This window comes from Hydractinia symbiolongicarpus, chromosome 13 (genome assembly GCF_029227915.1).
Source record: "Hydractinia symbiolongicarpus strain clone_291-10 chromosome 13, HSymV2.1, whole genome shotgun sequence".
In the NCBI taxonomy this organism is placed as follows: Eukaryota; Metazoa; Cnidaria; class Hydrozoa; order Anthoathecata; family Hydractiniidae; genus Hydractinia; species Hydractinia symbiolongicarpus.
In genome coordinates this window covers 21,431,397-21,575,575 of record NC_079887.1, presented here as the reverse complement: position 1 = coordinate 21,575,575, position 144,179 = coordinate 21,431,397, and the positions used below count along the sequence as shown (strand labels likewise).

The window sequence follows — 144,179 nt, the reverse complement described above, 5'->3', positions numbered from 1 at the left end:
AGTGTAACGCACAGATATGTTAGAAAAGCTGAGGCGATGGAGGCAGATTGTAACTGTTTCGAAACAAAACTCCTAGCTCCTACTTCAACATCAAAGAACTGCACAGACCAATTCTTTAATCTCATAACGGAACAAAGTGACGAGTATTTATCAACCTTAACTCCATGACAAGTGTCCATGTTTTCTTCGCATGGGCATGATAATTCAAGGATAATTACAGTTTTGGTCATGGCAGAAGTTAAAAGTATGTCCGGACGAAGCTGCGTTACAGCAAGATAAGGTGGTAATATTAAGGTTGAATCTAAGTCTGACAATAACCTCCAATCAGAGGCCAGGTGAAGGATTCCTTGAATTTTTATGCGCTTTTTGGTAGCAAGACGTTTACCAGTTGGAACAAAGGATATTTTATGACATCTAGATGGTTTTGCTGGCTTATAATCGGATAAGAACTTCTGAATGGCTGTCACTAACACACATAAACAGTATCGTGGCGGTACGTGATTCTACTTTGTGAAAGGGCTAATTAACAAGCGCCTAAAATGTGGGACACGTTATAAGAGGGTTTATTACATAGGGTGCAACTTTTTTCATTTTGATTTCCCCACTTGACAAAGTTTGTAAGAGAAGGAAGCGTGTCATAGGTTGCACCGATTCAAAACGAAGATAAACTTTGCATCAGAGACAGTAGGTTCTTCCAAGAAAGATCGTATTTAATAAACGAGCACCACTTAGTCCAGTTACCTTGGACATGAAGCTGAACAGCTCGAGAATAATAGATGTCTTCCTCATTGTCCTGCACAACATCTGATACAAGTTTGCGGTAAGAATTGGTACCAATTGGTGGGACACTCACGTGGCTTACCAGTCCCAAACCTGCTCTACCAAACTGGTAGAAACCAAGTATTTTCTTGCACCTGAGTTGCCTCTCTGCTGACTTTACTGTCTGATCTACCTTCCAGTATCCAGCCTTTAAGTCTGGAGGAGAGTCTGAGACTAGAGAAGCAGTGGTCGTGAGAATGCTTGCTCTATCGTGATTAATGAGGAACTTCTGTGTCATCATCATTCATCATCATTCTCGGCTTAACGTCCGTTTTCCATGCTAGCATGGGTTGGACGGGGTATATTAATGACCCTCTTTCAGTCTGATCTAGACTGTGTTAGATCTAAACTCAACTTCCTCTCTATCAAGTCTGCCCTTATAACCTCCTGCCAAGTCTTTGTCGGTCTGCCTCTGGGCTTTGCCCCAGAAACTATCAAGTCTCTACACTTTCTTACCCAATTATCCTCCTCCATTCTTTCCAAGTGCCCCAGCCAATTCAATCTTCTTATCTGGATAACATCTTTAATTCTACGGAGACTTAGCCTGCTTCTTAGCTCATCTGAACTCTTTCTGTCTCTCAGACTGGCATTACACATCCACCTAACCATTCTCATATCATTTCTTTCTAAACGGTCAAGATCTTCCTGCTTCACTGTCCATGTCTCACTACCGTACAACATAACACTTCTTACACAGGCCTCATACAACCTACCTTTTACCTCAATTGACAGGACTCTGCTAGTCAATAAAGGAAGTAACTCTCTAAACTTTTTCCAAGCAGAACCTATCCTGCAAGTAACACTTCTTCCAACACCCCCTTCACTGCCCAACACCCCCTTCACTGCCCAACACCCCCTTCACTGCCCAACATATCACCTAAGTAACAGAAGTTCTTAACTATCTCTAACGAGCCACTGTTGTACATCATTAAAGCTGTGTGTGGTTCCTCCAAAGTCCTTGTTTGCTTTTCTTTTGGCTGCGACATTTTTTTCTGCTCTTGCCGTTGATTTTTCTCTTGCTTTTTAATGTCAGCTATCTTTTTTTCCTCTCCTTTTTCTTTCTGCAATTCTTCCTTTTCCTCTTTTTCCTTCTTTTTCTCTTCTTTTTCCCTGAATAATTTTATATGGTCCTCAGATGTAAGTACTCTTGCTTTTCTTATGACTCTGACGTTCTTTCTGTTCTTTTCAGGTGACGATAGAATAATAAGCGACTGAATGATGGAATCGGGAATTACAGCCAGTAACGGATTAGATCTCTTTTTTTTCTGATTTGGCGTAGACGATATAACATTTAAGTGCACATCTGCACCACCTGGTAATGTACATAGTGATGGTGATGCTGGTGAACAATATGGTGTTGTTACTATTGAAGACCATTAACAGATGGTGTGCTAACTACGGTGCTAGGCAATGTGGCCATGATTGACGTGGAAGAAGAAATGGATGCTGATGTTAGGGCAGATGTTAAAGCTGTTGGGTGAGGTGTATAAACTGGTGATGGTGGTTGTCCCTCTGGCGGCTCAGAGATAGAAGGCATTAGCCTTTTCTTATCAATAGCTTCGAATGGAATGAAAAATATATTTCTTTCAAAGGCTTCAAAGTTGTCATGTTAAGGGGATGTATAATGTTCGTCGTGTGAGATGGCAAGCAGAAGAGATGGATATCTTTTTGCACGAGCAAGTCTATTGTATCAATATCCATGTGCGAACCTTGTCCATCCAAGATAAGAAGCAATGGTTTCTTAACGTGTTCAGTTTCTGTTAGAAATAGCTCTTGCACCCATTTTTTAAATAACTTCCTATTCATATACTCGTTAGGTGAAGTGGATATAGAACTTTGTATGGCTATGTTCGGGCATATGGGCCACTTAGGTAGCACTTTTCAAAAATTATAAAAGGAGGTAAAGGATAACCATCTGCCGAGACGGTAACATTTGCTGTTATATGTTTGCGACTGCCCTTGCTCTATAAGAAAATGTCACATATTTGAATGCGGGATTTAATTACAACTTCCGTCCCAGTCACACGTAGTATAATGGGTTGACAAGTGGCAAGTGTTGAGTGATCTGGGTTCGAAGCCTTTGCTCTTAGACAATGATAGACAATAGAGGTTCTTTGCCCTTTCTACGTAAATAGAGTACTCACTTTTCCAGATTTCATGTCCATGGCAATGCCAGTCTCATCAAAATTAAATATTCTGTCTGGCTTGTGCATCATGTCAAGATATTCTAAAGTCTTTTTTAATAAATTGATATGTTGATTCATAACATTCACGTTTGCCATTCTACTTCTTCTCCTATCAGGGTTTGATCACACATGATCTTTTCTTTGGAGAGTAACGACTCCACTTATTACCTGAATTAAAAACAAAGAATAGCACAGTTGAACAGAAAGTGGTCAAAGTTTAGTTTAGGAAGATAGGGATGTGTAGTTTCTGCTGATGATTGTCCACGGACCTCTGCGAGGTGACCCAGCTAACCATCCAGGCCACTTAGGTTCAGAAATATGGGTCGAAACCTACTTGCCCTTGGTTAAAGTTCTGTTCATCTTTTCAAATGTGTTGTGTCCTTTATATTTTTTTAAAAAATTTTAATTAATTCCTTGAAAAAAGGGAAAATTGTGCTTTTAGAGGCATTTTCTCTAGGGAGTACAACCTCTACCTTATTTCCAAAGACCTAACATCATTGCGGTGGCTAGCCACCTCTTTGTAAATTATTTTCATATCCGACTTAAAATGGGTTAGGTCATTTTAGTGTCGTTTCTTAAATTTGTGCCACCAATTATCTAATGGCCAGTTACCTTATTGAATCGAGTACTTCCTTTTCGTTTGGCAATATCCCAAGCAAACATCTTAACAGCTGCCACTGACAATGGATTAGCAACGCTTGCCATAAGCTTTACGTATTTATCAAGCGTTGTTTCTTTGTCACATGCCAGCTCTGTGTGTCGGCCAGGTTTATCAGTTTTACACTTACGCTTTGGTACGCCAAACTGTTTAGAAGCTTTACCTAACGACATGCTTTTGTTAACTTCTACCAGTGTATTGGCCATATCGTCATCTGACCACCGTCTGTAGGATCGTTTTATTGCCATTTCTTAAAAACACGACAATTTATTTGTATTACCCCCAACTTCGGACTATTTCTTCGTATCAGAGAAGCAGTTATAAATAATGTTAAATGCATAGAATTACCCTATTAAAGCTGTAACAATTTCAAAAGGACTTAATTCATATCGGAGACTTAAGTCATAATTCACCAAAAATCATTCTACCCCTAACATCGGACACTCTAAATATACAGGTTTTAAACCAAAAAATTAGGTCTCGGTTAAAGTTCAAATGTGACTTAAAAAAGCCTTCTCAACACGAATATAACCTTATAAAGTATCACTGGGCATCTTTGAATAAGAAACAAGCAAATTTGTGCCCATACCTTTAGAAGTTTAGAAAGATAATGCAAGATTTCTGAATTACCATGCTTCGCCTGAGAGAATGAATACAAAAAAGAGAGGATAAAGCAAGCGTGTGTAATTTACAAAACAGATCTCGCCGATGTGGTATATGTTTATATTTTACAGAACGGCAGATCTTTCTAGAATTTCTCGCGCGCTATTTCAATGCTGTAAAGCTTACACAGCGATTTTTATTGTATTTTTATTGTATTTTTTTTTCATAAAAAACTCATTTCTAAAGGTTCTAAAGCTCAAACTACACGCGTACGTGCATTTTTTTATTGTTTCGATGACCTAATAAAAAAAGTAATAAGAAAGTGAAAATCGTTTATACTTATTTTTAAGCCTGACCTCTCACACAAAATCTTCAACTTGCGCGCTCGTAAAAGTTCTTGGACGGCCTTTTTGTCTGGCCTCTTCAGGGTTAACGATCCTGATGTACTCACAGTTATTGTTATCAAAAGCTTTGCAAGGGGAAATAAAATTTCTTTTTCAGGTCTTCATGTATTTTCGCCCACATATTTTACCCCACTAACCTTAGACTGATCCTGACATAGGGCATAGTCATAAGAAAAAAAGATAGTCTAGAGGCAACGACCACCGACATTGTTTACGCAATGTATCCTTAACTTAGGTAGGACGACCCTCCGATATTGCACGAAAGTTAAACATGGCGGCTTCAGCACAGGAAGATTACTTAGCTGGTGACGAACTTGATGACTTGTTTCAGTTACTTGATGGTGGTTTTCTTGACGATGATGCAATTTTTAATGCAGATGTGAACGCTGTAGTTACTGAAGTAATGGATAACGAAAAAAATAAAGCTGTTTATCGTTGTCAACATTGTGAAATAATTTGTAAATCACAACGTGGTCTTACTAGGCATTGCAATGTTAAACATACATCAGCAACTATCACAACAAATTCTTGTGACTCTAGTATTTCCATACCACAGCTGTCAAAGGAAGAACAATGTTTGAAGAAATTTCACCCCTTAACTTTAAAATTAATTGTAAATAAATGTGCTGATTCATGCTTTAAAGATTTGTGTTTGCCTGAAAATATTAGATGCTTGTTCTCGAAAGAAAATTTTTTATTTTCAACTGATGATGCTATTGAACTATGGAACAAGTTCAGACCAATGATTGAAAAATATTCTGGGGATGCTGAAGATTTTTACATGTATTTTTATGGCATGTTGAAGGAAAATATCCTACCATCAAAATTTGAAGAAACACGATTTAGCAATATTTTACTTGCAGAAGTGGCAAATCATATGTTGACCCATTTATCAGGCATTGGTAAAGATACACCCAAAGACCTACAGGTGGCAGAAATTTCAGAAAAAGAGCTCAAAAGTTTAGATTATCTTGGTGGATATATTCTTCACAAGCTACATTCTAGGTTTCGATTTTCAAAGGCTACTTTAACAAATCGCACACAATTTATTGCACTGCTGCAAGCATGTAAGGTTGATAGCGATGATTCTCAGACATATATTAATATTCGTGATCGTGGAGGTTTGTGGAGAGTAAACAAAAAAATGCAAGCAGTTTTCGTTAAATGTGAACAAATATTTCGGTTGTCAACTATTAATTTCCAAACCAAATTGGTATGTCACAACATTATCTAATTTTAAGAGTGCCTGTTATGAAGTGGAGCCACAAGTTGATGAAGAAGTTAGTTTAAACTTGTTGGAGCATATGTTAACATTGTTTACTAAAGTTCGCACCTTTTCATATGCTAAAGATATTCGTGAAAAACACAAGGCTGCTAAACAGAATTCAAAAAAACGTGCTTTGAGAGTTGAACTAAAGAAAACAGCTATTACTAAAGAACTGGGACATTAAATGTTTGCCAAGTCCTAGACATGGACTAAAAAAACTGTCAAAAAGGCTATTTTTATAGCCACAAATTTTCAAAAAACATGTTTTGGCTTTAACTTATATGTTTTATTCTACGTGCCTGATATATTTATTTACATTGTTTATTTTAGCTTTATTATTGTTAAGAAATTAGGAACGCAGTTATTCACAGGTTTTGTCGATAACGCCAAATATTCTCAGTGACTTATAAATCACTGATTGCAAGTTTTTTTCCAAATATTTTTCAATTTGTAGAGTTGAAAAAAGTTCCAGGTGAAGTAAATACCATGTGTACCTACAAAATTTTGTTTTCTGCTAGAACCCTCCAGTCCCCAGTATAAAGGGGACTAAAGAATGTGACCAAAAATATTGATAGCCAGTGTAATGTTTTTTTTTAAAACTGTGGCTATAAAAATAGCCGGTTTGACAGTTTTAATCCATGTCCGGGATGTAGCATCTATTGAGAGTTTTTCTTTCTTTTTGGCAATGGACTATCATCAATAAGGTTAAATTTGCTACTACCTGAGGCACAAACATTTCCAGCAATTGGTCGTACAGAAAATTGGCTTTTGATGGTGTTATCATTATAGCCTACATCTCTCACTGACGGGTTGTCACGGCGTGCACGTTGTCTGCCAAAATAATTTTCTAAATCATCCTGGCAAAATCTTTCTGACAAAATATAACGTACGCCATGTTCAAGTAAGAATTTACAGACTTCTTTAAAGGAATGTACAGTTATTTGTAATCCTTCATAAGTCTGCCAAGAGATGAACATATTCGATCTTGCCTGTGCAGTATAAGGATGATCATTGCGTTCTTTAATCGATTCCTTCCATAATTGGAAATAAGAGAGAAAATCGTCCAGCCAGGTGAAACGGATATCATCGATAGATTCATATGGTCTTAAAAATGGTTTTCTCTTCAATTCATGGTCAACAGTGTTTTTAACATTAAGGCAGTCAAAAAACTTATCCATCATGATGCAAAATTGTGCAGTGCCAGCTGCTTCAGGTGGACCAAACTCATTAATTACATTTCCAACTGTTTCACTTAGTACTTGTGCAGCCAAACGGACTCTCATTTTAGCCACTTTCAAGATCTTCATGATATAACTGAGATATGTGACTCCAAAGTACAAAAAACCCACTGTTCCACATGTACCGTGTTGCTCTACCAGAACCAGAGTTGGACAGACAATTGCGAGCTGTTTTAATGAGATGGGGTACATCAGCAAAAAAATATATAAAACGTTTATCTGTAGCATATAGGTTGATGGAACGATACACTACATTTTTTTCTGACTCTCCACATAATAACTTGTGCATTCTAAAAAAACGACGGTTTGGAGAAGCACCATCAGCTGTAGCAGCAATAACTTTTAAATTTATTTCCTCTAAATAAGAAACTGCTTTCCAAAAAATAGGCATGAGCTGAAATGAGGTAATACCGGTGGTAGCAAATGTCGCAAAACTGAATGACAATGGGTTTACGATGCTTTTAACAAGAAAAACGAGGACGTGGGATGCTAATTCTTTTACATTTTTGAGTGTTGCAAAGTTTGTATTAATATCACCTAGGTCCACAAAACCAATTAGTTCACCTGTGTACTTATCCCACACCAAATCTTCCTGTATCTTCATCTCGTCAAATAGTATGGTGACAAATCTCTCAGGTGCTGAAAATAATGCTGTTTTCTTAGAAAGATCTTCAATAATTTGATAGTTAAATCCTCTGGTTGGGCGAATGTAGTTTCGGTAATCTCGCAAAGTACGCAAACTGGGAAGGACTAATATTCCAGAACCAGTGTTTTTATCAAATCGCAAGTCGGAATATGCAGAGGAAGATTTAGCAGCTAGATTCAGACAGTATTTGATGATCATAGGATGGTATCTGACACTATGTGGACTAGAAGATTGCACATACTTTTGTTGCTCCTCCCAAAATAACTTCATAAAAGGTGGAACAGCCTCTCTGTCACAACCAGTAAAAATAGATATTAGATCTTTACTTAACGCAGGACTTACATTTTCAGAGTGACTTTCTAAAGCATTTTTTATTTCTGCAATTTCCTTTTCCAATCTCTTACAATTTAGTCTTTGATTTTGCAGAGTTAATTTTATCCTTTCAGGGGAGGTAAATTTAATCGGTGCCTTCAATTTAGCTGGTTCAAGCATCTTTTTTTCTTTTCGGGTGTCACTATACATAACCTTTATGTTGTGAGAAACACACTGTAAACATGGATGTTTGTCATTGGTGGATAGCAGCATCCTGCAATCATTAGACCGGTAGTATTCATCTTGGTGTAGATGAGATTGAAATGACTGCTGTTGAAAGGAGAGGTAATTAAACTTTTTAGGTATGACATGTTTTTGATAGTTAAATTCTTTACCAGGATCAAGCATAGTAATACCTCCACATAATATGTAGTTATTGGTTAATTTCAAAAATAAAACTTGAAAGTGTAATGTTATAAAATGTTCGATTGTATAACGAATAAAAGACATGGTCATCAGGCAACATCCAACCATAAACCCTTACAGAAAATGCTAATGATTGGTCTATAAATACTTCATACTTTGGTAGGATATGATCTGTGGTAAAACATGTAACAATGACTAAAGTATCCTGCATATCAACATGCCAACTTTTACTTAATGAAAGTTTCACGATGCGTTGTTTAAAATCAGAAAAACTTTTATAAATTGTGGAAGGAGATGGTGGCGGAGATAAATCTTGAAAAACTAGGAATTCCTCACGCTTTTGTATAGAAGTGGTTGAACGACTTTCACTACTAATGGTGACAGTTTGAAAACTTTTTTTAGGAAGATTCAGATATGGTATTTCCCCTTCTTTTAGTGACTTACGTGTAGGGTAAACATAAAATTGATCAGGCGAGAAATGACGTTCGCAAATATATAACTTGAAGGTATCAATACGCTTTCTCAGCTGCTTATCAATCACACGATCCTTTGTTATGATGTTGATCAATTTCTCACCCCATGTCTTGTTGAAATCACTATTTGGCAAAGGAACTTTGAAAATACTTATATCCTTATGTCTTCTGGAAGTGGAACAACCAAATATTGCGCAATTTTCCCCAGGCATATTAGAATAAACATCAAACTGTTATGAAATCAAACCAAAACATACAGGCAATTATACGCCATTTTGAACTTCTGTGCAGGATCGGAGATCTGGGTGCGAGCTTCATTTGCTTGCAAAAACATAAAACAATAGGCCATTGTTTGTCACCAGACTATCTTTTTTTCTTATGACTATGCATAGGGCTAGTCTAGAGCTCACCTATGTAAGACTGAGTGTCGGGATCCCTTAATACATGTGGAAAGCTACCGCCAGGTTTACAAGTTCTTGTGTATGGGTGGTTGTCTGCACAATTGTCAGTGGATAATTTTTTCGCAAGCGAAGAGTTAACTCGTACTTCTGTCGGTACTGCAATAGCCACCAAACTGCAACAGTGACTTTTGATTTTGCAGTTAAAGTGTTTTGCCTATAAAAAACCCTGTGGGGTCAGACCCTGCTTCATTTACGGCTAACCTATTTCTTTATTATTATGAAAGCAATTGGCCTAAGAAATTTAAAAAAAACAGTTGAATAGGGCTGGCAATATGTTTCGATTTATGGATGATTTAAATGCGATGAAGGATAGTGGTAAGATTGAAAGAAGTTTTAAAGACATCTACCCTCCTGAGCTTGAGCTAAAGCAGGAGCATAACGGAGAAATTGCAGATTTTTTGGATTTACATATTGCTCTTAAATATAGATCATTTTCACTGGGTCGTTTTGATAAAAGTAATGAATTTTTCTTTACTGTTGTTTAGATGTTATTTCGTACTAGCAACGTCCCTTATTAAAATATTTTGTTCTGCAATTTGTGCAGAGATATTAAGAATTGGCAGAACTACATCAGAGACCAATGATTTCCTTCTGTGTGTAAACTAATGCAAATCACCTCTATACTCAATGGTAAACTTTAAGAAACCGTTCATTAATTACAGCAGGGTGGGAAACTTTGATAACCTACGAGGTTAACGGTCACGTTGAGGCTAGCTAATAATTTTAGGAGAAATTCAATGGTAAAATTCACACAGTAAAAACGCAAATATACAGTAAACATTTCTATTAGCAAGAATACTAAAAAACAACAAATAAATACAAAGAGCAGCAAGCATACATAAAAACAATTAAATATATACAACGATCAATGAGTGAACATACTACTATATAAAGATGAAGTAGCTAATATATGCGAATAGCCAAATCCAAAGGTATGTTAAATTGGAAATTAGAAATGTGTGGTAAGGTGCAATGCCATGATACGCTGGCTGAAAGGCGCTGAGATAGTGGCACGTGTAGGTAGGGAAACATAGAGTTTAACTTCCAGTGTCCAAGGAAGGAATTGGAATCCAGGGGAACGCCAGCTTCCATTGTATATGTGGCACCTCCCCGTCGAATTGAGTGAGTCCAATTTAGGTGGGCAGGAACCCCAAGTTCAGTCAAAACTTTCTTAATACAGGCCATAAAAGATTGATAGGTCTAGTAGCAAATGAGGCAGAGTTGTGCCAGGATATTGCTTGAAAGTTAACTGGTACATCAGGCGCTAGAGAAAACGCGTAAGCGACAGCAGCAACTGGGCAAAAATTGTGATGTTGGAATAGCCACCAGCGGAACAGTAATAGTAGGCTGTCCCAACAGGATGGTTTTACTCCCGCTAACTAGTATCAACAACTGTAAATGGGAGAAAACAAAATCACACCTAGTAAAGTTGATGCGAGCATTAAAGGCAGCTGACGATGCAGTTGTAGGTGCGAGGCTTGCAAAATAGGCCCAAAAGGATGCTTACTGGAATTGAGATTTAAATGAGACCAGATACCAAGAAGTAAATTTATAAAAATAGGAAGACAGAGCCGTGGTGGAACACCAAGCATCCGCTTTTTACCACTCAGAACAGATTAGAGAACCCAGTTATCAGAGATAGAATTATGAAACCACATTTTCCAAAATTGAGGTACACACAAACTGATTAAGGAAGGGAAAAACGGTCAAGGTAGTTAGTGACAGCCATTCAGAAGTTTTTATCCGATTATGAGCCAGCAAAACCATCTAGATGTCATAAAATATCCTTTGTTCCAGCTGGTAAACGTCTTCCCACCAAAAAGCGTTCAAAAATTCAAGGTATCCTTCACCTGGCCTCTGATTGGAGATTATTGTCAGAATTAGATTCAACCTTAATAGTACCACCTTATCTTGCTGTAACGCAACTTCGTCCGGACATACTTTTAACTTCTGCCATAACCAAAACTGTAATTATCCTTCAATTAACTTGCCCATGCGAAGAGAATATGAAGACTTGGAATGGAGTTAAAGTTGATAAATACTCGTCACTTTGTTCCGTCATGAGATTAAACAATTGGTCTGTGCATTTCTTTGTAGGAGCTAGAGGATTTTGTTCCGAAACAGTTAGAATCTGCCTCCGTCGCCTCGGCTTTTCTAACATGTTTGTGCGTTCCACTCTGAAATCTCTTACTGAGTCATCCATGCGATCGTCGTTTTACATCTGACTATCTCCAGATTCTTTGTCTTAGATTCATCCTGGTAGGGATCCACAGCATACCGCTCAATTGATACCAACTGTTTCAAAGAAATCATCCAAGTTACAAGCAACTTCGACCACTAGTTTTAAGGACACGAATCCCCAGGGAGTAACAAAGAGCTCCACTACCTTGCCTGCACAAGAATCACTAGGCAGCAACAGCGGCTTGCTAAAATTGGGCAACACATGTTACATCAATTCCATCTTGCAATGTTTTTATGTGTTACCCGCAGTCGCCACAGCCATCTCTGCAAATGATTCCAATATGCCGATAGGTAAAAGTTTTGTAAGTATTCTACGCAAACTATCTTCCTCCAAGGTTCCAGTGAACACTTCTTCATTTCTAAATGCATTAAAAGTCCATGTTTCTAATGCAAGTTTCTCATGTTTCTCATACCAGAGTTGTCCTTAGCCTTTCCTTTCTTTGGTAGATTATTCAACACTCGTGTGAAAATCTGCACTACTTGCAGCGCTTGCAATAATATTAGCACCTTTGAACAAGTAAGTCCATTTCTTTCTTCAACTGCCCTTGACATTGACTGTACAATCTTCAATAGATAACTTATTGGAGAGCGAAGAATTGTCAGGCGTCAACCCGTACTTCTGTGACTACTGCGATAGTTACCAAACTGCAACAGTTGAAAAAGAGGTCGCAGAGTGCAGATCAATTTTGGTTCTGCAATTAAAGCGCTTTGCCTATAACAAAGGTCTTATGTGTAAGGTTTGTTCTCCTGTCACATCTTACCCGGGCACTGTTTCTATACCTATCACTGTAGACAGGGAAGTCTGTTGTCGCAAGCACTACAACTTAAGGGCTGTAATTAACCACTCCGTAAATTTGAACAATGGCCATTACACTACTGTTGCTTATAACCAAGTGCATGGTGAGTGGTTTCATTGCAACGACAGAGAGGTGGTCCCTTGCAAACAAAGCTTGCTTAATGGTGTACAACCTTACATCCTTTTCCGAGAAGAGCTTAGGCAAGTTGCAGCCAGCACCACAACTTCCGGCTTATGTAAGCAAGGGGGGTTTGACTATTCTTTTCTTTTTTTTCTTTTCGTTTTTTTCTTCTTTTTTTTGTAGTCTTGTCTTTGGAGAGTGACGACTTCACTTATTACCCCAGTCAAAATAAAAGCAAAAAACAAAAAAAAATTACGCCAGCAAGGGGGGGTTGACTCTACCAGGTCTTAACTTTGGAGAGTGACGACTCCACTTCTTACCCCAGTCACACAAGATCGTACAGAGTAGGACAGATGAAAAGTTATGGATGAAAGAAATGTCTAGTTCCTGCTGAAGACTGTTCGCAGACCTCTTTTGAGGTGACTCAACTAGACATTTTGGGTACCTTGGTTCAGGAATATGAGTCGAAACCCTTGTACCCGTTACAGAAGTCCTGTCCTACTCTCTCTGTCTGTTTGTTTGTTTAATTTTTGTGCCAATTACCTCCTTGGAAAAAGGAAAAATTGTGTTCCTTTATATGAGCATATTCTTTAGAGGAGCAAAACCACTAGAATTTAAATTCTAAGACTTAACTGGTCGAGTTTATCATTGTGCGTGCACTTTGTAATTTTCATTCTTCCTTATTTAACCTAGCAACAGCATCAGTATTGTCACAGTACACATGGATGGTATTGTTTTTCCAGAAAGAACACCACAACATCGCATAAAACACTATGCACAGTGCTTCTTTGAAGTTGATGTGCATATGAACAATGGCTGGGTGATCAACCAGAAGGTGGGAATTAAGCCAATCTCATTGAAAGTAAGCATCCATACCAAGGAACATGCGTGTGTTTCTAAGTCAGTAATGGGGCTAGTGTCACAAAGTTCGCACTTCCCATTAATAAAGTCCAGGTACTGACACCCAATCGTTTTCCCTGTGGAATTCGGAAGTCAAGCGACATCGCGAGGCAGGAGACGACAAGTGGTTCATCAGATCAACAACGCCTCTTAAAAAGGTACGGCCACCATACACCACCTTCCAAGCCCAGTTAAGGAGGCCTGCAAGTTTGCAAGTTGTTATAGCTGTTTCTTGAAGGCTCTTTTCCAGAGGGAGAAAGAGTTAACCGTTTCCTTTAACGCAGACAATTTATTAGCTGGTAAGGAAACCGTGCAATCTACACTTTACAGAAGTCCTATCCTACTCTCTGTCTGTTTGTTTGTTCAATTTTTGTGCCAATTATCTCCTTGGAAAAAGGAAGAATTGTGTTCCTTTATCTGAGCATATTCTTTAGAGGAGCAAAACCTCTAGAATTTAAATTTTAAGACTTAACTGGTCGAGTTTATCATTGTACATGCACTTTGTAATTTTCATTCTTCTTGCCAAGGAACACAAGCTCCTGACATGGTGTAATAACATTAGATGGACTGAGAAAGACACAAGTAAAGCAGACAAAGCATCGAAAGCTGCTTTGCATTCACTCCTATTTATCCCAATGATCAATGATCAAGAAAATCATCAAGGTTCACAACTAGGAGGTTGAAACCTTGCTTAGCCATTATTCGCTGAACAGCTTAGTTATTCGGTGAAAAATACCAGGAGCATCCCTACCACCAAAGGTAGGCGTGTGCCAAAATGTAAGTAAAAGTTGAGGCACTCTTAAATTTCCACTCCAAACCTAGGGCTGCGTAGTTAGAGGGATGCATCGGTACAGACCGGTATGCACGTTTTAGGTCAAGTTTTCCAGAAAACAACCATTATTTATCAGCTTGACAGCGTGATCTATGGTTTAAAATCGTTGTTTTTCACTGGTAATGTAGGTGTTAACACCTTTACCAGGAGGTGTTGAGCAGTCATGAATGAGGTGCAGGTCCTCACTATCAGGCTTAAAAACAGTCCCGAGGCACTAACAATAATAGGCCTGGAGTCTGTCAAGACATAATTACCAGCACTAATGTCCTCTATGATAGTAGCCTCCACCTTATCAGCAGAGAGGGGATTAGTAGCTGAGGAATAATTATGCATTTCGGCAGGCGTAAGAGAAATGTCTGCAGGCAAAAGCTGGAAACCATGAATAATTCCATTAAGAAGGAATTCCCTGTCTGGGTCATCAGCTAGTTCAGTGGTCCATAATTCCAAATTAAGAGGTGAGGAAAACCTTGGCAAATCTAATCAATTAGAAGGTGTGTGTTGACAACCTGTGTGTTGCTTGCCACAAATCTTATTTCAAGCCTTGCGGTTGCAGGATGTGAGAATTTGCAATCCGGTTTTTGATAACCCTTAAAGGCAATTAAAGTTTTGGGAAATCCCCGTTTTCAGCCTGGGTCTGTGTGTACCTAATGCAGAAAGCGTAGGCCAAGTAAAACCAGGCTTAGACCCCCCTGTACTAGACAAAGCGCTTCATTTCATTGCCCAGCGGGGCATGAGCATAACCTCGTGTAGATGGCTGTTGTCGAAGCTATAAGTGTGCCGAAAAATCCGATGTTCATCATCATACTTCACTATTGACTCCCAGGTATACTTCAGAGCCAATTCCATAATTTGTATTGAATATGGGAAGTAGTCTCACAAGTCAGAAGTCTTAGGAAGCCTATTACTACATAACTGTTCGTAAAAAATTCGCATATTTGCGATTGAAAATTTTTCCAGGCTAACTCACTCCAATTTCGGTTTTGCATGACCAATTGACAACATAAGTTACGAAGGTCGGTGAGTGAATGAGTGCTGACTGGTGGTCCTGTGTCTCGTTTGAAGACGGCCCAATAGCGGGAAACATTCAGCTATATTTTACCCAACTGTACTGGTTTAAGTCACTACAACTACAAAGGTTTTTACAGCATTTTGCTGATGCCATTAGGCAATTAATGATAATGCAAAGAAAGGAGGAATGTTGCCGGATGCAGGCCTTTTTTGCGGCAGTTGTTGGTTTCGGCTTTCCTTGGGTTACATCTTTTTACAGGCTGGAACCGACTGTTTTTTTTACATTATTCGTATAAAATGCCAAAACTGAAGACTCTTCAAGAATTGGTTTTAGTTCAAACTGATTGTCTGATAAGTGACTACAAATCTTTCCTCCTCCACAACCTAATCAGGTCTATTAATCTTAACTTTTGCTATGAAAATTACAAAAATTTTGATTGTGATTGACGTTACGAGGAAATTGTAAAAGTGAATTCAATTTTTGTTAAAGAAGCAATTGCCATCCTTGCGACGTTTTTGAACTGCCTAGCCAAATCAGATTGTACTCTCACTTTCACCACGTCATTTCTTACTGTCTGATATTTTGTTTGACGTGTCTTCATCGTCCCGCTTCTATCTCGTACATGATTATATGGATTTAAATTCAGATACTGCTTAAGGGCTGCTTTTCCATTGTTATTTTCGTATAGAATGTCTAATGGAATAGGTAGTTTTCTCCCATATGGTGATTTTGTTTGTAAAAATGCGGTGTAATACCATTAAACAATATTGGTAAATTATAGGGGTTCTGTTGGTAGCTGCAAAACATTTTAGGTTTTTATAAAAATTACCAACTATAGTCAAGATATGAATGCTACGACGTTCGTTCGGTAACTGGGAAATCTACTATAAAATCTATGAAAATAATTCGTCAGGTCTGGTCGGAAAATACCATTGCCTATGCATATGCGAGCTCTTTTTCAAACTCTAAATATTATTTCATCGTTATGATCCCAGTGTGCTTCATTTCATTCTAATTGTCACCAATTGTGAGGGCGATTGCTTTTAACATGACCATGCTAAGCCGTTCTTTGACCCCCGTTGATTCTTAAAACATAAAATACACTCTTTTGGAAATACATCTTTCCAATGCATTTCTTAGCAAGATGTAGCAGACATCTTACTTTTTGTCTTTGATAAATTAAAGGGGTTCTCGGTAATTGCGTCTCAGAGCATCTCCATAGAAGTATCGGTGTCAGTTAGCTGTAACACCTGCCCTTGTTCATCAGTTACTGTTGAAAATCAGGACATCCTAACAGTGGCACCATCTTCAAGCGTCTAGTTTGGAAAAATTGTCCACAAACTACCTTTAGTACTGGCATGAGCCCAAAAACGTGTAAACGTTTTTGTTTTCTTAGGGACAGGGTGTGGCAACGTTTTCGATGTTTTCTGGATCCAGACCAACGCCTTCGGCAGCAAGAGTATATTCTAGATCATGTGTAAAGTCAAACTTGCATTTTTTCAATTTCATCAGCAATTTTGCTCAGCGTAATGCATCAAACACCATCTGTAAATTACGTAGATGCTCATCAAAATTCCGCAAGAAAATTACTATGTCATTGATAAAAACAAAACAAATCTTCCCGATAAACCTTGAAAAGAACCCGGCGCGTTCGTAAGACCAAATGGTAGCACACGAAACTGGTATAAGCCGCGGTAAGTCGCAAAAGCCGTTTTTTCTTTTGGGCAAACTGCTACACTGTTTGCTAATACAGGATATAAATTTTATGTGGGATGAACAACAACAAAAATGCTTCGATGAACTGAAGACAAAATTGACCAGTGCACCTATTTTGGCATTCCCCCATTTCACGAAGTCCTTTGTCTTATATACTGATTAATGCCAGTAACGAAGGATGCGGTTTTACGTTTTCACAAGAACAAGAAGGTTCGGAACGTGTTATCCTATATCGTGGGCGGGTTTTTTTAGAAACTGCACGTAGGTATAGTACCACCGAAAGGAAAGCATTGACAGTGGTGGTAGCAATTACTAAGTGTCGGCCATACCTTTTGGGGAAAAAGTTCTGAATTGTGACGGATCACCAATCCTTGCGATGGTTTATGGAAATCAAAGAGCGTACATGCAGGCTAGCGCGATGGGCATTGCTTTTGCAATCGTACAATTGTTCCATTGACTATAGACCAGGTAAGAATCATGGTAATGCTGATGCACTGTCTCGTAGGGTCTATGGCACAGCGGCCGCAGTAAAACCTGGACTCTTTCTACCAAACGTCATTGAGGCACGAAAAAAAGAAGCGGAATTAATTGATATCATTACCTATATGGGCACAGGAGAACTACCGGCTGATGCAGAACGCGAATGGTGCAAAAAAGAATCCCAATATTATCTGGATTCAGAAGGCATTCTATCCCATCTCGGTTTACGTCGAGGTGAAAGGGTTGGCTAGCTCGTAGTGCTTCTTCATTTTGTCATGATTTGCTTGCGTGTTGTCACGACCTTTCAAGTTTGGGTCATTTAGGCACACAGAAAACTTATGAAGGATTACGTGGTTTATACTACTGTCTTGGTATGTTCACGAACACTGAGCGATGGGTCAAGTCTTGCGTAGCTTGTGCGCAACGAAAGGATCCTACGAAAACGAAAGGATAGTGATTTGTTCACAAAGTATGTTGAAGCTGTGGCAGTAGCGACAATCAACACGGCAGTTACATCGCAAGTGTCTATCGATAGCGTGATTTCCAGGCACAGATCCCGCGAAGATTCTTGTCTGATCGAGGCACAAATTTTACATCCAAACTGATGCAGGAATTCTGCCCACTTATTAATGTTACGAAGGTCTGCACATCGAGCTATCTATTATACTCCTGACATGCGACCCACTGCAACCATTAACTTCGAGATTGATCCGATGGACACTACTGAAGTGCCCCTTGAAACTGAGGAAGCAACGAAACAACAGTTATTACCGGATAGGGGGGATGAGGCTAATGTCGAAATAGAACTGCAAAAATTGGTAGACCAAGATGTAACGCCAGCCTGCCAAACTGAAGTACCTGCGAGGCACCAATATAGTACGCCTGATAACGGCAAAATTCGAAAGAACATAAGTTGGATGACAACGCTGCAGCCAACATCACTACCTTAGGGATGGAGGGAGGATTAGGGCCAGATATGTATTTAGTGGAGTTCATACGACAGATGAAAAACAAGCACATGAAACGATTCTTCTTGATCAAATGGAAGGACTTTGACGAAGACGAGAACACGTGGGAGCCAGAAAAGAACGTAGACCCCCTACTTCTGTAACATTTTCTTGCCCAAGGAATCTCTACCAACTCTGTCTCTCGTGCCAATGTTAAAGCACTTCTGTGGATGTTGTCGGTCTTCCAAATGCCCTCTTTTCTAATGCGGATGCTGGTAATGCTACTTGTAGCCATTAGCCAGTTCGTAGGTAATCCAATAGGCCTGAATTTAGGAACCTTATATGACTGCGCCAAAGCTACGCCGCTTGGAATTTTCCAATTTCCCGCACTTAAGGATTACGGGCATAATATGCACAAAAAGGCGGATCCCGTCACCGCGTACTCTGCGAAGGTTTTCAGATACGCGCCTAACGCAACGTCCTAACTATAACAGCAGTAATTTTCTGTGATGATCGCCTTATTAACAGTCACGAGTCATATGTTTTCTTTTTAGAAGAGCTGAGATAAGAATATTTTAACCGGATTGAGTCGGCAAGGGGGCTTGACTACACTCAGTCTTGTCTTTGGAGAGTGACGACTCCACTTATTACCCCAGTCAAAAATAAAACAAAATCAAATAAAAATTAAGTTAGCAAGGGGGTTTGATCATACTGGGTCTTGTCTTTGGAGAGTGACGACTCCACTTATTACCCCAGTCAAAAATAAAACAAAATCAAATAAAAATTAGGTTAGCAGGGGGGTTTGATCACACATGATCTTGTCTTTGGAGAGTAACGACTCCACTTATTACCTGAGTTAAAAACAAAGAATAGCACAGTTGAACAGAAAATGGTCAAAGTTTACTTTAGAAAGATAGGGATGTCTAGTTTCTGCTAATGACCGTCCGCGGACCTCTTCGAGGTGACCCAGCTAGACATCCAGGGTACGTAGGTTCAGAAATATGGGTCGAAATCTACCTGCCCTTGGTTAAAGTTCTGTTCATCTTTTCAAATGTGTTTTGTCCTTTTTTTTTTTTTTTTTTAGATTTTTTTTAGTTAATTACTTGTAAAAAAGGGAGAATTGTGCTTTTAGAGGCATTTTCGCAAATTGTCGGACGCGCAAAATATATTGAGCAGCACTTCACTTCAACGAAATGCTCCTCGGAAGTAGACCCTGATTTAGACGTCGGCGTATGCATAACCAACGATTTAGCCAAAACAGGATATAGTGTGGACCAACCCTCATCATGGCACAACGAAAATGCGCTCTCCTGGAATTCATGAGGTTGAATGACAGGGAGAATTCGTTTTAATTTCCTCACTTCGTGCTGGTGACGCGGTTCAACAAGAATTTAACCGCAAGGCACTATACGGTTGGACAATGGCTTAGTGTTACGTGACACTCAGGCTAAACACACATTTTTACGGCAACTTAGACAAGTGGTCTGATTGTATGCCACAAAGTTAGGTGGCCGACGACGTTGTGGCTCCAATGATGGAAGCCCACATTGCAAAAGCTATTAGGATCCAGAAAAACACAATGGCGGGCGAATGGGAACGCTTGTGCTTTACGCAACGGGAAATCCCCTAAATACAACGGTGGATGTTATCGAACTTCCCGAGTCAAGGGTTGTAATTAAGCCTGTTGGAGATGCCCTAGCAATTTGTTGGCATGTTTCTCGTTATCACATGATTCTAAGTTGTCAGATAAAAAAACATGCTACCAAAATTTTCCAGTAAAATTTCCTTACAGTAATGCCACCTTTTGACTTATTGATAGGCAACTAATTACGCATATTCCTACTTTAAAATGTAAGCATTGACTGCCTATTTGCTTAAGGCGTCAGGTGAGTTTCAGAAAATAGAGTTGCAGGCGGATACGATGGACGAGCCAAATGAATTAAACCTTCCCAAAATAAAAGGCTATCGTAATCGCCTACTAGAGAAACTACGTTCGCCACTGGAACCGTACGTATGATGGACATTTTAACCTATGTCCATGACGCTATTGAAGAAAAGCTGAACAAGGAGAAGGTAATATATTGATGTTTATAGTTAGGGCTTTTGGCGCCTCTATTGAAGGGTTAGCAAAGAGCGGTAATTCCATTATTAAAGCTGTAGGTGGTGCCATAAAGGGTGTCCTTAATGGAGTAGGAGATCTGGATAAGGCAATTTTTGGTAGTCTAGCGGACGCAGCCTTGGAAGTAATCTCAGCTACAGGTGGAGCCGTTAAGGACGCCACCTCCCGTGTGGGTGTTATGTTCCATGGTGTTCTGGGAGGCATGGGGGAACAATCAAATGGGTTTTAATTTTGCTAGTTGTAAGTGCACTTGTCATACTGAATAGAACTAACAAAGGAACCAGAACCCGATGGTCGATCATGTCGCGAACCTATGCTGACGCCCGATACACGTGATACAGAAGCCTTACAACATGACAAACGACCTACACGCACGATGAGAACACGTCGACGACCCCCACCACCGGAGTTTCAGACGGTATCGCTAGACCCGCTTATGTATCGTGGGTGCCCCTCGAAAAATTTACAAACTGGCATCACTGTTATTAAACCATCGTACATAAAAAACGCACATTTCCCGTCACAGCCCTGTTGGATACTGGGTCGCTTGACAGCGTAATTACTACAGGGCTGCAACGTCGTCTGGAATTACCAGCCACATCCCATGTCTCGAGGGCGCAATTGGAGATTCCAGTACATGGACAGGTAAATTTCGAGTTCGCGCTGGAACACGAACACTTCACGACGTCCGCACATGTGGTTACCCTGAGTCACCACAAATTAATTCCAACGATTTTTCTTGGCTGCGAAGCGTTTACACGCACTGACCAACGTCAAAATGAGGTAGAATACGATCATGCATATCATTTCGTCGCACGTTTGTGGGAAATTCTATTGACAAAGAAGTTCCTCATCGCCGCATTCGTGGCACATGTTTTGAGCGCTATCATTTCTGCATTGGGTGCGCATACCCATTGCCATTGTGTCCGTTTTTACCCAAAGCTGACACAGAAAACGACAGCTTTGTGCAAAAAGTATCTGATTGGACCTGGGACTGGTATACCACTTCTTCATTTACCACGAAGGTCAATACTGGGCTTTGTACCGCGTTGCATAAAACGTATCCGAATCATTAGATCTTAGTTTTAACCTTCTCGCTGCAGGGTTCGTTGACTCAACGCCTTGATATAGATAGTTGGTAGTTTTTGGTTTCCTTCACGAAGCCACGGTTACTTTATCCACGTCCGGAAAACATGCAAAGCTGACGCGTTGTCGCGTGATGCTACGCCCTGACCAAACGCTGTGGCATTAGAAAACGCTGGATATTGCGGATAGAGACTTAGTGGTCTTACAGACTCACTTAGATAAGAACAGTAGGGCACTTTCTGGGGATCTTGAACACTGAGAGCTTTTCTTCTTATTTTCTAAGCCATTTTTCACAAAAACAGTTTATACATACAAAAAACTTTGTTACAATAAAAATTTCCTATTTAAGATACGAAATATAAAAAAAGCTAGTCCACTTTCGAAAAAAAAAAGACATTTCATCACTTTCTGAACAAGGAAAATTGGCTTTCTTTGATGTTGAGCCGTAACTAGCGCTAAATATGAAAAAAAATTCGTACTTACTGCTATTTAACGCGTGTGAAAAAGTTACCGCTAGCTAGCAGTTATTTTTTCTTCCAGTTTCCACAAAAGGAAAAGTTACCGCTCGTTTTTTATCGCTAGTTACCGCTCATTAGCGCCATTTAGCGCTAGGGGGAAACCAAGCTTTATGCAGCAACATTGTGCTATTTCATGCAGAATGCAGCCACACCCTTTTCGTGCTACCAGGTATGTAGCAACGTTGTATTCACGCTACTGTATGCCGAATGTGCATGAGAAAATTTCTTCGACCTACAATGAACATCACGTGTTACTCTTCCGCTACATGAGTTGACTTCCGCCCATCACGTTCCAAATCCTTTTGTATCTTAGACCGCGGGGATGCAGTCTCAAAACGGCGGTGGGGGAGGGGTAATGTAACAAGGTAACGTCCAGGCCGAATTGATGCACCTCGTACCCATACCTCCTAATCCATACAAGCATGTCTAGATGCCTAGATATTTCACAAACATCAGCTCTTCAAACCTGTATAACGCATGCTCCCCCAACACCCAAACCCCTTTTCAAACCCACTCAACGATATCCTAAATGCACCACCAAACGAACGACATGTACATGCGCCAGTGCACAACGTTGGCACGAGTTTGCTCAGCATAATATAAGAAACAGGAGATGTTTGCACACCACCACGAAGACAGGGCGTAGAAATCACCGAAGCATCTCGGCCGATAGGGTTGGTGATCGTAGTTATGTTTTTATATTATAAATGGACATTTGTACTTATATCATTATTTGCAAGAACGTGTATTTAACCAATAATTCGAGTGTTTTGTTAATGCTTTTATGCATTTCTAGGCCCGGCGATATACCAGGGTAAGGTCGTACCATTAGAAATTGAGCTGAGATTTAAGTAGTGGACCTGGGCGGTGCAGGGAGTGCGCAATTGTTGACTGTCGTATCGGCTGACGATACACAACTCCCGCCGATGCACTTGCTTATGCCCAAGGTAGTATTCAACTATGGAAATAACGTAGGTGACAAACAAAATTAGAGCCATATATAAAAAACCTTACCAAACAGAAAAAAAATGGAAGTGGTACCTACTCATCACCACCTTCAACTCAATGCATTCAGCTAACAAACTATGTTTGTTACCCTCTATAATTTCGCCAAAGGTAAAAATAAGAGCAAATGTGTCTGCTCTTATCCAGGATAAAAAACGTATATAAAGAAACTCTATGTGCCGCTGTATTTATTTTTAAGTACTCCTCGTCCTTGTACTTCTCCATGGTCGGACACACATGGTCATTCGATTCCAAAATGAATATAAGAACTGGTAGTGTAGAACTTACAGGCATTATTCAAGTTTTGCAAGAAAACCTTAGCGATATCTGACTTAGATCGTTGTTGGAGTAGCCTTTGTTTTCCTCGATTCTTTCGAACAATCCTTTCCATTTCGGACTAGTCCGACTAGTCCGCAAATGGATCAGGAAGACGAAAATGCATTGTATATAAATTGTGCAATTTGATCACGACATTAAAAACTTGCTCCTATTCTACAATCAAATAAATTTAAAAGGAAAAACAACCATCGCCCATATTCTTCTTTTTAAGATAAGCTTTGAGGAGCTTATAGTTTGAAACTCTTTTTAATTATGGTCATCATTACTAAAGTTACAAAGGCATAACTCTCTTACACTTTTTGCAATACCAATTTCGGTTGGATTTCTGAAGAACCGATGTTTGGTATGGTTTCTCACATTTCTTGAAACCTTTATTCGCACTTGTGACACTGCACCATCCTTTCTTTTCCAAGAATACCACGACACACGCACTAACGTTGCAAACCCAAACATTTAACAGCAATATCCGGTTTGGTAATTTTGTGAACGGTGACAATGCACTCCAAACAGTAATTTCTCAGGATTGGATCGTCGTATGTTACCTCTTCCGGGTTTTCAAAAATGTTATGTTAGGTAAAGGATAGGCAACATATTTGTTATTGTTTCGGCCATAACAAATTTAGGCCCTCCACTAGTACCTCTATGAATATATGAAATGTGTATGAAAAGGGTTAATTCCATGGTCATAATATAACTTTTCTCCTTCTGTCCTACTTTCACTAATCTATCTGCGCAGCGCTTTGTAAGACCATAAACCTATTTGAAGCTCGCCGATTCATGAAACTTATTTTGAGTAAATCTACGTGTTAAATAGTAATTCGTTTATATTAGCCATCCCTTTAGACAACGTAAAACAATATGATTAGCTGCAAAAAAGCAGCGAAAAAGTGCAAAAAAATAAGATGATAACAAGTTTGAGGATGTAAGCCCATGGTGCATATGTGTATATACAATAGAAAAAATACACAGAATGACGTCATTTAATATATTTTACCTTGCAACACAAGGACGACCAGCAAATACAACTTTAACAGTGTCTTTCTGTTGAAGAAATCGAGACATTGTAAAATTCATTGCTTAACTTTTGCTTTGGTAGGCATGCTTCACAAACAAAGCAATACCAAATTTTGTCCAAATGTTTAGATGCCAACAAGGTTTATCCACTCTTTTTAACTTACATGGGAATTTAACAAGACCCCTCTTAAAATTTACTTTCGATAATTAATCACTAAGAATTTCCAACTGTTCTTCTTGGGGGGATTGAAAACTATAGAAAGTTTAAGATTATAGAAAATACAGAAAACACATTCACAACAAGTTCTTCCTTCCGACCAGACCGGTTGGTGCCTCTGTCTTGCAAGAAATCTTGCAACTGCACTACTGTCCATTTACTAAATTTTTCCTGTCCCATACCAGGGTAAATAGGAGGATATTGCTTTCCGTGAAGTATTTGGTAAAAAAGTTTCACTCGATAATTCTGACAAAGAATAAGGCAGATAATTTAGGTCTAAAATTTAATATAGGAAATAAAACTATTGAAAGTGAAAATAACGTGAAATTACTAGGTGTGACTTTAGACAATAAATTAAATTTTGACAGACACGTTAGTGATTTGTGTCGCAAAGCATCAGCCCAACTAAATGCCTTATTTCGATTTAGAAGTTTCTTATCCTTTCAAGCAAAATATATTTTAGTTCAAAGTTTTATCTACGCAAATTTCAATTATTGTTCCCTTATATGGCATTTTTCTTCTTCTAAATCTTTATCTAAAGTCGAAATGATACAAAAACGAGCATTAAGATTTCTGTATAATAATACGGTAAGTACATACGAAAATTTACTTAAAAATTCCAGCAAGAGTCACATGAATGTAAATCGCTTACGGTCATTGTGTATAGAAATCTCTAAAACTATAAATAACAGCAGCCCTCTTTTTATGAAAGATATATTTTGTTTAAATGATAACGGTAGGACAGTCAGAGAACAAAATACAAATAATTTGGTAGTCTCAAGGAAAAGGACCGCGACTTTTGGAACTAATAGCTTATCAGCCCTGGGACCAAAGATTTGGAATAACCTACCATCACATTTGAAACGATGTGACAACCTTAAAGTTTTTAAAAGCATGATTAAAATGTGGGACGGATCTAAATGTAACTGTGATGAATGTAAGGTCCCTTTATAGAACTTTGTTGTTATTATTGTTTATATATATAAAAAAATGATTTTATTTAATTGTAAACATAAAAAAATTTAGTCGATTTAGATTAGTTTTCTTAATTACTTTTTTTTTTTGGAAACTATTGTAAATATGTGAATAATCGACTTTAAATAAATTGAAAAAAAAAAAAAAAAAAAAAAATCTACACCCAAATTTTGAAATGAAATAGTATTTTTCAACAGTGCTTTCTTTTTCATATTTACGATTCCTTTGTTGTTGTTTGTAAATTTGATGATGATTTTTAGTCAATATCGCTCTAAGTACAAAGTATATCACTTTCGGAATCTTCTTTCGCCCCTTTTAACTGTTTTGCGTCTGAATTAAATTTTTTCTAAACGTGAAATTTAGTAAACTATTCTGAAAATTGTAAATTGAGTGTGAAAGACATAATAATAATACCATATATAAACTATAAAACTATATATTTTTTGAAAGCTATATAAATGTACAATGTCATTAAAATTTTTTTTCGAAATTATATAATGGCAGACCGAATTGCAACGTGATTAAAAAGAAGAAGATTTTTTAAGTAAAACAACACAAATTTTAACCTGAGGCCTTATATAAATGGCATAACAACTGTTAAAGACTTAAAACCTTCTGAAATAAATTCAATAATTAAAGTAGATGAAAATAGAGGGTTTAAACACTTTAAAATGTTCAGAATTTAGAACGTTATCAACAATTTAGTGAAAGCCCGTAAAGTAGATTGGCTTAAGCCACTTGGTTCCAAGACGGGTACGTCCATGTTACTATTATTGAAATCGGTAGTCGCATCCCCTGTTGGCTGACCTGGGACTTTCTCATTCAGATTCTTTTTTTTTTTCTGTACACCTTTAGATTTAGCTTGCTTGGGTGTGCTTTGTTTCCTTGATTTTGTCATTTTCTTGTGTGACACTGTTTGTCCCTTTTTACTTTCCGTTTTGGAAGTTCGTTTTCGCTTTGGACTTTAAGAAGATGAGGGTTCCTCCGCCTTGTAGTCATAGATGCAGTCAGGATCATCATAATCGCCGTCACTTTTCTGAAAGTTATCGTCATCAGGGTCATCGGGATTAAATTGATCCTGTGGAAATAAAGTAAAGATTTGTTATAACATCAATTTCATTTGTTCAAGCAGTATTCAAAGAAGAATATGTTTTCCTTTTTTGTAAACCAGAAATTATTTGCATTTTGACTGGTGATTATACTTTCATATCAGTATTTTATATTGTCTAGTAAGATGGTTTCTAAAACATTTTTGGAACCTTGGTACATTTTGCTTCCTTACTACATGGGCATTAAATAGACGTAAAGAGTAATACTTACAAGGTATAACAATTGACTTTGTCTGGGTCGGAATTGCAATCAAATGGAGGCGGTCAGTCCTCATCGCCTTGCGGCCTCATTACAAAACACTACCTCAGTCTCCATCTCTGAAACTTGACCTTTCGAGTAGTCTATTTATCGCAAACCTTCATTCAGAATTCGAATGAATGAAGAGCAACGTCCATGCTGGAGATCTTTCTTCAAACATTTTGTAGCCCCCTTAAAATTGTTTAAACAAGTATAGTTCAGGTGAATAAGTACATGACGTATCTCTATCGTTTTTCGCTTCAAGTAATAACATATCTTTCTATTTACTAATAACATTTTCTGGTGTCTCATTTGGTGTCCCCTTTTAGGCTTATCTCAATGGTCAAGTTATTCTTTTTCATTTCCTTGATCATTTTGATTGGAAGTTAAATCAATTTGCACATAGAGTTTTTACATCTCCAAAAAGTAAGGCAAGCATTTAGAGTTGGATTTCACAAGGCCACTGGAATTTGTCGAAGAAACTTCTTAAATCTACATTACTGATTGTACATTCTGTAACTTTAACTGCTTCATCGCTAATGTCCAATGGATGCGCAGTTCTAAGCTCGTAAGGACTAAAACACGTAACCACCAGTTTTCACAGAACAACCAGAAAACCAACAGCGAATGAACTCGGTTAGTGATATCCGACTCGTCGTTGGAATCGGGTCATTGTCATAATTTTGAACTCAAGAGTCTAAGTTTTGACCCTCCCACACAAAAGGCACTAGGACCAGATAATTGAATTTTTTTTCTAACAGCTTTATGTTTAGGAAAATTAAATTTCTGCGACATTTTTTATTTTTTAATCAATTTAGAATAGCTTCTTCAGTTCCTATTGGCTTATTCTTTTTGAACATTCTACGAAGGGGAGTCTAAGGTACATAAAGCTCTCATTTCAGTTACTGAGGCCGTGAGAAAGCCCGCCTAAGATATCAATTCTAATTTCGTGATAAACAGGAAGGATAGGTCCACATCTCAGTCAGCCGGCCAGGTGTAATCTTGCGCACTGGAAGCAAACTCTGCACAAGCCTTCTGAAGAACCACTGAAATCTGAGACTGACTTGTTTTATTTTGTCAGCATTTTCCCGCTTGCTCTCCAACGACTTCCATTTTTCTTCTGACAAGTCATGTAATAAAATGAAAACATTGAAAATCTTGAAATGTTAACAAAAAATTGAAGCTGTCCTGGAATTGCCCTGGAAATTAATTATATTAATTTAAATTTTTGCAGATCCAGATGTTTAATAAATCTTAATTGTTTGTTTCTTTCTGACGATACGGAGTAGGCTTGGGCATCGATCTCGGTTCTCATAGCTTTTAAAACAATGTTTATATCCAACTTTCTGAATTATTAAACTGTCGACTCATAATAAGGTTAGGACCCTTGTTTGGTTGGCTTCTTTTCGATTTTTACCCATTTTGGAAAAGATATCTCATCAAAGAAAGAATTAGTACTTGAAGAGTCATGATTTGACAAGGATCCTTCCACTTCAAAGTTATTTTAACAAGGGGGCAATTTAAATTCGTCACATTCTCCAGTGATACACAATTCACACGAACTACAAGAATTCTCTTCAACCAAACTATGGATTCGATGGCTAACTGAACTTAAGATGTTTATTTATTCCTCTTGCAAGGCAGCCTTAAAAACTTTGCACAAACACCATACACCATATTCTTGTTTCAAACACACTGGTTTTTTCCCTTTAAGAACAGATATAGTTTGGACAAAGAAATCTTTTCGTCAAACTTTGCAGCAAAGGAATTATCGCTTACACCAATACCAGATACATCGCTTCCTTGAGAAAATGAAGGAGGTTTCACACAGTCCAAAGAAGGTATTGCTTTTGTAAGAGTTGCGAGTACTCCCTTTTCCCTGTCCCCGTATTTGTCAAGGTTATATCTGGCCAATCTACAATCGTGTTCATAAATTATTGGAAAAACGGCTTTTTAGGTTTTTTTCAGAATTTACCACCTCTCCCCTTACAGTCAGTGTTGATTTTGCGTTGATTTGTGCCCCGAAAATACTGCCAGTGACTCTGGAAAAGACCTCCAACCAACACTCAAGAGTGGAGTACGGGTGGGGAGAGTGGTTTTTCCAAAACTATTATGAACATGATGGTCTCCCAAATTTGTGACATTTTTTAGTTTTTTTAAGTGGCTTTTTTTATAAAACATTTTGTGTGCGTTTGTATTGGCTAAATTAAGGACAAGTACTACTGTGTCATTTATTATAATAATGTGCATGCAGAGCTGGTTTTCTTATTTCATAAACTGGATTCCAGGTCTCATATTGTCTATTGTCTGTTTGTGCGATGGATCTCCATATTATTTTTTTGTCGCATACCTGTCTACACATCATGTGCTTATATATTATGTATACATGACTAAAATTGTTCTTTTTATAACATAGACACTTTGTTATATAAAAAATGGAACAATGAAGACAACAAAGGTCTGCTTAGCGGGAAAAGAAAAAGATTCGTATGGATGTGTCGGTGCGGATCCGTTGTTTGCATATGGAAGTCGGAATGAGGATAACCAACAAAAATGGACGTGACCAACTTGCAACCTGATGGCAGCAAAACAAACAGAGGCAGACCACGTCTCCTGACAACAAGAGTCGAACGCCTGCTTGTACGTGGCATAAAGAAGCTTCGGAAGACGAAGGCGATTTCAGTGTACGTCGCCTAAAAGTAGAGTCTTCTGTAGACCCGTCAGTATCTGTGTTGACTGTGCGGCGTGCACTAAGTCGCCATTGCTACAAGTACCTGCAGCCACGAAGGAAAGGGTTGATGTCTCGAAAAAACATGGCAGCACGAGCGGCGTTTGCCGGGATCAAGAAAGACTACCACCCAAGCTTATGGACGACTAGCAAAGTTTTTATTCTGATGGGATATAAGCAATGAGTGGAGAAAGCGTGGCGAGGATCTCCATTTCCAGTGCACATCAAATGGAAAGAAGGCAGGCACCGGTGCAAAAATAGCAAACTTTTTCGTTGCCATTGCTTACGAGCCTAGAGTTGTGATGTGTGAGCCATATGAAGACCGCTCAATGGTGCCTACTTTGTAGCCTTTGTTGAACAGCATTTCCCAACAACCTTTGAAATCTGTGGCAACAAAGAGGAAAGACTGTTTTTGCAGGATGTGGATCCTCGTCAAAATTCAGCACTAGCAAGATAAGCCCTGGAGGAGATAGGAGCCACCATGTTCTCCATTCCACCGCGGAGACCAGACATCAACCCAATCGAAAACTGTTTCCACCTTATCGGCAAGAAACTGTCAGGGGACGCGGTGAAGAATAATATAACGAAAGAAACTTTTAAGTAGTTCTCCCGCCTTGTTAAAAAGACCATAAATGAGATCTGGCCAAATAAATCGACAAGATCGTTGAGTCATGGACAAGCGAATGTCACTTATAGTGAAGGCGAAGGGACAAAAACTGCAGTATTAATTTTGTTTTTATATTTTTGTTGTTTTTCTTGGGTGGTTGTTTTGTTTAGTTATTTACTTCACCTTATACACCCTTGAAACACAGCCTATAGGCACAGGAAATTGCAATTGCCTTCATAGTTGGTCAATCATACAACTTCAGACCGAAAGTGGCTGTGTTTCATTGGTTTCTTGCTGTTTTTTTAATGTGTTAGTTTACTTTTGTGTTTACGCCTGTGTTTGTGTCGTTTTTTGTAGAGCTCTTTCTGTTTTATACAATCTTCTGCTTTAGTCCCTTCTGCGTGCTCGATACGAAAACATAACGTCTGCTCTAAACATAGATGCAACAAAAGAGAGCGCTGTTTTACCACACGTTCCACACACGTCCCGGATACGTTCCTCTCAAGTTCCATAGCCAGGTCTACAAGGGAAGAATGAAGTAGCACACGTTCCACACGTTCCGTCATATTTTTATAAAAATTAAACTTTACTTTCATTATGAAGTTGACGGTACGTGTGGAACACTTGTTGCAAGACTGGAGCTCTATTTGTTCCTGTTGTGTTATCTGTCGTTTAAACTTGAATACTTTCCAGCGTACGGCCATCATTTCGTTCTCGGTTATGTCCGTCGTGTTGTATTTGCCTACGTACGTAATCTCTGACTTTCCAGTTGCAAAGATTGGCGTGTCTGCAGTAATGGCTGTCCCTGTTGTAATGGTTCTTTGGGGAGGGGAGGTGTACGGTCTAGCCTTCTAACAGCAACAACAGCTTCTTCCAGGAAATCATTTCTGGGAACCATCGAAAGTCATTTAAGAATATCATTTTAGCACTTTCGGCGCCTAGCCATGCATATTTGTCGTTTGGCGGATTGCTAAAGGTATCAAAAATCTTTTGCAGGGGTGAGAGAAGAAAGGTTTTGGCACAATTTACTGGTCCAGCAATGAGGATGTTGCGAAACCTTCCCCTCTCCTTTATCAACAGATCTCGCAATGCATCGGCAAACACAAACGGGTGCAAGTTGTTGTTTCGAAGCACCTCAGTTGCACATCGTAACCACTGGCCATCACACTCAGGAATGAAATTCTTCTCAACATGGTCTCTGATTAGTTGCATGCGGGGCGTGGCGTTGCGATAAAGCTGTGCAGAAGCACTGTGCATCTTTTGCGCTGTGGTCAACAAATCTTGTAAAGATTTGGTTGACTTACGCATTAGAAAACTGTCAAGGTCCTTTTTCCCCGCGTCCTTGCGGGCAGTTGCCCGCGCAAACAACTTTGTTTCAGCCGTAACGTTATACCTGATAATGTATTCGGAAACCTCAATATTTGAAAGTCGACATTTGTGAAGTTATGTTCTACTTGTTCACTTTTTCAAGCTTGTGTTTCTCTGTGTACTTCTCGCGGTATGCGCGCATGCAAGTTTTTGTTTGGGGGAGCCAATTTTTTCTAATGCAGGGTGATTGTCACTTATATAAACTTCCTTGTCAGTTTTTGTGATATACTTGTACGCAGAGTAATAGCAGTCGTGCGACTCTGAAAACTTTGCCACGATTCTGTGTTGTTTTGTCAACGCGTTCTTCACAGGACCCCATCCTTTCGGGCCCGACAACTTAAAACATGCGTGGTAGTTGTAGCCGCAAATGGACTCATGCTCTTCCCGACAACATGCCCAGTGGTCCACTGTCACCTTTCCTGAACCGTTGAAACAGTTTACCAATGCGGTGCCAAAAGTCTCGCGAGTCGGAAATTCAAGATGGCGGATGGCGGAGCCAGCTAAATTCATTTCTTACTACCTTTAGGGCCTAAATTCACACCTAATAGCTTAGTTTTTCCTCAACGCTCAAAACTATTATGAACATGATTGTAGGAGGTCCATAGGTCAAGCAGTTAGGTATTCGTCCAACACACACAATTTTACAAGACTGCCAATGCTTTCAAGGCGTTTACGCGGGCTTCCTGGTACGCTTTTTTCCGCTCGTTTAATAGATTTAGTTTGTTTTAATAAGAATGATGACGACGATAGTTAGGGTGAAGGGAGGGGCGAAGTAATTTGTACTGAGGTTCATTTTTTTTTTCTGTTTTTTTTGCATTTCTCATTCTTACCTGATTTTTTACCTTCGCTTCCAGGTATGCAATACGACCTTTCATTTTCTTTAAAGCGCAAAAATGTTTGCTTCGTTAACGGTCGTTCTTTAATTTTCTCTACATTTCTTTCACGGTAGGGTTTACAGTAATCTTTATTTTGTTAATGCGGACGTCGTATTTGGCCGAGTATCTAGAAATAAAAAAATGTTACGTGACTTAAAAATAAATCGTAAATTATAAAAATTAATTATAAAGAATCTCTAAAAATAATCGACTTGTCCACTGTCCTGGAACAAAAAGAGAATAACACAGCCACGCGGAACTGCGCAAACACCAATATATACATATTTACAAAGTTTCACTTATCCAAACATTTTACCACAGTGTTAGCATCAAAGTGCTCAAGTGTTCTAACTTGATATTAATCGCCATAATGTAAATTTTTTTAAAAAAAAATTCTCTTGTGTTTTGTATTTTGTTTTAGTTTTACTCTCTTGATGCCAAATACGAGCATTGTGTATATACAAAATTCAACGTACAGGTCACGTGTCTGTACCTAACACAACACGTGTTTTTAAGATCTAATACTATGAAGACCTTGGCATGTGTTAATCTTTGAATGTCTCCCCTTTAATAAATTAATATTGTTTTCGAACAGCTTGTTCATTTAATTTTTTTAAATCAACCCATAATCTAATGGAACCATTAGAATGCGATCAGCCTAGCGAAGGTTCTCTTAAGGCTGGTTTCCACTTGTCTGGATCGGACCGGATCGGACACGGATTCCTCTGTTTTTTGTCCGCGCACGCGCAGAAGAGGGTGTTTTTTAATCCAAAATGATCCGAGACTGTTTCAAAACCGATCCGAAAGGAGTTGAAAAAGTTTCAACTTTTTTCTGATCCAAGTATGGATTTATACCAGATCATTAGCAAATATTTCTTGGGTTTAAGGCAATAAATAACAAATTAAATTTTGATAAATTTTGATAAATATGACCTTCAAAATAGGAAACAAATTCTACAACCAGGCGGATGGTCTCTTCATCGGATCACCTGCGTCGCCATGTTTTGCCGAAATCTACATTCAAGGAATAGAAGAAAATAGTATCTACTCAATGTTACACGCACCAAGAATTTGGCTAAGAAAAGTAGACGATACGTTCACTGTTACAAAACATAAAACCGAGGACACCTTAAATGAGCTGAATAACATTCATTCAAAGGTAAAATTCACAGCGGAGGAAGAAAAGGATGACCAGATCCCATTTTTGGATTGTTTAATAATGAGAAAAGATGATAATACAGTGAAAACGAAAGTGTATAAAAAACCTACGCATACGGGACAATACACTAATTATACGTCAAACCAACCTTTACACGTAAAATTATCGACAATTAAAACTTTAACAAGAAGAGCAAAAACCATTTGCACAGAAGAAACAGACCTCAAAGAAGAATTGAATTATATACAAAAAACTATGCAATTAAATGAGTTTCCCAAGAACATCGTAACAAAAACGATAAAAGAAATATTAAACAAAGAATGTAATGGAAGAAACCAGACAGATGACGACACGAATTCAATTCGATTGTTTTTACCCTATGAAAAAGGCATATCAGAACAAATCGCCAGAGTATGCAAGAAATTTAATGTAAAATTAACACATACGAAAAACAAAACGCTAAAAAATGTTGTAAAAGGCAACAAAATATTGAAAAACGGAAACCAAGACAATGAATCAGGTGTTGTATATAAAGTAACGTGTGGAGATTGTGGAAAATATTACATAGGTGAAACAGGAACAACACGACAACACTAATAAAAGAACACAAAAATGGCGCAAAAAACGATAAAGAAAACGTCTCTGGAATGTCCAAACACATTAAAGAAACAAAACACAAAATGAACTTTGAGAAAATAGAAATTCTCTATAGGGAAAACAATTTTATTAAAAGAAAATTTAAAGAGGTATTAGCGATTAAACAACATAAATCGGATTTATTGAACAAAAAAGATGAAATAAGAGGATTATCTGAAATTTGGGAAAACATATTATAATTTTTAACGACTTTTATTGTTAATAAACGATTTTTATACATTTTATTTTTATCAAGAGAATTTTTAACATTTTGTGCATGCATGTTGAAAGACGTTTTTAGTTGTGATCTGAAGATGCTCTGACAAAGATCAGGGAGAAAATTTATCAAAATTTAATTTGTTATTTATTGCCTTAAACCCAAGAAATATTTGCTAATTAACTATGAAAAGGCAAACCTATAAAGAATTCAATACCAGATCGTTTTTTTTAACCAATGAATGTTCTAAAATGTTTGATCACGTGATGTAAATTAAAAAGGATAGCCAAAGCTGTATGACTGCTGTGAAAACAACACCAAAACAACATGAAACAACAACATGAAGACGCACATGCACATGCAGATGTTAATATTGATACATCCTATGTCAATAGTGGTAGTTTAATTCAGCAACAAAACCCAGATATAAGACATCAGTTAGTTGATTTAATGCCTTCATATCCAACTCTCTGGAATTTAAGTTTACTGGAGACGCTGAGAGGTTTAGACGAGAGAAAAAATACGTTGGCACGAAATAAAATCCAACAAGTGTTGTTTGACATAAAATTTGAAAAGTAAAAACAATTTATATAATATATACTGCAACTCGTTTTCTTTAAAATTTTGTTGATATTACGTATAGACTTGTTTGTTATATTACAAAGACAAAGTTTCGTAAACATAACATCTGAGTAGGATACCACTCAAATCTTACAAAAGAAAAGCCATTTTCTTTTTTTGAACAAAACAAAGGAACAAAATCAGAAGAACATTGTTTAGTAATAAAATATTAAAAGATTCAGGAATTATTGAGGACTGTGCTCTATGAGAAAGATGTTTTATGCTACTTTGTATTTTCTAAATATAAATATAAAAAATATTTACTTATGAGTCAAATATGTCTGCATTTTGTTGCCAGGAAACACATCCAATGTCTGTCATAAATTACTCGCAAAAACTATCACGAACTTCCTTAGCCTCCAATGTAAAATTGTTTGAAGACACTCTTTTAATGTCTAATAACGCTCCTTGAAAATTCTCTTCATCTCTCCAACTACCCTCTTTCAACATACCATTTGTAACACAATCACCAAAGCCGGACGGGCAGTACATTTTCCTATCATCCATTAAAAAATTATGCAAGGCTACTGCTGCTTTTGTTATTTCTGTAACGTGTTTTACAGTGCCAATTATGGACCTGCGAAAGATTCGAAATCTGGATGCGCATATGCCAAATGTATTTTCTATTACTCGCCTAGCTCTTGATAGCCTGTAGTTAAATATGCGCCTTCCATCATTTAATAAATTACGAGGATAAGGTTTAACCAAATTGATTTTTAAAGGAAATGCCTCATCTCCAACGAAACTCCTCATCTCCAACGAAACATATGGGAAATTCACCTTATCATATCCACGAAAATATCTTGAGTGGGGGAGCTGAAATAGATTTTCATTGATTGCATACCCAATATTTCCGCTTGAAAATACACCTGCGTCACTTTGGCGGCCACTATCACCAATATCAACTAATAAAAACTTGTAGTCTGCATCGCATATTGCCATTAACACTATGCTGTGGGTCTTTTTATAATTAAAAAAAGATGAACCTCCACGTGCTGGGGCTTGCATTACCACATGCTTTCCATCAATTGCCCCAATACAGTTAGGGAACTGCCAAAGTTTCTCAAAATTTGCAGCTATTTTTTTTCCATTCTGCTTGCGTTGATGGACATTTTAACTGTCCTGCTCCCAACAACTTTTCCCATATGGCATTGCATGTTTCGCTTATAATTCTACCAACTGTTGTAGGTCCCACGCGATAACTGCTTGCTATGGTAGATTTTGCATCTCCAGTCACTAGATATCTTAAAGTAATGCACAAACGTTGATCAGCAGATATGCTTTCACGTTTTAGATGCAATTTAGAAAACAATGGCGCCACATAAGATAGAAGTTTTTCGTATTTTTCAGGTAACATGCGAAATTGTTTAAAGAAATACTCGTGATCAAAGAGACGTAGATCTTTAATTAATAGATGGTATTCTCCTTTTTGTTTTCTTTCTTGGAAAATTGTTCTTACCCACCATCTTTTTTTGTATTTATTCCTGAACTTTCTTCTTTGAATGCGTCTCTTTAAAACTATCAAAAGTAGCAAAGTTCTAATGTTTATTGCAGCCATATTTGTTTAAAAATTTTTTAAATGAAAATTCGCGCTCTTTTAGAAGTGGAAATCTTTACTTGGATCTGGATCGGATTATAGTTTGATCCCATCCTGGTCTGATCCGGTCCGATCCAGACAAGTGGAAACCAGCCTTTACTGATTTTAACATTTTTTTAGTTTGTAACAAGAAGCCGAGCGGCTTGAACCTCTAGGCAATTTCTGCGTAGTACTTTCAAGACCTTATAATTTCGATTCTTACTCAATTTTTTCATGCTTTTTGTGTCATGAAGCAGTTTTAAGCACGGGTGATTATAAATGTTTACAGTAAACTCATGGTTATTCGAAGCCTCAAGGGGGATAAGAATTTACTTCGAATAACCGGGAGTTCGAATAACTGAAAAATTCGTTTTCCCGCCAGATTTTCAACTTAACCTTAATGGGATGGACTTTTCTTAAGTAATTGAGGCATTGTGGTTCAGTTGAGCGTGTAAACACAAAGAATTTTTACTTTTTGAAGAAAGAATAAATTTGAACAAATTGTTAACAGGTTTTAAAATATGAAAGTTATAAAGAAAATGTATCTAGTAAATACAAGGAGTTCAACTCTTAAAAAAATCTTTAATGCTACATTGTTTTTTACTATCGATGTAGTGTTTTTGACATGTACGTGTTATCATGTTTAACTGCTTTATGATTTCAGGACCATTCTCGTCAAACAAAGACCATCTTTCCAACAATTCTAAGGCCTCTTCCAACTCTGACTGCTTTGGCTTCTTGGGGGGGATGTCATGTGCCTCAATTTCATCATCATCGTCATCTTCGAGATTCGGCGCGTTTTGATCTTTGTCCTCATTAAGTACGATTTCCACGATTTCCTCATCAGTCAATTCAATTGATTTACTCGTGCATACCTCAAAATCAATATCCACAAAATCATCTGCGTTAAAGATGTCGCCGTCAACTTCTCTTTTTTTCAACTCGCTTATGCTGTCAGAAAGAGATTTAAATGGGTCATCAGCATCATTGAGACTCGTGATCTGTGCTTCTTTTGAGATGCCTGCCTTCTTAAAGCAGTTTTTAACGGTGTCTTTTGAAACAGCGTCCCATGATTTGACCAAGATTTGCATCCCTTCAAGAATGTTAATTTTAGGGACCTCTTTACCGCCGTCAATGAACTTTATTTGACGTTTCACAAGATTTGACCGGTAATATGCCTTCAATGCTCGGATTACACCTTGATGGGCTGGGTCTTAGACGTTGTATTTGGTGGTAGAAAAACTAATTCTACTGCTTTAAGACCAGTGACTTCTGGATGAGCTGGGCAATTGTCAATTATCAAGACAATCTTTCGACCCGCAGTTTCAAATTTAACATCGAGTTTTTTCACATAATCGGTAAAGATTTCAGAATCCATCCAGGCCTTCTTTTGAGCTTTGTACTGACAGGGAAGATTTCTGACTCCTTTGAAACAGCGCGGTGTAACCGATTTTCCGATAACGAACATGGGCAACTTTTCACCTAGGGCATTTCCTGCTGCAAGTCCTGTTAAACGAACAGGAAAATTTGCCAAAACGATATTTTACTTTCTGAAGTCAGAGATGTTGTGTACTTGCAAAGTAAAAGTGCCAGGGAAAAGAACTAACTTTGGAGATGATAAGGGATTGAGGATCCCCTGTTTGCTTCAATTCTCTGGACCGAAGGAGAATATTGAACTTTCGAAGAAATTGCTTGAAGAGTGTAAATAGCCATGAATATTGAAACCTGATTTTTTGAAGAAAAAAAGTGTTTTAATCGCAGAAAATCAATGTTCTCACTCGACGATCTCCCAATAAGAAACATTCGAATAACTGAGGGTGACTTAGCCTATAATTGGCCCCAAGTGGAATAAAAATCACTTCGAATAACCGAATTATTCGAATAACTGAAGTTCGAATAACCGAGAGTGTTTTTGCCTGAGTTGGGTAAGCAGATCCAAGGGGAACGCCATCTCACTTCGAATAACCGAATTATTCGAATAAGTGCAGGTTCGAATAACCGGGAGTCTACTGTATTTATAATTACCCTGGAGTAATTAAAATTATTTCCTGTCACAAGAGCACGAAAAAAATGAGCAAATTCATATTATTATGAAATCGTAATAAGGTCTAACAGGTTGGATGATTTTGCGTACCTTGTGAGCAGTAGAAAATAAGTAATCATTAGTGTCATAGCTCAAAGCTTGTCCTCTGTTTACGCTTAAAGTGGGAGTGTAAATCGTGGGCTTCAGGTTGCAACTACAGCTTTATCAAATTAGAAATAATTCGGTCATTATACGAGATTTGTTACAAGTTATCGTTTTCTTTTTCAAGAAAAAATATACATAAAATATATACAGAGCAGTTAAAGAAACAAAAGGGAAGAGATAACATAATACAAACAAATAGACTAAGTGTCTTCAAATGACTTATGCAGATCTCAGGCAGTCAACAGTGCCTCAAATGAAGCAAACAGGTTACTCAACTTTTTCATCTCTTTTGATTTGGAACAAAATAAAAAAGGAGCCAGCTACTCTACAATATATGTACAAACAAAAGAAAACAGGAGCTACTAAGAGCAAATGGTACAGAACGTATAAAAATAAATTAAAGAAATTTTTGTGATAACGTTCTTTGAATTATACTGATAATCAACCTTTTCGAAATACAACAACTTTTCAATAAGGACATCAATATTTTCCTGATAGGTGGGAATTACTTTATCATCAAGAAATTTTTCAACAACAGCAAGTGGTAATGACAAAGTAACATTTTGAAAACATAGCATTTTTGTGTTATATAAATAAAAGTGGTTGTTGCGGCTGCAAGATAATCGTTTTTTCATGTCCTGACCAGGAATTGAACCTTGCTCTCTCATTTGCATGAGTGTCATAGCCATTTAGACCAACAGGGCATAAATATATATATTTATGAAAATCTTTGCAGGTGTATCTGATATATGCTTATGGATTTGCAGCACACATATACTAAGTAGACAGGGAGACCTGTTTCACCCGACAACAAAATTTCTGGTGGATAAATAGGAATTGTAAACTGTGCCACACATTCATGAAGAGCGCTTTAGTACAAGTATGCAGTATATCATAAATAGTGTAAAGGACAAACAGTATTAAGGTATTTCAGGTGTAATATATTTTTCAAGAAATAACTTTCCTGCAAAAATACAGTTTACCTGTTGTGCCCATCATCATAGCACATTTTCTAAAAATGTTTCCTGGCAAAACAATGCCGTACATCCACATAGGTTTAATAGCCTTACAAAAAAAATTGTAGTGCAACTTAACAGCCTGACGTTAACATTAATCTTTATATAAACAATAATCACGAGTGAGGACGAAACGTACTATCTGCAAAATACCTAGCTAGCTAGCTAGATATGTTCTTTTGCCGATTTTGCTAAACTCTTTGGTACTTCGTGTTTGGTAAAATTGCTATTGGTATAAAAAGACAACAAATTTTGTGAAGAATTGAAGCTAGAACAATCTATGTGATGGAACATTCCTACAAACTATAATTATCTCACTCACTGTGTAGTATATGCATAGCTAGCTAGCTGTAGGTAAAAAACTGTCCGAAACAATTTTTCTATGCTATCAGTAGCTAGCTATGTTGCTTATTTTATCCCAGCTAAAATAGCTAATTTTTGCTTGCTCCATTGGTAGTTTTATCACAGCTAAGTAGTTCATTTTATGCTAGCCTTTTATGTAGCTAATGCTAGCTAAAACGCATTGTTTGCTTCTTTTTATGGTAGCTAGCTAACTTTTAAAGTAGCTAGCTACCTATATGCTATCCGTGTTACAGTACTATTCCAGCTAAGTCCACAGTTTTATGCTAGCGAGCTTTAGGTGTGAGTAGGGCTAAGAAGGGGCTCATTATATGTAAAAAATAGTGATATAATAGCTAAACATTCCCTTTCTTTTTTTCTTGAAAATGACCTTCTGTGCATTACGACCAGAGATATATGGGTAGCATCGTCACAAGTTCCGTGAGGCGCTATGTAATTGTCACGTGATATTAGTAAGAGTGACCAATGGATCACCTTGCTAAAGCTGTATGCCGACTTAGTCTCGTCGCGACCAACCGGATTTTCACGGAACATTTTAAAGAAATGACTATAAACAAAAGTTGTGCAAGTGGGTTAACAAACGCCGAAATTTTTAAAAATTTGATGTACTAAGAGAAAACGCGGAAATTCGTCATGCTCCAATATATTTACGGGAACGAGGAAAATAGCTTGGCCTGCTGGCACTCGCCTTCGCTTCGCAAAAAGAATGGTCAAATGTGAATGCTGCTCTAAGATTTCTTGCCTGGAAATCAAATGCCCATATTCCATCAAAGATTCTTCGCCGAATGACCCGAAATTAAATTATCATTCTTGAAAGCTGGCAAGATTAATAGTAATCACCAAACTTGCACCCAGTTTCAACTACAAATGCTGACATCAAATTCATGATGGCAGCCAGTACGGTCGTGTTCTATGCTTTACTATTATTCTTGTTGTTATTTTGCGGAAATATTGAAACTGTTAAATACAAAAGAATGGTTTAGTAGAATTGTTAAAGAGGCAAGGGTTGAATGTATTACATCAAAATATTGGTGGCTTATTAGCAAATTTTTATGGTTAACATGAACTTTTTTCATCGCATCCAAACATAGATGTGTTTAGGTTACCAGAAACTCATATTTTAACCGCGACAGGTGGCGATCAGCTGCACGATATCCCAGGATATAGTTTTGAAAAAAGAAATCGTAATACTGGTAAAGGAGGAGGTGTAGCGGTTTATATAAATGACAACATAAACTATGTTAGGCGAACATATATGGAGATAGGTAAACCCGAAAACGTTGTTATAGAAATTGTCGTTAAAAATTCGCATAACGTTCTTAGAGCAACACATTATAGGCCTCCAAACGGCACAAAACACTTGCCGAGTAATTACAATGAGTTATTAGAGACGTCATTATCGCTTTGTTGTGCAGAGTCTTAAGATATTAAACTTATATGAAATATGAATGTTAACTACCTAAATCCGCGAGATAATAGAGAAGTTAAATCAATTATTTTACAGAGTGGTTTAACACAAATACTTAAAAAACCAAGTCGTGTAAACCAGGACAAAAAATCTTTAATCGACATTATGACAATGATCAACCCTTGGTCAATCGCTGAACAGAACGTCATACCGACTAGTCTCAGTGACCATGACTTAGTAAGTTGCGTACGAAAATTAAACAACAAAAAGTACACGTCAAAAATAGTCAAAACCAGGAATTATGCCAAATGCAACCGTGATAATATGAATCGTGAGTTTAAACAAGTGAATTGGTTGCCGGTATTATCCTTATCAAACGTTAATGATGCTGTTAACACGTTTAATCTTATTTTTAAAGATATTTTTGATAAACATGCGCCGATCATAACGAAAATTTGAAAGTAATAATTAACCAGCGTGATCAAATTTTACGACAGGCTAGAAAAACAGTGCAGGTGATAGGAGGAAATATAAGGATCTAAGAAATAAATGCAACAACATGCAGAAGAATGCTAAGGCTAAACATCACAAGAACTTAATAGACGAAAACCGCACAAATCCCAACGGTTTCTGGAACGTAGTGAAAACTATATTTCCGACTAAGAATAACACAAAATATGCGACTAGTAACGAGAAAGATAATCAAACTTGCGCCAATGCCTTTCGTGATAACTTTTCAACAGGCATAAATAATCTGAAGTCATCCGTATTTAAATTGAAGAACTTTTTCTGGAAACCGCTAAATCACATTTGCTCCAGAACTAGAAAATCTTTTAATTTTCAATATGTGTCTAAAGTTTTATCAAGAATTCTCTTAAAAAGAAATTAAAGAGAAAGACATCCACTGGGCTTGATAAACTCTCCATCTCCCCCCCCCCCCCCTCCCCTCCCTGGAATGTCTAAACATTGTGCGCAACATTTAATTGCTCCGTTACACCACATTATTAACCAGTACTTAAATCCAGGAACAGCGCTCCACCAGTACGGTCCCGAACGCATGGAAAAAAGCAAACACCTCCCACTTTTTAAATCAAAAGACACAAATAAACCTGAACATTATGGTCCAATTTCAGTGTTACCAATACTCCTAAATTATTAGAAAAAGCAGTACACACAATTAATGGAATTCTTAGAAAATGAGAACTTACTAAATGACTTCCAATTTGGCTATAGAGCTAAACGTTCAACACATCTTGCAATAACACTACTAAATTAGACAGGCTGCCGAGAACAGAAAGTTAGTTGGAGCGCTTTTCCTGGATTTGAGTAAAGCATTCGATACGATCAGTCACGATGTTGTCTTAAGAAAACTTTCATCATACGGTGTTGACAAGGTAGAATTGTTGTGGTTCACAGATTATCTTTTTAACCGATCACGAGCTGTAGAAGTTGGCAATCGAAAATCAGCAAGTTTCAATGTTGTAAGTGAAGTGCCGCAAGGATCGATACTCGGTCCTATACTATTTTTACCGTCATCTATGTTGGTCATCTATGTTGCAAATGCTGACCCCTTTATAATAGAAACAACATTGAACGATGAATTAGAAAACGTATCGTATCTGAATCTAAAGAAAGGAAAAGTAGAAACTGTGCTAGTTGGAACATCCAAAATATAATCCCGTAAAAATGCCAAAAATGCAATCCAATTGGCGATGAAGGGTCAACCTATTTATCATTCGACGTCATATATATATTTGGGAAACGAACTGGGTTCATCGCTAATCCTAGTTGATAATTTTGAGAAGCCTTATAAGAAACTAGCCGGAAGATTGGCTGCGAAGACAGATATCCAAGAAATGGAAAGTAATTTTGACTTTTATCCAACAGCAGATGATAACAAGAACAAGGATAAACAATGGATTCCAATAAGCCTTATGTCGTTTTTAAATACCCTAATATCATCAGAATTGAAAAGAGACAGCTTGAGCCAATGTATCACACAAGCATCGCGCCCCAGATCAATTAGGTGCCCTTTGACCTTTGGACTTGGTCTTCAGCTAGAAGACTATGGCTTGTAAATGGTTGGTAAATCACCTGTATAGAAATGGTTTTTGGATTTCAAATGATGAGGTCCTTCGATACAAACAGTCTGTTATTGAAGCTTCCGCCATTCAACACCAAGAACATGTAAATCAAAATGAAGAGCAAAACAATCAACTCAGACAATGGTGCGCTGATAATGTTGACCACAACATAATTACTTTGACTGGAAAGAATACTTTTCACGGTATGAGTGTAATTTGTATTAGTCAACCAGCTAAACAGTCAGAGCAGCATCGATTTGCCAGGTTGAAGCACAGAAAGAAACTCTCTGAAAGTATCAAGAATAAAGGGATCAAACTACGTCACTTTGATGGATTTTCCAAAAAAGGTTTGTTACAGATTGTTTTAAAATCTATTCGTAAGTTGGAAACTACGCCTACATTATCTACAGAGGTCGATTGGAATTATTACTGGCATGGTGCTTGGTTTTCTCATAGCTAAAAAATCCACGTCCCAACTGACCTGGCTTCATGCAGAGTGCAACATCGAAACGACCCATACGAGAAGCTACTTCTGTATCTTTCTTTCCCATTATTAATCTTAATCCATTAGAATGGTCATGTATTTACTCGAGATTAGTCTTCATTCTTGAGCAAGCTACGACATTAAACATAAAAATACCACGTGTTACCTTCGATCAACCGCTTTGGATAGAAGCAGTTGGAATAATTAAAACTGAGAAGCTTAATATTGTTTGTCGCCTTGGTGGGTTTCATACATTGATGAGTTTTCTAGGCAGCTTTGGAATTGTCATGAAAGGATCTGGATTAGAGCTTTTGCAGAGGTGCAGAGCATGGCGTTGTTCATATAGTTTCAGGAAAAGCCATCTCTAGACCACAATGTGCACATTTTCTTGTAGAATCAGCTTTGATGGCGTTGTTGATAACAATGATGAGAGAAGAAGGGTTAGTCGATAAGGAATTTACACAACATCTTGTACCACTGGACAGTCTGAAATTGCGGAGCCACGTATTTCAAACAAATTTCATTCAAGCATTATCAGATAAAAAGAATTCACTGTCTAGCCAATCTAGGACTGCAAGACTTTGGATAACATACCTTGGCTACATTTTAACAATAAAGAAATATATCGTGGCTGAAAGAACATTCAATTGGGCATTACACTTGTAAACCACAAAAGAGATGTTGAATCTGTTTGCAGCTACACAGAATATAAATTACGCCAAAAGTGCAAGACTGTATAACCTGTGGCTAGAACAAAAACTGTTTGATGGTGATCACGCAGTAATGAGATCAAGTCGATACTGGTCTGAATTATGGTGAGATCTTATAATCGAACAGACGATAATGAAGACGATCAAATCACGTGGTGGGTTACCAAGAGGCCCGTGGTATGAGTGAAGAAGTGAGTCATCTTTGGATTCTGAGTATGAGTACTACCGTTCTTATCCACCAAGTTGTGGCTGATGTTACTGGTCTTGCTGTTAAATCTAGTAAACAGCATGCTGAGATGGGGACTACAAGACGTTCCAGGGTTCATAATTGTTAATTGTTATTTTAGAAAGTCGTGGAAGGCGAAAGAAAGAGACATGTAACTGATGTATGGTTGTAGTACAGGAATAAACAAATTAAATCATTAAAATCAATAATTTTTATTTTTTATTTTTGTTATTTTCTGTGTGTGTTTTCCCAAAATTCAACACAACTCTAAATTAAAAAAAAAATCGTTTTCCACGTTTCCTAATGTGACATCTGCAATAATTCTTTTCCTTTCTTTAATCTATTATTCTAATTGTACTTAATTACTAATAGTTTTTTTCGTGTGGTGTAAACCAGGACTTGCATTGGTAGTTTTTAAACTGACACAATGGAGATTTTAAACCAACGAATAAATTAACGTTTCCTCATAGAGGATACAACAAACTAAGAGAATTCAATCGATAATCGATAATTCAATCGAAGATCATACATAAAAGCATTCTCCTTGCCGGATTACAATATTATTGATCATAACATTTATCTTAAGATTAACGAGTAATTAGTTTTGATTACGATGCAAAATACTAATAACGAAACTTTTTATCGACCTGGTTTCTACACGGAAGTATAAGATTGTAACACGCAGGGTAAACCTTTCTCGTCACAACCCGACAACGGTACCAAGCAAAAGCAGCATAAATTGTAATTTAAATAGTAATCAACAAATATTCAATTCCAGGGTAGACTTAACTTAGTTACCTAAGCTAAGGATATTAAATTCAGGTTTTCTCAAGTAAAGCGTAGACGCAAACAAATGTCACGGCAAATCCACCTCGTCGTAAACCCCGAATTACAATCAACCAATCAACACAAAGTCGGCGTGGTCACGTCTTACCCTCTTCAATAGTTCATTATATTTGTTCGGGTGGGTAGGCCATTCATGCTCAAAACAAAAGATTTCTTAATATTAACCACATGAGCAAAGAACAATAGGATTAACCAATCAAAAAGCGCAGTCTGTATTTGACCGCAGAAAAATCGTTTGAGATTGAGCGTAATTGTTTCCACCTCAACTATTTCGATCTCCTGGTAATAAGAATATTTAACTATAGGTAAACAATAGAAATATCAAACAATACAAAACAAATTAATTAAGTAAGTAGGTATGCATAGAAATTCTGACCTGGAAATATTTTCATAACATTATTTTGTTCTATGTGAAGACTACGTGACTTGTTACGCAATAGTCGTCGGCTTTTGAATTGTTTCGTTGATGCTCAAACGAATGGTTTCGTATTCAAACCATTACTCATGTCGATAGTTGGAGAAAATATTTATAACGTCTATGCCTTCTTTTATAAGCGACCAATAATGTATAGACAAGATTGAGCTATTTAAAAGCAAAACAACCTCTATACGTTCCAAATTTTATTTCACAACTAATTAGCTACGTGATTATAGGACATATTACAATATATCCTATAATCACGTAATTAATTAGTTCATATCAGATTCTTGCGTTTACATTTGCCTCGGATGTTAATTTTTTCTTTTTCTTTTTAACATAGTTTCTTAAGGTTGATGCGTATTAATAAGTTTACGGCATTATTTTTTCATGGATTGAACGGAATTCTAAAAGTTGAAAACTTTTTCTTTTTTAGATTTTCCCGGAAAATAATGTTTTCCAGCCAATAAAAATGCGAGAAAAACATCGCGTGCCTAAACATTGGATATTGCATTCAAGATATGAATTGCCCAGGAAAAATAAGAACTATTTCAACAAGTGGAGATGAGTCTTTACACGAAAAGGCGCGCTTCTGCCGCGATCGTGATAGCGTCTTTACGCGAGAAGGTGCGCTGCTACCGCAGATAGCTGTTTTACTGAAAAGTGAAAAACCAACGAGAACAGCAAAAGAAAATATTTGCGGACGATTGGCCCTGCCTTCTATCCCAGCTTGAGCTTTAAAAGTTCAATAAAGGTTTCTTTGTTTGACATTGTCATTTCTTGAAAGGTGTTTCTTTCCACTTGTACCTTCGGAATCATACGAAATTGCGAATCATTAATATTCAATGGAGCAAACTGTTACTTTATCGGTTAAGTCTCTTTTCAACTTTTCAGATTATTCCTGACGACAACTTTGACGACAAAAAAGCTTTCAATTTGCTGAATCTGTCAAAGTTTGTTACGGGAATTGTAACAGGCAATTATGCATGACAACAATAATGAGATTGATTGGAAATTATGTTTATTCCTCAGGTATTATTTACAAGATTGGTTATTATTATTATGCACAATAAACTTTGTACAGTAATATAAATACTGAACTACTACTCTGATTGTTTGTTAGAAATCGCTTTTCTTGATAAATGTGTACAGAATAGCTGGTAAAGAAACACCTATACATATCGTAGCCTTTCTTATAGCGGAAATGATCTCGAATTCAATCACTGACCAAGTCTCGACAGAGACTATATGAGAGTAAATCTATACATTCTGTCAGGACGTATATTTATAGCAGTATTTTTTACTGACATACTCATCCTGTATATAAATTCGGATATAAATGAATATAAATAAATAAGAAAATGGGATTGATATCTTAGGAGGTTCTTGTTTCAATTTCAGATTTGAGCTTAATTGTACCATGACCCCCTGGTGAGGCTAATATAACGAATGACGAATCGTTACAAATAAAGATAACTGTAATATATAATTACATCTGCTTGACATGTTTATAAAGTTGTGATTTAAAAAAAAAATTGCAAAGCATAGCACATTCGGTAATACGTGGGAATTTGAAACGATATATAGAAATAAGCATAAAAAAATGATTCTTTGCATTGCATACTTAAGTTCTTTTGTGTCAGCATACCTTTCCATAATTAACTATCCGTTTGCACAAAATAAAGTTTTATTAAATCTTCAATGGCTTGTTTATAAACTTGAGTCTTTAATTATGATTATCAGCGAGGGTATTCAGCTTTGCAAATTCCTTTCATACAAATACGAAAGAAGGCACACATGATCTAATTTATTATAAGCATTTGATCTGTGCTAGGACTGTCAGTGTTAGACACGAAATGGCGCGGCTAAAATGTTTTGAATTACTTGTCCTGATATTATGTGTCAATTTATGTTCCTCGGAGATTTTTTTACCGTACGGCTTGAGTGCTGGCGATAGGTCTCTTAATTTAGGTGATGATGTCAGCTTAGAAGTAGTTCTGACAAAAACAATTAAAATTGGAATTCAAGATTTCAGAAGTCTGTATGTAAGTAAAAGTTTTGTGTTATCCTAATTTATCGTTTCCGATTTTTTTATTTTTATTAATTTATCTATTAATGTGTTATTTAATATTGCGCTACCTTCATCCCTTTTTTTGTTGTTGTTTTTAACAGAAACTGACATTGAGTTAAAAAACGCAAAAAATATAAAAAGTAACATTTTTTTAACACATTTAGATATTTTTTATTCTTATCTTTACTGCTGCGTTTACGCTTGTCGCTTCGCAATTTTTTTTAAAAACATAATATAAACTACCCTTTTTCTGTCAATAAACGGCGAAATAGACTCTTTTCCGGCGAACAGGCTAACACCAGAGCACTTTAGGTGTGAACAAGATCTAAAGGCCTAAATACACGATACGAATTTTTTAACGATTTTTGTGGCATACATTATATCGTATCTTGTACGCATTTAAAAAAAAATATTTCTTGTCGTTCTCTTTTTTTAATGGTTTGTCTTTTTTGTTGGTTTTGTTTTCTTTGACAGTCTTTCGCTCTCCTAGCATCATGTACATAAGAGTGTGATAAGGTTAAAAATAAATTGTTGTATATGTACCAAATATTTTGTCGTGTAATTGGACCTACAATCGTGGAAACAAGACAGCTAGTTTCGAAGTTCGCCATCTCCAGTAATCGCGTAGGCTATTTCTATACTAAATGCACACATTCTAAACTTGTCAAAGTTCAAATTCCTAAAATGTGCTAATCGTTGCTAACGTCAGCTTGGCCATTATTCACGAATTTCGGGCCTTCGTGGTTCCTGACGTGAAGTATTTTGGTGTGCAGACGTGTTAAAGTATGCGAATAGCAACTTTTCAACGCTGTCTGCCTAGCCTACATGTGTACAAAAGTAGCGACTTTGCAGCCTGCTAGCTGCAAAGCCTTGACTCTTTGACAGTTTTGTCCATTTTAAGATAATAAGTGGAAAAACTGCCTTCGTCTCAATTTTTTCACGATTGATGCGAAAACTTAAATCTTTTAAATAAGATCCTCTTTTTAAACAACACTTAGGAAAGAAAAAATTACTAGCCTAAAAAATTATTCGTGTCTAACATAGCATCGCTTGTTACTTACGTAAAGCTTGTAGCTATCTGTTTCAAAAGAAAATTTACTTTCAAAATCGTAACTTTCCCATTTTTTTATTTTTTTTTTACATTTTTTTACCTTTTTTCTTTCGTGTTCACCAGGTCTCACGAATATATTTTCACGCAATGAATTCGTAGAATAAGCTTTACTTAGTTAAATATTATCAAGTGTTCAGGTTTCGAAAGAATTTCGTAAGAAAGTAGTAGAAAATGTTTAATAGGAATTCAAAGCAATTCAGCTTGCTGATAATTTCAGTAAGGTGATGTTGATATCAAGGTTGCTGCTTTAAATTTTAAAAGAAAAAAAATTTGAAAAGTAAGAATAATTTAAGGACATTTTGTCGCCCTCATGCTTCAAATTAAAATCATTTAAAGGCTTTCTTCAACAGTTGCGCCATATTCAATACTACACTTAGTCATTTTATTTTCTTGTTTGAGAATGAGATATATTGCTATGTACTTCCCAAGATCTCTAACCGGCATATACCTTTGATTAGTTCTATTTACCTTACAAAGTAGAAAGAAAAAAAATAATTATAAAATAAGAAGGCTATTGCTACCATGTAAAGAACCTTCTTTCTTTTGTAATCTTAGACGTCACATAGGGTGACACAATAGTCTGTAAATAAAACAACGATATTTCCTTTATGGTCAATTTTAAGCTTAGTCATCATTCTGCAAATTACTAATGTCATAGCTATGCGGAATGCATAGCTATGACATTAGTAATTTTGTTTTTATATGATTAAAAGGCAATTTAAGAAATCCTTTGAAAACAGTGTTTTGATTCAAATTTTTAATTCTAGCGGGAGATAATAACTAGTTATTAGAACTTTCTAAGGGAATTGGAGTAAAATTACTGAGGTCACTTTTCTTAAACTTTGACGAAAGCAAGTGTATGTGAAGATTACTTAGCAATATGTTAATGAAAAAATACACATTTTCCCTGTAAAGCGTGCCTAGTTATTTAATACCGCTTCTTAAACTGTTTTTATTTTCATGCAAGTGTAAATCAGGTTTAATCACCCATGATAATTTTTCCTAATTCTAGTGTTGTTTCAAAAACAATGTGCACTTAATTAGATTTACGGTGTACAATTTACATTAAAAATATCGTTTGAAAATAAATGCATAGGAGATATTAGAACTTTTGCAAAACCTCCAAGGAGGAGAGAGGTTATGTTTTACGTCATGCTGTGTAGAGCAGCGCTTACATTATCAGATTTTGCCAGGAGAGCTCTCTGATTAATAATTGTATCAGATGTCGAAAATGCGGATACTTGCCTTTGTTTTCTCATCCTTGTCCTTGTACAGAGGACTTTTCACATTCCATATAGCTTCTCCCCCTTTTAAAAGTTCAATAAGAAATTCTGTTTTGACATTTTAATTTCTTGAAAAATGTTTTTTTCCTCTTGTGCTTTAAAAACCACACGATATTGCGATCCATTAATATTTAATAAAGCAACCTGTTCCTTCATTGGTTAATTCTTTTCAGAGAAAAGCTGAAAAGTTAAAATTTTTCAACTTTTTTGATTGTGTCTGTCTACAAAAAGCTTCTAATTTTTCTGTTTACACTATATGATTTGTCGAATTAGATAAATCTGGCAGGCAAAATCTGATAATGAAAACGCTGATTTATAGAGTATGTCTTAGAAAAAGAGTTACGGTTCTTCCTGTTAAAAGAATGATCGAATTATGAACATTAAGTATTATTACTACTATTACTAATAAAAACAATGCTAAATCTATCGATTAACTGTCTATCTTTTAACTTCTAAAAATTCTCTTAATCATGCTTACAAACTTAACCTAATGTTCAACTTTAAGCAACCACTTCAAAATCAAAAACCTTATTTTTTCCATCCTGTTCGCTTTGTTTTTCTTGTTCGTTTGTTTATCTTTTTGTTCTGTAACTTCTTTGTTCGCTGCGAAGAAGTTCAATATTTAAATCAGAGAAGTCAGTGCATTGCTCAACGGACAGCAAATAAACCTTATGCTCGATTAGCGGGCGGTAAACGATATCTTGGCCCGTGCCATGCATGATGATATATAATTTAACATGACAAACAGATGGCAACTAATTTTTTGACCCAGAAACTTCTCATTTATGACCGCGAAATAAGCCTTACTGAATAGATAGTACCTGGTATATTAGTAATAATTTTGAGCCAATACTCAAACATTTTCTTTACTTTCAAACAGAATTCGAACAGAATTATAACCTTACTGGCAATTATTAAAAACAGTTTCCTTTCATATTTTTTAGGTCAGTGACAATGGTGCAGTATTTGGATCAGCTTTTACTAACATGAACCCAAGAATAGACTGGAGATTTTTGCCAGACGTTAGCATTCTACCATACTATGCTGATACAAGTGGTGTTACGTCATGTAGTGATTGTAGAATTTATGCAAGGAAATTATTTTCTGCACAAGATCTTTTAACAACAAACAGATTGATTAATGCCCATGATTCAACTTTTAATGCGGATGTGGACAGAGTATTAGTTGTAACTTGGCATCGCAATAAAGGTTACTATTCAACCGAGGTATATATTTGTATGTAACCTATAATTTGTATATATACCTAACCCTATTTCTGCTTGGGTATTTGGTGGATTCTCAATACTTGCGGGGAGGCTGGAACCGAATATCAAGGTATAACTATAAGTCGATAAAAAGTGATGGAAATAAGTTGAACCACCCAAACACAAATAGGTTTAATAAAAATTATTCTTGACATCTGTTTCTTAACTGCACACATATTCTGAAAAACTAGAAACCACAAAAATAGAACCTTATTACAATGGTCATAGTGACGTAATCTAAGTCATAATAGCAGCACAATGTCAACAATCAACACAACAGGAAGAATAAGATAAAATTCGTATAATTTTATTTAGTGAATTAGTACACAATAAAACAAAGATGTACATCATTTCCAATGTAGTATAATTTGCCTATAGAATACATTTACGATAAACGAACTTTAAGAAATAATTAGTTTATCTAAAGATTTTTTCTAGCTAGCAGCATACACGTGTACCTGTTTTAATTTACTGCTTGGTATAGAAAATTATGTTGACTTATAAGTAAATGAAGGTTTTATGGGCAATTTAGGGTTTATTTTCCTTGTAAACAAAGCCAGAAAATCGCTTCGTATCCCAGTTGTATCAACCATTTTGTGTTTTTTAAGGAGGGATTTCACAAAATTCTCATGTGCTTGTTGTTAACACGCATTGTCTTTAAAAAGCGTTTGAGGACGTTCCCTAGTTAAAACAAACAGCTGTTTAGCCCCAATATGATCGCATATTACCTTTAAAATACTAGTTCTAATCCCCGACGAATCCTGCTCTTAACATGTTCTTAAATTATTTTGTTCGATTTTAGTTATCCTTTCACCTGAGAATAAGATGATTTTGACAAATAATGTTTACAGACGTACAGCCGAAATAATTTCAGGGGAAAAAAACACACAGAATTTTTCTCCTTTCAGTAAGGCAGTTCAGAACATATTAAGGCAATGCAAAGAAGTATTTCCTTCTCCTTACCCTTCTCCTACTACACCAATAAAGTTTAAATTGTCTAGACGACAGCGTTGGTGGTTTTGATAAAGACGTACGCAGCACGTGTGCTCCAACATAACGTAAATCACGCTGTTCAAGTAATGTGAAGGTGTTCATCTCTAAAATTATATCGTGTTTCATTTAGACCAATACATTTCAAGTTATAATAGCGTCCAACGGTAGGGTTACCTATGGCATTGCAAGTTATGAGACCTTAAACTACTATGGAGCTTCATCACCACAAAGAGCAAAGGTTAGTCATTCGTGCCGGTTTGTTTTTTTGACAAACGGCAACTACCACTTGCATTACATATGTTTTGTTGTGATTTAACTCTAGCAGAGTTTCTTTCAAGAACGAAGCATTTGTAAAACAAAATGTACAGAATGTTAGGGAAAAAGTAACAGTTATTTTGAAGTTAAGTTTTAATATTCTAGATTGGATATAAGACTGGTTCAGGGTATTCATGTGATTTTCCATCCAATCGTGGGAACCCCATGACGCTTACGTGTCTGTCAAATGTGGGAAGACGAGGTGTGATTGCATTTGGTTTGACTCCTGATGCAGTATTAAGATGTGGAGTGGGTAAGCTCTTTATAATTTTCTTTTTTTACAATGAAAAAATACCATGAGTTGAAAAATGCTCTTTCTAATTTCCTTTTTTTACAATGAAAAAATACCATGAGTTGGGAAATGGCAGTTTTGGGTCTTATCTCAAAATAGCAAAACAGCATCAACAGTCGAAACGATGCCAAAGTTTTGCTTTGTCAGATTCGTTTTGCAGTTAGGAATTTAAAATGCGCTAGTCGCAGTGCCTGCGATGTCGTCATAATAAAACAGTTCCTGTGACAAACCGCGAAGGTTCAATAAATCAAAACATTAAACTATGCCGATGATCACCAATAAATTATTACATTCTGAGGTTTGGATATAACCAAGTCTGCTGTGAGAACTTAAATGTTAACTTTGACAAGTTTAAAGAGCGTAGGTTTAATACGCAAAGGCTGTATCAATGCTGTATGATCTTTGAAATAAAGCATTTTTTTAATAACTTTTCGAACAATATTGTAGTGTAAATAGAGACTCAAGATTGCATCGTTCATAGCCGCTATATCTTTTTTTAGCAGCTCTGCTTTTATTTACTACACCATGCCAACGTTTGTTTGTTTATGTAAAATCAGATATGTGCAAACACTTCCGTTATGTCAGCTTGTTAAATGTTAACACTTTAGGAAGTAAATTCCTAACAACAGACAAGTAAAAAATTCACTCAAAAATCTGTAACCAAGACAATACGACACTACTAATCCTAATTATTACAACCTTAGGTCAATCTGCAAAATTATTGTCCGCTGGTTGCCATAGATGTGATTCTACCTCTCCTCCAAATTGGATCACACCATGTAGTAATACATACAGACCAGTGTGCGGTAGTAATGGAGTGACGTATCCAAACGAATGTAAATTTATTAAATCTGCGTGTGAAAACAACAATGGTATGGTTATGACAAACAGAGGAGTTTGCGCAGGTAATTTTGTCAGAATGATGTAATTCTGATATGTCATTCCCTGTCCTTAGTATTAATCCACTTTATGCACAATTTATTCTAATTAAATAAAGTTATATTTTATAGCTGTTACTTTAGGGGAAGAAACTTTCGCAAACAGAAACTCTTGCGAATGGATAAATTCGCGAAAGTTTCATAACATAAACTTTTGCGAATGAGCCTTCCTTAAGTTTTGATGTTTGAAAGAATTGATTTACCAAATTACGAGAAATTTCCTTACATCTTTTAACATCAGTTAAGTCGTAAATACAAGGTGTGAACATATTTTTTCCGGTTATATAAAACAGAAACTTTCGTTAATTTTAGCCTCATTCCCGAGAAAAGTTTAAGTACGCGAAGGAAAGTTACTTTTCTTCAGTTTGCGAAAGTTTCTTTCCGTGAAGTAGAGAACATATTAAGTTTAATAGGCAAATAGCCAAACTCCTTAATTGTTCGATTTATGCCTAAAATATAAATTCTGGAAATGCTCTATTATTTCGTGAATGTGGTATTAAAAGGACGGGCGAACCCGTGGATTTTTACATAGACCGTCGACTAGTTTTCTTAGAAATACGTATATATTTTTTGACAATTTATAATTTAGGCGGACCACTAGCGTCATCACGGATGCCTCCAGTTAAGTCATCATACATGCTACCTATTATGTCTTCCTACAAGCAACCCGCGATGTCTTCCTACAAGCAACCAGCGATGTCAACTCGCATGCGCCCACCGATGTCGTCATATCGTGAGTAGTTTTACTTTCCAAATGTTTCAACTAAAACTTCAAAAGTAGTAACAAAACATTACCCTGGACCACGATTATGCGCAGATAATGTATCAATTTATGTTTCAAATCTAAGTACAGATTGGATAAACAGTGTGTGAGATTTGAGGTATGTGTACTTACTAAAGTTGCGTTTAGCAAAAAACTAAGAAAAATTCTTGTCTTATTTTAGAAGCAATGTCATCGCATCGGAAAATGTCTTCTCGCAACATGATGTCATCGTATAAAGGTAAAACTTTATGCTGAGAATTTCTTCAACTTAGCTAATCTTAGATACGTCTGCTTTTTCGTTTGGTTTTCGTTTGTTTTTCGTTTGGTTTTCGTTCGGTTTTCGTCTGCTTTTTCGTCCGGTTTTCGTGTGCTTTCGTCAATTGTTTATTTTTTTATTAATTTCTTATTATTCGTTGCATGTTTAGTTCATCCAACTCGTTCATTACATCCAAGTATGACTCGAAAACGTAAGGAATTTTAATTGATTTGAAAATAAATTTATATTCATTCGTTTTTTTGTCTTATAAGTAAAATAACATAGTTAGCTAACGGTATATTTACTTTTTGTTTTAGCTATGTCATCCCGCCCAGGTAAAAATATTTATTCAATTTTTTAAAAACTTAACCTGAGTCAACTGTACATCATTGACAGGAATTCAACATTTCCCAATTCATAAACTTCTGGTTTAGTCTAATTTTGTTGTTGTTTTATTACTTTTGGAGTTTTATGTACTTTTTTTGATCATGTATGCTTGACTTGACAGTATTATCTAATTTCTGCAAGAAAAGAATAAGTTATGTCTATTAATTTAATAAAAATAAACATCATTATTTTCAGCGTATTCTTCAAAACGTATTCATAGTTCAGGTAAGAGGCGACATAACTGATATAGAATATTAATAAAATGTCATATTTTTCGTACGTGTTTATATATATATATATTGTTATCTCTAGCTATTCGTCCAAGCTCCTCAATGCATGTGCAACCTTCGACAAGTTATAGACCTCCTCCGCCACAGCCACCAAGTATGTATAATACACTATGTTTTCTTTGGAAAGTGGCACTTCCTTTAAGTAACAACGCTGATCAATTTTAATTACTTACAACACCTAATATCAATTTGCTGATAATTTTAAACTTTCGAATCATCAGCTATATACGCTGCATTATTTATGTTTCTATCAACTTTAATCTAAACCATATTATTCTTACTTTTACATAGTTTTTATTGCATAGTGCCGAGAAAAATATTGCATTGTTTTGCGTTTTTTTAAATCTTGTTTACATATATACGTGTGTTAAAAAGGGGAGAAAAAAATTATGATATTTTTCAAGAACAAGTGCAATAACTTGTTCACCATATGAACTGACCATGAATCATTATTAATTCATATAATGGGCAGATGATTGTTCAATTTCAGTCACGGTTCATAATGTTCCTTGTTTAACTGCGAACAAAGTTATTGCAAGATGATATTATATAATGTCATTTGGTTTATGACATTATCGCATGATTTTTCTTACTTCCTTTACACTTGTTGCAGAAGATCGTTTCGTACAAACAATCGGAAAAAAAAAAGAACTCCTTCAATGTGCTACAAATGTAAGCTTTCCTATCTAAGTTTACAGTCAACACATATATTCTCTGCCGTCGCGAGCACTGACACCTAATGAATCTCTAATGACTAATGCAAAAAAAAGAATCATTGAACTGTGAATATTGACGATTAAATGTTGTTAGTTTCCTAAAAATTTCAGAACAACTAAACGAATGTTTTACCAATCAGGAAGAAAATAAAAAAATATCAAACTTCTCGCACGCTATTTTAGCCAATCAGAGAAGAAAAGCTTGTGCACCGTAGAATTTAAAAATAAGTACAAACTGTACTCTTTTCTCAGTAGAAAATTAAAATAAAAGATATAATTCGTGTACATTAGCCATCATCAAAATCGAAGAACCATAAGATAAATACTTTATATACACTGGTTTCGATATAATTTTTTTTAATGCAAATATGTATTTTTCGATTGAACAGAGGGTTTCTAGAGAGTTAACTAACAGTTCCTTTCGAGTAAAATTAAAGTTTAAGGTAAAGGATAATTCAAGCAACAATTCTGGATAATTTACTTGAAGAGTACCTTTTTAACAAATTTTTTTATGACAAGTCTTTAGCTCTTCTTAAATATTCATTAATACCAAATTATTTGATATATAACAATGATTGCTGAAATTAACATTAAACAAGAAAATGCATTCAACATCAGAAAAAAAACATGGTTAAAAAGAAATTTTTACCTTAAAATAATCTTGTGCAATTCACTTAGAAAGGAAGACAAAATAAAATTGTTGTAATAAGCCAGTACTTCACCGACCATTCACTCAATATTGATCATTTTTCTATACACTGTTTTTTTTTCTAAAAAAAATTCTACGTTTTCCTCTAGTTGAAAATAAGACAAGTAGACAATGCGCTCATATGCATGTTGCTGCATTGGTTAATACTTTAAGAAAAAAATAAGACTTGCCAAAATGATAAATCTGTATATTTTAGCTACTAACAAACACTATTTTTAGCTACTAACAACCATTATTTTTAGCTGTGCCAATAGTTAGGTGCAACTTCGAAAGTGGTGCTTGTGGTGCAACTGGCAATTGGTCAATTTTCCGGCCGATTGACCAAAGAATGTTTCCAGGAGTTGATAATACTACAGGTATTCACACGCAGTTCTATTTTTGTTATTTCATCCGGGGAATCTAAATTAGTGCATTCACAATGTATTTTTTGTTTTTGTCAAATTAAAAATAACAAAATGGAAAGGCGGTGGCGGCGTGTTACGTATTTGGTATGTGCACTAATTATTGTGTTATTGACATTGTCCATCTGACTACACGTAACTCTTTTTGTGACTTTTTATGCTCAGAGTATTTATACTGTATGTTTGTTTTTTCAAATAAAAAATCCATTTTCTATGTTCATTTTACTGTAAACTGAAACGAAGCTGTATTTTTTAAAACGAGGCAATTGTTAAGCATTTTGTTTGGGGAATAAAGGTAGATAGCTTGTTTACAACGTCCCAATCTTTATTATTATAATTGCTAGAAAATGATACAAGTTTTGTTGATTCTTATATTAGAGATATTAAAGGAGGTCCAGTGACAAAAAAACAGCAAATGTTTGTTTTAAGGAAGCTATACATAGCTAGCTACCACTATTAATTGTGGTTGACGTTGGTACAATTAGGAGTCTTTAATTTTTATTTTGTAAAGACAGACTAGAAAACATTAACCATAATCTAATAAAGTCTAAGAAGTTAAACATTGGTAAACATCTTTTTAAAATTGTCAGCAGCTAACCTCAACACTATGACAGCAAAAATTTGCTTTAAAAATTATCCATCGTGGCATTTGAGACAACAAAAAAATATATAAACAATAATCTTCCATTGTATTTTCTTCATGTATATCACTATACTACTTTACAATAAAATTGTTAAAGAGTAGATGTTTTCATAATTTTTATAAGAAACATATACGTCATTTTTTACAAATGTATTTTTATTCCTCAATACATATCTACAAGACTACTTTATACATAGCTCTACTTCCTAAAAATATAAAACAAAACAAAAAAATCCATAATTAAGAAAAAAACTATAAATGAAAACTGAAAAGGATGGAGAATTGGTCCACTAGCTAGGAAGTATTCAGAGGCAATAAAGGCTGTTTGAAACACTTGTAATTGGTTTTCGTGAGTTATTATTCGTTGAAAAAAGTCTACAGAAGCCTTTGGGCATCGTTCAGACTTAAGGTGGCAGTAACGCTTTTAAAAATCGGAAATTTTTTTTTACATAGTTAGTTACGAAAGATTGTTTACATTTTCTGATATAACACACTTGTCACAATTTTATGGCTAAAATACTATTATCTTTCACCAAAAATATTCAGCCTATACAATTCCTCTTTAAAATAAAATTCATGAATAATTAATTAGTTTTGCTGAATGTAGTTTAAGTCTACGCGCTTGCGAAATTGTACAGAAAGAAATGACGTAATTATTAAAGAGAAACGTTAATAACAACAAAGATGGCGCATTATGTAGAAAGTTAAGACGATCTTTATTATGCTACACTGCACGAGCTTCAACTTTCGATAGCATTTTCGTTTTAATTTAAAATTTTCAGACATGCTTGGTGAACAATGTGTTGAAAATAGGCACTCTTGCCGCAAGAACATTCTAGAACCTTGTGTACTATCTAGAAATATAAGGGACATTGGAGAATATTCCAGAAATAAGATAACTATACTAGAAACTACTAATAGTAAATATAGAACATCTGGAATATACTAGAACATTCTAAAGTATCTTATCTTAAATATATAAATAGGAGAACGTCTTGTAAATTTTAGAGTCATAGAGTCATAAAGTTATTGGAGCAGTCGAAGCAACTCTGCAAATATATAAAGTTTACATTTCAACAGGTTATGGGCCCAGTCTATGCCCAAGAAGATTGAATATTTACAGAAATAATATTCAAGAAGAAGAAGCCATCTTGTGTGTCCGACGAGTTTGTTTTGATTTTGGTTTGGATTGGTGTAAAGTTCGCACGAAAAATCGTATTGTGGAAACCTGAAACGGATTATCCGGATTAGTTGAATACGGAACAAATGGCGATGGAAAGCACCAAAGTATTGATAAAACCATTGAATGGAACAAACTATGCTACCTGGAAGGTACAGTGTAGAATGGCGTTAATCAAAGATGGACTTTGGGGAATTGTTGATGGAAGAGAAAATGCTCCAACTGAAGAGAGAGAAATTCCGAAATTTAATTTGCGTAGAGATCGTGCGTTAGCAACGATTGTTTTGTCGGTGGAACCAACGCTGTTATACCTGCTTGGACCAGATCCAGAAGATCCTACTGAGGTTTGGAAGAAGTTGGCAGACCAGTTCCAAAAGAAGACATGGAGTAATAAATTGACACTACGCAGGAAGTTGTATGACTTGAAGTTGAAAGATGAGCAATCTGTTCAAAAGCACGTTAAAGCTTTGACAGAAATTTATTATTATTGGAGACCCGTTGGATGATGAAAGTAAAGTTGTTCATTTGTTAGCAAGCTTACCAGACTCGTATGATATGCTAGTTACAGCTCTGGAGGCTAGTGCTGAAGTACCGAAGCTTGAAGTCGTAACTGAACGATTGTTACACGAGGAAAGCAAGCGGAAAGATAAGGACACTTTGGAAACGAATGTCAAAGCAATGACATCGAATCATGGAAAGCCAAGAAAGGGACCCAGATGTTATCACTGTGGAAAGATTGGTCATGTGAAACGATATTGCAAAGAATTAACGAAGAAGTTCGAGAGACAGACTCCTTCGACGTACGGTAAAAATCGAATGAAGCCGCAAAATGTGTGTACGGCTGAAGAAGAAGAAGATGATGACGAAGAAATCATCAGTTTAGTTGCTGAAAATACTTTGGCAGTCAAAGGAAAAAGTAACTGGATAGTTGATTCAGGCGCAACATGTCACATGTGTAACGAAGAGAAATTGTTCGAAGAAATTTCGTCACTTGAAATACCACAAGATATCACTGTCGGTGATGGATATTCAGTACAAGCAATTGGAAAAGGAACAGTAACCTTGGAAATGAACATTTCAGAAAACAGAAACGTTGTATGCAAGTTATCTGATGTCTTATTTGTACCACAACTTTCGTACAATTTACTTAGTGTATCAAAAGCTGCAACAAATGGAAAGAAGTTTCAGTTTGAAGATTTCAAATGTGACATCGTGGATGCGAAACACGGAATCATTGGTACAGCAACAAAGCATGGCAACCTTTACCATCTCAACTGTAATGGATTGAGAAATAAGAAGAATCACACAGTTATGAAATGTGATAATAACGCTACAACAAAGGAAGAAATTTGGCATAGAAGATACGGTCATCTCGGTGTGCAGAATCTTAAACGATTGGCAAGGGACAAACTTGTTAAAGGGTTTGATTATGATGCAACAAAGAAACCGACATTTTGTGAACCGTGCATTGATGGGAAACAAAGCAAAATACCGTTTCCGAAGACAGGAGGAGATCGATCGAAAAATCTCCTTGGTATAATCCATAGCGACGTTTGTGGAAAGATAGAAACAAAATCACTTAGTGGTGCAGAATATTTTGTTACATTCATTGACGATAAATCAAGATACGTATGGGTATATGTCATGAAACACAAAAGTGAAGTGTTTGAGAATTTTAAAGAATGGAAAGCAACTGTGGAAAAATCGACTGGAATTCAGATAAAAACGTTTAGAACTGACAATGGTGGAGAATATACATCCAAAGAGTTCGAAGACTATTTGAAGAAAGAAGGTATTCATCATGAGTTGACAATTCCGAAAACACCGCAACAAAATGGAGTTGCAGAGAGGATGAACAGAACACTCGTGGAATCTGTAAGATCGATGTTAGCAGATTCAAAGTTACCAAAACGATTTTGGGCCGAAGCCTTGGCTACAGCAACGTACTTTCGTAACCGATGTCCAACGACAGCAGTTAAAGGGAAGACACCCTTTGAAGTATTAACTGGAAAGAAACCAAATGTCGAAAATCTACGAATTTTCGGATGTGATGCGTATGCTCACGTACCAAAAGATGAAAGAAAGAAACTTGATTCAAAAACCAAGAAGAGTGTATTTCTTGGATACGGTGATGGAATCAAGGGATATCGTCTATATGACAACGACAAGAAGAGAGTCTTTTACAGCCGAAATGTGACATTCAATGAAATCTGTGGTGAATTGAAAGACGACCGTGACATAGACGAACCAAAAGTAGAGATCGAATTACAACCTCGTGAAGAAAACACAGATAATCAAATACAGGAGGAGCAAGAGCGACAAGTAAGAGAACGACGGCCTCCTGATCGTTACGGAGAATGGGTATACATCACTCAAGAAGAAGATCCAAATACATTTTCTAAAGCAATCAAAGGACATGATGCAGACAAGTGGATGCAAGCAATGGGAGCCGAATTGGATTCTCTACACAAAAACGAAGTATGGGAGTTGACTGAATTACCTCCAAACAGAAAAGTTGTTGGCAGCAAATGGGTATACAAAAAGAAACAAGACTCTGATGGGAATGTGGAACGATACAAAGCAAGATTGGTTGCACAAGGATACAATCAAAGATATGGAGAAGATTATGACGAAACAACTTCTCCGGTAGTTAGATTCGAATCAATACGAACGTTGATTGGATTGGCAGTCAAGAAAGAACTTCTCCTGCATCAACTCGACGTTGGAACTGCATTTTTGAACGATGATCGGATTGAAGAACCTTACGGACTGCGAGTGAGGAGGAGTGTTGAAAATAGGCACTCTTGCCGCAAGAACATTCTAGAACCTTGTGTACTATCTAGAAATATAAGGGACATTGGAGAATATTCCAGAAATAAGATAACTATACTAGAAACTACTAATAGTAAATATAGAACATCTGGAATATACTAGAACATTCTAAAGTATCTTATCTTAAATATATAAATAGGAGAACGTCTTGTAAATTTTAGAGTCATAGAGTCATAAAGTTATTGGAGCAGTCGAAGCAACTCTGCAAATATATAAAGTTTACATTTCAACACAATGCAGCCATGATACGGTGTGCGGAAATCTTTTTATTCGTAATATTTGTATTTAACAGTGTTCAAAGCAGCAGGGGATGCTAACAAAGAATCTTTTGAAAAAAACAAAAGGCTATAGTTAAAAAAAAATGAACAAAAAAAATCACAGCCTATATTTTTAGAAAATAGTAAAAAAATGGTACAAATAAACACTGAGTAAATAATTCAGCTATTTTGACAGCTAAAAAAGGGTGTCTGCCACCTCAATTTAAATCTGAAGATGTGCACAACTACAGCTAGCCACACACACAAAAAAATTTTGGGGCTTTGAATGTGCCCTTGGTATTAGATGTGTCCACCATATTAGCTCAAATAGTTCCAAATTCAACTGAAATATGAAACAGGACGCACTGCATTACTGTAACGCCTGTTTGTTTAAAAATGCTCAACATTTGCTCAGTTTTAGAAAGTATGGCCTCGTTTTCATTTACGGAAAAATTGATTTAGCAATAGTTATTGGCATTTTCTTCACGCAACAATTCTATTTAGGATCTCCGTATGGACATTATTTATATCATTCATCTTTGAGAAGTCGTGTTTCCGTTCTAACAACTCCTGTGTTTGAATTTCAACCAAATTGCCAATATTTGCATGTGAGACTAGCACGCTTTATGAATGCGTCAGGGATATTAACTCTGTTTGTTCATGCTCCATATTCATCACGAAGAATAGCAACTTATTACATTTCTGGTTCAACATTCAATCGTTGGTCTACATCAGATGCGTATTTAACAATACCTTCATTGGAACGTTATATGCAGGTAAATCTGTTTACTTTCCTGATGTTTTTTCCAAAATGTGAAATAAATCTAAAAATTCTTAAATCTGTTCAAAATATATACCTTACGGGCATCAGAAAGACTAAATAAATGCGATACTGATGTAACAATTTCACATGAAGAATATATGCGAGTAAAGAAATTGTTTATTTCCCTGCACGCTGAGTGAAGAGAAATTCTTGGTAGCAAAATGCATTTTGCGCAATGAAGAACAGTCGGTTATTTAGAGTGTCTGCTATTTAAAGATTCTTCTATAGAGGTTAGACTGTGGCTTTGCTTATGCAATGGTCTTGTTTCGTTAAGTACACGTTTGCTTTTAGAGCGTTTGGTAATTAGGGAGTCGATTGTATTACTCTTCAACAATCGAAAATAAAAAAAAAATTCCCCATTGTTATAAACAAAACTTAAAAAAGTAAAAACAGTAGTCAAGATTCAGGTTAATTGTTCCACAAATATTTTACGCGAAACCTTTTAATGACCTAATTTCGACAAACTGGTCATCATTAAAACAAAAATTAAACATTAATGGACTGTAAAATTCGACGTAACCGATAACACTAAGTACTGAAGGAGAAAATGTTTGAAGTTAAAAAAAAAAGTACTCGTAGATATTGAAACTAATATTTGAGTTTTTTTTATGCTTTTTATTTACAGCTTACATTTGTTGGAACGTCAGGTGTACCAGGTACGAGTGATATATCAATTGATGATGTATTCATGGAAATGTTTGCATGCTCAGGTAAAAATTACCTTACTCATTTTTTATTTTTTCTTATTACCTATAGCGTTGAAGCTGAAGATACACCCTCTGTGTTACATGACGTATTTTTTTCAAGCACGGATATTTATAACAAGTCGTGAACCCGTGGAAAATCCCACGGCAAATCACCCCTCTTATATATTTCTCGCTTCACTGTTTTCTTACCACCTGTTTACATGAAGTCACAAAATGAACGAGGTTGTTACTATAATTATAAGTGGAATGACGTTCCGGATTACAACCCTTCCCCCTCCCCCCCGTGTTTAAATCATAATATGATATAATAAACAAAGTAATGCGCCACACGAATTAATGACAAATATTTTTTTCTTTAGGCCAAGTTACAACAAGACAACCAACTACGACATTTACTGTAACCACAAGACCACCTAATCCAAGTAAGAATTCCGAATCTGTTTCTATCTTTGAATATGTTATCTTCCTCGATTGAAAATTAAAACACAACAAAAAGCATAATGAATAAATTAAACCGGTGTGGCCGGCCTAAAACCATGTTGAAAAAATGATTAGATGTTACAATTATACAAGAGGCATCACTGTAAATGCTCTAAAGTTTTACGTAGGTGTATAGAACACAACCTGGTTGTTAAATTAATGGGTTAGTATTTATAAACACGGTGTTTTTTTAGATGAACCAATAATCAGATGCAATTTTGAAAGCGGTACCTGCGGTGCAACTGGAAATTGGTCACTTGTGCTCCCAATTGATCGATCAATGCGTCCAATAGTTGATAATACTACAGGTACTTACTCCCAATGCAACTACTATTTTATTATAGTTAAAGAATCTAAAATAACAAAAATGGCGAGTAATGTGACAATGTCACGTAATGGGTATCTATGTTTAATTATTATGCTATGGCAACTGTCAATGACACTTTCCTTTGCTTATGAATGTGAACCTGTGTAAATTGATTTTTTATTCACAACATGCTTTTGCTACGACCAAATTGTTATTTTCGTTACGCAACATTTTTATCTAGGAACACCATATGGACATTATTTACATCATTCATCTTTGAGCAGTGCTGTTTCTGTTCAAACAACCCCTGTGGTTGTATTCCAACCATACTGCCGATATTTGCATGTAAGACTAGCACGCTTCATGAATGCGACAGGGACTCTACTTTTGTTTGTTCATCGTGCATATTCACCACAAGAAATAGGAAGCTCTTACTTCACTGGTTCGACATTTAATCGTTGGTCTACATCATCTGCTTTTATTACAATACCTTCATGGGAACGTTACATACAGGTAATATTGTTTGTCGTGCTTTTTCTTTATTTTTTTCGTTTTTTTTAAATTTTCTGTGGGTACGTGAAATCATTCTTATCGCATATATAAATCTGCAGGCGTTTATTACTTCGAAATTATTAGGTTTAAGATCATTTTTCATTAAGTAGCAATAAATGACAAACGTGAGACTAAAACACGAAACACATGAATTAAGTATGTAACAAATTAGGATCGATTAAAATTCAAGATAATACTTGAGTTACTCAAAACATTTACTAAAATTACACAAGTATACCTTATTCAACATGAGCTTTGTGAGAACTCTAAAAATCAGGCGAAGTTGGGGCTAATACAGCCCCGCCCTATCCTCTTCTTCCCCCACTCTCTTCTACAAGTGCCCAAGATGGCATACATTAGAAACAAAAATTTTCGGCCGTAAAAACTTTTGGAAAAAAAAGCAATTTTTTTTGTCCGAAAATGTTTCCGTCCTATATGTTGCGTAACGAAAATAACAATCTGTTCTTAATGTAGCACTGTCGTAAAGCCAGGACCTTTTGCATTGAAATAAGAAAAATGATGTTCTGCATTCTACAAATTACCCAATAAAATAATAAAAGACCATAATATGATTTTGGACGTCGCGCTAAAAAAAACATAGGATTCAAAACTTAAAAAAATCATTTTGTGAGGATGCCACGCAAAAGATAAGCATGTATCATTTTAGAGATAAGGAAAAACTTCTGGATGATTAAAAAATACGTTCTTTATAGATATTGCATTTATTTTCTTTCTTATACTTTAAGCTTTCATTTGTTGGTATAACTGGACAACGAGGTACAAGTGATATATCAATTGATGATGTGTTTATGGAAATGACAGGATGTTCAGGTAGACGTCATGAAGTATTTTTTTGGTCACTGTGTTAGATTTTTATTCTCAAAGTAATATAATCAATTGACAGATGTGGCTAATGCTATTCAGATTATACTAAGTCACTGTACATTTTTTAGATAGGGCTGGAATTATTATTTCTCTTACCTAACCCTACCCACCTCAATCCTCTGATCTTTGCTTTTTCAGCAGCTTTTATTCTAAATAACTTATAACTTTTTTATGACTTTATGATAAAAGAAGGTATATGATTACAGTAACAGCAATTCTATTAACGCTGGAAAACCCTTAAATGTCGTACTAAAATTGCTGACAATACTAGAAAGTGTTATGTTTTGACTATCGCGCATTTTAAGGCTGCAGGTAAAACTAAAGGGTCAAGGAGTCTTTCATTTAAAACTCTCTAACATTAAAGTTAATTAAGTCCTAACTTTGCCACGTCTGATGTAGATGCGTATAATTAAGTCTAATTAGTTCTTTTTTAATGCTTTTGTGCTGACTTAATGAGTAGGTAGCTCTATGAACCCTGTGATGCACTGATGTGTTACCAAGATTGATGAAATAGCTCGTAAAATATATAGATTTATATATAATTTATTTATTTAATAAAACAGACAACAAGAGAATGCTTGAAGTGTATTTCTAAAATTATAAAATTCACCGCGCAGATTTTATCGTAATACATAATCTGGACATTGCTCTTTTGTTGTAAATCTTCGGAGCAAAATTTTAGGAGCTAGGATGACTGTTTTTACATAGAAGATTAGTTTTAGCTCAAGTGTTTATTTGCCTAAGTGGTTGCTTAATCTGCAGGGGCTGGAACTTATCTGCATACATTCGAAACGTCGCTAACAAAGTAAATTTTGGGGTGGCTTGTATAGTGGCACCATCAAAGTTTCTTCTAATTCAGTTCGTCGACGGTGTTTGTTCTAACTTTATATGCCAATTGTTAATATTTCACAGCCACCACAGTTATAATGCAAACTGATATAACCATAAATATTTCTTTCTTTTAGGTCAAGTAACCACTACAACTCCAAGACCCACTACAACTCCAAGACCAATTAACCCAAGTAAGAAATCTAGATGCCTTGTTTTTTTTTCTTCCGTTTTTTCTAATTTTTTGCTCGCATTCTTATCCGGATCGTGTAAAAAAGTAATATATTTAGTTGTTTCCTTCTTTTAGATGTGCCAATAACTATGTGCAACTTTGAAAACGGTACCTGCGGCTCCACAGGCAATTGGTCACTTGTGCGTCCAGCAGATATTCGTGCTCAAAGAATGCTTCCGCCAGTTGATAATACTACAGGTAATTCCAACTACTGATACAATTTATTAGGCTATGGAAAAGAGGACAATGAAAATGGTATACACTATTTTCTGACTACTTCATTTCAATACTTTTTGATTTTGTGTATTTTTCATTCGCAGGACGCATTGCTTATAGACCGTTTTGAATGTTCACATTTTCCGCGGTGAGCCCTTTCGGCTTTAACAATTCTGTGGCAGCCAAAGGTCCTTTTAAGTCTTTTTTTTCGCACGAAGGTATGATTATAACGTCATATAAATATATGTCAATCGGAAGTTATCCATCTACACTCGATAACAGTTTAAAGAATAAAAAATGTTTCCATAGAAAGAGATGGGCTGGAAAATACCTTTTTCAAAAAGCTTCCGCATTTTTTGCCTGCCACGCCGTTGTTAGAGCCAGAAGGCCTTACCTCGAAAAATCTAAACATTCAAAAAGGTCTATATGTTTAATTTACTCCAGGACTTCCCTTTGGGCATTATATGCATCATTCATCTTTGAGTGGCCTAAACTCTATCCAAACAACACCCGTGATTGCATTTAATCCAAACTGCCAATCACTGCACGTGAGACTAGCACGCTTCATGAATGCGTCAGGATACTTGATTATATTTGTACATGCCCCTTATACATCACGAGAAATAAGAAGTACATACATTGTTGGGTCAACATATAATCGTTGGTCTACATCAGATGTGTTTATACCAATACCTCCGCAGGAACGCTACATACAGGTATTATTGTCTGTTTGTTTCTTTTTCTTCATTTGTTGCTTGAAATTGTAGCTTGTGAATTTTTTACAGGCCCCAAAAAATCCAGAAATCTGGGTTATATTATAGGAGGGTTTCTGCCTTCTTCCCACTGAAAGAAAAAGAACATTATTAACACAAAAGCTTTTATTAACGACCAGCTTGACGACTTTACAATCTTTGGCATTTTTATTGCTAGAAATAACCTTGTTTTGTTTTTTAAGATAAAATAATATTAAAGCATATTCCAGCAGCACTTTGAACCATTCTAAAATCTGGGCCTTGTGCTTGGTAAATTTGCCATTTCGACAATGCCTTTAGTTTGGTAAATAGATCAATACATACCAGAAAGTAGGCTGTTAAAACTCTACTGTTGCTATTTGTACAAAAATAAAAATGGTCTCGCTGTTGTTATTGTTCGCGTTTTATAGCAGTCTATACTATTGGCAACGAATACTAGCAACTAAACAAAAAGAGAAATGCTGACGTTGACAAAAATAAACTTTGGGTATTCATCAAAGTGGATGTTCAAGTTGTCGCAAAAATTAAAACGCGTAAAAAAGGGATAAATCTTTTGTTCTGTAGACTTTGGCAGTACAAAAAATCCGCAGCAGTATAATATGTGTGAAAAAACCCGGGACTCTATAGAGTTTCTCGAAAATAATGAATCAAATTAAACAGGGTTAGAAAGACAATTTGCAGCTATCAACTATCCGTTTTATGCCACAACAAAGCTTCACCTGACACAGGTTTTCGGATAGTTTTGTAAAAAGGGCCCTGGTATAAGTACTTCGAATATATTATCGCGGGCAGAAACTTTCGCGTATCAAAAAAACCCTCGAAATATATGGAATAAAATTTCGCGTTTTTTTAAACAAATTTTGCGGAATCGAATCGAAGAAAAAGGCTACTTTTTTGCTTTGTTTAAAGTAAAAGAATTTCTTTAACTTCCCACTCAGAATCAGTTCCGTTATCGGTTTCTCCATCTTCACTAACTTTTGCAACGACATAACAATTTATATTCTTCTACCGTTTTATATTGAGCCTGTAGAAGACAGAGCTGTTGGCAACCTTTTCAATTCTGTATGACTTCACCCACAGTCGTGAACACTCCACCTGTTTAAGCGCAAAATACAAAAAAGGAGTAAGCTGCAACAAGCACTGGTGGAAATAAAGATATTAGAGAAATGTTTAGCATCGCAAAAAAAAAGAAAGAAACATAATTAAAATAGAATGATAGACTGGGAAATGGAAAAATTGTAGACGTATTAATAATATCCATCCATTTGTCATTATTTTTTTTTATATACTTGCTCGAAAAAATATATTTTTGCTGAAAAAACTTCCGCTTTTTTTAAATTGACTATGATTTCACGTGAAAAAATTTTGCGTTTTGCTGTTTTAAAATTTTTGAAGGCAAGAACGTTCGCGAAAAAGGTCCAAAATAAACGCAAAAGTTTCTTCCCGCGAAGTTTCTGCCCGCAAAAGTAGCTATTGATGTATCGATTTATTCCACATTCTATGCTTGACGTTCTATGCACGAACTTTAATTGGAAACCTGTGTATTAAGTTTTTTATTATTTATTCAAGGTTTCATTTGTTGGTGTCAGTGGTCAACCAGGTGCAAGTGATATATCAATTGATGATTTGCTAATGGAAATGACCGCATGTTCAGGTAAAAAAGTTGACGGAACAAGTAGTGGCAATGTAAACGCGATTAAAATTAGTGGATAATTTTGATTCTCGGTTTATAATAAAATCAGAAGTTAAAAATTAAAAGTTTAAAACTAAAGATAAAAAAATAATTCAAATTTAAGTATTTGCGTTTTAATTCTTCATACGCACGTAATTCATAGCAGTTAAAGGTCAAATCTGGGCGATAGTCATAGGTTCTTGTATTGGGAAGAATCAATATAAGGAAACTAAGAATCACTGGGCGCAAAATTCATGTCAGAACTATCCTCCTAGACCAAACTTTATTTAATCGAAAATTTAAAATAATATACCAATAATGACGTCTCGCAATGTTGTTCTGCCATTAGTGCCAACATTTTTTCTTTGACTAAAAAGAAGACTTGAGAGTAAATAATCAATGTTGTTTTTAATTGGTGTAGTTAAATCTCTTAAATTTCTCTTTAAAATAAAGCGTCCTTGTAAATATTTTATCTAAACACTTTTGAGTCTACTATAAACTTATTTTTGAAACTTTTTGTGGTGAAGAAATACAAGAAATAGGATTAACAGATATCAAACAAAGCAATATTTGTAACAAATATCAAACACCAATCAACTAACACAGCATTGATAGCAAAAACAATATATCTGCCCAGGAGGATCAGGACTTTCTTAACCTTATTCGATCCAGGGAGGGCGGATTCGGCTCCCGTCCCTCTTCCTGACGGTTTCTTTCTAATAACTCTTTAATGCTATGTTGCATGGCTGTAATTCTTTAGTTTCAATATTTATCTATTAGAAATCTTTTAGGTCCCATACCTTTCAGAGGTTTTGATGTCGGCTGTTACTCAAAACTACCTCCAAAAATCTCAATGAATCCTCTATAATAAGGAAAATCAAATAACTCTTGTTGGAATTACCTTTAGAACATGAAACTTACAACACAACTTTGCTTCATCAAAAAAAATCATTTTGCTTGTTTTGGTCACGTGATTTGTCCGATTTCCCGATTTTTTTCGATTTTTGGGCAATATGTGACAACTTTTTATGCGATGTATGTAAAAACCGGAGAATATGTTAAATTACTTTTATTTAGTTTTCAGAAATTCCAAACCGAGTTTAAAAATTCGCTCTAGATCTAAAATAATTGTATTTTAAGCAGATAGCTTTATTTAAGATCACAAAGAATCGGCTAGCGCAAGCAAAAATTTATTGCTGCCATTTTGTCGTACTATAGGTGTGCCAAGTTTGATTCAATTTGGACAAGCCTATAAAAATTTATTAAATATTATGACCAGGGGGGAGGGCAAATTCCGCCCCCGCCCCCTGGTTATAACCGAATAGGGTTAAAATATTAGACATATTAGAATCTCAGCCCGCTATAAAATATTCCTGATAAAAAATTCATGTCTGCAGCAGTTGAGAGGGTTAGTTGTTAAGAACCGTCATTGAGGTTCTACTTTCATTCAAAAAATTCATTGCATCATATAGTTTACCTGTAGTTTAATCGCGAAATTAATATTTATTTTTTGATTTTTAATTTTTGATTTCAATTCTTGTTTTTTTTGCCTTTCTAATATTTCATTTTGCAAGTATAGAAGTTAAGGTTAGCATAATTTTCATTAAAGAAAGAGTTTATTAATTTTGTTTTTTTAAAACCACAATTATAATTGATGGTGAGTAAAATGCATAGAGTACCTTTAGCGCGAATCTGTTGTGTGCAACGAAGAATGCAATTTTTAAAACTTCGAATTTCTAACTTACACTGCTACGAGACGGAGATATTTAACAATTTAATTACTGTACCAGCCCGATACAAACATACAACAATCCCGAGGACGTGATTATTGTTATAAACTATGACAAAAAAAGGCGATGATAAACTAAATACTGTATACAATGCAATTTTAGGAGTTAACAGCAGTTTTTTTTATCCTATTGCCGCCTACTAAATTTTTTTATTTCTTTTGTTTTTAGAACCAACATCAACAACACCAGGCCCAAGTAAGAACTTTTTCAATGCAATCTTTTGTATCCATTTTCGCTATTCTTAAATGCTTTTTATCTTTGATTTCTTTTTCAATATTGCTGTCGTAACGCATAAAGCGTATACCGCGCCATCAAGTTGAGTGTTTTTCAGTGCTCATTGCATTTTCCAACATAAATTATTTCTAGAAAACAAAAATTCTACAGAAATTTATATTGACGCTTATATTGACGCTGGCAGAGCGATACAAAAGCAGCGTTTGAGTTGGCATCTTATTATTCTCTTAACGCTTAGACTGTAGAGACTTAAGCTCAGACTTAATGATGTTGTAATTTTACAAATTACGTTAGGCGGCATCATTAATGCTAATCCGTTAAAGTTATGACTCTTTTCTCTTTTAGCAACGCCGACTCCACCTAAACCCAAATGTAAGTTTTACACATTATTTCCTTTTTTTCTACCATATTTTTTTGCGTTTTATATTGTGAAGATGCTTTGGTAAAGCGATTATCGGATATAAATTTATTATTTCGACTACCTTTTTTATCTTGTTTTAATGTAGCGTTTTATCCGTTCGGAAGGGAACATAATGATACCGTTGGTAGAGTTGGAGATGACATTATATACTCTGTATACTTGAAGAACTCAATGCCGCTTTTTACAAAGTTAGGGAATCAAATTTTGGTAAGTTGAACATAATTTTTCATAGCCGCACAAGCTTTGTGCCTATATTAAAGGCGAGTTTGTGAGGCATTATGACGATCTCTTCATATATAGTATAAAACCGTTCATATGTAAAGCTTCCTGAGATAGTGATATGTGAGAATGCTTTATACACATGAAATGCTCATCAAATTATGAAAACATGGCAATAAATACTGCACTGAGAAACTAGAACATTATGTTTACGCTTAATTATTTAGATTTCTACAAATGGACATATCCACATAAATAAAACATACACCGGCTACAGAAAACCAATTCCAACGAACGACACTTTCTTATCAATATACCAAACTGATTTAGACCTTCGTAACAATGGTGGCAGCATTTATTATCGAGAAACAGAAAATGATAAAGTGTTGGAACGAGCAACGGAAGATGTCAGAAAGCTGATGCTGCGACAAGGAGGGTCTTATACATTCAGAGCTAAAAGTGCGGTGATTGTCACTTACTTCGAGGTGCATGCATATAGAGCTCCTAATAGCAAACGTAACACATTTCAAGCAGTTTTAGCTACCGATGGTGTATCAACATATGCCATTCTTCATTACGCACGTCTCGATAGCACAAACGCAATAACTGGTTACTCAGAGGGTAGATGTAACTATAAAATCTTTGCACCACAACTTCAAAGTCAACAACTTGCCCGCACTTCAAATATTGGTGAAAATGGGCGCCATGTCTATTTACTATCCAATCACTCGTGCCACGCCCGTGCAATCAATACAGGCGTTAAGTTTTATTCGCAACTTGTTTGGCTTGATACACCATTTGGAGTTTCTAGCTTTTACGTACCGCTATTGAAGACTGGAGAAATAGCTAAACTGGCTGCTGCTGGTCTTGAACTGTCAAGCAGTATGGGGAAAGCATTCTCTTTTTTAAACATAATTGGTCCATTAAGAACTAGCACATATGTTTCAATTTCTTACGGGACAAGGGTGGCTCATCATATCGCTGCTTTTTTGCAAGGTTTTATGGTTATCGATGGAACACCAAAGAACTCCAATTTCCAATACGGTAATGTTACAGTTCCCATACATTCTTCTGCAACATCCTGCAGAGCTGTAATATTCCCAAGGCCAATGATGTCAAAACCATCAATAAAACTAACCGGAGACCTTTTGGGCCAAGGACATAACTTCCTTCGTCATGCTGACATATGGCTTAGAGATGTTTCAATGGAAGGCTTTCAACTTTGTGCTAAAGAAGCAATTTCGTTCAGTCCAGTTCATAATTTATCGATACACTATGTAGCTGTTGCCGGTGCTGGTGGCAATTTTACTGAATATGGATCAGTAATGTTTGTAAAGGGACAAGATAAGCACTGTAAAAGTATTTCATTAAAATATATTTATATGAAACCTCCTTATGTCTTTATAACTCCTGAGGAAGCGGATTTGGACAACGGAGCGCTAACATCATTTGTAAACAGAATCAATCTAAATTCCGTCGAAATTTGTGCTGCAACCACTAAAGATACAATGATGTCGAGGAACAAAAACATCAATGTTAATTACATTATCAAAGGAGATATCAGTCCATGCTCATCCCATATGTGTCCTGATCATTTACAATGCCACTTGGATCGAAATAGACAGCCGTTTTGCGGTTGCATCAAGACGTGTAACTCAACTAAGGATAGCGTCATATGTGGATCAGATTTTGTTACATATGAAAGTGACTGCGACATTCACAGACGTCATTGTATGAAGCATGGTAATCGAACTCGTAGTATGGTGACAGCTGCTCACCGTGGCAAATGTGAGAGTAAGTACTTTTATTTAATCAAGTTTACGTTACTCTTATATTCTCACTAAAACAGCTTATTTCACATCACACGTATTTTTGTAGGACATCCATATCAGTCTGGTATTGCCCAACTTGACACAGTTCCTGGTATTCCTGCTGCATTCTGCAAATACATTACAGTGGATTCATTGAGCTTTCATCCGAGTCTTAACGTTAGTGTACAACTATCAGTGTCCTGGGGTCAAAAGAATGCTACTGACATATCTCATGATGCAGCTGCTTCATGGAGTGAAGATGTGACACGGAATGGTTTTAAGGCTTGTGTCCTCGTGGCAGGAAGACATTACTTTAGTGCTATTAAACAAAAACCTTATGTACATTGGTATGCATACCAGTTAGGTGTAGTACATACATCACAGGGAGTGGATGCAGGAGTTATTGACATTTCTACTTGGTACACTGGTAGCATATGTTACACGTTGCCGAATTGGGTAGGTTTAAAAGAACAAATGAACTTTTTAAATTTGGATCAGATCCTTCGATATCTCAAGTAGAAGCCAATAGGAAATCTAGTGTAGTTTATATTGATTTTTATGTGACGGCGCAACAGAAAATTGAATGTTCCCTAAAGACCCAAATATAGGGATAAATAAGTTACTACTTTTTGAAAAACACCTTTCCGATTTCCAAATTTTTGGCTATATTCGCAAAATTTTATTCCTGCGAATATTTTTTACTTTATGATTTTTTTATCATTTTCGTTTTTATTACTTGAGCCTCTGTGCAGTGCATGTTAACCAACTCGTTAAAGCGATCCAAAAGTAGATTTTATTATCGATTATACGCGAAATTTATTTTCCTTCTTTTACGATTTTCTCGACTCTCGAAAGCTTACGTGGTTTTATGTAAATAAAATGTTGTTTACACGTTGGCAATTCCAAATTTAGATTAGAAGACATGGCTGGAAAACAGTGGTATCTGTGGAACACACAAAACCAAGATCCTTTCAAAATGCTATGACTGCGTGGGTTGAAACCTTCATAGATACCGATTACCAAGTCTGCTTACGAGAACTACAAAACTTTGATGGTAAACATGAAGGAATAAGACTGGTAAGTTACCTAATATCTACTGGCAAAAATTGGTTTGTTTATTTGCTTGTATGTTTTCTAAATGTTTGTTTGTTTGTTTGTTTGTTTGTTTGTTTGTTTGTTTGTTTGTTTGTTTGTTTGTTTGTTTGTTTGTTTGTTTGTTTGTTTGTTTGTTTACTTAAGTAAAACGGATGAGATAAAATACATTTGATAAGTGTAATGTGAGATAAAAGGTCACGAACGGCCGCCATTAAGTGAATGCAAAATTTGCTAGTAAGAACGACACAAATTGAGCTTGATTTCTTTCCCATAGGAGGATTCTGCGAAAGAAATGATAATGTTTCTATTTTATAATGTTCGCCGCTTGTCTGTAAGCTAAATTGTACGTACTTAAGGGCGAATTCCCATGGATTTCACTTGTTAACGACTATTCTCACATATAAGGAAACTATTCTTTAGTTCATTAAGTTAATAGCTATTATTCTTTTTAGCACTGGTTTTCAATGAAAGGAGCGGAAACGCCATACGTCAGCGAAGTGCATGAACTTGTCTTCCGCGCATCATACATTCCATATGGACAACGCGTACCAGCAATGTGCCAGGTTTGTTAGTCTCCTTTTAGGCTTTCGAAAGCGCAAGAAGAAACAAAAAATAAGGACCAAAAAGGATTATGTATCATAGTTATATTATAAAACAGATTATAGAAATATTTAGGATAGTTATTTCCCGCCTTAGTCATGTGGTTAATTACCTACTGATTATTTATAGACTTTGTTTGTTTTTCTAGAAAGTACGTTACAACAACGGTATGCCTTCTCTTGATAATCCGACCGTCCTGATTACTGCAGTTGTGAATACCGGCAGAGTACTATATCCATTGCCAATTCCATATGAAAATGGGACAACAAAATCAGTGTTGAGCAGTTTTTCAATGAATGACATTACTGTCTGGTTAGAGGTAACTCTTCTTTTATCTTTTTTGTCCTTATTTTCTTTTATGTTTTCTCTCCTTCCCTTTTCTCACTGACTATAATTTTTTCGTTCTCGCAGCACACATCACGAAAACAAATGGTGTTGTGTTACAAATCTGTTAGATCAAGCAACTACAGAGAGGCAGTGAAAATCTCGTATATGGTGCTTCCAGGTAACTTGTTTTTTTTTTGCAGCTTCCGGGTAACTTCTTTTTTTGTCAACGTTCGCTCTTTGGCTAGAAGGAGGATAAGAATCCATAATGGACCTAACGTTTTATTCCAAAACAACATATTAAGAAAAATAAAATACTTTTTATTTTTTTGCATGTCTTTTTATTGCATCAAAAACAGCAGTTTTGATAGGCTAACCCAAAGTACCAGCTCTGATAATGAATCGGTTTTACATAAAGTGTAGGCCATGGACCAATGCTTACATGGTCACAAAAAGATGTAAAATAAGAAAGTTCTTCAATCATAGCTCCTAAATGCTTTCGAATAGCGTTTGAGGTAACTTGATATTCTTTAATGCAGATTTGTGTGGTAAGGGCTGGACATACATCAGTGGCCATTGCGCACGAAAATTGCAAAGCAACTGCTATAACCAAACAATGGCAATGATGAAATGTGCTATGTACAACGCAACATTGCCTATGATACCAAATGATGGGTTTGATTATTTTGTGCGACAAAATACTAAAGAAAACAAGACTTGGATTGGTTTAAAGAACACAGCAAATGGTTCCTATTGGTTAAACATGAAAAACAGTAGTAAGCTGATGCAGTACCGTAACTGGGCAGCAGGTCAACCTACTAGAGGTGTAAATGAACAATGTACAGTTAGTGGTGGCGTGAAAACTCCTGGATGGGATGATGTGTCTTGTTCGAAATGTTCAGATGCGCTTTGCATGAGACGTAAGTAGTTAAATCAAATGGGTTTTGTAACCGCAATCCTGTTCTTAATTATTCATAAAAGGATTGTTTTTTGCATATTTCTCCATACAGCGTCGTCTAAGCATTTCTTTGCAGCCGATGGGCTAGAGAAGCTCTACTTTAGATCATGTGTAGGCGAAAAAAACAATATGCTAGAGGCGTCATCTCTGTATTAAGAAACACTTAAGGCAAGCGTCCAGAAACTTGGGAAAATGGACAACACTTACGTTATAAAAAATAAATATCGTTGCGTCTGACAAAAAAGTACCTAAGTCCCAAATTCATTTGAACTTTGACAAGTTTAAAATATACGTGTCTGATATGGAATAATGTGCATGATTGCCAGCCATATGACAAATTCAAACTGCGCGCTTATGGGTACGATCTTTGAAATAAGTTTGTAGCATATATTAAGTTAATTATAAGTAACCCAATAATTACTTGATTCTTCTGGGTATTTTAACATAGCTGCAAGGTTGGTTGAAAGGTCTTGCGAAGGATACTGCTTTAATGGTGGATCTTGTTATCAGACGCATATGAATAACACTGGCCCAATGCCTCCCTATGGTAGAAATAGCTCAAACGGAACGACACCCACCCCTTATCCTGGCATATATGGAACACGAAATAACACTGGTGGCATGGACATGCTGCAATGTCGGTGTCCTCAAGGATATGCTGGTGTTCGCTGTGAAATAGATAGTAAGTCAGTTATAATGAAAGATAAAGAAAGAAAGAGAAAGCTACTGACACTCTTAAAATTTATTTCTAAGCTTAGTTTTCATTATTTTGAAAACTTCTAAATTCTGTATTCTTAATACATCTTAACTTGCTGTTTTTAGCCAAAATTGTATAATTAAAATTATTCTCCTGATATGCTTTATCACATGTTTTCTTGTGTTATATTTGTCGCCATACAGAAATCTTTTCGCCAAATTTTATATAGTGTGATATCTTCAAGCTATTATTCTTTATTTCTTATGTCCTTATCATCTTTTTAACTTTTTCATAGCGTCAAACATCACTGAATGTAGCAATTTCACGACACATGAGCAACCATGGCGTTCACCAATGACAACGATAATGCAGCCTAACTTCACAAGCTGCGATCCTGCTATGCTCCGACACGGTTGGCATCGATTTATTGGAATGGGAGGAAGCAAGTTGGCAGATTTTTGTCCTGGCTCGCATACGCGTTGCGGAACAAGAAGTCCTGGTTGGATCAATGGTACTCATCCAACTTTTTATGACGGCGTTGTTAAACGCAACCTTCAGTTTTACAGCCATTACTGTGCAGATGATCATGGAGAAGTGTACGTGCGAAATTGTGGAGGATACTACACATACAAATTTGGTAAAATGCCTTACTGGTCCTGCAATTTTGGAATGTGCACGTCAGATTAATTTTGATTTGATATAATGTTATTTAAAAGACTACACAGAATAGTTAATCTTGCACTTAACAAATGATGCTCTGTTATAGTCATTACAAACGTTAAAATACCTAACTAACTTTTATTTTCTCTCTTAAGATATTTAACTTTGATTAATTCGTATTTTTTTGTAATAATAATTTTATTATTTACTTACTTTTATTATTAAAACGACTTGAGTAATTATTGGTGGTCACTTCCTTAGTTTAGATTTTTTATCTACGAAGTAGTCCCCTGTCATTTTTACCATTAATTTCAATGGCAAACAAAAAATGTTCACTTTAAAGAGGACTAAAACTTAGAAGTTCCTATTTGTTTTGTGTGTCATCTTCGCGCAGCTCGGTTTGCATAAAAAAATTTGGGTAAATTAAGTTTTTATAATTGTCAGAAAAAACATTTTTTTTATTAAATAACAAATGTAGCATGACTTGTATTTTATAAGCACTGCTTTCCAAAAAAAATATTTTGGTATCGAGTCTCCCTATAAAATGTAGAGCACATATTGTTGAACCTTTAGTAGACATAGTATGGTCACAACACTAAGCACAAACGTCTGTTAGCACAACGAAGGGCAATTAATCCGAGATGGTTTTGTCATGGTATATATTACGGGCCTAAAAACTCTTAAACCTTGAAATGTGAAGTTTTGGAAGAAGTCTTGCAAGCCATTTAGATATGGGGATTTAGTTGGTAAATACTGAAAGGCTGAAATATAACTTTAACAATGTGAATAAAAATATAGGTGAGAAAAAAATCAGTCTGATTTGTTCCTCTGATCACCTAGTCAACTTCGAAATTTATTTTTAAAAAAAATGACATACTATCGCATGGAAAACGTGCAAAGTAGATAAAAGTCATTAAAATAAAAAAAGTCTATAGGTCCACAGGGTCCCGTCACTTGGCTGGCCTACACTTGTTTATATACGCGAAACACACTTTTTGAGTCCAGTCTGATATTTTTTGACAGGAATCATTTTCAGCAAGGACTTGGAAATTGTCAAATCACTTTAAACTTTTTAACATTTTGTGAGTTCGCAAATACAGGGCGAAAAGTTTTTAAAGGTGACAAATAAAGTGATTAACGAAGTCCAACTCTGACAACGGCTGCCTTAAAGTTTATAAGAGCACTACTCCGTTTTTAACGTTTTACTATGTTAAATGAAAGATTATAGTTAATGACGTGACCATATTTGTCAATTTTTTAATAGTAGTGTTAGCTGCTACGAACACTAATTCCGTCACTGAAAAAAGGAAGTATTGGTTAGATTAGCTGTCTGTGATCAACTGAAATGTATCCAAATTAGTCATAAAAAGTACGACAGGACTAAATTTTTTCTTCTTATTGTTCCTATGTCGTGTCATTTATAGACCAAAACGATATGTTCGAAATGCCAATCCTATTTCTCTTAATTTGTAATCACTCGATGAACAACTCGGTTTTATTAAAATTTTTTTAGGTGTCCCTTATTGTGTTCTCTGTATTAGAGTTTCGCGAAAACTTGTAAGTTAGAGATCAACTTTAAATGGAATTGGTTTAAAAGGTTGTTATAGAAAAACATCAAAGAAAGTAGTATGAGCCAAACACTTAAAAACAAACTTCAATCAAAAATAAACCTGAAAATGTATTTTTAGTTAGAATTATTTAATAAAAACAAAGACGCTGGAAAAGGCGAAAAAAAAACATGAAAAAATACGTGTATGTATGTATTCTGAAAATTTATAGAGGATTTACATTTCAGTTTTAAAATCTGCTATTAATATAAATCTCTTAAGGCAGAATTTTTTGCAGAAAAATTGTTGGTTCAGATTAAGAAAAACTCGGGTTGAAAATAGTCGTAAGGTAATGTAAAAGAAATAAACAATGCTTGAAATATATCTATAAAGTGCTTTCTTAAAAAGCACGTACGTAACGGTATGAAACATGAACCATCTAGGTGTTTTTTTAGTCACCTATTGCAACTCAAATTTTAAGCTGCTTATATTTCAAGACCTAAAAACGGGTGCGTATTCTAGGGGTTAAAATTTGTTGTCACCTTAAACCTCCTTGCTACAATATAATTGTTTTTTTTTCCAAATTTACATATGTCACTTGAGAAAAGAGAATCGCAAGATACGCAAACAACGAATGTTCAAGTTAACTTTTTTCCCTTCAAATCTTTTACTCTTTTAATTTTTTTGATTCAATTATTTATTTATTTTAAAATAGCATTTTTAATAAGAGAATGTTGTAAGGCAAACGATATCCAGACAGGACATATCCGTACCTAGGGTCGAGGCTAAAAAGTCCCTTTAGTCGTGGAATATTACTTGTCGGGGAAAAAGTCAGTGGAGAAAATTTACTTGACGGGAAAAATTTTAGCGGAAAATTTTCATCGAGGAAAAAATAGTAACTTATCCGAAAGGATTTTTTCTCAGGTAGTGCGAGAAATTGTGACAAAGAAGGTGTAAGCAAGCCGTCAGGTAAATTTGTTGAAAAATTAAGCAACGCTGAGACCAACCGTAAAGCTCACATCAACACATGGAACGAAGAAATGCAAATTATTTTCTTAAATATGTTTGCTTGTTCAAATTCTTTTTCTCTGTTCTCGTTCATTAATAACCACATTTGAAAAAATTATAATTATTTCAATTTTCTTTTGCAAGGAATAGAATTAAATTAAGAAGGCAAAATGACCTGGGAATGAGGTTGCTCACTTTGAAAAACATGTATTAGGATCGCGGTGTACAAGGCGAGTAATAAAGGTATTCTATTATATTTCTTAAAGTTTCTTAAGTCAGCTACAGGATATTTTCTTTCTTTTTTAGCAAAGATGTAAATCTTTAACCATAGATTCATGAGAAAAGATGAAGAATGATTCTATGGCGAGGAGATGTTAACCGTACTCAAGTTGGATAACGAAGGAGCTCTCTCCTTTTAAATTCTTTATATAACTTACGAACTAGAGTTTAATTTAGTGACTTTTCTTCCAAAAGATCATCCTATAGAACCGAATTATATCTTGCTATAATCATATTCCCAAATGTTTAGGTACAAATTCATAATTTTAAAAGTAATTCACACAAGTAATAATTTCTGCCTTTTCTATACTAGACTCACGCGCTTTGAACTTGTTAAATTCTTAAAACAGACTTGGTTCTTAGGTTATTTGGTTTAATCTGATACTTTAATCTTTACCTTCGCGGGCCATCGCGGTAATTGCTCCACAATGCGAACATAGTAAACTTACTTACCCTAAACATTTGCCAAAATATATACACGATTGTAGTCCACTAAAGAAGAAAATCAGGAATATAATAGCAGTGGCGACCGCCAAAACAACAATCTGTACATTCCCACTAATGACAATGTATATGTTATTTCACGCCAAAATGTTATTTTCAGGCCAAAATGTTATATCCAGGCCAAAATGATGACTTAAAGGCGCGTAATCACCCTTATCAAAACAAATTAAAATATACATTTTATTTAGTTATTTCAAAGCTCAGATGGAGTTACGACTTTCTGAAATTTGGAGGATGTAAAACGTACTAGAAATGGAAATAATGGTACTTTAATATCTTGAATTTATTGTTTTTTTTTTCCAGCTGCCATATTTAACGATCTTGTTGGTCTCTTATTCTTGTCTAATAAGCGGGCCGGCACAAAATGTTTGTGTGAAAGCGTAGGTAAACAAACGGCCTTAACTTTAAATGAACTCAGAGATGGAGTTCGATAAAATCGCCAATATGGTAGGCTCCGTTCACCATGCTGTTCTTTTTGGCTTGTTTTTTCTTTGCAAAACATGGCATCAAAAAGTGGAAAGAAATTTTGGTTCTGTTTGAAAAACGGACCGCGCGTAAAAACATCCGTATCACTTTCTCCACTTAGATTTAATTTTCTTCTATTCTATTCCTCATTGTTTTTGGAGACCAGACAAAAGAAAACAGAAAGAAGAAATCACAGCATTGCCTCGTCGTTATTAATTATGATAATTAATGCTTATCACGCTCTTTCTTTTTTATTAGCATGACCGGGATTACTGCATATTATAAGCCAAAAAACCCAACGGGGGAGAATGCTCACTGTGATAGTTGAAGATAGTTGAAGCACTATGGAGATAATTAAATTTAGAGCATGAAAGGGGAAATTCTGATTTAGGTATTCTAATTGTCTAGATCTGATACTGTCTCCATAAGGAAACGACTAACTGTTTGAACAAAGGAAAATAATCAAAAATTAAGACAGCTAGCGAGGCGAAGCTGTCTTCAGAAATAACAACTAAAGGTGGTCAGTGTTGCAAAGAAGTCTGATTTCAGTAAGTTAAAACACAGAAACTTCGATTGATTTATCTGATTTTTGATGTTCAGAACTTTGTGGATACATTTATAAAAGCATTACGATGGAAATATAGCTACGGATACTCTCCCTTATTTATTATTTTTTCTGTAATGGCATGAATCCAGCAACCATGTGATCGATTTTGCTGTGCGTTTATTATCGCATGATTCGTGCAATGAAATGCAATGGCGGTTTTGTTGGCGAAGAGAAACTGGGGTGAGTTTGTTATTTCTATGAGACATTTAAACATGTTCTGGTTGTCAGTTTTCAATAAAATTTTCAGGATAATGTTTTCTTATGTATATCTTTCATTTTTACAATAAAATAGACACCTCTAAAAAAGTTGCCTACAGGGTGATTATGCGCCCTTATAATCTGAATATTTAATATTTTTTTTTTTTTTTTTTTTTTTTTGCTTTCTTGATTACTTGCAATATTAGCGGAAATCAGTTTTCAAGTTATTCCTAACTTTTATTTTGGTAACTTTCAGCGTAACGCCACGCTTAGGGAAGGGGCAGGGCAGTTGTAAGGAAGTGAATGGTGATTCTTGTGCCGTAGACAACCATGCTCAATCACGCAAAATAATTAATATATGAGGTTAACGAAAATAATAATTTAAAAAAATACATTTTAATTTTTATACACTGGATAGCTGTTTCAACTTTTAATCATTATATGCTTTACTGTACTGTACTTCCTGAACACGGAAATTAAAGAATCAATGTAGTATTGACAGAATCTACACCACTATGTTTATTTAGCAACCATTTCTTCGGAACTTTTATCCTTAATGCGAAAAGGCTTCTCACTTGTCGCCAGATTAACTTTATGTCTTCTGCATATCAGCCTCATGAGTTCTTTTCGAAACATTGTACCTGTTAGGCAATAGAGTATCCAGTTAATCGCGCAATTGATGATAACACTGATCTTTGCAAATGCAAACGAACTGTCAATTAGATTCCATCTTGAGTTGTTTTTGTCTTCCTTGCCAACACCAAGCATCCAAAAGCATTGTGTAACACATTGCCATGAAAGCAGAATCAAAAATGTGAATGTAATTGACAGTAAAGTGATTGTCATTCGTCTTTCTCTGGTTTCGTTTGATTTAAAGGTTTTTGACTCTAAAGCAGCAACGGAAAGTATATCCACAAATAAAACAATGGCCGATATTAACACTAGATTAACGTTCAGCGACAATGTAAATAATACTTAGCTAGTTTATAAAAATACTAAATGCAGTACAACTATTTGTAAGTGATGCATATTCGAAGACAGAGAAATATGTAACTCTTAAAAATCTTTGGTTAAGGTATAGTTTTGCTAATGATAGCATGAACCTGATATCGTCTTGTACCCGTCAAGTTATTTTAGCGTAATAATTTTGTGAGAAATAATAAAATAGCCCCCCCCCCCCCCCCACCCCCACAGTGTTTTTCATCTTCTATGTCACCCTTCTATGCGGTTATATGGTTACTGCTAAATGACTTTTATTATCGAATAACTGAATGGCAAAATTACTAGCGAACAGTGTAATTAATATTATCCATAGAAAACCCATTATCGTTCGCCCTTTTTTAAATTCAAATTTGAGTAAAGGAAAGACACAAACGTAAATGTAAGATTTCGGGAGGTACTTGCTATTAAATAATAATGGTACCTATCGTTGTTTGTAAAAAGAGATAGACGTCGATTACTTAAATTTAGTATATTACCTTTGCTGCGTTTGATTTTTGTTGTTCGCTTTATGATCAAATAAATCAAAGATATGTTCAGAATGGCAATGGTAAACCACGGAATCAAAACAAGAAGCATGCAATGCACCCAAAACTCATAATTAATTGATCTTTGCGATTCACCATACTCTGTAAATGCAAGCATATATGTCGCATTTGTTTCTTTGGGGTGGTAGCTGAAGAAATGTGGTATATTAATCAACAAGGAGAACATCGAAATTGCAAATATACCCAAGTATGTTTGTGTTTTTGAATAAAAGGAGTGAATCTTGAGTGGTAAAAACATCATCAAGAATCGATTTAAGGTTACACCAACTATTAACCATATGCTCGCTACCAAGAAGATAAAAAACAAAGGAAAACCAAACCAGGAATAAAATGCAGCATATGAATAAGTCTTTGCAATTTCTGGATGATTAGATTTGATGGTGTCAGTTAAAAGAAAGAATACCAAAACTCCCCCATCACACACACTTAACGAAATGAAATATATTGCAGTGGAGTGGTTTCCTCGTATTTTCCATTTTAGTATTCGATTCCATACACAAAAGGAAATAATATTCCCAATTAGACCTATTATGGCGATGGTACCACCAATAGGTACACTGCCAAGCCAATGCAAACGTTTCGAATCGGGCTAAAAACAAAAGTTAATGTTTTTAAAAGACATCCTAGCACAAGTTGTTTTTCGTATCGCGGTAACTGGGCTAGTATGGGGCTTGAACCACAAACATTTACCATATTTTTCGAAGAATTGATGGCCTTGATTGTTCCTGTGAAACCTGTTCTTTTAAAAATTTGTTAACGTGGGAGATCAATTTGTAAAATTTACCGGGTATATTAAGTACCATTTCATTTTTTGTGGCGCTAAAAAACTGATACATGCTGAAAATCGATGCTTAGTTTATAAATACATCATTTCTGACCCTTACTACATATGTATACGACTTTAATATATATTTCGATCATCTTTTAAAATTTCCACTGGTACAATATATTTTGCACGATCATTGTGCACAATCGTATATTCTTGTACAGGATATTGAGCAAATGTTATCTCGACGCACATTAGAACTTCAAAGCTCACAAGTTAAACAAAACTGTGAACTATTTACAATGGTAGAGAATTTAACATCATTCACTACAATTAATTGTTCACTTTTGCGTAGCTACAATAAATTGTAAATATTAGGTATTTCTAGAGAAACAGATATTTTTATCTTCATTAATGAATAAGAATCTTTCCTGCTGATATCTCTCCTTACATTTTTCGTACCAAAATCCGTCAATAAGAAAATAAGTTGCGGAGTGAGGTAATACTTATATTTTACACCAAGAGAAAATGAACATGGGCACGTATTTTCGCGGGCAAAAACAAAAACCAAAACAGATCGCTACAATAGAAAATATTAAGTGAGAAAAAACACTGACGCTATTGGTAAAATCTGCTCTTAAACAGAGAAGATAATAATTAAGAAAACACAACTGCAATGCATTCTCAATCCTATATTCTTTAAAATCTATAAACTAGCGTACATAGTCAATTTGGCCTACGTGGTTTTTTCTTGCGCGTGAGGATGCACGCGCATATACGGAACTTTGTAAACATTACCAACTCATCAATAATTATGTAAAACTGAAAGTCTGCCACGAACCAAGGCAAGAAACTCAAGTGTATTGTAAAAGAAAAAAAAAAGGACATTTTTGGCACACGTAATTTCATTTCTTATCATATGGCATCAAATTTTTTTTTACCTGAAATGTGTTTAAATTAACATTTTTTACTGCTCCAAGTTTCAGGGATTTACAATAAGTTATATATGACCCGCAACATTTTTCAATTTTTTCTTTTTTTTTACCTACAAAATTTCGTCCGTGAATTTAATAATGGCTACACAAATTCTTTTTTCATAATTTCCACATGTAAACAATGAATCAGTTTTTTATTTAGCTTAATTCTTCGTAAGAGTCCTAACTAAACATGTTAAATTATGGACTCGTGTAACAGTTGTCGAGTAAAGGTAATTCACGAGAATTTTTAAAAAACAATTATACTTCGTGAAAAGAAGGCTCGGTTAATCCTACAGAAAGATAGATTTGGATAATTGAAAGTGTTCCTTACCATGCTCCAAATAGATCCCTTTAAAATATTACACAAATTCCAAAAGCTCTGTCAAAGTATCGGTTCAAATAGTTGATAACTTCAAAGTCTTGATGCGTTCATTGTCTTTTATTTTGTAATTGAAACAACCGCATATAGTATGCTTATGGTAACTTATTGAAACTTAACTATTTTTATTTGTTCTAAGCACCAATCAAGTGCTCATATCAGCAACCAAAAAACAGGGAATGTGGTCGCTACAAAAACGAAAAGAATTTCAATAACTAAGCAATTGAACTTTTGCAAGTGCTAATATTGTAACTAGTTTGAATACAAAGTACAATGATATTAAAGAAAATTTTGAAATTAAATCAGCTCCAATATTGCTTCTTAGTGGATATTGTGATATATATTCAACTTGTGCATTCTCTGTAATCTCGAACTACATTATTTATTGCATGAGTATCATCCTTTTGTTTTGCGTGATACATTTTTGCACGTATCGTATTAATTTTAGCCAAAAGATTTACAAAGTGCGAGAATAAGGAAGGAAGTTCAAGCATGATATTAATTTAACTTAGGAAAAAAACTTAGGAAAATTGAGAAAAGTTATGTCTCTTAAAATTTCTACCAACTAATACTTTAGAATAAAAAAAGTAATAGAAATAGTACAATCAGACAAAGAATATAAATATACAATTAATATTCTAGTGACTAATGACTGACGACTAAATAATTATTAAATAACTAAGTAATTACATAATTTACCAGATCCAACAAAAGAATAGAATACATGCAGATGCGCATGCAACATAAAACAGAAAAGCCTCATTTCATTACAGACAAAGCTAGACTTATTTATTAACAGAATCAGTTTCTCCATACACTATGCTCCTGTATTTCAGATGTAATATTTTTATTCTGATTTAAGTTTAACCAAGGGGGATAAAAATTTCTATTTGGTGTTTTTTAACAGATTATGGCTAGAGCTGGGGGTGAATGGGGTGATTTCACCCCTTTCCTATCTCCTGATAGGTATTCCCACAAGCAATCAATCTTGGCACAGTTAGAAAGGAAAAAATTGATAACAATACATCTTTGCTTATATCAGCACTTTTTCTGCAACGTTATTAGAAGGTTTAAAGTTTAGCTAACTTCCAAAAGCTGTTGCAGAAGATACCAGGAGATCATGGATTGTTACTTGATAGAATTATTCCGAAAAGTGACCGTTGTTAATCTAGCTAATCTTATTGGACGATTGTAACAATTAAATGTAATTATTAAAGTATTCAGAAGAATGCTCTAATTGTTTTGAGCAATCGCCAATAAAAAAATGGCCGGGAGGTACAAAACATGTTGCAGGCATAAGTTAATATTAAAATTCAGTAACTATTAAGGCTATGCACATAGCAACCGAAACATCTATTAAAACTTATTGGCAGGTGCGTAGAGATCCGCCCTTTCTTTACACATAAAAAAGGATTAAATCAAGCAAACTTAAAATTGATTTCGGTTGTGCTGAAATTTGCACTAATAAAATCGAACTGCCGAACAAAAGAAAATCAATTAATCTTTAATACAAATTTTGGATACAGGACGTAAGTGCTTAATATAACAAAAGCTTAAAAATTGTCTACATTCCTTTTTACATCTTTCCATACAATCGAAATTACAATAAATTACCGGACAGTATCGTCACTACTGTAAAAAAAAGACGTTTGATTTACTAGATACATAAATTCGTGTTCACAGTAACTGAACTCACTCCAACTCGATGAGTCACTAACCGCGTGTAGTTTAAACCAAAGTGGTTGAAAATTAGAAACTAATGTTAAAAGGATTTTACCCTCATTAATCAATCAAAGTTAATTAGGCCAACACTATGTTAGCTTATTGCTTGATTTGGCGCCGCTTTCAGATTTAGTGCCCTCCTTTCAAAGCCAAAATTTAAAACATGCACTTTGTGGTCATTCGAACGAACATACACAGTATTCTGTTCCATTGTATTAAAATAATTGAATATATTAGTCATGCTGTTGTCCTCATCTTAAAAGAAACTACTTATACATGATTTTATTGTAGCGTTAAAGCGTAATAACTTTAAGTTCCTTTTTAGTCTCAAATTGGAGAGAAACTGACAGCATTTCACTACATCAAAAGCAGTGCGTAGAGGTCAGCATATTAATACATTTTAAAGTCAGTATGGGTTAGTTTATTTGGCAAAAGAAGTTTCTATAGGCAGCGTAGGATTAATTTTTCCTTGAGTATGCAATTATGCAAAAATAAACGCATGGTAGCCAACAATCCCCGGACAGTTGTCAGGGGCGGATCTAGGGTTAGGCAGCTTAGGCAATTGCCTAAGCCTAGTTTTGTGAACTAGAAAAAAAATTCTCTATAGATAGAATAATCTAAAAAAAAACTAAATTATTTTTATCAATTTATTTTTGGCATCCGCCGATTTCGACTATGACGATGCGCGGCGTGCGTGTTTTATTTTACTCAAATAAGCAAACCCGGGGCGATCTTAGGCAAAATGTCTATTCGCCTAAAACGTCCGCGGGTTTTAAAGTTCCGAATGAATGAAAATCACAGATGGAAGAAAAAACGCCTAAAACGTCCGCGGGTTTTCAAGTTCCAATGAATGAAATTCTGGAATGTGAAGAAAAAACGCCTAAAACGTCCGTGGGTTTTAAAGTTTAAACGCCTAAAACGACCACGGGTACGGTTACATGGAGTGGATGTTTCTTTTTCAACATGGTTTACCTGGATCAGGTCCAATTGCAGGGAGCACTTCAAATGTCTAGAATATTAAAGCAATTGTATGCCACCTAAGTTAAATAAAGAAGTTTTGAATTTGGAAACCTTTTCAGATATTGAAAGGATTGGAAATGCTGGAGAGAAGTATTTTGGCCACGTGTGCCGTGTTGTTGTCTCAAACCAAACCTTTATCTTCCTCTGCAAGAGACAATAAATTCAGTAATACTTGAAATATTTTAGTTTTAGCTGCTCCTGAATTTTAGGCACTTTTGTGTCAAGAACTATTCTTAAAAGTGGTAAACCACCAGATGTTCTTACAAAACGTGTAATTTAAATCTTTTTCTTATCAAAACAAAAGGTTTTAACTTGGCCTTGATCAAATGCATTGTTTAAAAACATAAAAGCCCAATGCCAAACGAGATAGCTAACGGAGGCAATTTATGTAAACACTGTCTTGGCGGTCGAAAGATGTTTTGATGTGTATGTTAAATTCGGTATAGAGTATTACTAGCTACCTGTATGTGTATTAGTTGGAATTTTGTTAGTTTTTTTTCTTTAACGTCTTAAGGGTCACTGGCTTCGTGTAGGCTTCGTGTAGCCGTTTATGCAACTGTGTATCTTTGTTTCTGTTTGGGAGAGAATACATTCTTGTAAGATAACTAAGGGACAGCTCTTTCATGAACGCAAAAGTCCAAGCTAAATGTTAATAGATCTGCAGATCCCCTTTCCCTCCCCTAAACATCAAATCAGAAAAGGTAATCTTTGAATGTTGTCAGTCCTTGAAACCATAAGCACTCATCCATGTGTCCCTGCTAAGCAGGTAGACACTAAAAGTTATTAATTCTTTCTGTTCTCTAAGAAATCGATGTATACAGTATGAGATATAATTAAACGTCAAAGGATTCTACCTCGTCCCACCGCCAAATTTATACGCTTAGCATATACTTTTTTATTGTGATTGTCCCTAAGAACTTTGACTTTGTGGGAACTTTTAAACAGTGCATTTTATATGCAACATCCCACTGCTCATTTTAAAACTTTTAAGAACACGAGAAGATCTCTTTGACTTTCCCATGTTACTTTTAATTGTAATAATATTGCTAAAAACAAAAGAATGAAGCAATACCTAATCTAAGAATAGTCCAAGTTTGTTTTATAATATTTCTTATACTCATCTTGCTGAGCAATACATTGATATAATTTTGTTTTAGGATAAGATATTTTGATGTCACCCTGGTACCTAAGATGAATATTCTTCTGACAATGAAAATCACCATCAATTAAAAGAACACAGATTTGTTAATCCTTATAATATTGGAAAACTGTAAACAATGGATATATATCTGGTATAATCCACAAAGTTGTGTTTCATAAGAGGAACTAAGAAGGTGAAAAAAATCAATCAAAATAATTTGTATTTTGATGTCACCCTGGTACCTATGATGAATATTCAAGTAAATAACACAGAAGATTTGTTCTGAATCCTTATAATATTGGAAAACTGTAAACAATGGATATATATCTGGTATAATCCACAAAGTTGGTGAAAAAAATCAATCAAAATAACTTGTGAATATTCAAGTAAATCATAGAAATGATTTTCACGTAAAACATATACAGATCGAAACAAGAATTGCATGTTAAAAAACGTTCTGTTACAGACTGTAAACTAACAAAATGTCATGTCAACTTATGGATATGAGTAGGATTTGTATATATGTTGCTTTTTATATGAGAATCTTCATAATTGGCTTATAGTTACTAAAACTTTCTTAAAGATTTTACAGTATTAAAATATTTTTTAAACATAGTTGACAGGGACATGTAAGGGTAAATAATATGAGACATCTTAAATGTTTTGATGTTATTTTTCTAATTTCTAACTCTTTTCTGGCTTAATAAACTGCCTTTCTCTTGTGGGAATTTCATAGCATTAAAATTAATGCTTAATAGAAATTGGTGCAAAACTACACCAGTAACCCTAATGCTAAACTGTATTAACTTCATGAAGAGGTGATTACTATATACTTTTTGTACACGTTTATTATATGTTGCGATCTTACACTGTAAGTCTAACTGGAAATCTTTCATTCTTTTATATGCTGGTTTTCTTTGTGCATTTGCAGGTTGTTACCACAGACTATAATTTTCCAAACAATATTTCTACGTTGCACTACTGTTGACTATCTATTCCTAAAATTGTCTTGTAATGTAATTTTTTGTTGTATTGTTAGTTATTAGACTTATTGCATGTTTTGAAATGAAGCAAATCCCCAACTTATTACTTGTACTCGTATTATGTGCGCAAAACGAAAAAAGATGCTAAGATACTTAATACCAATATGTGATTCAAAGAAATTATGGAAACGCTAACCCTGTTTCAAATCGAATTTGCTAACCAGACGCATTTTCCATCCGCATGTTTTAACAAGGATAAAGTGGTAAAACTACGGGGGTTACTGTTATTTGTTTGGCTATAAAGAAACTTTCGTTTCTAATCTAGAAGGATTCTTAATAACTAAAAACCTTACTTTGGGAAAAATTTTAGTTCCTTTTACAGCAAAAACACAAAACATCCGATTTACCTCGTACAACACCACAACCCTTGACATTACTTTGCCAAAAAATCTATGAAATTTTGCCTAACCAGAAAAAAATCCTAGATCCGCCCCTGGTTGTAGAAAACACTAATATACTAAGTAAACACTCCGCCCTCTCCTCCATTGGTAATTCTTTTAGATTTTTTTAGCAGATGTTTTTATTCATTGTACAAACTTTTGTACAAATTAAATTGTCACTTCATGCATGGCTGAATTTAATACTAATTTTCGCTATCTTCGTGTAAACGCCCACAGAGGCTTTATCGGACATTTAAATGTGGCAATTTAAGCGATTTGTGTAAGGCGGCAGTAACCCTACTAAAAATCGGAATTTTTTTTTACATAATTAGTTACGAAAGATTGTTTACAGACTATATATTCATTTTTTTTCTGATATAACACACTTGTCACAATTTTATGGCTAAAATACTATTATCTTTCACCAAAAATATTCAGCCTCAACAATTTCTCTTTGAAATATAATTCATGAATAAATAATTTGTTCTGCCGAATATAGTTTAAGTCTACGCGCTTGCGAAATTGTACAGAAAGAAATGACGTAATTTTTAGAGAGAAAACGTTAATAACAACAAAGATGGCGCAATATGCTACACTGCACGAGCTTTAACTTTAGATAGCATTTTCGTTTTACTTTAAAATTTTCAGCCACGCAGCAGGAGATGCTAACAAAGAATCTTTTGAAACAAAATAAAAAGCTATTGTTAAAAAAAATAGGAATGAACAAAAATATCCGCACACCGTTTTAACAAGGTTAAACCAAAGTTCATTTAAAACCGAAAGCTGATGAAAAATAACGAGATTGTAAAAATTTGGAGCTCGTTGAAGCCGATTTTTTTCTTGTTTATGATACATTTTTAAATAAAAATTTCCGCTGACTCGGCAATTTTAGTGTTCAGTTAAAATCATTTCATTATGTATTAAAGCCTATATTTTTAGAAAATAGTAAAAAATGGTACAAATAAACACTGAGTAAATAATTCAGCTATTTTGACAGCTAAAAAAGGGTTACTGCCTCCTTAAATATAGTCAAAAATCGAGTTTCTTACTGGTTTTGTTAAATACAAAAGCTTCGTTTAACCATAACCTAAATTTAACTTCCCCTTTAGCCCTGGATACAAGATCAAATCACTATAAATGGAGTTTGGTTATCAACAGGAAATGACATAACCGAAAAGAACATTTAAAGATAAATTGCTAAAACAGATTAGTCACTATAGAAAATATGAACGGAATCTACTAAAAAATACTGTGTTTAACCTGCTCTGATAAGATAACTTAGTTACACTATAATTACACTTGTTACATAGTTAGATAGTTACACTAGAGAGTTATTAGGAATGCGTGTAAAATATTTCTTCTGTTTTTATATATATACAATAAATCAATCAATAATAAATAAATGAAAAGAAATAAATAAGCGGGTTTTACCCTACAAGCCGAGATAAAAAAAAGTGTTGTCATACATCTGTTTTTTTCTAGTACATTGTTCCACAAATTAGCAACATGTCTGGCACATCTCTCTATTTGTAGTAATTGCATCGTCCATTGTAAGTTCAACACCGTATATGCACATATACGATTTAACCCTATTCGATCCGGGGCTTTTTAAACATATTATGACGCCCCTCAATAACTTTTTATAGGCTTCTTTAAATTCAATCAAACTTAGCACACTTATAGTACGTTACAAAAGGAACAAAATGGCAGCATAATATTTGCTTATGCCACTTTTTCTATAACGTCATCGAAAGCTTGAAAGTAGTTCCAAATACCACTATCTGCTTAAGATTCCATTACTTTAGTTCTAGACCGAATTTTCACATTCTGTTTGAAGTTACTAAAAGCCATATAAATTTATTTAACCTTTTTTTTACGGCTTTTCCACATTTCGCATGAAAATTGCCTGAAAATCCGTTTTTTCCCCGATTTTTTGGGGTAAAATCCAAAAAAATCGAGAAATCGGGAAAATCACGTGTCCACAACATTCAAAAGTATTCTACTTGATGAAACAAAGTTGTGTTGCCAGTTTCAAGTTCTTAATTCTATCAAGAATTAATATATTTCCTGATTATTAGGATTTCATAAGGATTTTTAGGGATAGTTTCGAGAAATGGCTAATGTCATAGCCTCTTAAAGGTATGAGGCTTAAAAATTTTACGAACCGGTGTCTAATAGATAAATGTTGAAAGTCAGTAAGTATCATTGCCATGCAACATAGCATTAAAAAGATCATAAGAAAACCGTCGGAGGGGGCGGAATCCGTCCTCCCAAACCGAATAGGGTTAATAAAAATCATGCTCACGCGAAGCGTTTTTTTTAACATCATCAAAAAATGTCACCCTGTTAAGAATTTCGGCCAAAGTTTTGAGAAAGCTCTATGATTTAAAATATTGTCACCTCACAATTTGAAATTGTAATTCTTTAATTATAACTTATTCACCTTTATCTCTTTCATCGGTTTTATCAAATTTATGTCATAAGAACGATTTTTTCCTATATACACGTGGACTTAGACTGGAAAGCTGAAGTGTGCTGATACCAGCAACAAAAATTTTGGAACTCATATGATAGAATTTTTTTGAAATTACCAGGGCTTCCAGATACGTCTCCATAGTATTGGCTGTTGGTGTTGGGGTTAAACACTGCCTTGTGTATTTATTCACGCCGTCTATTTTTTGGCATTCAGTTGTTGTTCAAGTTACAAACGATAGTCAATCTTATCAATTACCTAACACGGCTAGACACAGGCTTGTTATGTAATCATTTTTGTGACCATTAAAACACCGTTAAATCGCTTTGAAAATACAAACAGAATCTAACAAGGCATTTTTTAAATTTCAATACAAATATAGAGATGAGAAAAGTCAACGACTCGCACTTCACAAATTACAATTGACAAAGAATATATTAGCTAATAAATAATAGCTAAGAATGACAATTTCTTTACTGCTGCAAAAGGAGCGGGAGAGTACTTAAATTAAACTTGAGTTATTACGAAGTACACTTTGTTTCCGAACCTCAATACGTAATCTCAATGGGATTAGTTTATTTATTTATAACAACTGTTATATTTTGTCTTAAAGTAATGGAATCGTTTACAGCACAAAAGACAGTAAAGATGGTCTAATATGAAGGGCTTTATTAGCTGACGATCTCAGTGTTTAGTATCTGCGCATTAGATTTTGGCAGATACAACAATTGAGAGAAGTAACTCCCAACCATCTGCAGAAGGACATCTTTCTCAACAACCAATCAAAAATCTGACAACACTGCAATCTTTAGTTTATATCGGTTCTCTAAACACTGGAAGCTACGACCATAAACGACCGAGTGAAAAGATGTCTTAACTAGACGAGTGAACACGCAAATCCACAGTCAAACAATCAAGCAAAAACCTTAAAGGACTAAGTAGACTATGTTGGTTTAAAAGATCTTTCCTTCTATTATAAAGAGAATGAATTGGGCTTCTCATCAGTACTAAACATAAACCATCTTTGGCCATCAATTGTAACTCAAATTTTTTAAAGCTAACTATTTTTTTAATAAAATTGGCCAAATTTATCATAAACAAATGCGTAATTTAAGGGTTAAGACTCTCGTTGTTGGTATTATTTCAGAGCACGTTAGACAGATCTTGGAGGAAACAGATACAAAGGCACTTTTTTCTATAAACACAATAAAGTTATAACAAAACGTATAAAAATACAAGTCTTTTTGACTATTTAAAACATTACAACTTTCAAATGTTCCATTACATTACTTTGCTACTTTTATTTTTGTTCGACGATCTGACTCTTTAGGTGAACCAATCGGTGATTGTTGTAAAAAATAAGTGTGCAAAACGATACTTGTGCTTGTCAAACAATAATCTTCACAATTGACTAATTATTATTTGTGGACAATTGTCGTTTCCATCAGACGGTTAGCGTGAAGTCAATGCGTAAATCATTATCAGAAAACGGACAGGATTGTGTTAACAAGAAACCTCTGTTCCATATTCTGCATAGATTCTTTCAAATTTAAATAATATTATCAGTTTCGTCTCACGTATTATTTTCAACCCTCTACTGGTACTCCTTAAAACATTTACTCAAACTAAAAGTTAAAAGTGCTAACAATTTATTTAGTGTCTGTTTCTACAGAACATTTATCTTTACCAGGAAAAGATTTTTCTGTTGATGTCTGAGGAGATTGACGTTCTCCGCATATCAGCCTCATGAGTTCTTTTCTAAACATTGTACCTGTTAGGCAATAGAGTATCCAGTTAATCGCGCAATTGATGATAATACTGATCTTTGCAAATGCGAACGAACTATCAATCTGATTCCATCTTGAACTATTTTTATCTGCTTTTCGAAGACTTAACATCCAAAAGCATTGTGCAACACATTGCCATGCCAGTAGAACCAGAAACGTGAATGTAATGGACAACAAAGTGAGAGTCATTCGTCTTTCTCTGGTCTCGTTTGCATTTAAGATTTTAGATTCTAAAATAACATCAAAAATTAATAACTTCAACAATTATCATCAAAAACGTCGACAGATTTTTATGTTACAATAAATTAACCTTTTCCTATAGCAATAGACTTTTCTTTCTGTGTACAATAGAATATGCATGACGGCAAACAAGTTAATTGTTTTTAGCACGTAGTTTCGTTAACATTGCATTTTCAGGCATTTAATTGTACGCCCATTTTTAATTGATGAAAGACTTTTCAAAATTTAAGTGTTCTTATTTTTTTTCTTTAAGGTCATTGACAATGGTTGAATCATTGCATCCTTTTTCAAAGACAACTCACAATTTTTACTGAGGCTCAATGCTGCTTAACGTTATCTTTTGTCCAGTTGTAGCTTTCTTATTGCTTGTAGACTATATACTTGAGAAAACCAAATTCACATGATGGGTTGCCTCAGTTTGGTTAGTGCAGCAATTAAAATTAAATTTCTATTTTAATCAAGTTTGTCGTCGTATAAAATTTAGATGACTTTTAGGGCATTTTTGTTTTATAATCCTTACAGAATCATTTCAGTTTGGCGGTAGCTTACAAATTGCTCCGTTTTAAAATGTTTAAGCCTCGCTGATAATACCATGTTGTTTACAAAACGAATGACGTTGCTCAAAATAATCACCGATATTGACCTATTGTTGTTTTGATACGACTAAAAACTGAACGTATTCTTAAGTTACTGAAGTAAAAATATTTTTGATGCAGTTTGGTGCTTTACACGTGAACCTAAAGTATTTGACTTACCTGCGCTGTTTTTCATTTTTTTTAATCTTTTCAGTACCAAATACACCAAAGATATGTTCAAAAAGGCAATTGAAAAGAATGGCAATAAAACAAGAAGCATGCAGTGAACCCAGAACTCATAATTAATCGATCCTTGCGATTCACCATAGTCAGTAAATGCAAGCATATATGTTCCATTTGTTTCTTTAGGGTGATAGGTGAAGAAATGTGGTATATTAATCAAAAAGGAGAACATCGAAATTGCAAATATGCCCCAGTATGTTCGTCTCTTTGAGTAAAAGCAGTGGATCTTGAGGGGTAAGATCATCATTAAGTATCGATTTAAGGTGACGCCAACTACCAACCACACGCTTGTTACCAAGAAGATGGTAAACAATGGGAAACCAAACCAGGAATAAAATACAGCATATGAGTAGGTCTTCGCAATTTCTGGATGATTAGATTTGATTGTATCCGTCAGAAGGAAGAACAATAACACGGCACTATCACATACACTCAACGCAATGAAATATATCGCAGTTGAGTGGTTTCCTCGTAGTCTCCATTTTAGTATTCGATTCCAAACAAAAAAGCATATAATATTACCAATTAAACCGATTGCGACGAGTGTGATACCAAAGGGTACACTACATAACCAATGCAAACGTTTCGAATCGGGCTAAAAACAAAAGTTAATGTTTTTTTAAACAAAAGGTAATGTGTTCTAAAGACATCCTAGCACAAGTTGTTTTTCGTATCGCGGTCACTAGGCTAGTATGGGGCTTAAAACAAACTTTTGTCTGTCTAAAAATATTAAATAATAATTACTAAAAATCTAGCATTTTTGCAAAAAGAATTTAACGTTTAAAGGAAGGATAATAATTGCAATTAAAGTACATGTAATAATAAAAGGTTTTAGGAATAAATATGTTTTTACTGATACCAATTGGTTTATAGTGAAAATGTTTGGTAAAGATTACACTTTTGTTAAATTTAGTTTATAATTTTTGTCTTTTTAATTATCTAGAGATAACATTTCTGTTGTCTGCTTGAACAGAGACCTTACGATAAGAGTACGGATCCATCTATGACAAAGCAGTAGTTTTTAATCAGGGAACTCTCCACCAAAGTTCCCTGTATCCCGGTACCATTTAAGGATATGTGACGAACTATGGAAATATAGCACAATGTTAGATCTCTGGATAAGATGAAAATGTCATATCACGAAACTACTGATAAAAGCATGCGAAGGTATTTTACAATATTTTTTGTGTTAAATGGATTTGCCCAAAACTTAAGTCACTCCCTAATAAAAACTTAAGCCACAGTTGACATTTCAATTCAACGAAAAAGTAAGTAAATTTCGTTTTTTGTTTTTAACATAAATGTCCGAGAACATAAACATAAAACCGGAGGAAATATCTTCATAACAGCGCATTGAACCATGTTGAAAAAGTGATATTTCATTCGTAATTCACAGTTAAGAACATAACAAAAAGAAAAGTCGTCGAAAAAAGAAGCATATTCCGCCTTAGCCAAATTTTAGACATTTTTATATATAACCTAACCAATTCCTTGCAGTTATGAGATTATTAAACCTGTTTGTTCTTGTGTGTGTGGGGGGGAGGGATGAGGGATTGTACCACGCCCATAGGTTCACTTCCAATAAACTTTATCTCACCCTATTATTTACGAAATATGGAAAGTTTTATTACAATTCAAAAAAGTTGGATTTTTCTACATTTCGTCGGAGCTGAAAAAAAAATATTTCTTTTAAAAATAATTAATTCATTAATATTTATGTCAGAAGGCATGGATATTTTCAAAGATATATCTTCTCCGATTTAAATATACTTAAAGACAAATTTGGCAAATACAAAATGAAAATATAAAAAAGACGAAAAAAGCAAATATTATGAAAACAAAAAATGGCGTGACAAAAAAAATGACGTCATCATGTTAAATCACTTCTTATATTTTTTGTCATTTACTGTGCCATGTTTCAAACTCATGGTAAATAACCATTCTTCTCCTAAAAATGGCACGCAAAATACTTCCTGAAACAGAATTTAATAATGGATTAAAGTAACCATTTTTGCTTTTATTTGCCAACATCATTTTGTCGATGCCATCAAACGAAACACACAAAGTTTTGCTTGTTTTAGAACGATTTAACATGGAAAATTTCTGTGGGTTAAATTATTTTACACTTTTCACACTTTTTACACTTTTTTACACTTTTTACACTTTTTACACTTTTTACACTTTTTTACACTATTAAACTATGAAAACTTTTAAATTTCACCTGAAGTTTATATGTGTTCTTCGGAAAATACCGAATTATATTTACGAATGATAATAAATATTTTTAGGATTGAGGAAATTGATGTTGAACTTACATCATTAAAACAACTCTAAAATATTTTTTTAGTAATGTAGCCTCACATTATTTTGTTTCTATAATCTAGGTTTTTTTGTATAATTATAAACATAATATTATTTTATATAATTTATAAAATACCGTGTAAAAAGATTTTGACTGCTACTTTTAAATCATAAAAATATGGATAGTTTCGAGAATCAGCAAATAAGCGGAAAAATTGGAGAAAATAAGAAAATATTTTGTCCTTAGTTAATTAAAATAAATGTTTGAAGTTTTATGGTCTTAACTAATTAAAGTTGTTGTAATCTTTTTTAATTGAAGTCGTCTGGGAGATAGCTGTTAGTCTATTGTGCTACAAACCCAGTTAAATTAAAAATCCTCGTAGATACATAGGAGAATTTAAAAGTAGTCATAAAAGGCCTTGTAAAAAAACTTAGAAGGTTATGAAATAAGAACAAGCAGGAGGAAGTAGGTGCTCCTAATCTCCTCCACTTGACCTAGAAATCGAACAAGACGAAACGTGATATACAAACTTGTTTTTGTTTTGTTTTTTTTGCTTGTTTGTTTGTTTGTTTGTTTGTTTGTTGTGCTTGCTGTTGTTGATTTGTTTGTCTTTTTTGATATTTGAAACTAATATACTAAGAAAATATCCAATTTTTCACGTGTTTTGGGAATATAAAAGGAAATCTGTCTGCAACATTCTCATTAGATTTCCATTGAACTTTTGCTCTTCATTAAACCTTTTTAACGGTCCAACAGCTTGACGTTTCTAAAGCTATCACTAAGAAAAAGGGCGTGGCTCTTTTTTTAACTTTGCCATGAACCTCTCTTAGGTGAAAGTAGCTATTACTATATTTGTGAGACTACTGTTAATAATATTTGACGAAAAAGGTATTATTTAAAATGTTAAGGAAAAAAAAAGGTTGATACTATATCATTTGTGAAATAACTTAAAAAATATAACTAAAACAATACTCTTACCATGATTAATGTGTTATAAAGTTTATTCCAAAAACTCTTTTAAAATAATTTGTTGACAGTCAGGCTCAGAACATTAATACTTTTCAAACTCTTTAAGAAACTGCAATTTTGGTCTATGACGTTTTGGCATCAAACTGCCTTCGTAAAATGCTCATAGAAACTTAATAAAGCCTGACTAATTGACATTAAAATAAAGAGCTGGAATAGCATGCGCATAACGTACTTTCTGGTAGAAAGCGGAAAAATCCTTCTGAAATATTTAAGAATTATTCCAAGGTGGAGGGTGGCGGAAGTGGCTGAGAGGTCAGATGTAACTATTGATGTATCCGTCACCACCTTCCCTGTAACGTCATCAGAAGCTTTAAAGTTGTCTAAAAAACTATTTTGGACTAATTGTTTTTCTCTTTCAGTACCAATAAAAACACATTTTCAAAGCAAGAAAGGTTAAGTTTCGTGTAATAATTGCTTGAAAATTTCGTAGGCAAGTTAAGGTAGAGTCCCTCCTATAAATTGTTTCAACGTCACCGAAACTACTTTTGATATTTTTAACACTACCATCAGAATACTGGAATTGTGAACAATAGGTTTCTCTAATCGGTGTCTGTTGTTATTAAAATGATTTTATTTAATCTTAATCAATAGCTACTTAAGCATCTTAAGTTAAACCAAAAATGACGGAAAAAGTATAAAATATTGTTGAATGTGTTTTCTATGGATGATTAAAAACTTAATCAAGTCGTTAGGTTAAGCTAAATTCTAGTTTACTCGTTCCAACGTGTGGTAATTGTCCAATGCAAATTCCTGCTAGATCAAGCACACTCTTCTTAACCTTATTTAGGCCAAGGAAGGGGGTTTCCTCCCCTCCCCCACCCACTTCCTCCCTGTCGTTTTTTTAACAAAGGCATGAAGTTTTAGGGTTGAAATTTAGTGACTTTTCATCATTTTCAATAACTTTATCCTAGACGAAAAAAATTGCTGTGACATCACGTCCGTTGTCATGGTGATTCATTTGTTAACAAGTAGTCGCAAAAAAAGTTGACCTAAAATTTTTATTTCTTAAAATATCAACACTTTCAAGGCCTTATTTTTTTAAATTTTTTTTTGGCTGTTATCAACTAATTTATGCATCCAAAACTTTTGAACCATTCTCTTTCATTCCAAAGTTTATATTCCACCGTGTTTTGTTTAATAAATTAACAATGCTTAGATTGTAGGTTTGTGAAAGAGAGTGTTATCTTATATATTAATTCCCTTGCGTGAGTAAAACTGTGAGTCCACGACACGGAAATCACGGGTCACTTTCTTATGACGTGGCCGTACGCTAAAATTTTCCTTAAAAATAAGTAAGCCATCAAATAGGAAAACAGGGGGTCCATTTGTCATTTATTTTCGGCCGTTACGGTTAAAATAATTTAATTTTACCCCCGGTTTACCATATGTGCAGTATCTCATGGAAACAAGTTGTTTATCAACTGACAAAAGAAAACCGAAGTGAAAAAAGTTGTCTGTTTTTCAAGTTAATACTGAAAAAGTTATTTCCAACAAAGTTTACTTATCATGAGGTTAGATTAAAGCTTATATGTTTTTTTATATTTTCCATTTTTGTGTTCTGGAACCGAGGTTGTATCGCATTCGAATATGACCGTATTTCGAATCTAAATTGTAAAAAACAAACTGTTGTTGTCGAACGAAATTAATAATGTTGTTGTCAGAAATATTTTTTAAAACGAAGAAAAACGTATGATGATATAACATCACAAAAAGAATTGATTGGAAATGCCTCAGACAATTGTAGCTATACATTTTCAATTCGTTCTCTTTGGGATGAAGCGAAATTTAGTTATCGAAGTAAAAAACCGATTGGACTACTGAGAAAGCAAAAAAAAAGCAGGTGTGTTCTCTAAATTATTTGATAGAGAATTGAATTTAGGTGTATAACGATTTTTTAACCGTTTCTTCCAGAGCTAAGCTTTTCCTTGAATATTAAATTTGTTGTTGTGTCTTGAGCAGGAAAATATTTTCTTTAAGCATTTATTTCGTAAGAATATACTCTGAAAAATGGATCAGAATTTAGAATGTCCTAAGAATATGCCTGAGCTTGATAGTTTGAATATGAACATTTGTATGACGCACAAAATTGATTAGAAGTTAACTTTTTTTATTGTATATCAAACGAACTAAACTTTTTTGTTTCCAAGCAATAGGCCGTTACATGTAGTAGAATTGCCATTAGCTAGCTATAGTAACTTATAGCATGCTTTATTTTATAAAGGCATTATATATTTTCAGGCCATGGTTATGTTGAGAACATATTGAGAATAATGAGGATAGCAGTTGTCAAAAAAGTTAAGAACATAGAGGCTGAAACTAAAACACACTATTCTTATAAAAATATAAACTGTAAAAAGTAATTTTTCCGTTGTTACTGTTTTTAACACTACAGACTGTGTGATTCAGTGTTGATGTCGTTATAATAAACCTAAACCTAAAACCTAAACTTAAATCAATGTTTACATCTGTTACGTTACAATCGTTTGAAATACATTCGATTCTTAAATTCGAAAACGCTGCATTGTTATCTTCTTTGATTTTATGCGTGATTTTCTAGATTATAAGTTTGGGTCTGGTAAAGCAAGATGTTCTTTTAATAATTTGGATTGAAATATTTCTGTAGATATACAATATACCAAATGATTCAGGTATTTTATTTCTCTTTTTCATGTGTTTTCAACTAATAATTTCTTATATTTTGAGTATAACTTTGGAAGGTTTGTCGTATGCAACAGACTGAATAGCTGATTTCGTATGACTTAACAAAAATTGGTGGATTTTTTTTTAATGTTTGATATCCTTTTTTTTCCTGGTGTACTTCTGGAATGGCAAAGCAAGTATATAGTTTTAGCGTACTCCGCTTTTTACGTAACGGTTGTTATACGCCTATAATACTTTTGGACATTTTCCATTTTTTTTTCATAAGTTTTTTCATTATTTTTTTGTTGTTGCACACTTATATTTTTAAATTTTTTGTTTCAGCGTTTAAAGATTGTGAGCAACCTCGATCCCAGGGCTTTTTTTCTTGATGCCATACCGTGATAAAAGAGACAAAGAGCCCGGGGTGGAGGTTGAAATGTGAGTTTTGAAAATTCAAATTACTGTTGTATGTTTTTGTATGGTATCCCGGTTACATCAGTTTAATGAGAGATTCAGTGGTTTCTTCCACGGGAATTCGACTAGTTCTTCTTATTATTCTTATTCTTATTCTTATTCTTATTATTCTTATTATTTTTATTATTCTTATTATTCTTATTATTCTTATTATTCTTATTATTCTTATTATTCTTATTATTCTTATTATTCTTATTATTCTTATTATTCTTATTATTCTTATTATTCTTATTATTCTTATTATTCTTATTATTATTATTCTTGTTATTGTTATTGTTATTGTTATTGTTATTGTTATTGTTATTGTTAATTGTTAATTGTTAATTGTTATTGTTATTGTTACTTACCCAGGATAGCCTCTTCAGGGTCTATAGGAACTGTTATCAATGAGGGTCCTGCAAAGGGGGTCCTAGTGCATTTAAAGATCCCATTTGAGCTATGGAAGGCGTGCAAGCACAATAACCGCTCAACTAGACAATCGCCTAAAATATCAATCCTATTCTCATATTAAACATTAAGCAGAAGGGACTGATTCACACTATTATAGTCTCTGGCATGACTCGGTCGGGGTTTAAACCCAAGACTTTCCGCCCTGGAAGCGAACGCTCTACCACACGACCACCAGTCAGTCTAATGATGATGAGGATTATTTCCTTCTATGGCTTTTGGTGGAGTGTCTATATGAAGTGAAACCTCACGCATTGGAGATAAGGCGTCTCATAAATATATTTATTTTGATTACTTGGTACCAGTGACCAAATACGTTTTAACAATTTCGTTGCACTAGAAATAGCTGTGAGTAAAGGTAAACAGAAAATTTACAACGTTTTCTTAGTGAAGTGCTTAGCTACCTAAGAGTAATGGTTAAACTCTCAGCTGACGTTAACAGTCAGCGAAATTAAGCGTGAGTGTATCGGTTTTGATGGTGTATTTTGTTAAATTCTTAAGATCGCAGCAAAAGTGAAGTTTCTACGAGCAGGTCTGATATTAATACTGATATGTCTGGACATAAAAAAGCAGTAACTATATTAAAAACAAGGATAAAACAACGCTTGCTGTGTTGTTTGTAATATTATCTTCCCTTTCCCAATGTAGGAACATATTTGATCATGTTAGGCTGGTTCTTTTTTTTAATGTTTTTAAGCCAATTTTTTCTTCCAAAGCCAAAACAATTCTTCGCCACTTGACTTTATGATGTGGCTTCCTTAAGAAAAGAGTAGGTCTAGTTTCCGGTAAGCAGAATATTCCACATGGGACTAAGTTACCAAAAATTCTTAAACATTATAATGCGAAATCAATTCTTACACAGGAAGTTTTTACGGACATACTAGGCAAGGGTTCCTATAAAATAGCTGCACTTACCATTGTACTCATGATTTTGGTAGTTATATTGCTTTTGTTTGTCTCGATTCTACTTGCTCGATTGCCCAGCCTAATTGTCAGAGAAGTATCGTTTGCATTGTCCACTAAATCCCGGTCCGTTTGATGGACCTCGTAAATGGTTTTTTTTTCCGTGAGCAATTGTTTCATCGACGATGGTACGATGATGATGTCTTTTCACCAAAAAATAATCAGATTGGTGAAGAATAACATTAAATAAAAATAAAAATAATGTTGACCAAGAGATAAAAGGTCGGGTAAATGCTAGCTACGTTACGTTGAGTACGCTAGCTAGGTTCTATCGCGTCATACTAGATGCTCGTTGAAATCTTAAAATTGGTTTGTTTAGGACTCATACGTGACTTAAAAACGCGACGCGAATTCCTTTACAAAGTATAGGATATATAAAACAAAACTATCCTTTAAAATATGGCCTAGACAGTAAAAAATGTAAGGACAAAATTGGTTACTCTTAAGATGCAACTTGAATTAGTAGTTATATAGCCTCAAATTGAAATTAGCCACATGTTATAGCTATTGCTAGCTACAACAAACCATAAATTTTTTAGTTAGTTAGGTTTGTTACAATCCTTCACAAAATAGATTGACTCAAGTTGGCAATTTTCGATGTTTCTCCTCAAAGGCACTTACATAAGCCCTTTCTATACTAAATTCACGCACCTCGGACTGGTCAAAGTTCACTTGTTAATCTTTACAGATAAGTTAGATTCTTAGAGAAAATGGTAAGATTTCGACTCTCATTTGCTAATTGTTGCTGACGTCAGCATGGTCATTTTTTTCATATTTTGGCGTCTTTGTGGGCCTCCACATTGATTATCCTGCAAAGCAAACGTATAAAAAAAGTGCGACTTTATAATCAACCCCGCTATTTAAATTAAGTAGAACTTTCGCGATTTGATTCTGTTTGCAAACTTTGTAGGATGGTCCAAAAAATGCCATTGTTTCAATATTTTCGTTAGGGTGGTGGTGGAAGTTTAGTTTTGCAATTTTGGAGCATTTACAACAACAGTCCGTAGGATTGTAATTTTAGTTAGACGAGATAAAATCAGGTTACATTTAAGATTCTTAGCTTTCATTATTTTTGAATAATAATTTAACAGATGTTCGCATGCATGGAATGATACTGACCTTGTCCCGTTATGCACAAGCTATTTCCATATCTATTATGACTGCCTGAAAATACCCTAATCAGAATGGAGTCGGTTAAAATGTTTTGTCTAATCGCATCAGCGAAAAATTCTGGACACACTCACCCTACTAACTTTTTCAATAATTAGATCAATTCTTTTCCTTGGAAAGAGTAGCCAGTTAAACATCAACGTGGGATAAACCGAAAGTTCAATCAAAGCTGAAAAAATCAGGTAACTAGCTAGCTGTGTTCCTAATTAGTTTTCAACTGCTCTAATTTTTTTCTCTATTTTGCATGACTGCCCTGCTAGCTAAAGCTAGATTCACATTGCCCACTTACCGAAATCGATTGTATAAGATTAATTTTATTCAACATGTTTGGAAATAAATATTTTTCGCAAAATAGAATGATGTTTCACCGTTATAAAAAGTTTTAGGGTATAAGACAACATTTATCCTTTGGAAGAAATAAATAGTAACTAGCTACCTAGCTAGGTAGCTAGCTACATGTATTCAATTTTATTATAAAGTTTTTTTCTTGTTATTTTCTATCAAAACATCTTGGAAAACAGCAGGTGCTTCAGTTAAATTGCTAGATTTGACAATGGAATTGAAGTGACTTTCAATAGCAAAACAAAACAAAAACAGTCTCAAAGTTTGTCTCTGTTTACGTGCTCTAAGTTGTTGTTAAGTAATTAAAAATTATTTTTTTTACGGTGATCTTGTTCTACTGGAATTTAGCTTGTTTTTCTCATTGCCCGAGCCTCGCGATAAAATTTAATCACTATAGGATAGACCAAGAAGTGAGTGAGTCTTAACAAGTTCTGATGAGCTATGAACGCCGTGTGACGTCCAAGCGATTAAAATTTGTATGAACTAAGTTGGCTTTTGCTCGATAACGGTAGTGACGGTCAATGTAATTATCGCTTTTGGGGGACACAGTTTGCACATAAAAAATAATATAAGAAATGAAAAATTTTAATGCCAAGTTGTTTTCAGGATATTTATTACAAAAAAACCGATAACATATAAGTTTTTTCGTTAGTTCTTCTTTAAAACAAAACAAGAGATGAACACGATTACCGTAAATCCTCGACGCTTTTTTAAAACTCAAGTTTTTAGCGCGGCGCTTAACCGAGGGGGGCGCTTATTGCAAAAAAATTCAACAAATCTTTTGTCAAGCCAAGATGGCCATTTATTACAGAAATAACTATAAAGTGTTTTCCCTTTATATATTCCTCTAGCCTAATGTTCTCGATTAAGCCGTGCACTTCACTTCTTCGAATAATCGCCGTATTTCAGTTTACGATGCGGTGCTTTCTTGAGGGCGTTGCTTACTGTAAAAAATGCGGCGTTTAATCAGGGATATACAATAATTTTATTTGCTTCTCTTTCATATCTAGACCACAAAACGTCGTGTAAAATTGCCTTTCTCTGAGCTTCAGTTAAAGTTCATTCTGACAAGAAATTCTTTTGAGCAGATTTATCGATTTCAGTTGTGGTATGTAACAACTTCGCCTTGATGTACCTATCGCCAGGCTTCGTCAAAAAGTACCTTTGCTTTCGTCATTCAGCAGACTAATCGCTAGGTCGCATATCAGTGCAAAAACACGACAATCACAAATTGTAATAGGTAATATAGATAATGGGTACAAAACATTTTCAACAACAAATTGGTTTCCAAGAATATTATGTATTCACATTCAGTTTATCCCAGTTATTAAGCCGAGTGGTTTCTTGTTAGCTATAAAAATAGCTGTGACTTTTTTGTGTGTTGGCGCTAAATCAATAATAATCAGGAAAAAATCGGAAAAAAGGGAGTAATTTTAAATTTCACTCAGACTTTTTTTTGAACTACTAAGTAGCCCTCGAAATATCACAGAGGTTTTCGTCGTATATTTTCCTCGAATATAAAAACTTTCGCGATGCGGTGAATGAACCAAACGGAAGTTTGCGTTACTTATCGGCCGTACTAGAGCATATCTAGCTAGCTGCTTACAGCTAGCTTGATATAATTAAAGTAAAAGTGAAGCAACGAAACGATAAATTTTTTTTTAAAAAAATATGTGAAACGCAATACCTATTAATGTTAGCGCTTAACTGGATTTGTGACATACTGTATACTAAAGTGCTCCACCTGACTGTGCGGCTTGCCTGCACTCAAGTGGCAAGCGCCAGCCTGGTCAGTTTAATATCGGCATAGTTCAAACTGAAACGTTACTATTTCCATTTGGTTTGTAATGGTATAACCAAATTGTGGAGATTTGCTACAGAACAATGGGAAGCGTGTCAGAACTGCGCGTTATATTTCTTGTAGTCGTGGGTAGTTATATTACAAAAATGTGTTTAAGTCTTTTTTAATATGTAGTTAAATCATCTCTATTCATGTTGGGCTAATTGGGGACACTAAATGCTGCAGAAGAGGGCTGGTTCGCCACTGCTCCTCTTTCTAATTTCTAAAGTTGTTAAAAAGACATGAAGCTTACCACAAGTGTTGCTAAAAACTTAAAAATCTTGAGAAATAGTTAAACAGGGGAGGGGGTTGCATAACTCTCTCACCTCCAACACGAAAACAGTAAAATTATAAATTTTTGTTGTATTTTTAACATTTTTCGAGGCTGACACGTTTTTACTTGCACGTTCTCACGGTAACTCACGCGGTAATGTTCACAATCATTTTAAGGGGCTAAAAATGGTCCAAGTTGTCGCCATAAATAAGTGGAGTCGTTACTCATAATCCTCACACAGATGTGTCGTCGTTTTATAATTGCAACAACCGAAAGTTTAAACTGTAAGAAAACTTCGTAAAATCTGAGACTCAATTTAGGCAATTATGTTTTCTGGAATACTCGATGTATAAACGTTAGCCAATTTCATTGTCGAAGTGATTTTCACTAGCCAGATAAATTATAACTTTTTGGATCAAGTTTTGAAGCATTACGAATTTTAAGCATATTTTTTCATATTGCATAAATGATTACACAATTTTCTTTGACGGTTTTAATCGCGGAATTTAAAAAAGCAAAGCTAACAAATACTGTTTTTAGAAGCAGTTATACAAGAGTAGAAAATTATTACTATATATTATACATAAATGCTCTTAACTTATTTACGGCTGGGTGTAAGAAATGCGACACACATTGCTAAATCAAAATACTTTACGTTTATACTTTCATAGAAACAGTAAATGCAAAACGCAATGATGAATATTTAGGAGAAAATAATTTTGATACAGGTAAGAAAAACTTCGCACTGTCGATGACATCGACTATGGTTTATTGTAAGCATAACTTCTTATTAATTATATAGAAACTACTTTTACAGCAAACAGCAGTTAGAAGCTAGAAGATTTTCATCCTGTATTGAGAAAGTTGTATGAGAGAGATCCTCAGAGATTCCACTTAGAATGAGTTACTTTTAACAAAATTTATTTTACAGAAAATGCAATTACATTGTTGCTTGCATATAGTTTAATGTTTTTCATTTTTTCTTCTCTGTCTTTATCCTTTTCTTTATCTTATTCCCGTCTAAATTATTCCTCTTTCTTTGTTTTTTATTTCATATCGTGGCGGATTTTTGTCAATTCGTGTTATTTACAGTTAAAGAAAGATTAATGTGTTTGGAAATTGATGTGGATATACTAACTTCAAACATTGCTATTGGCAAATACGGTATCTTGTGTTCCCTTTGTGGACGATTTGAAATTCGAGGAAGTTGTAAAAGATCCTCTTTTAATTCTTGTTAGTGGTAACATCTTTATCATCTCCTTTCGAAACATTGTTCCAGTAAGACAATAGAATATCCAATTGATTGAAGAATTGATAACAACACCAGTCTTTGCAAATGCAAATGAACTATCAATTAGATTCCATCTTGAGCTCTTTTTGTCTTCTTTGCCAACACCAAGCATCCAGAAGCATTGGGTTACACATTGCCATGCAAGTAAAACGAGGAATGAAAACGTAACAGCCAGCAACATTCTTGTCATCTGTTTCTCTTGTTTGTCTCGTTTACTGCTTCCCTTGGAATCTAAATAAAGGCAACCAATTTCCTAACAATTATCACACTTAGGATAATGTTTTTTTCACCAAAATTTATTTTTTTAAAAACGCATACTTAAAGCCCTATCGATGCGAGTAGTATATGTGAGTGACATTTTCACTCTTTTTTCCCCAATGAACTTAACAACTACCATTCTTATCAATATTAAAAACGCTTAGGTTTGGAAATGTCCAAATGCTTTTAAGATGAATTACAACTAGTGTGGGACAGAATTTGGACTTCGTGTTTGCAAAACCTGGTTTCTCTTAAGCTCTGTATTTGTAAAAATAGAAATTTTGTATAAGTTTGTTGTATAAAATATGTACCGATTAACATTGTAAGCATTAGCTATACAACAAATAAGGTTGCACACCAATTTTAGTTCCTGTGGAAACTGATTTTAATAATAAGTAATTTAAAACTTGCCCAACAATAGCAAAAATTACTGTAATTAATTAATTCATCATACCTTTTTTTGAATCAAACTTTTTCATCTGCTGCGTGAGCTTGTATACAATTGATGCATTTAGCACAGCTATGGTAAACCATGGTGCTAAAACAACAAATATGCAATGCACCCAAAACTCATAATCAATTGATCCTTGCGATTCACCATATTCTGTTAACGCGAGCGTATATGTTCCATTGGTCTCTTTTGGGTGGTAACTGAAGAAGTGTGGTATGTTAATGATGACTGAGAAAGCGAGAAAAACAGCAATGCCCATATATGTTCTGTTTGTTGTGTACATACTTTTCACTTTAGTTGGGAAAGTAATCATAAAAAATCGATTAAGTGTGACTCCAACCACCAACCATATGCTTGCTACTAAGAAGATGAAAAAAATGGGAAAGCCAAACCAAGAGAAAAATGCTGCATATGAGTAGTTATTCACAATTTCGGGATGATTTGCTTTTATTGTATCGGTTAACAAAAAGAATACTAATAAACCAGTGTCGCATACTCCCAAAGCGATTAAATACAGTGCAGTAGATTGATTCCCGCGTAGTTTGGATTTAATGATGCGTTGCCATATGAGGATGGAAATAATATTTCCGAGGATTCCGAATGCAGCAATAGTAGCACCTAACGGTACGCTGCATATCCAATGTAATTCCTGTGCATCAACCTATTGCAAGAAAATGGACAATGTAAAAACAGCTACTAACTGTTTATATCAAGTTATTTAAGTTATAGTCCGACTTATTGTGGCTAGTGGCTTAACATTTATTTATTTATTTATTTGAATTTACATATTATCATTTTATTTATTTATTTTATTTATCTTTTTGTTAATTCTTCTAAATCAAAAAAATTAATCAGGATATTTTTTTGCATTTTTGGGGGGTTCGGTTAGCAGTTCCAGTTTGCAATAACAACACCAAGACGTCGATTTTAACAATTTTGTGACTGTATTGTGAAGTCTCGCTTAACAAGTTTTTCAAAACATTTCGATAGCGTAGCAAAATTATTGCATTGTACTGATCCACTCTTCTTCCCTTGATTCTGCAAAAAATCATTCGAAATCGATAAAGGCGGACGGACTTTCAATCAACACGTTTTAGTAAACACAAAAAAGAACAAAACTAAGTTTGAGAACTTGAAAATGTAATCTAAAAAATGAGCTATCCCCTCTACATTGTACTGGTTTTGCTTTAACCCATGTGTTTAGAGCTCAATCTATAACGACTGTAAAATTACAATCATACAGAATTGTGAAGATTGTTATTGTTAACAAACATTGCATTTTTTGGAGTTATTTGCGTGGACGTTATATCTAAAGTAATTTGAGTTGGGTTAACGCAACCGGAAGATTGATGCCGTCATTACCAAAATTGCACAATTGATCATATCTGAATTGTGAAATTCGTTTGAAAAAATAGCCAATGTTTTCTTTTCTCAGGCAAGTTTGTTCAAGTCTTTTTTGAACCCAGGGTCTTTTTTGCAATGCACTTTTTTTATATAAACAATTAATTCTTCGCACTTCGCCGCAAATTGTTTAGGCACGTGGGAGTCAAAAGTCAAAAGTGTTAAAAATTTGTGAAATGATTATTCAATGTTTTAAAAAAGACAGCTTATCTTACATTTGCTTTTGCTTTTGTCACATTCTTGCAAAGACACTGTGTGTTAAGTTTCCAAAGATTGACTTAGGTTCGCACCATGGAAATTGTTTGTTATTAGACAAAGAAAACTGTGTAATTTTTGACCTTTTTTTGTCTCATGCATATTGTTTATTAATTGTATAAATTTTGACAATTTTTGGGCAATTATTTGAATTCAGCATTGTTTATATAAGAAAAGAATGGAGGTCTTTTTTTATAAGAAACATGAAATTTGAGATGACCCTGACTGTTTCTTAATATATATTTTTTACCAGCCTGAAATGTTTCTTTAAAAATAGGTTCACCCTGCACAAAAATGTTCCCTTTTGTTTAACTCAGCCTGCCAATGTTTCTTAAATATTTCTTAAAAGGCAATGTGAGCTTCATGCTTCGTAATATCGTGTTTTTATAAAAAAAACTCACAAGTTGTAGTAACGGAAATGAATTGATGTAGTTTTTAAGGCGGTCTGTCTAATCCTTTTTGTAAGGTTTAAGTATTTTAACTGAAAATTAAATTGACAGCTGAAACACTGTCAGCATAAGTCATGACACGACATAATGACGCGAAAGTGACATTGTAGTAGAATGCTTGTGTATTCATATTCTGATAATTAATAGGGTTTATTAGTACCTTCTAGCAAAAACAAATAAACGAGATTTAAGTATTTTAAGTTAATATTAAATTTACAGCTGAAAGGCTGTCATCAAAAGTCATGAGAGGCAACTGAAACTCTATTTTGGTTTAGTTATGGCACGGTTTTTGTTTGTTTCAGTTGAGATGTCTTAGCCTTATTTTTTTACTTTCCCTAAAATAACAAATATTTTTATCGACGTAGGTCGCATTTTATCCGATTAAAATCGCCGCGCGCAGCTTTATCACGGGTATCTACAGAGTAAATAATTGATACAAATCCACTGGTTAGCGGCTAGTTGTAATTATTACTTGCGTGTGGGAACGTTGGTGAATACATTTATGTATTTTTTAAAACAGGGCCTATGTTAGACCATGCTTTAATAGCATTATGTACAATCGTGTGCATAAATATTGGGACAAATGGATGTTTTACAAAAACTAACCTCCTATATTTTACAGACCCCCTGCGCCTTTCTCAATGTTGAAATACCGTTACGGGGTACCCTGGCTCTCCAACAAAAAGAAGTGGGGGGAGGGGTGTTTTAAAACACATTTTAAGCTTAATTTGTCCCAATATATTATGCACACGATTGTAGCTAGCTACTGGGATGTATAAAAAGTCTAAATACAGGCATCGATTCATTTAAAATCTAGGTTCCCCAAAAAGCAACTATTTTGGAGGTCTTGTGCAACACATAATTTTATTCACTTTCGACACTAGATTTATTTTATGATATACCTTTTCTTAAGATTTCGCGAACGCCTAACATTTTAGGCACAAAAAGGGTTCAAAAAGTTAGCCTGATTAAAAACTAACTACTAAAAACAGATTTGTGTAGAAGTTACTTAATGCTTAGTGCATACTTAATTTACGCATTTCCACAAAAATTTAAGGCTAATGAAGAGGTAATGATATCTCCCGGTAACTTGAACACCATATAAACTAAACTTTTATTATCTTGAACCATTTTCTTGGGTCCCTTGAACTTTTGGTAATACGTCCTCATAAAAACCTCTGGCTAACTCGAACCTCGCGTTAACTCTAACTATTTTTCTTCCTCGCCTCCCCCCCTGATGCTAATATTTTCAGATAACTCGACTTTTTCCTCGATATTTTTTATTAACTTCTGATGTAAAATATAGATATATAATGTTATCTGTCAAGAAAATTCAATTCACAAGGGACTTGCGTGCGTTTTTCAGCACCAAAATTTCACCTTTTCCCGGTAACTATTACCCACCCCCTCTAGGTAAAGCAATTACGAGTAAATCTTCACCTTGTTGTGTTTACCTAGATATTTGCCTGTAAATCTTTATCATAGGAAATAGATAAACAGCGCTGCTTCTTCTCGCCTCAAGATCATTTTTGTTTTCATTTATACTGAAAAATAATCCACAATGATGATATGAACAAAGCAGTACTATGACTTACCATTATAGAACTTCAGTAGCTATAAACCACTTGTTGATTGGTTGAGCAGCTGACTAATTGCTTTCCAGTCGAAACAAAAACACTTATTATAATAATATTGTTTATGTTGGCGTCATGCTGTCATATTCACCAATGGAATTGTTAAGAATTTAAAGAATTTACCTTCCACTTACGTTTGTCTCAGCTTTTGATAAATATAAATATAAACTTTTCGGTTTTTCTTTCTTTTGTTTGAAATAATAAACATTGCTAATAAGAATATGATGAGGTAAGAATAATTTTTGTAAAGATAAGCTATAAAAATGTTTAGCAATGTGTTGTTTAACAAATAAACAAAAAATTACTGAAAGAGTGTAAATAACGCGGTGTTAGAATGCCTTTTAGCACGTCACACAGGGCCCGCCTCGACAGTTTTAGGATAGGGCCCACTGTTTTGCGTAGCCTGCACGTGCATGTTATATTGCAAATTTCGACACGATCAATTATTACAACACAACTCAAGGCCAGTTTCTAAGTTTTTTGACTATACATGGAAATGGCCATCAACCGTTTTTTCACTAAACTGTAAATTTGCTTAAATTTGAAATTTGTAGATAACAGATCGCAAGTTTTTAATTACAAACTGGAGGCAAAGGGCGTTTGTGTGTTAAATTTTCACTCAGAAACGTCATTGGACATTTGTTAGCTGCAAGACCCTAAATGACCAGAAATGATTGTTATGGAAAAAAATAAATTTTTGTGAAAGTTGAGATAGAAAATGGCGTGCAATGTCAAGCATATGGTAAAAGTAACATGATTGTGTGCACGACAATGATTGGATCATATTTGTGACGTATAAGCTTGTGTGTGTGCTAGTAGACATACCTGTTATATAATTTTGCACAAGCGAACGAACGAACGAACAAACGAACGAACGAAGGAGCGAACAAAGTTGTTAAATTCTTTAAGATAAGGCTTTGTATGTGCATTAAAACATTATCTATCATTTTCTTTATAACCTTGGTTAAACAATTAGAACTTACTTTCGCAAAACATTTTCAAAACAAAAAGTATTTATCGTTATCAACAAAAAGTTGTCAATATTTTGCTTAGAAATTATTTTAAACACCTCGGATGTTGTAGCGTTTATTATTGTTTCATCACAAAAATTTTCAACTTTGCTGCCAAAATCTATGGTTTCTTTATTGCTTACAGCCCAAAGTACGCACAGTTTGCGCTTTTTGGCCCAAGTATAAAATGTAAAATATTAGCAAAAAATAATTGTTTAAAAAGTGGTGCAAATTTTTAAATTTTAAAGGGGTGCAAATTTTTAAATTTTAAAGGGGTGCAAATTCCAGCAGAAAAATTTTACTGACAGCAAGTAATCTGTTTTTATTCACAACGAATCCTGAAGGAACTCAGAAAAATTGTGGAACCGAGAGTTTGTTATATTAGAGGCTTTTATAAGGGTTTCTTAAAAAGAAAAGACAGAATTCAGAAGAGGGCAGATGGATTTTAATGTTTGTTACGGGTGTTCTTAATATCGACGCATCACTGTATTGAGACAAAATAAAACCGCTTTTTAAATATTAGAAATTGAAATTATTGTGATGGGACTACAGTTTCCAATTAACCCAATTTATTTTTCAGCCAATCCACACAAAAGATAAATGATACATTAGCTGATAGCGGTTTGGCGAAATTTATACTGAAACTAGACCATGTTAGTTGAGAAAGTTGATTAGCAAAATAGCACAAACACAAGTCGTAATAATGAGTTGCAACCTCGTTCATAGGAAATATTGCCTTTTTAATTAATTGGATAGCGACGAAAAAATTCTGACAAAGGCTGGTCAAATGATCGCTTATAATTAATGAAATTTATGCCTAAAAAGTAATTTATGCTCGTTAATTGCCCTGGAAAAAGTCATATCTGCTCCGCTAAGCGGGATTTTTTTGTAAATAAGCCAAAAACATAGTGGTTGATTTATGGGACCAGCTAAAGTTTTGCTTTAACATTAGGAAAACTCATTTGAGGCACATGTTAGAAAAAGATAGCATACATAGCAAAGCCAATTCATTAGATGAAGGTGTTCGCTGCCAAACTGGCACTAGCTAGCTAGCCATACGTTTACTATTGTTGTTGAATTTATTATTCTACTTCTCGGGCACACAAGTCAATGTTACAAGCCAGTGTTTTATTCTCCATATTGCAAACATTATCATGCTAAAAGTGATTTTTGGCTCCTTTTAATGACAGTAGATATGCTACTAAATGCAAAGGTGATATAAAAAGCTAATATTTTTAACCTCAGCCATTTCCTGGTATCATATGCCTTTTTCGTAAAAAAACAGAAACTTAAGCAGTTACTGACTTCGAATTTATAATGAAGTATTTTTAAATCAGTTTAACTTAAAAAATAAATGTGTATTAGCAAATATTTTATAACTTAAGCATTTTTAATGAGGACGATTTATAAATTTGGACCAAAAAAGAGCAAACAAGGTTATTTTTAACAAATTATCAATAATAGATAGATTTTGCTTTCATCTACAAAATATACCAAAAGTTTCTTTAACATGTCTCTCATGACATGCCTCTCTTCCTTGTTTTCGCTATTGCCCTGTATTTTTTTCGATTCTCTTATCAAAAATCTGAAAAAGAAAAAAAAATGATGAGGTTAGTTTACTAGAGTAACAGCCATCTCAAAATTCTACTTAAGGCGAACATCGAATTTGCATCTCAATAGTTTAGGAATTCTTGTATCGCATGACCAACTGTGCCAGGGTAATTATTGCCTACCCGTAATAACGGCTCAAGGTTTGAGCTTGATTGGGTCGATCTTATAACAAAAACATTAAACATTAGTATAAACATTGAGATAGACGGAAGATTTTAGATTCTAATGAAGAAAGATGTTTAACAGTCATCTGTTTTTATACTGATGAAATTTTAATTCTTTAAAAATAAATCAATAATACTTTTATAATAAAAGGAAAAAAATTATTTTGACAAGCGTTTCAAACGATTGCTTTAAGTAAATTAGTTTAAACAAGAATTTTTTTTTTAACTCTATTCAGGTTGGGGTCTGGGTGACCCGGTAAAAAAATTGAGGGGGGGAAATGCCCTACCCCCATATTTTATGATCTACTTGCTTATATTGAAAAATATTTGGCACAAATGTTAACTGATATAGAATAATTAAAATAGTTTCGGTCACGTGATAAATTGCTGACGACAGCAAAATTTTAAAAATGGCTGTTTTTTTTTTTTTTTGAGTATATAATATGCAAATATGCTCTAAAAGAACAAATTGCACATTTTTTTCTCTTCTTATCCTAGAATATTGGTTTTTTTTACTCTTTTGTTTTCATTACAGGCCTAGCTATTAATTTTTTTGAGGCGCTAAAATGATAATATTTTTTATTATTATTATCTTATGTTGACTATGGAAATTTCAAAGCAGTTTCCATATAATACATAGCACATTTGTGCTTCAATGTTATTAAGACCAACACTTATGTAATAGGGTGCCTATTGTGCTAAAACTATTAATAAAGCCAAAAATGTGGTGCCAAACAGATAAAAAGGGATTTACCGCAAAATAGGGCGTTTATTACGCCTACATGGCGCAAAATAATATGTGATGGCGTAATAAAGGCGTAAACACCACACAATACAATATAAATTTAATATATTGATCAGATATCGTAAAATGCGCCTAATATTCTAAAAAAAATTCATGCTTAATTTTTGCAGAAAGGACCTTAGAAATATGGGCGTAGCTGGCCACCTGTTGAAGCGCAATTTTAAATTATTATTTTTTTTTTGTTAAATGAACTTTATATAAATAGAAACTCAATTTCAAGCAAAATAAGCCAGGCAAGCAAAAGTTACAAGTAAAAAACGGAAGGGTAGGGCACTTTTGTCCCCCCATCAACCTGAATAGGGTTAAATTACCGAGAATTAATTTTCGCGAAACTAGCAAGTCTAAATACTAGCAAGAATTAAATTTCGTGAAAAAGGAATTTACTGACTTTTATGTAGGACACAAAAATGCAAAACAGCTAAAGTTGAAATAAACATTATTATACATACAGATAGATAAATCGATGGCAAAAAAATATTCGAAAATGTTGTTATATGCTCAAAAAATTGTCACAGCAACTAATTTTCGAAATTCATAATAAATATATTTTGTAGTTAATGAATAGGCGAAAGTAAAAGCTATTATACAAAGATGATAAAAGTAATAATAATGATGACGTGATTGCTGGCGTCGTAGAATATAATGGCCAGATCTGAGCGAAACATAAATCTAATATCAAAGAGACTTTAAATTACAATTTGAAGACATTGAGAAGACAAAATGACGCCAACAGGAAAATTGCAAAAAGCTTATCCGTTTGTACAAAGTAAGCTTAATAACGCCGACTTTGTGAGAAAAACAGATCAACCGTAATTCTTCCAGAAATCTTAAGCTGTTATACCTCGATGCTGTAGAAAGTAAACTTGTTTTGGGATAGGAGGGCTTAAATTTAGTGTCTAATTACTGTTTTTTTCTAAAGGGTGGGGTTTTAGAAATTAGTACATTTAGGATGAGAATCACATTACAAAAATTGATTTTAAAGGGGAGAGGAAACCATATTGGGGTTTTTATATTCCTTTTTTATAATAATCGTGTCAAAGAAAAGTTTTTTAAAAAAAGTATTGGAAGGGGAAGCCTCGTTTTGCTCAACAGAATGCCATGTGATAGGGAAGCATTTTACTAAGCTGTAAAGAAAACATGGTCGCAAATACTCATGCTAACTACGCAAAAAACAGATACTCGCAATTGATGTGAAGTTTTTTTTATCTTATTATAGTAATAGTGCTGAAAAAAAAATGTAATTTATGTTGTATAAAATAAAGCTTTTGTGATAAAACAGTGCGGATAAAAACATTATTGTCGAGAAAATAAATTTATAACATCTTACCATGTCTGAGTTTAGTCTCACCTATAACGAAGCCGCTGTTAAAAATATATCTGAATGGGAAATAATGCGACATCTTAAAACCCTAATCGAGGATATTTTAGTGCCCGTGCTCTTAATTGAAAATTATATTTCCTTTTGTTTTTGTTTCTATGTTAGCCTAAGGGGTCTGGAAAGGAGTGTGTGTTTATGAAAAGCTGTTTAAATTCAAACAAAGATAAGACGTCTATTTTGTTAATTTGTTTGTTTTCGTTGGATCAATTGAATGTAGAAGAGAATTTTCAATATTGACTATTGCTATAACAAATACTGCGAAGTTGTTATCGATAAATTTACACTTCGTGTTTAAACAAAAATCTCAAAGTGTTCAAATCTGTTTGAATAGAAGACTTGCCTCGTTTTAGGTATTTTCTGGTACGAGTCTACATCGTCTATCAGGTGTGGTTTAACTCGCGCAATGTTATTTGAACTATGTTCGCGCAAAGTTTTTTAAATTCTCATGTTGTTTGTCATTGTTTTTGTTTTGAGCAACAAAAAATCCGAGTGAACAATTTACGTGCAGCTGGAACTCATCATTGTTTGCGCAGTACAATTTTGCGAACATAAAATCAGATATATTTATACAGGTAATTAACACGTGAACTTTAGATGAGCCTTTTGTGCACGAATATAAACTTTGCAAAAATTTCATGTTTTAAATTTACTAAAATTAAACAAATAGTATTTTATTTCATAAAATTTCCGTCGATATAATGCTGAGTCATCCAACCCTATAGCGCTAGAATAAGCACGGCCCTGCGGGCCCCACATATCCTCTTTTTCCAACCTTCGCTGGCGAAGAAAGACGTATCTTGTTTTGTTTACTAAAGGAAAAGGTATTTTATCTTTTATTATCCTAGCTAAACTAGAATTCTTGACAGGTGTTTGCTTATAAAAGCAACTCTCCTAATACTCATTGACATATGTGATGAGTCATTTTGTGGTTAAAACATTTCTCGGGATGTGAAAACAAAGTTTTCTCTTATCTTCAGATTTTTAAAAATGGCTACCAATGTTACCGAGAATGAACCTACCAATGTTACTGAGAACGAACCTGTTTGTACTGGGACAGAAATTAACGCCAGTCAATCAGAGAAAGCATCCAGGAAGAGGGAAAACTCCCTTCCTGGGACTGACAGCACCGTCAGTGATCAATCAGAAGGGGATTATTGCCCACCTTTAAAGAAATTTGAGGTGGTTCCCTCAGAAAGAGAGTATAGTTATAATTTTACAGAAGATCAAAGAGACTATATTGTTAAACATTTTGCAACGTATATTAGTGATCATGATTTAAAATCTTGTATTTTAAATAAAAGTCCTGTCCCAGAGAATGTACCTGGCCCATCAAACTTGGACAGCTATCTGAGAGCATTGCTGGAGGAAAAGACCAAGTCCCCAGTTGTTGCAGAGGACAAGTCGAGTCAAAAAGTCCAACAAAAAAAAACTGATGTTTTAGGGCCCTTGTCTAAAATATGGTCATTAATGCAAAGGGCATTATCAGCTCAACCAGGTGAAATAGAAGTAGCTCTGGAGGAAGTGAATGAACTGGTAGAACAGTCGGTTTTGCTGTTGGGACAAGCGAACAATGCGGTGACATATTTGCGTCGTGTTCGTGTTTTATCTGCTCTCATGAAAGATACGAAAAGTAAACAATTGCTAAAAGAAAAATCTTTATTGCTTTCCAACATGGGAGAGGATCTATTTGGAAAAAAATTTCGGGATGACTGGTGCTCAAGCATGAAAACTAAGCAGAAGTGCCAGGAGCTTTTGAAAAAGGAATTCAAAGGAAGTTATACTCCCTTTCGTGGAGGCTCTCTCAACCGTGGAAGAGGTTCGAGAGGGCGTGGATATTTTGTGAGAAAAGACTACGGTTCTTCCAGTACAACAACCAGTTCCAACTCAGGAGGTAAGAATACTTTCAGTTTACAATTCACACCTGCCAGAAATAATGCAAGTGAGTATAAACCATGTACATCCTCTAATAAGGTCCATGTTTTCAAACATAATTCCAAGGGTACCATTAGCAGGAAGGTTACAAAATTTTGCAAAGAATTGGGAGAAATTGACACAAGATCAAAATATTCTGTCTGTAGTAAAAGGGTATGTGATCCCATTCCTTTCTGTACCTCAGCAAAATCAAAAAGAGGCAAGGTTACTGCTGAACAACGAAGTATTAAGCATGGTACAAAAAGGAGCTATTCACAAAGTGAGTCATGTACCAAACCAATTTCTGAGCAACATGTTTGTGATACCAAAAAAGGACGGTGGAAATCGTCCGATAATAAACCTGAAACATTTGAACAGCTTCATACCATATTCCCATTTCAAGATGGAAAGTTTAGGGCTTCTCAGGGATCTGCTACAACAAAACGACTTTATGTGCAAAATAGACCTGAAGGACGCATACTTCTGCATACCAATAAGCAGTCAATCGAGAAAGTTTCTCCGGTTTCTTTGGGAGGGAAGCCTTTACGAGTTCCTCTGCCTGTGTTTTGGTCTGGGCCCAGCACCTTTGATCTTCACAAAACTAATGAAGATTCCAATATCTCTTCTTCGAAGAATAATGGTGCGGATAGTAGTGTTTTTGGACGACATGTTACTGATCGCAAAAACTTTGGAGTCCATGCGGGTAGCAAAGGAAACATTGATTTTTCTGTTACAAAATTTAGGTTACATAATAAATCAGAAAAAATCTCAGTTGACACCAGTGCAGAAAATAGAATTTCTGGGACTTGTCATAGATTCGCAAAAGATGACCTTGTCTTTGCCACAGGACAAAATGATACAAATTGTAAAAAAGTGTACTCATTTGATTGCAAATCCGGTAACAAATATCTTGGAACTGACAAAACTAATAGGGAAACTAACTTTTACCACTCAAGCAGTTCTTCCAGGAAAGCTGCAGCATCGGTATCTGCAGTTTCAGCAAATAGAGGCTCTTCAAAAGACTCAGTCATATCAGTCTCAGATTGTTCTAAATTTACAGTCTCTGGAAGAACTGAAGTGGTGGAAGGAAAACCTATACCTCCAAAATGGCAGGCCTCTAAAAATAATTCAAGCGAATTACACAATCCAAACAGACGCTTCCATGAAAGGCTGGAGAGCAGCTTGTCAAGGAATTTCCACAGGGGGGAAATGGTCAGTACAAGAAAGGGAATACCATATCAATGTGCTAGAACTTTTGGCGGTAAAATTAGCCCTGAAAACTTTTCTGAAAAATCAAAACGCAGTCATGTTGTCTATCTGCAATCCACTTGCAGATAGACAACATGACTGCGTTGAGCTATCTCCTAAAAATGGGGGGCACAAAAAACATGCACCTGATGCAAATATCCAAGGAAATTTGGGATTTTCTTTTGTCCAAGCAGATCATGATTACTGCGGAATATCTTCCCAGCAGTGTGAATGTAGTAGCGGACTGGGAGTCACGCAACAATATGGATCCGAGCGATTGGCAATTGGATCAAACAGTGTTTGCAAGACTTATAACAATCAGACAAAAGCCAGAGATAGATCTTTTTGCGTCCCGTCTAAATCATCAGTTGGAGACTTACATGTCCTGGCGTCCGGATCCAAACAGTGTGGGGACGGATGCCATGCAACAGAAGTGGGGGGAACTGTACGGGTATACCTTCCCTCCATTTTGCTTGATTCCAAAAATTCTAAAGAAAGTTGCCCAAGAAGGAACAGTCCTTCTTTTATTAGCACCAGCTTGGCAAAGTCAACCGTGGTATTCTATACTACTGGAAATGTCAATTCATAGTCCAGTACTTCTTCCCAAGCACCCTCAGTTATTGACGAATTCTCAGGGTCAGATACACCCTCTAGTCAAACACAATCAATTAAGACTAGCGGCCTGGACAGTTTCAGGGAATGCTTGGCTTCAGAAGGATTATCGTCGAAAGCTACAGAGCTTATCACAAATTCCAGACGCAAAGGGTCAATTTCTAATTACCAATCGGCCTGGCGTAAGTGGTCTGACTGGTGTATGCAACAACAAGCTGATCCTGTTCGATGTGATGTAAATGTAATTGCAAACTATTTTGCTATGTTATTTCATCAAGGTTATGAATATAGCACAATTAATGGTCATAGGTCAGCTATTTCCGCTTACCATGAACCAATAAATTCTGTCAATGTGGGGGAACATCCTAGAATTCGTTCTTTGATGACAGGTGTATTCAATTTGAGACCCACTAAACCACGTTTCACATTTATTTGGGATGTGCAAGTAGTGATTGATTATTTCAATACACTCCCAATTAATAACAGCTTATCTACAAAAGTTTTGTCTCACAAATTAGCGATGTTGTTAGCACTGACTTCTGCTTCAAGGGGATCAGAAATTTGTTAAGATAACCAAAAGATAAGATAACCAAAACCAGGAAGAAAGGCTCTTCCGCTCCATCTCTCGAATTCAATAAGTTTAAGAGTAATTCAAAATTGTGTGTTGTGAATGCTATTGAGTGTTATATTACAAGAACTTACAAGTGGCGAAAAAGTGATGAACATTCACAGTTGCTTTTGAGCGCATTGCATCCCCATCAGGCTGTGGTACCATCTACAGTCGCAGGATGGATGAAGTCAATCTTGAAGGAAGCGGGAATTGATACTGATTCATTTTCCGCACATTCTACAAGATCTGCCTCCATTTCAAAAGCAAAGGCAATAGGACTTTCAACTGCGGATATTTTGAAACGGGGAAAGTGGTCTGGTAAAACAACTTGGCAGAAACATTATCATAAGACTGTCAGACCTGTTTCACAAGTATTTCAAGAGACAATAGGACTGGGTAGCGCTTTGAACTGAGGATATGTGGGGCCCGCAGGGCCGCGCTTATTCTAGCGCTATAGGGTTGGATGACTCAGCATTATATCGACGGAAATTTTATGAAATAAAATTACTAAATACGTAAGGCCGCGTAGCGGCCGCAATGTAATTTGGATTTTATAAATAAAATTGAAGTACGATATAATGCTGTCCCGCCCATACCCTACCCAGTGTTTATTGGATGTATTTACTTAGTATTTTCTTTTTCATTGTTATAGCACCAAGAGGAAATCGTGGTTATGGCGGTGGCTATCGAGGTGGATACCGTAGATCGTACCGTGGATCAAATTAATGTTTAAATTATTCTTTTTCAGTGAAATAACACGTGTGCATTTTACATTATTCAGTATTTTATTTTCGATTTTACCCTCCGGTTTCTTACTTATTCTAGCGCTATAGGGTTGGATGACTCAGCATTATATCGTACTTCAATTTTATTTATAAAATCCAAATTACATTGCGGCCGCTACGCGGCCTTACGTAATTTAGTAATTTGTACTTAACCAAAGTGGATATTCACTTTTTTGTAGGGCGTTGTAAGGATGAGAATTATGTCTTGTTTTTAATGATTATTGATTAGTTCAACATGGATATTCAATGAAGTTATATACACAGGGGCTGATCCAGACTTTTTCAAGACTTACTCGACAAGGCTTAAGTTTAGCAGCTAGGGGTTTTGGGGAACGCTGTAAGCCCCCCAACTGGGGTCTGGGGTGAAACCCCAAAAACTTTTGCTTATTTGAGCTTTGCGGGTACAAATATCGCCAAAAATTGTCTTCTGATTTATCTAGTTATCATTAAAATTGACGAAAGAAACGATAAGTTATAAGAAAATCTCCTAAGAACATTTTTTATAAGAAGCAACTCTCCGTCTTATACGCCATATTTTAGATAGATAAAAGCACTAATGCCACTAAAAACTGTGCTAACATGTAGAACTTAAACTGTTTATCAATCAAAAACAACAGCAGAGATTAACAGGGATTAACTACAATTAAGTGACACAATTATGAATATATTTCAATATTTATAAATTCTTGCTGTTTCTGCCAATATCAGGCTTCATCAGCATGACTAGGTAAATCAAATGATCACACCAGCCATGGACAGCAAAATAAAACACAATCATAACAAAAACAATACGAAAATCGAAAGATCAGGATAATGAAGATGAAATGTACATAAATGTGATATGATACATACACACCTCAATCCCAATATTTGTTCAGATGCACAGGAACGATGTATAATGAGGTCATACAGTTCACTTGCAGGTTGAAATACGAAAGTGCAACTTTTGTTTAAGAAGGTTGTAACCTGGAACAAGGGAAACGTAATGATTTGGTTTGAAGTCTACACCAGACTTAACAATACTTTTATAACAAAATAAAATTTTTAACTGATCTCCATGAGATAAAATAGATGGACATGTCAATATACACTGCGTAAAGAGACTTCGAAACCTTAACAAGCTTATCTGTGGGTAAATTTTTCTTTTTATTACTGTTAATAAGGCAAGTATTGACAAAAAAGGCGACCATGTCTTACGGGTAGTCTGATTTCACTGCCTCCTCAGGAGAAAGAATCATGTCACAAACAATACGGAAAGGGAAAATCTGAATAAACTTTTTTCAGATATAAAAATTATTTCTTTTGCTTTTAAAAGCATATTGAAAAACAAGGATGCTTGGAATAAAAGAAAGGATGCAAGAAAAGTTCCATAGATGTCAAGATTCTCAAAACATCAACAAGAGAATTATCACCTACCAAAACCAACGATGCTAAGCTGTATAGACAGTTTCTAATGGATTGGATCTAAAAATAATATATTTTACCATGACCTTCCACTCAACAAACTTTGTTTCCTAAAAGCCATTCAAAGAGTTGTTTAATTTCATCACCGACCTTACTTATCCAAATGTCAAGGTTTCTTGGTTCTAATAACGACACAAGTATTAATTGAGAAAGAACTCCTCCACAATGACAAAAAATCTGTTCAATGAGCTCATATTGCAAAAATAGTTTGCCAGATAGCTAGCTAATTAAGGGGTGAAATCAATACTCACATTGTCACGCTTATCAGAAATAGGCCGGAAGTAGGTAGGTAGGTCAACTTGTTTTCCGTTAAGACATGGCACAATGAATCATTTTTGCTACAAATTCACGGTCCTCAAGGATTATTGCGAGAAACATGCCACAGAGGTCCGTAGGTAGGTCAAAAGTTGTATCAGCCTATTTCCGATAAGCGTGGCAATATGAGTATGGATGTTGCCCCTAAATCTTTTTGTATTCATTTTTATTAGTCTGTTGTGAAAAACTCTCCTTAACTAGCTTTTTGTAGCTAATATACTGAAAACCTTCAAAAAAATTAAGGTGTGTTGAAGAGTAAAAAACATACTTCTCACCTTAAAGCAATAATTCCTTTATCTTCACACCTTGCCTCAGATGGAATATGTAGCTAGCTGCTATATATATATATATCTGCACCTGGATTTAGATGCAGACTTTTACCGACCAAGGGATAAATATCTCGAGAAAACGAAAATGTCCGAGAATGAACACTTTTTAAAAGTTCTTTTTGCATTTCACAAAGAGATTTAACATTAGCACACCTTAAATCAGCAAGAACACACACCAACATGTCTGCAGTAGCCATGATAGTACGGAAAGAATCCAAGCCAAAAGGCGTGAGTCTTTGTTACTGATCTTGACGGATGGGAGTTAAAACTATAGCCTAACAGGTTATAAGAAACCACGCTGTACGGAACCTAAATTTCCTAGGCCGACCACAGGCCACACATTGTTGGACTACGCATAGAGTACGAAAATTACGTCACAATTTTGACTTCACATGCCCCTTAAGTGAGATGGGGAGATGTGCAGACCATAGCTATTTGATTTTTGACTGACTAAGTGACTGATTAGTTAAAATGAATCAGTATGGTGGCCCATGACTGCCACTATGTATTTTGTTTTTGTTTCAAAATTTAATTTAATTTCGCTTTTAAAAATGAAATAAAAACGTTTTCAAAATAACAACTGAATTGAATATACTTTTTCGTCTTGGCCCAGGGCTGCCAATCAGAAATTAAATTAATTCTTGAAATTAAATTAAATCGACTTCGCCCCAATTAAATTGAATTGATTTTGTGCATGGCCCATCGCTGCCAAAATTGTTGTTTAAAGCAATGACCTTTTAGAGTTTAGTTGGACTCGCAGCCTTTGTGAAATAGCACATTTTATGTACCTCGATTGAAGTAATTGGCTACCACGCTTGAAATTAAAATAGCAACAGGTCATTGCATTGCCCAGATAGGCAATGGCTTACGCAGATTCGTGGAAGAATGACCTCAATCTCAAAGAAGATTTATTGAAGTATGTTACACAGAATTTGAGAAGGGAAGAAATATTAGATTTTGTAAAAAGGGACTATAACCAGTATCCGTGGAGCTTACGTACACTCGATCGCAAGCTTCGATATTTTAGTATCAACTATACTGACACTACTGTAAGCATCTCTGAAGTCAAGAGAGCAGTGCAAACAGAGATTGATGGACCTGGGTGTTTACTAGGTTATCGTGCTATGCAACAGAAACTAAGACAAAAGCACGGCCTGAATGTACCGTAACATGTGGTATATAATGTCATGAGCGATTTATGTCCATAAGAGTTAGAAGATAGACGGCCTGACAAAAAGAAGAGAAAAAAAGGACACTTCACAACGAAAGGTCCTAATTGGGTTTAGTCGCTAGACGGTCACGACAAGATGATGGGGTCTCAAAACTCTACTTTCCCTATTGCAATATATGGTTGTATTGATACAGCCAGTAGAAAGATTTTGTGGATAAAAGTATGGAGCACAAACTCTAATCCAAAATTTGTTGGTAAATGGTATTTGGAATATATTTACGGAACTAAAATTATACCAAAGTACCTAAGAGTTGACAAGGGAACAGAAACTGGTGTTACGGCAACTATGCATGCGTTCCTGAGAATTAATCACAATGATCTTGAAGATCCAACAGATTCTGTACAGTATGGGCCATCTACATCTAATCAAGTGAAGTGTTTATTAGCATTATATTAACTTTCGTAATTCGAAGTTGTGTATATATATTATCTGCAATATTTTTTTAGATAGAACGATGGTGGCGCGAGTTGCACGAGAGACTTGAAAAATACTATAGACTTGGGTTAATGTGGCTAAAAGACCAAAATCATTATGATCCATCGATTAAAAAAGACAGGTATACTCATTTTTCTCAGAATCTGTTATCAGTATGGACAAAGAAATTATACATGTATATCAGTTAAACATAATTTTTTCTGGATAAAAAAAACATAACATTTGATAATTTAGCATCAAAAATTTGAAATCTTTATAAAAGAAATTCCATGAACATAATTATAAAAATATTCTTAAAATATGAACACAAATGATATGCAGTAAGTGCTATATAAAATGTGAATATTCACTATTTCATAGACTATCCCTTGCTTACATTATGATTCCATTTATGCAAAGAGAAATAGACGAATTTAAGGAAACAATATGGAACTCTCACAGAATACGAAAGCAGAAAGAGACCTACATGCCAGACGGTGTACCTAATCATATCTACGCATTTCCAAATCGATATGAATTGGAGGAGTGTGGTATGTAATTTCCATAATTTACTTAAAACTTTGCATTATATACAAGATAAAAAACCCAAAATATCAAAGTATATACAGAACACGTTCTTGTGCACAAAATCTATTCTGTCAAGTAACTGCTACATTCAGCAAATCACAAATGTTGTTTTTTCCTTCCTTTAGGAATGGGAATTACAGACGATGATTTAAAAAATGTTGCCTCCTCTTCTGAAGTTCTTGACACAGATGATGATTATTTAGAAAAGGATTTCCTTGAAAAATGTGAACAAATTATACCTAATCCCCCAGAACTTCAGTATGAAGAATATGTTAAAGCATATCTGACTTTGAAAAACGAATTAACAAATGGAACAACTAGTTTATAAGCTATATTTTACTACATGTTATGTATTTTTTTGTTTAAGAACAAAAAATCATTTATGTAAAATGTTGTTTTCCATTTATACCAATCATTTCACAGAACTTATTGCAAGTATGTTGAGTAAAAAAATTATCATATGCTACTTTAGACAAATTTCCCAAACAAAATAGCAATTCTCCTTCTTTAAAAATTACTATCAATACTAGCTACTTCTGGGTCAAACATATTAAATTCTGAGCCTTGAATATCCACAAGAAGAAGTTTTTGATTTGATTTAATGAAAGAAAAATGAGCCAAACTTTCTGACAGCATTTGCAATACATCTTGTGGTCCATCAATGATCTGTCCATCATTATTGATATACTTCCTGAAAACTCCATTTTGGAATAATTCGATTGTAACAATTTCATCGCTCGGTTTGATTTTGCCAAAAGCAACTTTGGAGTATGTTAAGTTTTGGCCTTCATTTCCATTTTGTTTTAATTGAGCAGCAAATTTTTCGGCCAATTTTTTGCCAACATGTGCATTTGTACACTGGCATGGGCCTCTGGGGTTTCTCGAATTTCATCAAGAGATTGTAGTATTTCTACATTGTACTTTTTTATAACAAACGTGTTTCGATCATCTGGAAAGGAGATGGCTTTAAATACCTTACGAAACGCACCATCACCACACGCAACTTCTTCAATTTCAAATTTTTTTGTTATCGGCAAAGTCCAAACCATACTATCTATTTCGAATGTTGAACAGTCAATCTCTGTGAACGGTTGTTTCATATTAGTTACAACTTTACCCATTTTTAGCATACATGAGACACTTAATGACTTGGGTGGTGCTTTTGATACTTTTTTTGATAAATTCAGTGGCGCACTTTTTGGGATATTAAATGTCGGATTTATAAAGGTACTGCTTCTGATAAATTGGGAAAATACTTTTTGTTGACGAGATTGTTTTACTTTGTTGACTTGTGTTATTTAAAGAATTATAACCAAAACTATTTTCCTTGATAAATCGAATGTGAACTACTTTCAGGTTCGGAAGTTGAGAAAGCTTTGTGCATGATGGTCCCCTATCAGATGCAAGGATGTCACAAGTCATTCCAGGTGGCACTTTGTCTTTAAAATGCTCATAACAAGCATTTTTAATTGAACATATCGTCACTTCTTCCTCTAAAAATTCGACAAATTCCTGAGGCCCAGTTCGTTCATACTTCTTAGCTTTTCCTGTAGCCTCAGATTCCAGTGTCTGAACAATAATTTCTTTACAGTTCAAAATAGTTGCTCCAATATCTATATCGCTTTTTCGCGCTTGGTCTGGCTTGTTCGTCCTCTTTTTCTTCATGAAGCAATTGAGCTTTGCGAGCGAAGCGAAATTGTGGAGCACGTTTGCTACACGCGAGGTATACCAAGACAATTATTGAGATTCTCAAAATTTCGATAGAAAAAAAATCATATAAAATCAGTGTAAAGAAATAGGACTGATATTTTTGCACATAAAGCTAGGGTATTTTTTTTTCTAATAAAACAAATAAGTTTGGACCGAGGGGTTAAAGTATAAGTCTAGTAAAAAATGCATTAAGTACGCCTCGTACCCCCCCCCCCCCCCACCCCCGGATTTTGACCCCCCCCCGTGTTTTGGTCCGGATGATACGTCCGCCGAACTTGAACACACAAGAGGAATATGCCGTGAACAAGAAACGGTAGTATTTTGGACACGTATATTTTACAGACCTAAAATATGCTTTATTTCTTTGTATTATAGCTAATTATTTTATAAATAATTAATTAATTATTTTGCAATTTTGCTTCTAATACTATTATAGTTGTATTTTAATGAAACATAACAGTATTAAAACGGTTTTCTTCTTTTGAAATAATTTAGTGCTAGTCCTGTTTCTAATCGACTTTACTTGTGTATTTTAAGCGTTTTTGTTGCTATGCTTTTTCTGGAGATTTGAGTTGGATTGGAAAGTTCCTGTGTAAGGTACCCTTTTCTAAAGAAATATTGAAGAAATTTGTACAATTATAACGCGCCGAGTTGTGTTTTATTTTATTGTTTCTAAGAAGATGTAAGAATACAATATTATCAGTTTTAATTGGTTTTATCCAAATCAAGGTAAGGCTTAATCACACGAAAGGTAGCTAGCTAGCTAGAGCTCAGTTTTGTATAAAATAATTGAAAGTAATTTGTAGAATACATATGGAGAAGCTGTACTACTACCTAACTGATAGCCAGATATAGGAAAATCTGTAGCTAGGACGCAGAGTGAGCTGACCAACCGTTTTTTATCACAGTTTTTTATTTATTATATAAGTAACCTGTTACAGTAATTAAAAAAATATCCACCTTTGCTATCAAACCAAACAGCAATGTAATTGTCAATAGGAATTAGTACACCCTCCCTGAGAACAAGGTTTAAAACAATAAAACTGTCATTCAACAGAACTCCAAGGATGCCCAAGCCGCACACGTCCTCTAAACGGCGTGGACATCTTCGAAACTGCTTGTAATTTTAGAACAAGGGTGCTGATAAGCTGCATACGCCGTATAACGTGCAGGCGTTTTTGTGCAAGTTTAGCGTTTAGAAAAAAATTGAAGTATTCACCCGAAAAAACCAGCATAGACCATAAAATAAACTATGTGGTAGCAAAGTTCTTAAAAGAACTGTTTTTGATGGTTTTTGATAAAATTCACTTGATAAATAACTTTTAAACTTTATTAACTCTTTTCTCTTAAAGGTTCTTTTTCCAACTATCGTCCACAAGGTATGTTACAAGGAATTGAATTTTGAAAATGCTCCAGGCAAGTTCGGGAAAGTGCGGGCGGTTTTGGAAGACAACAACTAATTTAATTGCAAAAGTTGCCCGAACTCGCCCTTATATATGTGGCTGTTTGCAGCTTATTGACACCCTCTTATTTTAGAATATTCTCAGGAATAATAGACCAAGAGAAATTACACCACAGTTTCTTGTTCACCGCCCATGTGTGTTTGAGAACAACCCACATAAAAAAGTTCATTATTTTTTAAATTATTTGTGTAAAAATTACTATTTCATTCAGGATACACCATTTGTCAGTCATTTTATTCATCCAACAAAGAATCCTATCCAAGGTGCTTTTCTATTAGTGCTGAATTTAATAATTGACATGATTCAGCATAGTTTTTAAAAGGGTCTGATTGCAAAATATGATTGCCAAAGTTCAGCACTTGTAATATTTTTGTATTTGTGTACTCAGCTTCTAAAACACACACAAGAGACATTATAATTTCCTCTGGGTGATTACATTAATGTTGGTTGAGAAAAACCTGAATGATGAGAAGCATATGTTTTTGAATGGGTCTAGGACAATTTAGTTTCCCTTGGCCTTGCATCAATCAAATTCTGAAAAAATAAACACTTCTAAAATGATTTTGTCAGATTTGGAAACTGTTGGTATGGTTGGAACTTTACATATAAAATTAGTAAAGTTGCCAAATTGTTTAGTTTTTTTCTTTTATACTTTTCCGAATTAGCCTTAATTATTTATGAGATGAAAAACAGTGCTTTCAATTCCGTTGACTTCGCCATCCCTTAAAGGCACTGGAAGCTTCACTACATGAAAATGTTTTCTTTTTCTTTTAGATTGTGTACAATGGAGTGAGTGATGTAATCTTCCAATGCGTGTGGTGAAAAGAAGGCGAAACCGTTACTGTTTTTTTGCCCAAATTTAAAGCTATTTAATAAATCTTGATAAAGTTAAAAAACTGTTTTGATTTGTTTGTTTTTGTTTTAATTGTTTCCCGTGAGTTTTCGAAATTCGTTCCAGCAGATTCTGTGGCTTCTAGTGCCGGTATTTTTACGTGAAAAAAATACTGTTTTGTTGTAAGGTCATTTACGAAATCGTTAACGTTATGACCAACTTCTGCGGGTTGTACAACTCGATGTATTACATATCTTTCGGAATACTGCTAAAAGTGTAATTTTGTATTGCGCTCTTTACTTTTATCATTCTGTGGGAAAAGGCGGTACAAAATTTTAACACGCGTTATTCGTTTTTGTTAGTTTCGTGTAATCTAATTTTCTCGGACATTTTGAAAAGAATATCCCACGCACATCAAATACTCGCGCAGTCTATTCGCAAAAAAAAAAACTGTTTTTGCGCAACGAATTGTTCTGCAGAGCGTTCATTTTCCTACCTCGTCCCCAGGGTTCTTCTATATGATATTCCATTTTGATGTATTTCGGAAGATGTTAGCGCCAAAGAAACAAGAAGTGCTAGGGACAAAGTATTGGATAGTTTAATTTTCCTTGCAACTTGCGAAATGCTTCGCAACCTTTTTTTTAATTTCTAGTCTACTTGTCGCTTACCCGCCATGTTTGTTTTGAATGCGCATGGCTATAACACACTATCCTTAATACCGCAATAAAGGTTATCATTCAAAACAACATTTTTGGCAGCAATGGGCCACGTGGAACTTTTTCATTTTAAATTTAATTTCATAAAAAAATTGAATTAGTTTGGATTAAAATGAAAAAAGGTAAATCGAATTCATTTTAATAAAAAAAACAAATTAAAATTAAATTAACTTTGATTTTGTTTTCTTATTTAATTAAAATTTCTGATTTTCTTGATGGCAGTCATGGGCCACCATAAATCAGTCAAATTCTGTAAGCTATAATTTGGAACCCTCTCAGTCTATATGGTAGCGACGTCACAACTTTGACGTCACCATCGCCATAGGCGAAATGGAGAGGGCTGTGAACCGTGGCTTTTTGCCGTAAAAAATTACAATCTAAACGGATTTTTTAACGCCCTCCGTCTGAAACACCGGGAGCGTCGACATCATTTACTTGACTAACATTTTTCGTCAAATTTACACTTAGTCACGCGACTTATCTGACTAAACCTGGATCCGCGCCTGATACATGCAATATAAACGCTTGTAATTGGAGACGGTCGTAAAAATTTTTTATTTAAGAACGAATGTATCGCTCAAAGTGGACGTTTATGTAAGGATTGATTTTTTACTTCCAGTGGGCGTTTATGTAAGGCTAGATTTTTACTTCCAGTGGGCGTTTATATAATGCTAATTTTTTTTATACATAAAGTGGGCGTTTAAGCAAAGCTAAAATTATACTTTAAGTTAGCGTCTATCGAAGGCTGGACTTCATATTTTACGTGAGCGTTTTTATATGACCATGAATCGACGAAATCTTACTCGGACAGCAATTTTTGGACACAATATTAAAACTATCTTTCAGGGCATTTTGTCTGCGCCCAAGCCGAGTAGACAGCAGTTGCTTGCAGAAAGTAGTATGGTCAAATGAACGCCCTGAAACGCTATGAAAGTTATGGAAATAATTCAGTTGTTACTTTTTTCAAAAAGCTCTGGCGTCAAAAGGTTAAAAAGTATTTGTTTAAACAGTATTTCACTTTATCAAAACTTTCAAGAGAATTACGATTAACAATTATAATTAGTTCGATAAAAATGTTCTAAAAATTTTATAGAGTTAAAAGTATTAAAACAACGCCCACAAGAAAAAATGAGACAAAACCTGACGTCATAATATTTGTTAAAACTTGCCCTTAAAGCTTACTTCCCAGTAAAAGCAACTTAATCTCAAAACACCCATAACATTAGTTTCGAAAAAATATATCTTTTTTTGCAAGTTTGCAGTTCTCAGTACTGAGATAAAACAAAGGTAAAAAAGTTACTTGTTTGCAAATCTTATCGCCATCTTGAATAAGAACACCCGCGTCAAACGTCAATGTAATTTTGACGTCATTACGTTGCTTTTCTGACTTTAAAATTGTTTGATCCTATATTGATATATTTATTGTTAAAAGAGTTCAGCAGTCCGGCATTTTGGATAAATGTTGGAATCGTTTGAACGAAAGTAAAATTTATAAAAAAGATGAAAAAATAACACCAAAAGAAGAAAAAAATAGTTGGATGAAGTTGGATGAGAGTTTGTTCGCCAACAAACTTTTCATCCAACTTTTGCCTCTTTTTCTCGCTCGATTTTCCTGTTGGAATCGTTTGAACACTTTTCGTCCAACATTTGAATGATGATGACGTCAATCGAAAGAAAATCGAACGTTTGTTATTCGAAAAGTTCTCAAAGAAATTGTGTATAAATAAAGATGGTAGAAAAGCTGTGTATAAACTGTGTGTAAACGAAAAACAAACATGGACAGTGAAAACATTTTGTGATTTTATGGACCAGCTGGATCATATATCAAAAATAAAATTTTTGCATTAACTTCCCATTTAGGGTACAAGGTACACAATAACTTAGGCCTGGTTACTTCTGTTATTCAAGCTGTTAATGGAGAAAATGTTTGGTCTGAATGCAGGACAATTTTTGCATAAATTATCGACTTTAATGTTTACGGGAAATTGTTTAACAGGTGACTGACAGATATGATTACAACAGAAACCAATCTGCTAATTAACCTCATCTTAATATTGCACATCTATAGACCATTAAGTCACAATTCTACAAAATGGTTTGGAATGTATTGACATGCTTTTAAAAATGACAGCAGAAACGTTTACACAAACCTGAGACAGTTTTATCAGCTTCTTCTTCCTCTACTTCATCTTCTTCAAATTTGTCAGGATCCTGAAAAAGTTTTTTAAATAGTTAAATAAAAAAAATATTGAATTTAAAATTTGTGAAACATAGTTTTATTAATTTTCTGCATTCTAGTTAACAGATTTTAATGCATATTGGATTAAAAATAAAAAAGGGGGAATTTTCAAAGCATTATTAATGGTAAAATTAAATTCAAGTAAGTTTATTTGGCAGACTAACGTAACATAATCGATTATAGTCTAAAAAGACTCTTCCAAGACTGGGTCAGATTTTAAGCCCTAATTGCCAGAGATTTGTCCACACGCTACCAACTTGTGCCACAAAATTATTACATATAAAAGTTAATACAATAAAAATAACAAAATACTAACTGCTCTATACTCTTCTATTTTTGCTTCAAAATTGCGATTATATTTTTTCAGTTTTTGTCGAAGACTTGCCAATGCCTAAAAAAAATAGGAAATAACATTATTTTCTTAAACAAAAATAAGCTCATAATTAAAATATTGTAAATAACTAAAAACTACAAACCACAATAAACATTTCCTTGGTTGACAGGAAAGGAACTTAACATTCACCATCTGAGTCATGAATTTTCTCCTAGATGTTAAATATATATGAAACTTAAAAAAAACACAATTGAGATACCTTGGCATTAAGTTTATGAAGTTTCTTCCTGCCTTTCGTATCTTCCCATTGCTAGAAAGAAATTCATATTAGCTTGAATCTAAATTTGTTACAATGATCAATCACTTCTTTTTTTATAACTTTCATGAAGGGTAAACATATACCTGCTGTAAATAATCTTCCAAATCAGCCAAACATTTCACATAAAAGTTTGGAATACCTTCCCTCTCAACAACATTTTTTGATTTATCATATTCCTTTGTTAAGTTTTCGTATTCTGTAGACAAGAAATAAAAACTACGTTATTTAGGTTATACATATAATTTAAAGTTGTATTCTTAGTTATTTAAGATCCATAAAATCAAATTTCCTATGCATGCATGAATTGCATTGTCTAATAATGACAAGTTTTTGCTTATGTAACAATCAATATTAAATCTTTTACACCGATTTTCAAAACCACTGGAGAAATGAACGGCCAAGCATTGCAGTTGTAAAGATGTTTTCATTTCATGTAAAAACGAGAAATACTGTGTCGCGGGCAAATGGTTACTTCAAGGACAAGTAAGAATGTATCTACAAAACTCACACTCGAACAAAAAGCATAAATTTACACAGTGAGAACTTGAATATTAAATAGCTTAAAACATGTTCTGTCAATCTAGAACTATAAAATGCGTAAAGGATAACCTGTTTGTATTTTGGCAATATCATTAATCTTCATACTATTTCGCATATATTTTATAGTTGTCTGTAGAATATCAAACCTAAAAATTAAGATGTCACAACATTTTGTTTAAATGTGAAGAGAGAAAAACTTCGTAATAACATTAACAAAGATACAACCTTTTATCTTTGGCACTGCAAACAACTCTCTTCGTATCGTCTTCATCATCACTGAACTGATACACTCTACAAAAAGGTGTTAATATTCTCAAATCTCAAATCACTGAGGACAGAAAAATAGGTTGAAATTTAATACAGTCCGCTCTAAGCTTTATACAAAAATGAATACAATAGAAACTACTGGAACAACAAGGTGACCTCTAAGGTTGGAGACCCTCTGTCACATGCTGAAACTAGATAAGCCAAAAACCTTTTACAATTAAATTTTAATTTTAATATAACATATAGTGACATTTTCGAGAGTTAAGAACAAGTTCTTGCAAATCTTGCTGAAATAGTTCTAAAATGGGACATCAGTGTATTTTATTTTGCTGATATAGCTTTGAATTTTAGTACTTTTTTATATATCATGGCTTCTCAAAACTGTCTGATATGTAATATACAACTTCTTTGACCAATAAGCTGTCCATTAAAACAAATACATACTGTGGTCAGATAAACATGTCTTCCAAATTGGTTTTAGGATGATTAGTACAGTGAAACTAGTTGTACAGATAACCTGGGTTGGATAAAATAAAGGTATGTTGTTTTTACTCAACCGTGACAAGGTGTATTGTCTCTGAAAATTCGGATAAGTGCAGTATTGTACTGACAGAGCTTTATTTGTTACATATTGTAGCTAGCTAAATTTTGAAAAAAAATCTAGTTATACTGAATGATCAAGGTGGCAGGTGATAGGAAACTTGTGACTTTCTTCTTGTGGCGCCATAGATCAGTGGTTATAGCTCTCGATCGTGCGGGAGACCGGCGTTTGATTCCTCTTGACGCCGATTCAAAATGAGCAAGTGAATGTTACCATAGCTCCTGAGTTGACCCAAACCATGTGAGGGAAATTGGGGAGATGGCACACTGTGTGGGCCGTTGGATGTTGCCAGGAGTTGTCTAGTAGAGCGCAGGCCCTAATTGGGTCTGCGTAGCTCAAAATGAGCATTAAATACTCTAGGAATCTCTATCTAAGCCATGGCCCCTCCTGGAAATAATATACAGGGTATATCCCTCATTATTAGTGAGGCTAGCCATGTAAAATATGCACATCTATCTATCTATTTTCCACTTTACTTTTAAGGCTGACATCCCAGAAGTATTTTGTGTTAGAGCTACTCGCAAATTTTGGCATCAAGGGTCGGAATAACTTGTTTATTGTCCCCCCACAGCCACTACTATTACTATCGTCGCTGAAATGTAACTGCTGAGCGCAGCAAGGAGGCTTTAGAAATAAAACTTGTTCAGCTACCTGGTTGGTGCAGTTGTTCTTGGTCTCACAATTACTTCATCATCGCTTTCCTCTGACTCACTTTCAGAGCTGTTTACTCTGAAAAAACGGGACATTTTCCCTTTACTTTAGGACAAAATAACAAATAAAATGAGCCGTTCTAGGAGGAACATGTGTCACGTTTCGTCGACTTCTGAAAAGTAAGATGGCCGCCAAGTGATTCTGGTTGGCAATCATACAATAAAACCGTGTTAATTTTTTATTATTATTATATAATACACCTTTCCCGAATTTCATAAAATATAATACTTATGACGTCAACCAAAATTTTATAATGGTTCTGTGCTCTTCAAGTAAGGACATCCAGATAGAATATTAAATTATCATGACAAAAATGAAGTTTTTAGAGCAATATAATATTCTGGTTGGATTTTATTTAGATTTAAGGAAAATAATTATTTTGAGGCTATTGTAGGAAACCTTGGCTATATAAAGGGTTTGATCGTAACTTTCAGTTTGAAATTAAGGCACTTAACGAACAGAAATATTTACGAAAATAGGTAATTTGTTCTACCTTTTGCAAAGGAACTTAGGGATAAGAATCGTTTTTAATATCGACCGCTTTAATTGGGTTTGGCATAATTAGGAAATTCGAGAAAGGTCTATATAATATACAAATTATGCTTTAGCCAAAAACAAAAACAAAAAATAAAAAAATAATTTTAATAAGTTGGTGATTATTGTTACACGAAGTAAAAAGGATTGCGAATATTTATCAATCACCAAAAGTCGAAATAATTAACTGTGCCTCCGTGGACAAGTGTTTTTATGTATGTTTAACCCTTTGTTGCCTGAAAATTTTTGCCAAACTTTGCTTTTGATTTTGTCGTTAACGGACGCAGGAGATAAAAATTTACACGAAAGACAAAAAAATGTAAAATTTGATTGATTGTGAATGGTTATAAATCTCGTTTAGATGGCGCTACGGAAAAATAGCGACCGAGGTTGAGGCGTCATGCAAAACAACCGAGGTTTATTTCTCTGCGTAGCGCTTGAATAAAGGGTTATAAGCCATTTAGTACCTGGTAGCTTGGTAAAAACATAGGAATTAAAGTAAGCCAAGGTAGGTCTAAGTCACAAACATTTGGATGAATAGTAAAATACAACATGTTTATGTATGTAGAAACCATGTCTTCTGACAATATAAACGTTAGATCAACTCAAGAAAAATAATTTCTGTCGAACACAATGAAAAAATTCTTAAAGCCGGGGCAAACGTTTCCAACATTCCATCCAACACACATCCAACACCCATGTTGGATAAATGTTGGAATCGTTTGAACGAAAGTAAAATTTATAAAAGAAGAAAAAAATGACGTAAAAAGAAGAAAAAAATAGTTGGATGAAGTTGGATGAAAGTTTGTTCGCCATCAAACTTTTCATCCAACTTTTGCCTCTTTTTCTCGATCGATTTTTCTGTTGAATCGTTTGAACACTTTTTGTCCAACATTCGAATGATGATGACGTCAATCAAAAGAAAATCGAACGTTTTTATTAGAAATTGTGTACAAATAAAGATGGTAGAAAAGCATGGGAAGTGAAGACGAGCAAACATTTTCTGAAATTAAAGCTGAAAACACCGGAGTGGAAGGAAAGAAGAATATAGAAGAGAAGAATCTAAAGCAACCAGAGAAAGGTCAGCGTAAAAAAAGCATCAAAGGCAGATGAGAAGGACAAGAAAGATTGGACAGAAATTTTTGATTTCATTTGAATGTGGTCAAAAGTGGCTGATGAACTATATGAAAGTTCGTGGATTCATTATAATCGATTGCTTCCCGTGATGGGTGCTTCAAAGAGCAAAGAAACTTTTCAGGAACGAGTATCAGGAGTTGAGCTGTACTTTGAAGTGGTCAATATTGAAGCTCATGATCATGATGATGGCGAGGCGTCAATACCACCAGAGTCGAAGAAAAGATCAGTAGCTGAACGGAAATTAGAACTGCTGGCAAAATGCACCGAAGCTATTACGAAGAAGAAAGAGGAACCAAAAAATGGAAAAGAAGGCAAAGAGACCTAAATGTCGACATTTGCGTTGTATATCGATGAAAAGTTACGAGGTTTGGATGACGAAAGAGAGCGTTCGCTGAAAAAAGAATTACTGACGTTATTTTTGAGTTGAATTTATGGATGAAATTAACAACAACAATATATATTCCGGAAGTGGCACTGTTTTAATTTTGCAACATGGAACACCTGGAAATTCTACAGGAAACGTTTCATTTTTTAGTAGTCCAAGTTATCACGGACCTTACAGTGCTATGCTGAGGAATTAAGTAAGGGAAAAGAAAGGAAAAACACCTACTTTATTTGTTTAAATTTAGCTCTATTTTACTCAAACCAAAACGCATTTTACTTTGTTTATGAATAGGAATATATACTAGTACATATTACTCTTGTTGTTTAAAAAAAGTTTTCCATCGAAAAAGTTTTGTATACTTCCACTATCATTGAACCACAACTTAACTTGCAAAGGATGAAAGTGTTCCAAATCATTTTCTTCTCGCCATTCTCCTCCTATTAAATAGCCCTCGTCGTCAAATGAATCCACTAAGACGTTCGGGCGATAGGTATTCTGCGATGTTTGGCTCTTACATAGCATATTGTGAAGGGCTAGCGTTGTCAGAATGATATTTTCGACTCGTTTTGGAAAAGTGGAATTTTGGCGTGATGTATTCGCCATTTGTTTACCAATATTCCAAAAAGATTCTCAGAAATTCGTCTTGCACGGCTGTCTGTAGTTATAAATTCTTCTATCGACAGTCAGATTGTTTTGGGGAATATGATTTCATCATATATGTTTTAAGTGCAAAAGCGTCATCTCCCAAAAAAACGAATGTCATATTAGGATATGCATCTGAAATTGACTTATTTTTTGGAAGTTCAACAACTCATCCTCAATAGATGACCATAGCTGCGATTTGTTCCAAACTCCCCCGTCATTTGTTCTGCCGTTTGAACCTACATCCGCCCATAAACACTGGCAATCCGGACCTGTTATTGCCATTAAGATAATTGAATGGGTTTTCTTGTAATTGAAATAAAATGATCCACCATTATCGGGCTTTTTAATTGTAATATGTTTTCCATCAATTGCTCCTAACGCGTGCAGATAATTCCAGCGATGTTCTAATCGAACTCGTATTTTTTTTGCTTTTTTAATTTATCCTAAGCAAAAAAAAATACTCGTTCGATTATTTCCTAATTGCACTTGTAAACGTGCGATTACATATACTAATTAGTGATAAGAGTATCAGAGCAAGTTGTCGTTATAGCCTTTCAGTCTCTCATCATTTTATACATTTTGTACTTTACTTTGAAAATATTTTTTAAGGTTAAAGATTAAAATTACTAAAATTAATATGGCTTGTTACATAGTTTTCATTATATTTTGTTCAAAAGTTTAGTGTTCCCACGTGTCTGTTACCTGGTTTTCAACAATTACGCACCCTTTTGTGACTTGCAACTTGTCTCTGTGCTCTTTTTCTATTAATTTACATTTAAAAGTGGATTCAGTGATTCTTTTTATTGTTTTTCTTAGTATAGTATTACAGTAAGGTATTCTGATTAATTTTCCGATTTTACAAAAAATATTGACAGACTCTATACAATTCGAACTCGCACAGGGAATTGAAAATCGTTCGAGTTATAGATAGTTCGAGTCATAGAGTTGCTTTTTTACTATTTCCTGTGTATGTATTAGGCCGGCTCAAATGCATCCAACATCGTAATTTTTTGATGTTGGAGGAAACATCGGATGCATTTGAATTGAACCAAAATTTTTCACAAATAAAAAAAGGAGAAAAAAGAAAGAAAATAATTTACAAAGAGGTGGCAAGCCACCGCAATGATGAACTCAACCTGTTAGGTCTTTGGAAATAAACTAGAGGTTGTACTCCTCTAGAGAACATGCCTCAAAAAGAACAATTCTCCCTTTTTACAAGGAATTAATTAAAAAAAAATAAAAAAAAATAAAAAGGACACAACACATTTGAAAAGATGAACAGAACTTTAACCAAGGGCAGGTAGGTTTCTACCCATATTTCTGAACCTAAGTACCCTGGATGTCTAGCTGGGTCACCTCGAAGAGGTCCGCGGACGGTCATCAGCAGAAACTAGACATCCCTATCTTCCTAAAGTAAACTTTGACCACTTTCTGTTCAACTGTGCTATTGTTTTTAACTCAGGTAATAAGTGGAGTCGTTACTCTCCAAAGACAAGATCATG

At 34.8% G+C, this 144,179-nt stretch overlaps 8 protein-coding genes across 8 annotated transcripts; 3 read left to right on the top strand and 5 right to left on the bottom strand.

Moving 5' to 3' along the window:
* Positions 1-35,690: 35,690 nt before the first annotated feature.
* LOC130623210 (uncharacterized) lies at positions 35,691-36,308 on the bottom strand. Its single transcript, XM_057438690.1, has one exon. It carries the CDS (start codon positions 36,306-36,308, stop codon positions 35,691-35,693), a length of 618 nt encoding a protein of 205 aa, XP_057294673.1.
* A 12,136-nt stretch (positions 36,309-48,444) lies between these two features.
* Positions 48,445-79,886, top strand: LOC130622938 (uncharacterized). Its single transcript, XM_057438397.1, has 34 exons — positions 48,445-48,727; positions 52,092-52,373; positions 53,536-53,643; positions 53,826-53,973; positions 54,717-54,917; positions 55,540-55,683; positions 55,895-55,951; positions 56,139-56,180; positions 56,287-56,304; positions 56,552-56,581; positions 56,669-56,740; positions 58,314-58,427; positions 63,889-64,160; positions 64,833-64,917; positions 65,274-65,336; positions 65,589-65,702; positions 65,943-66,214; positions 67,000-67,084; positions 68,104-68,160; positions 68,274-68,396; positions 68,859-69,130; positions 70,736-70,820; positions 72,797-72,823; positions 73,208-73,234; positions 73,369-73,490; positions 73,730-75,296; positions 75,381-75,769; positions 76,226-76,390; positions 76,861-76,971; positions 77,157-77,327; positions 77,420-77,513; positions 77,872-78,252; positions 78,739-78,972; positions 79,283-79,886. The coding sequence occupies exons 1-34, from the start codon at positions 48,539-48,541 to the stop codon at positions 79,672-79,674; spliced, it is 6,513 nt and encodes a 2,170-aa protein (XP_057294380.1). The 5' UTR covers positions 48,445-48,538; the 3' UTR covers positions 79,675-79,886.
* Positions 79,887-84,239: 4,353 nt separating this feature from the next.
* Positions 84,240-86,823, bottom strand: LOC130623209 (probable G-protein coupled receptor 139). The gene is made up of 3 exons (XM_057438689.1): positions 86,740-86,823; positions 85,734-86,391; positions 84,240-85,142 (listed from the first exon to the last, which is right to left on the bottom strand). The coding sequence occupies exons 1-3, from the start codon at positions 86,821-86,823 to the stop codon at positions 84,775-84,777; spliced, it is 1,110 nt and encodes a 369-aa protein (XP_057294672.1). The 3' UTR covers positions 84,240-84,774.
* A 9,591-nt stretch (positions 86,824-96,414) lies between these two features.
* On the bottom strand, positions 96,415-102,674 carry LOC130623788 (FMRFamide receptor-like). The gene is made up of 3 exons (XM_057439310.1): positions 101,829-102,674; positions 98,486-99,143; positions 96,415-97,720 (listed from the first exon to the last, which is right to left on the bottom strand). Exons 1-3 carry the CDS (start codon positions 101,829-101,831, stop codon positions 97,353-97,355), a joined length of 1,029 nt encoding a protein of 342 aa, XP_057295293.1. The 5' UTR covers positions 101,832-102,674; the 3' UTR covers positions 96,415-97,352.
* An 8,259-nt stretch (positions 102,675-110,933) lies between these two features.
* Positions 110,934-120,703, bottom strand: LOC130624300 (G-protein coupled receptor daf-37-like). The gene is made up of 3 exons (XM_057439883.1): positions 120,686-120,703; positions 112,033-112,690; positions 110,934-111,551 (listed from the first exon to the last, which is right to left on the bottom strand). Exons 1-3 carry the CDS (start codon positions 120,686-120,688, stop codon positions 111,169-111,171), a joined length of 1,044 nt encoding a protein of 347 aa, XP_057295866.1. The 5' UTR covers positions 120,689-120,703; the 3' UTR covers positions 110,934-111,168.
* Positions 120,704-120,894: 191 nt separating this feature from the next.
* On the top strand, positions 120,895-126,757 carry LOC130624302 (uncharacterized). The gene is made up of 3 exons (XM_057439884.1): positions 120,895-121,557; positions 121,714-122,627; positions 125,770-126,757. Exons 2-3 carry the CDS (start codon positions 121,724-121,726, stop codon positions 125,841-125,843), a joined length of 978 nt encoding a protein of 325 aa, XP_057295867.1. The 5' UTR covers positions 120,895-121,557; positions 121,714-121,723; the 3' UTR covers positions 125,844-126,757.
* A 2,113-nt stretch (positions 126,758-128,870) lies between these two features.
* LOC130623208 (uncharacterized) lies at positions 128,871-130,572 on the top strand. The gene is given in 4 exon segments (XM_057438688.1): positions 128,871-129,611; positions 129,689-129,798; positions 130,038-130,207; positions 130,370-130,572. Coding segments are annotated over 4 exon segments (1,224 nt in total).
* A 6,443-nt stretch (positions 130,573-137,015) lies between these two features.
* On the bottom strand, positions 137,016-139,391 carry LOC130623207 (eukaryotic translation initiation factor 3 subunit C-like). Its single transcript, XM_057438687.1, has 9 exons — positions 139,335-139,391; positions 139,109-139,241; positions 138,804-138,855; positions 138,623-138,709; positions 138,467-138,543; positions 137,941-138,053; positions 137,798-137,848; positions 137,521-137,595; positions 137,016-137,176 (listed from the first exon to the last, which is right to left on the bottom strand). The coding sequence occupies exons 1-9, from the start codon at positions 139,389-139,391 to the stop codon at positions 137,084-137,086; spliced, it is 738 nt and encodes a 245-aa protein (XP_057294670.1). The 3' UTR covers positions 137,016-137,083.
* Between the last annotated feature and the right edge of the window lie 4,788 nt (positions 139,392-144,179).

Bases quoted from the DNA above. Each gene is read 5' to 3' on its own strand.
- LOC130623210 (XM_057438690.1), bottom strand. From the start codon at position 36,308: ATGGCAATATGCGATGCAGACTACAAGTTTTTATTAGTTGATATTGGT.
- LOC130622938 (XM_057438397.1), top strand. From the start codon at position 48,539: ATGGCGCGGCTAAAATGTTTTGAATTACTTGTCCTGATATTATGTGTC. The intron at 66,215-66,999 runs GTAATATTGTTT...TTATACTTTAAG, and splicing joins CATGGGAACGTTACATACAG to CTTTCATTTGTTGGTATAAC. The intron at 68,161-68,273 runs GTAAGAAATCTA...TCCTTCTTTTAG, and splicing joins TCCAAGACCAATTAACCCAA to ATGTGCCAATAACTATGTGC.
- LOC130623209 (XM_057438689.1), bottom strand. From the start codon at position 86,823: ATGTGCGTCGAGATAACATTTGCTCAATATCCTGTACAAGAATATACG. The intron at 86,392-86,739 runs GTGGAAATTTTA...TTTTGTTTTTAG, and splicing joins GTGCAAAATATATTGTACCA to CCCGATTCGAAACGTTTGCA. The intron at 85,143-85,733 runs GTAATATACTAA...TTGCTGCTTTAG, and splicing joins AAAAATCAAACGCAGCAAAG to AGTCAAAAACCTTTAAATCA.
- LOC130623788 (XM_057439310.1), bottom strand. The intron at 97,721-98,485 runs GTAAGTCAAATA...ATGTTATTTTAG, and splicing joins AAAAATGAAAAACAGCGCAG to AATCTAAAATCTTAAATGCA.
- LOC130624300 (XM_057439883.1), bottom strand. The intron at 111,552-112,032 runs GTATGATGAATT...GCCTTTATTTAG, and splicing joins AAAGTTTGATTCAAAAAAAG to ATTCCAAGGGAAGCAGTAAA.
- LOC130624302 (XM_057439884.1), top strand. From the start codon at position 121,724: ATGGCTACCAATGTTACCGAGAATGAACCTACCAATGTTACTGAGAAC. The intron at 122,628-125,769 runs GTAAGAATACTT...TCATTGTTATAG, and splicing joins AACCAGTTCCAACTCAGGAG to CACCAAGAGGAAATCGTGGT.
- LOC130623207 (XM_057438687.1), bottom strand. From the start codon at position 139,391: ATGGCGCCACAAGAAGAAAGTCACAAGTTTCCTATCACCTGCCACCTT. The intron at 138,710-138,803 runs GTAGTTTCTATT...TTGAGATTTGAG, and splicing joins GAGGTCACCTTGTTGTTCCA to AATATTAACACCTTTTTGTA. The intron at 137,596-137,797 runs GTATCTCAATTG...TATTTTTTTTAG, and splicing joins TTCATAAACTTAATGCCAAG to GCATTGGCAAGTCTTCGACA.